Source organism: Octopus sinensis, linkage group LG11, assembly GCF_006345805.1.
Source record: "Octopus sinensis linkage group LG11, ASM634580v1, whole genome shotgun sequence".
Taxonomy (NCBI): domain Eukaryota; kingdom Metazoa; phylum Mollusca; class Cephalopoda; order Octopoda; family Octopodidae; genus Octopus; species Octopus sinensis.
Genome location: NC_043007.1, coordinates 21888185 through 22032363, shown reverse-complemented (window position 1 = coordinate 22032363; position 144179 = coordinate 21888185). Strand labels below are relative to the sequence as shown.

Below are 144179 nucleotides of genomic sequence, written 5' to 3'. Positions count from 1 at the left end.
TGTAAGAATTTTTTTTTACCATAATATTTCTCTATTTGGAAAAGTGTCAAACTCTCATTCAAATTCAAATTTTTCATTTCATAACTTACGTTTCTTTCATTAATATATATTTCTTTACTACCCACAAGGGGCTAAACATAGAGGGGACAAACAAGGACAGACAAAGGGATTAAGTCGATTACATAGACCCCAGTGCGAAACTGGTACTTTATTTATCGACCCCGAAAGGATGAAAGGCAAAGTCGACCTCGGCGGTATTTGAACTCAGAACGTAACGGCAGACGAAATACCTATTTCTTTACTACCCACAGGGGGCTAAACATAGAGGGGACAAACAAGGACAGACAAAGGGATTAAGTCGATTACATAGACCCCAGTGCGAAACTGGTACTTTATATATTGACCCCGAAAGGATGAAAGGCAAAGTCGACCTCGGCGGTATTTGAACTCAGAACGTAACGGTAGACGAAATACGGCTACGCATTTCGCCTGGCGTGCTGACATTTCTGCCAGCTCGCTGCCTTCTTTCATTAATATAGCTGTTTCTAAGGTGGTGAGCTGGCAGAATCGTTAGCATGCTGGACTAGCTTGACCCTTTAGCATTCAGATTACCTTGTCAGATGCAATACTCATCTATTCACATTGTCTTGAATTAATCATTCATTTATTATATCAAAGCTTGGAGATTTTAACGATGTATTTGTTTTTAATTTTAGAATGATTTTGTAGGGTATGTGTGAGAGGCCAGATCCAGCCATTTTGAACATAAAACAGGCAGAACCTTTTGGCCACATGTGGCTAGTTTATATGCTAAGGCGGCGAGCTGGCAGAAACGTTAGCATGCCAGGCGAAATGCTTAGCAGTTTTTCGCCTGTCTTTATGTTGTGAGTTCAAATTCCGCCGAGGTCAACTTTGCCTTTCATCCTTTTGGGGTTGATAAATTAAGTACCAGTTTCACACTGGGGTCGATGTAATTGACTTAATCTCTTTGTCCTTGTTTAGCCCCTTGTGGGTAGTAAAGAAATATATATGCTAAGGGTTAATAAGGACAAAGTTATTTTATTAAATTCTTCATTGAGTCAACCATTGTATTCTTTTTATCAGAAACACAGTAACAAAAAAGGTTAAAGAATTTTTCTCTCTCATAACTATTTATTGGCCTTAAGCACAATAACCAGTTCAGCAGGTAACCTTGTCTTCCAGTTATTACAAGAAATATCACTCAGCCTATTGACATGAATTTGTTGATGGATATACTCCAAGCTCTCTACCACCGTGCTTCCTCCTCTCTGCCTATTGTATCACAACTTACATGGCCTTTGCTCTTTGGAGCAAACTGGTCTTGTACCACTTCTACACAGGAGCCCCCAATTGACTGTTTTCTCATTTTCTTTCCTCCTAATTATAATATAATATTTATCTAATTATCCATACTGTATCCAATCAAACCCAGCACTAACCACTCTGCCCAGTCCTTCCTCCCCACACATCATCTCCAGAATTCCATCCTGCACATTTCATTCCTGTAGCCATCACCGTGTCAGTACTCAAAGCCACCTCAATCTCTCTTGTTTTTGGGTGCCCTTGGGGATCATGGGTGCTGCTCTTCCTCTTGGACCTAATAAATAAAAAAAAATAGCTTTAAATATTTTCTCAAATTTTACTTGTTTTTCAATGTATTTTATTTGAGATTATATGAGAGCTAAATCATTTGCATCCATTAAAAGCAAACACTTTGATATGTTCACCTTTATAGTATTGTTTTTGTTGATAAGGAAATGTCAACAACACCAGCTCCTGCCTCCCCCACCCCCAACACCATCACAACACACCACTACACCTTGCACCGCCATACCACACAACATATCACATCACAACACACCCCACGCACACATCAGCACTGACCACTTTCCAGACCCACATTTTCACACCTACACATAAACACACGCACACGTCAAGATCACCAGCCCTCTTCCACGTGCACATACAAACTCTCTTATACACATGCACACGCACCTTCGTTTTGGGATCACTACCACTTTGTTATCGCCCCTTCTCCCTGGCTCTTCTGTCTGGCCTTCGCCATGATAGATTTGTAGCCACTACACATTCTTTATTTTCTCTCCTTGTTTTTTCTGTGTTCCTTTCTGTGAAGAGCGTAGGCTCAAAACATTAAAGACTTTTCACTTCCTGAGCGTTATACTAATACATCTATTTGTTGTCTTCATCTTTTGTTTTTTTGTGAATTCTCCCCACCTGTAACGAGGTTGATTTTCATGTGAAATGCAAACTGTAAACATTCGCTAGCATACATGTGCCAGGTAAAAGGCACTTGTGCCAGTGCTACATAAACAGCACCTGTGCCTGAACCACGTAAAAGCACCAGTACACACTGTAAAATGGTTGATGTTAGGAAGAGCATCCAGCTGTAGAAACCATGCCCATCAGATGACTGGGACTTGCTGCAGCCCTGTGGTTTCCTAGCTCCTGTTAAACTGTCCAACCTATGCCAGCATCAAAAACAGGCGTTAAATGATGATGATACGTGCACAGACACATACACGGTGGACTTTGTACAGTTTGTATCCACCAAATTGACTTGCAAGGCTTTGGTCTTCCCCAGTCCATAGTAGTAGATGATTATTACCCAAGGAACCACATAGTGGAACTGAGCCTTTGACCTCATCGTCATCATCATCATTTAACATCCGTTGACCATGCTGGAATGGGTTGGATGGTTTGAATGAGATCTGGAGAGCCAGCAGCTGCATCAGGCTTAAGTCTGATCTGGTAATGTTTCTACTGCTGGATGCCCTTCCTAATGCCAACCACTAGCACAGGAGGCAGGCTTGGCATCGATCATGTTCAAATAGAGCTTTTTATGTTCCACTAGCACGGGAACCAGTCAGGAAACACTGGCATTGGCCACATTTGGATGGTGCTTTTTACGTGCCACCTGCACAGGAGCCAGTCAGGTGGCCCTGGCATCGATCATGTTCAGATAGAGCTTTTTACGTGCCACTTGCAAGGAAGCCAGTCTGGGTGCACTGGCACAGCCACGTTCGAATGGTGCTTTTTACGTACCACTAGCACAGGAACCAAACAGGGGGCACTGGCGTCGACCACGTTCGGATCGTGCTTTTTATGTGCCACCTGCACAAGAGCCAGTCAGGCGGTCCTGGCACCGATCATATTCAGATAGTGCTTTTCATGTGCTACTGGCACGGGAGCCAGTCAGGCAACCCTGGCATCGATCACTTGTGCATATTTAACATTTTCCAAAAATTAATTATTGGTTCGTTTTTATATTTTTTTTTTTTTTTTCCACTTACCTTAGGTATGAAGCCAGTGATTGGGGATGGAGTGACCGTGAGAAGAAAACTGAAATGACAGAAGACAAAGCGTGGTATTTGATAGCAAGAGATTTGGACAGTAAGAAGCCAGTCGCCTGTGTCCATTTTAGGTTCGATTTAGAATGTGATGATGAAGTGCTTTATTGGTAAGTTTGTGTGACCGTTATGTTCAGTTCGCTAGTATCTTTATCTTTTACTTGTTTCAATCATTAGACTGCGACCATGCTGGGGCATCGCCTTGAAGAATTTTTAGCTAAATGAACTGACCCTAGTACTTTCGTGTTTTAAGCCCAGTAGTTTTTCTGTCAGTTTCTCTTGCCGAACCGCTAAGTCTCGGGGACGTAAACACAACACTGGTTGTCAAATGGTGACGAGGAACATACACAGATGCAAGGCCTGCATGTGCACAAACATACACACACATTTATACAACAGGCTTCTTTCAGTTTCCATCTACCAAATCCATTCGCAGAGCTTTGGTGAGCCTAAGGCTATAGCGGGTCGGCAAATAGTGTTAAATTACCCCAAGTGACAGGCTTCTTTCAGTTTCCATCTACCAAATCCACTCGCAGAGCTTTGGTGATTCTAAGCAATCCAAGTGGGCTGAAAATGAAAATTCTTGGGGGTAATCAGGACTCATTAGACATAAGTAAAACGACATAAAAAACGTGCTCCTTGTTACGACAGAAATTTTTCTTCTGACAACCCTGCATCTGTCCAGTGTAATGGATGTGTAAAGAGATTCTTATGAATAGATCCAATAAACCTTTTGAATTCAAAGAATCCATGTTTCTTCCTTTCAAATCAGTGGGGTAACATTGGTGTAAATAAATAGCTTGCTTACCAACCACATGGTTCCAGGTTCAGTCCTACTGCGTGACACCTTGGCCAAGTATCTTCTACTATAGCCTCAGGCCGACCAAAGCCTTGTGAGTAGATTTGGTAGACGGAAACTGAAAGAAGCCCGTCGTATGTATATATATATGTGTGTGTGTGCGTGTGTCTGTTTGTTCCCCCACAACATAGCTTGACAACCAATGCTGGTGTGTTTATGTCCCCGTAACTTAGTGGTTTGGCAAAAGAGACTGATAGAATAAGTACTGGGCTTACAAAGAATAAGTCCTGGGGTCGATTTGCTCGACTAAAGGCGGTACTCCAGCATGGCCACAGTCAAATGACTGATACAAATAAAAGAATATTTTGGGGTAATGGGTTAAAAAATGTTCGCCAACCCCTGGGCTGTAGTATATATAGAGAATACCAAACGAGTTCCCTATGGATACCGTGTTTATTACAACAAGTGGCTTGTAAACGTATCTAACGAGCGAAAGCGAGTTAGATATGATTACAAGCCACAAGTTGTAATAAATACGGTATCCATAGGGAATGAGTTTGGTATTTTATTTATTACACACGAATAAACGACCATATTTTATTAACCCAATAACTAAATTCTTCACGTTTAGTTGTAACTTATGAATGACAAAAGTAGTGCTGTCACCGTGACCTCGGGTCATCACCATGGATTGACCAATCAGAAGCAGCGCTCGCAGTATCTGACATATCTTTAGATACCAAAAATATCTCAGTGTTCCCACTCACATGTGTGTAATAAACATATATTTCCGGAGTGTGACTTGTCTTATTTTACATCTGCATGATTAAATGTAGCCTTATTTATCACTGATTCATTCATCACTGATCGCGAATAACACACTATGTTCAGTTGTGAACCATGTTACGCTTATCACAGATTGGTCTGTGATTACATTTGTTGGTGATAAGTTGATGTTTCTGCTTGTGCCGCAAAACCACACCCCACCAGCTACCCTGAATGCACTGACTAATGCTTGTGTTTACATGACTGTAAATGCACTGACTAATGCTTGTGTCATTTGACTGTGGCCATGCTGGAGAACCGCCTTTAGTCGAGCAAATCGACCCCAGGACTTATTCTTTGAAAGCCTAGTGCTTATTCTATCGGTCTCTTTTGCTGAACCGCTAAGTTATGGAGACCTAAACACACCAGCATTGGTTGTCAAGCAATGTTGGGGGGACAAACATATACTCACACACACACATACGACAGGCTTCTTTCAGTTTCCGTCTACGAAATCCACTCACAAGGCTTTAGTAAAAGACACTTGCCCAAAGTGCCACGCAGTGGGACTGAACCCTGAACCATGCGTTGGTGAGCAAGCTACTTATCATCACACAGCCACTCCTACGCCTATTTTTTATATGGATCTATGGAGTCTTATACATCAAAAGGAACCAATTTATAGAAAAAATACAGGGACACCTTATCCTAACAAAAACTTTGCAAACTTGTATCTTCTGCAGAGTTGGTCTATAAAATACTTAATGGGGGAAACTTGAGGGCTGTGAACCATGAGTCTTGTGTCAAAGAATCAACCATATATTTAATTTGTGAAGTTCATGGAGATGATTCAATTTTCTTATTTCTTTTACCCAGGCTGGCTTACATTATTTACATTTGATGGATATTTGTCCTCATCTTGTTTGTTGTTAACACAACATTTCAGCTGATGTACTCTCCAGCCTTCTTCAGGTGTCTTGGGGAAATTTCAAACCTGGGTTCTCATTCCTAAGATACTTTTTACAACAATGACATCATTGTTGTTGTTCAGGTCACTGCCTGGTATCGAACTCAGGATCTTGGGGTTAGTAGCCCTCGCTCTTAACCACTATGCCATATGCCCGTAAGCTTATGGTGTAGTGGTTAAGCACACAGGCTACTAACCCCAAGATTCCAAGTTCGATACCAGGCAGTGACCTGAATAATAATAGTAATAATAATAACATCAACATCATCGAAAAATACTTTAGGAATGAGAACCCAGGTTCGAAATTTCCCCAAGACACCTGATGAAGGCTGGAGAGTATATCAGCCGAAACGTTGTGTTAACAACAAACAAGATGAGGATAAATATCCATCAAATGTAAATAAGGTAAATATTGTAAATAATGTACATAATTCCTCATCTCTTAAATATAGAACTGTACAAACTGTCTTAATAAACAAAGATAGATCTATTAATATAGGTAAGTTGCTTGAGATGTAAGACTAGTCCAGTTCCAGTTCCTGATTGGAGCCATTTCACTTAATTATGACACTTGGGGAAGGTGAGGATATCACACAATACATATTAACAGTTTTTATAACTTTCTGGGACTCTGCTCCTATGTAAAAAGAATCAACTCAAAGTGGGATTTTGAATATTCAAGACTATTCAACTTTTGCTAGTTTCATTAGAATGAATGTATAGTTATTTGTTGTGTCTGGGGAGAGTCATTTTCTTTTTGTGCCTTATTATGTAACACACTCACCGGTAAAATTTCCACTTTTTTTCTTATTTTTATTGTTCTAAAATTTTTGAGTCAAAACTATTGAAAAGGTTGCAAGATGCAACGAAAATTTTAGAAAAATAAAAATAAGGGGAAAAAGTGGAAATTTTACCGGTGAGTGTGTTACATTATAAGGCACAAAAAGAAAATGACTCTCCCCAGACACAACAGAATATGCTTCAACACACGAACTCCAAAAACGAAATGTATAGTAACTTTTATATATTTACTAGCAGTATCGCCCCGCTTTGCTCGGGTTTGTAAAGGAAATAAATATATAAGCATTTTTAGAGAGTTGTAGCCAAAAAATAGCAAAAGATGCATTAAAAATGGAAAAAAAATGATGGTAAATTTTTTTTGAAATCGTTGACCCATCGTAAGACATTTTTAGAGAGTTACTTCCCTTATAAATTAGCGAAAAAATGCATTAAAATGGAAAAAAATGATGGTAAATTATTTTTAAAATCATAGACTCATCGTAGACGCGCGCTAATACCCAGAAGGGCTCAATATGAATCACGACTATAAGATACCCGCTTTTGGTTACACTGCACCGCAAAATGTGGGAGTAGTTAGGAATCTAAATCGTAGGAGACAGACACACAACTCAACTTTTATATATAAAGATTTCCTTTTTTTTATTGCTTATTTTATGTCATTTTTTTTTTCAGTTATGAAATCCAGATTATGCCTGAAGCACGACGAAAAGGACTTGGCAAGTTCTTAATGCAAATCCTGGAATTGCTTGCTCATAAGTAAGTATGCTTCCATATACATACCTTTGTAGATATATATAATGTGTTGGTGTATCCCAGGCCAAATGGTTGGATTATAGTAAGATAACAGGATAGTACCATTAGTAGGAGACACTTTCACTTTAGAGCAGTGGTTCCCAAACTTTTTGGGGCTACTGCCCCCTTGAGACCCAGGCCACATTCTTTGCGCCCAACTAACCATCACAAACATAGACATCTTTCAGAAGCAAATTCAAAGCAATTGTGTTTCACAAATAAAACTTAACCTAATGAACTCATTGTTTTGTTGTTTTTACCTGAATCACTACCCCATTCTCGCCCCACTTTTTTACAGGAATTGCTACCCCATTCTCGCCCCACTTTTTTACAGGAATTGCTACCCCATTCTCACCCCACTTTTTTACAGGAATTGCTACCCCATTCTCGCCCCACTTTTTTACAGGAATTGCTACCCCATTCTCACCCCACTTTTTTACAGGAATTGCTACCCCATTCTCGCCCCACTTTTTTTACAGGAATTGCTACCCCATTCTCGCCCCACTTTTTTACAGGAATTGCTACCCCATTCTCACCCCACTTTTTTACAGGAATTGCTACCCCATTCTCGCCCCACTTTTTTACAGGAATTGCTACCCCATTCTCGCCCCACTCTTCATCAACGCTCCCTAGGAACTTTCCACTGCCCCTAAGGGAGCAATACTACCCACTTTGGGAACCACTGCTTTAGAGTGAGGAGGTGTTTCTACTTGGCCGCGTCACCCAGCACTGTATTCCAACAACGAAGGGGTTTTTTTTTTTCCCACCTGGATTCTAGCAAGAGGGATGGATGTCATCAGCCTCAGGGTTACAGTGGCATATTTCCTTTCCTTCATTGGACACTAAACTCTGCTTGAGAAAACCTGTTGAGGCAAGTAAAATCAAATTCGATGACTGGCATCCATGCTAGTGGAGCGCTAAGAGCACCATCCGAGTGTGATCATTGCCAGAGCGGCTAACTGGCTTCCGTGCCAGTGGCACATAAAAAGCATTCTTAACAAAGAATTCTTTTATTCTTTTACTTGTTTCACTCACCTGACTGTGGCCATGATGGAGCACTGCCTTGAAGGGTTTTAGTTGAACAAATCGACCCCCACCCCCCAGGGACTAGTACTTATTCTATCGGTTTCTTCTGTTGTTAAGTAACTCAATTATTTCCCATTATTTGTGTTTGTATTACTTTTTTAATTATGTAAAATCTCTTCGTTACAGAACAGACATGAAGAAAGTAATGCTGACTATATTTAAACACAATCCTGTTGGAAGAGATTTTTTTGTAAATAAGCTAAAGTAAGTGACTTTTGTTTTTGCCTTCATTTCTTTTCTGTTACTGGACACTCTCCGAAACCGTTTTTAATTTAAGAATCAGCAGAAGACATAAGAGGAGACCTCAATGTGGTCACTCTATATGCTAGAAATAATAGCCTAAATTTCCTTCAATCCACACCCTTCCAATTGCTTCTAATGTGCATCAGCCCAAATATAGAGGTGTGTTTAACCCTTTCGATACCAACCTGGTTGAAACCGGCTCTCGCTCTGAGTATAAATCTCTTGTTTCCATAAGTTCTGAATTAAAATCTTCCACCAAAACTTAGACACAATTAATGTTCCTAACACTAGCTGAATGATAACTAAGTTATTTTACTAAATTCTTTGTTATATTTAACCCTTTAGTATTTAAACCGGCCATATCCAGCCAAAATATTTAATCTGTTTTATGCTCAAACTGATCAGATCCAGGCCCTCACACCTATCCTACAATGTTATTCTACATTAAGTAATTACACCATCAAGATCTTGAAGATATGAGATAATGCATGATTAATTCAAATCAATGTGAATCAATGAGCATTATGTTTGATAGAATAATATGAACACTAAAGAGTTAAAGTAATTGAAAAAAAAACACAGAACATCTCAAAATAAATACAGTAACGAAAGGGTTAAGAAGGAAGTAAAACTAACCTTAAACCTTTTAACTTCTAGATCAGTGTTCCGCAACCATTTTTGGCTTGTGGGCTCCTTTGGTTCCTATTTTACTAGGATGGCCTCTCATACCCGTTCAATGTTTCAAAAATCTTATTTATAATTTTAGAATTAAATATTTTTAGGAATTGCATAAAAAATTAATAAAATGCTTTGTTTATTGTAGAAATTATAACCAATTTATTGCTCATAAATTTTAATAAAATCTTACAAGGACCCCCAAGGGCCTTGTGGGCTTTGAGAACCTGTGTTCTTGTTCTAGATTATAGACTTAGAATTATCAAATGAATTTAAAACAGTTGTTTTCGAAATTGTTGCTAATTAGTTAGCAAATGAGAAACATTAATTGCTGGTAATTGTAAGACAATTTTTTTCCTTTCTTTTTTAATTTTTAAGAAAAATATCTCAAAATATCACCACAGGTCCTATATGTAAAGTTGGGTCTCCTATAAACAGATTTTGTCCTTCCTACTCATTGCTATAGGCTAATTTTTATCCAGATGATTTCTTCTGATGCCATAATTTACTTTTTATATACAGTAGTGTCTTCTGTTATGGCAAAGGTACATTGGTATGTTTTGTAATTGTACTGCTGAATTGCTTTGACCTTTTATCATTTAAACTGGCCGTATCCAGCCAAGATATTCTGCCTGTTTTAGGTTTAAAGTGGCCAGAGCCTGCCTCTTATACCTTACCCTACAATGTCATTCTAAAAATAAAGAATCACATTATCAAAATCTCAAAGTTACAAGATGATACACAAATAATTCTAAATGATTTACATAAATAAGCATTACATTTGACACAGGAATCTGAATGCTAAAGGGTTAAATACTACAAGGGGGTTGTTGAAAAGTTCCTGGCTTTGGGTAAAAGAAAGTAGAGGAGGATCAGTCAATTAGGATTCTGTTCAACATATTCCCCTCTCAGATTCACATACTTATTGCAGTAGTTCTTCAGTTTTTCTAAGCCCTGTAAAAGAATTCTGAAGATTGGGCCTCCAACCAAGCCTTTTGTGAAACCCTTAAAGCCAGGAATTTTTCAGCATCCCCTTGTACATATGCATACAATGATAAATATATATATATACAAATAACATGAGTTCATGGCTGTTTCCTGCACCAGCTTCACATAGCAGCCCCAGCCCATCCAAAGTACCTTGGATCACAGGACGGCCTGCTGTGCTTACCTTGGATCGTAGGGTGACCTGCTGTGCTTGAGGAGACCTATTGAGTCAAGTACATCAACATCAAAATAAAAATCAAATGGAAATTCTAGTTGTGATACCTGTGCCGGTGGCACGTAAAAAGCACCATTGGAACGTGGCCTATGCCAGCGCTGCCTTGGCTGGCTTCCATGCCGGTGGCACATAAAAAGCACCAACCGATCATGTCCGTTCCAGCCTCCCCTGGTACGTAAAAAGCACCCACTACACTCACGGAGTGGTTGGCGTTAGGAAGGGCATCCAGCTGTAGAAACTCAGCCTTCTGACTCCCTAGACCCCAGTCGAATCGTCCAACACATGCTAGCATGGAAAACGGACGTTAAATGATGACGATGATGATGATATATTTGATCGTATGTGTGTGTAAAACTGTAATCTCTCTCTTTTACAGATACAATGTTGATGAAATCTCGCCACAAACTCCACTCTTCGAAGAAGAATATTGCTATGAAATACTCAGTAAAATTATGCCAGAAAAAAAACCCTCAGCGGTTGAGAAAGCTACTTAACATTTTATAAATTTGTATATATAGAACATAAATATACATAAACAATGATTATTCAGAATTTTGTGGGGTTTTTTTTTTAATTAAAACGGAAGTCATTTGACTAATCTCTATATATATATAAAGCTGAAGTTGTCTGTGTATGGCAGGTTTGGTAGCCTTCAACTAACACTATCTCCTCCGAGACCCTGCGACACAAGTTGACCAAAATTGAGAGTATGATTGAAGAAGGCTTGCTCTTCATTCTGTAGGAGAAAAAAAATTCAAATCGGACCATGTTAACACCAAAAATTATTTACATCAAAAAGGTGCTTTTTTTCTATGAAAATCCCTATTTTTTACGATCTTTTGACTGCTGTGTCGTCCTTTTTCGGTGTATTTCAACCAGAAAAATGTTCACTTAAAGAGAATAACAAGCTACATAATGCAAAATTTTATTTTTCAAAAATTCCAATTCTAAAGGGTCAAAACAAACCTGAGCAACTCCGGGCTATACAGCTAGTGTTGCTAAATTCTACTTAATGTATTAATTTATTATTTTTTTTGTATCACAGTGAGACATGGGCTGTGATTACTGTGGACATGCAAAAGCTTGAAAGAAATGAAGCTAGCATGACCTGCTGGGTGGGTAATATGTCAGTGTGTATGCATGACAGAGTGAAACTTGGTGTTATGGCATAAAAGCGAACCGTTTTTGCATCGTATTATTATGTGTGATGAAAAATGGATACACAGTGGTTGGATAGAGACAAAGGGCCAAAACGCAATCCAAAAAAAAATATTCTCCAAATAAAGCTGATGGTGTCTGTTTGGTGGTCCAGCGCTGGTGTCATCCACTACAGCTTCATGAGACCTGGTAAGTCAATTACAACGGATGTATACATCAACCAATTGGATGAAATGATAAATGAACTTGCTAAAACTACGCGCCTTCACTGGTCAGTTAAGATGATACAGTATCATGTAACAACTTGCTGGGGCTACCTGCTGGAGCCTATGCGGCAGGTATTTAAAGGGAAAAATTTGACAAGACAGTCAGTCACCGGCCGACACTCGCTGACGATACATCGAAGAGGCCAGGGAACAGAAGAAAGAAGACATGCACCCAACACCAGAGCTGAAGACACCTCCGAAAGTGGGGGCCCCGCCACGTCAAAACGGTAGAGGACTAGGGGCTGAAACCGGACGTGGTTCCTCCTGATGATGTCTTGAGCTAACTGGATCCTATAAAGGAACTGTTGTGGTAGCAGACCACGAAACACGGTTGTAATTCCTCCATCAACCAATTGGATGAAATAATGAATGAACTTGCAATTAAACAACTGAGATTGGTCAATAGAGAGAGGCCAATTCTCTTGCAAGACAATGCTCGACCACATGTTTAAGAGGCATCAATTGTGTACAAAAGAGAAGACTGTGCTGGTATGGCCATGTGATGCATATGGATGAGGATAGCTGCATGTAGAAGTGGAGGGAACCTGTGGTAGGGATCGACAAATGAAGACATGGGATGAAAGGGTCATCAGAAGTTAGGCCTCACTGAGGAGTTGACAAGGGTCTGGGACTTCTGCCGATTTGCTGTGCTTGAAAAGACGTGTCAGGCTAAGTAAATCTGGCCATCCATCCATCCACACTTCTAAGGTATTTCCTTTATGGCAGTGCTTTTCAAACTTTTTGCTGGAGCGGAACCCCAAGGAAACATTCCACTGGCTCGAGGAACCCCTGTGCAATAATTTAATAGTCTTATGCACACATATCTGCACAGGAGAATTAAAAATTACTGCTAATTTTAGCAGTTTTGTAACCTCTTGCGGAACCCTGGTTGAAAACCACTGCTTTATGGTCATGCCCCCTCACTCAACCAAGAGGTCCTTGCCATGCAAGCTCACAGTAGCTGATGCCACATATAAAGCACTTGTGCCAGTGTCACATAAGAAACTCTCCAATCCAGTGTTGCAAGAAGAGCACCTGTGCTTGTGTGCTACGTAAAAAGCACCCAGTACACTCCATAAAGTGGTTGGCATTAGGAAAGGCATCCAGCCATAGATACCATGTCGAAACAGACAATTGGAGCCTGGTGCAGCTTGCCAGCTCCTGTCAAACTGTCCAACCCATGCCAGCATGGAAAACAGACATTAAATGCTGATGATGGTAACAGTTAACGAAGAATTGTTGGTGACAGATTTCCACTGAACTGGCAACGGTGCTCATTAACAGCTATTATATGATGCCTAGGCAAGGGTACACAGAAGCAGACACACATAAGGGGGCTCCTTTCAGTTTCTGTCTGAAATCTATTCAAGGTTTTGCTTGGCCAGGGGCTACAGTAATTGACACTTACTCAAAGTGCTATGCGGTGGGACTGAACTTGAAACCAAGTGGTTGGGAGAGAAGCTTCTTAAACCACACAGCCACGCTGATTTATTAAAAAAATTCAGATAAATTCTTTTATTTGCAGAGAATGTGTGCCAGTGGCACGTAAAAAGCACCATTCGAGCGTGATTCTTACCAGCGTCGCCTTACTGACACTTGTGCCGGTGGCACGTGAAAAAGCATTCAAACGAGGTTGTTTGCCAGTGCCGCTGGACTGGCTCCTGCACAGGTGGCACATAAAAAACACTAAATTAGTTAGTTGGATATTTAACTAAATTGACTAATAATAAAGGAGTGGAATTGAACCAGTGTGTGTGTTAATATTGGCATAATGACACATCCTAGGCAATAAAACATGCCTGTGTTGTTATAATCAACTCTGTCATCACCATGATCATCATTACCGTTGCTATTATTATTGTAAACAAATTGAACACGTTTTCAGATAAGGTTCGTAGTGGAGATAGCTGAGGTGATTAGGATAATAGTGGTGGTGGTGATTTGTTGTGGTTGTGGTTCCGGTTGTAGTATTGGTAATTATAAGCAATGCTGATATTTATGGTTTGTAATCAGGACTTCACGCTCCACACACACACCCATCCCCAACCCCTAAAATGCGTGTGCGTTGTGTTTGGAACTCCCGCCACTAAACAAAAAAAAATGTTGAATACTTTTCTTTGATTCTTTTATTTGTTCTAGTCGTTTGAATGCGGCCATACTGGAGCACCGCCTTGAAGAGTTTTAGTTGAACAAATTGACCCTAGAACTTATTTTTAGAGCCTACTACCCATTCTGTTGGTTTCTTTTGCTTAACTCCTAAGTTACAGGGACATAAACACACCAATACCAGTTGTCAAGTGATGATGGGGGGACAAACACAGACACATACAAAGATATATACATAAACACACACACACACATATATATATATATACTTATTATTTATTATTTTATACTTTACTTAATTATTGGTATATGTTTTTATTGTATATCTAATTTTTTTCTATATGGTATAACAGGTGTTAGACAGGTGGAGTTTGAAAAGGTGCTCAGAGTTATTGTTAGTATGATGCTTAATAATTTTATGGGTGTCTGCCAAGTCAGCTGCCAGACGTCGGAGTTTCAATGTATCCATGCATAGGGGAGTAAGGCGTTCAGAATATGGCAAATGCCTGATGGAGGGTATTCTCTTGGTTGTACATCGCTGAGCGCTTTCTAGACGATTAATATCCTGGCAAGATAGGGGTTCCAGACTGGTGATGCAAATTCCAGATGAGGCCACACCATAGCTATATAAAGCCTCAGATAGATAGCTGGAGAGCGGCTCACAAAGGACTTGGTAAGTGATGGTTAATAATTTTATGGGTGTCTGCCAAGTCAGCTGCCAGACGTCGGAGTTTCAATGTATCCATGCATAGGGAAGTAAGGCGTTCAGAATATGGCAAATGCCTGATGGAGGGTATTCTCTTGGTTGCCCGTCGCTGAACGGTTTCCAGACGATTAATATCCTGGGCAAGATAGGGGTTCCAGACCGGTGATGCAAATTTGTATAGATTTACATGCTCTGAGATCCAGCATTAAAAAAAAATGAATTATAATTGAAATCGATCAACATCAATGGAATTTGTAGTTTGTGGCACATAAGAGAACCATTCGAACGTGGCCGTAGCCAGCACCGCATCGACTGGCCTCCGTGCTGGTGGCACGTAACAAACACCATCCGATCGTGGCCGTGCCAACCTCGCGTGGACTCCGTGACAGTGGCACATAAAATGCACCATCCGGTCGTGGCCGTTCGCCAGCCTCGTCTGGCACCTGTGTCGGTGGCACATAAAAAGCACCCACTACACTCCCGGAGTGGTTGGTGTTAGGAAGGGCATCCAGCTGTAGAAACACTGCCAGATCTGACTGGGCCTGGTGCAGCCTTCGGGCTTCCCAGACCCCAGTTGAACCGTCCAACCCATGCTAGCATGGAAAGTGGACGTTAAACGATGATGATGATGATATTTAAAAGATAAGAGTTTTTGCTTGAAGCTTTATCTCAAATGGCGTGCCGTAAAAAAAAAGATAAATAAATAAAACTGATAATGAAAAAATGTGAAATTTAATCGAATAACCTTCACTGATCTGTAGTAAGCTTGTAGTATTTTTAAGCATTATCCTATTTACAAAACAAAATGCCATGTGAGTAGGAAACAATTGGTACAAGTTTCTCAAGCGTATAGAAGGAGAAGAAGCGCTCCATCGGTTACGACGACGAGGGTTCGTGAAATTAACGTGAAAGTGGCTGAGCACTCCACAGACACGTGTACCCTTAACGTAGTTCTCGGGGATATTCAGCGTGACACAGAGAGTGACAAGGCCGGCCCCTTGAAATACAGGTACAACAGAAACAGGAAGTAAGAGTGAGAGGAAGTTGTGGTGAAAGAGTACAGCAGGGATCACCACCACCCCCTGCCGGAGCCTCGTAGAGCTTTTAGGTGTTTTCGCTCAATAAACACTCACAACGCCCGGTCTGGGAATCGAAACCGCGAGTCCACTGCCCTAACCACTGGGCCATTGCGCCTCCACTCTCAAGCGTATAAATGCATAAATTTACTTGAATAATTAATAAATTTTCATGATTAAATTAGAGTTTCTTTGTGAAGTGTAGGGTTGGTGGGTATATGAAAATAAAAAAAAATTACTAATTTAAAATAACTCCAAGATTTTGTATGAAAAGAAATTATCTCATTCGTCAAAAACTGTTACAATCACGCTTTTACCTGTTTCAGTCATTTCACTGTGGCCATGCTGGAGCACTGCCTTTAGTCGAGCAAATCGACCCCAGGACTCATTCTTTGTAAGCCTAGTACTTATTCTATCGGTCTCATTTGACTGTGGCCATGCTGGAGCACCGCCTTTAGTTGAACAAATAGACCCCAGGACTTATTCTTTGTAAGCATGGTACTTATTCTATCGGTCTCTTTTGCCAAACCGCTAAGTTACGGGGACGTAAACAAACAATTACTCTTTTACTTGTTTCAGTCATTTGACTGTGGCCATGCTGAAGCACCGCCTTTAGTCGAGCAAATCGACCCCAGGACTTATTCTTTGTAAGCCTAGTACTTATTGTATCGGTCTCTTTTTGCCAAACCACTAAGTTACAGGGACGTAAACAACCAAAAACATTTTTTTACTGGTTTCAGTCATTTGACTGTGGCCATGCTGGAGCACTGCCTTTAGTTGAGCAAATCGACCCCGGGACTTATTCTTTGTAAGCCTAGTACTTATTCTATTGGTCTCTTTTGCTGAACCACTAAGTTACAGGGACATAAACAAATCAGCATTGGTTGTCAAGCGATGTTGATGGGACAAACACAGACACAAACATATGCATATATATACATATATACGACAGGCTTCTTTCAGTTTCCGTCTACCAAATCCACTCACAAGGCTTTGGTTGGCCCGAGTCTATAGTAGAAGACACTTGCCCAAGGTGCCACGCAGTGGGACTGAACCCAGAACCATGTGGTTGGTAAGCAAGCTACTTACCACACAGCCACTCCTGCACCTATGATGTAATCTTCTTGCTCACTCTATCGAAATTTCTGGTCTTGTGCCAAAATTCGAAACTGATATTATTTCCTGATTTAATGTTCTTGAAAGAATGAGTATGTAGCTGCAAAATTCTATAAACAAATATTTGGAACTTTTTTGTACAACAGTCTCTCTCTTTAATGTAACTCTATAAGAAAACACTTTCCCCAAAATTCTACGCAGTGGGACTGAACCTGAGACCATGTGGTTGCAAAGTGAGCCGCTTATCCACAAAGCCATGCCTCTCTCCAGTAAATACCAACAACACATGTTACATGTGTTACATCATAATTTTTTTTGTCCAATCAATTTCTGTAACATAAATTAAAAAAACAAATGAACTAATTTCAATCAGATAATTTATCAACAGTACGAGAAACTCAAGCTTGGGGATTTTTTTTTTTCCCCCCATTTCAGTTTCCAAAACATAAATAATATAAATTTTTTATTATTATTATCAACATTATCAGTATCATTATCATGATTATTATCACTATTATTATTATTATTATTATTATTATTATTATTATTATTATTATTATTATTATTATTATTATTATCATCATCATCATCATTTTTATTGTAAATAAATAGAAACAGACACGTTTTTTTTGATAAGGTTTGTACTGATCTGAGTTCTGGTGGTGATAATGTTGGTGAAGGTTTTGTTGTGGTTCTGATAATGAAGGTTACCGCCATGTTGACAGTGAATAACGGTTATGTTGATTTTTAAAAAATTTTAATATTTTTTTTTTTAACGAGCACTCCATCAGTTATGAGGTGAAGCGTTCCAATTGATCCGATCAACAGAAAAGCCTGCTTGTGAAATTAACATGCAAGTGGCTGAGTATTCCACAGATGTGCATACCCTTAATGTAGTTCTCTGGGAGATTCAGCATGACACAGAATGTGACGAAACTGGCCCTTTGAATTACTGGTACTAGTCATTTTTGCCAGCTGAGTGGACAGGAGCAACGTGAAATAAAGAGTCTTGCTCAAGAACACAGTGCACCACTGGATAATGTTGTTTAAATGTATAGTATATAATCAGAATTCGGTTCACGATTGTATGGTTGTGAGTTCGATTCCCAGTGGCATGTCGTGTCCTTGAGTAAGACACTTTACTTCACCTTGCTTCAGTCCACTCAGCTGGCAAAAATGAGTTGTACTTGTAATTCAAAGGACTGGCCTTGTCACATTCTGTGTCATACTGAGTCTCCCTGAGAACTACATAAAGGGTACACGTGTCTGTAGATTGCTCGGTCGTTTCTCGTTAATTTCACGAGCAGGCTGTTCCGTTGAGCGGATCAACTGGGACCCTCGTTGTCGTAACTGATGGAGTGCTCCTATATGATCAGAATTACCCACCCCCACAAAAAAATGGTTTGTGCATGTGAGTATACATATGCACTTAGTTATTTTCTCCTCTAGAAGTATTAGAGAATAGTTAATTTATTAAATAATTCTAGGGTGATGTTGGAGTGGCCGTGTGGTAAGTAACTTGCTTACCAACCACATTGTTCTGATTTCATGGTTGACTTCGCCTTTCATGGTTGACTTTGCCTCTCATGGTTGACTTTGCCTTTCAGGGTTGACTTGCCTCTCATGGTGACTTTGCCTTTCAGGTGACTTTGTCTCTCATGGTTGACTTTGCCTTTCAGGGTTGACTTTGCCTCTCATGTTGACTTTGCCTTCAGGGTGACTTTGTCTCTCATGGTTGACTTGCCTTTCAGGGTTGACTTTGCCTCTCATGGTTGACTTTGCCTTTCAGGGTTGACTTTGCCTCTCATGGCTGACTTTGCCTTTCAGGGTGACTTTGCCTCTCATGGTTGACTTTGCCTTTCAGGTTGACTTTGCCTTTTATGGTTGACTTTGCCTCTCATGGTTGACTTTGCTTTTCAGGGTTGACTTTGCCTTTCATGGTTGACTTTGCCTCTCATGGCTGACTTTGCCTGCCTCTTGTGGTTGACTTTGCCTTTCAAGGTTGACTTTGCCTCTCATGGTTGACTTTGCCTTTCAGGGTGACTTTGTCTCTCATGGTTGACTTTGCCTTTCAGGGTTGACTTTGCCTCTCATGGTTGACTTTGCCTTTCAGGGTGACTTTGTCTCTCATGGTTGACTTTGCCTTTCAGGGTTGACTTTGCCTCTCATGGTTGACTTTGCCTTTCAGGGTGACTTTGTCTCTCATGGCTGACTTTGCCTTTCAGGGTGACTTTGCCTCTCATGGTGACTTTGCCTTCAGGGTTGACTTTGCCTCTCATGGCTGACTTTGCCTTTCAGGGTTGACTTTGCCTCTCATGGTTGACTTTGCCTTTCAGGGTTGACTTTGCCTTTTATGGTTGACTTTGCCTCTCATGGTTGACTTTGCTTTTCAGGGTTGACTTTGCCTTTCATGGTTGACTTTGCCTCTCATGGCTGACTTTGCCTGCCTCTTGTGGTTGACTTTGCCTTTCAAGGTTGACTTTGCCTCTCATGGTTGACTTTGCCTTTCAGGGTGACTTTGTCTCTCATGGTTGACTTTGCCTTTCAGGGTTGACTTTGCCTCTCATGGTTGACTTTGCCTTTCAGGGTGACTTTGTCTCTCATGGTTGACTTTGCCTTTCAGGGTTGACTTTGCCTCTCATGGTTGACTTTGCCTTTCAGGGTGACTTTGTCTCTCATGGCTGACTTTGCCTTTCAGGGTTGACTTTGCCTCTCATGGTTGACTTTGCCTTTCAGGGTTGACTTTGCCTTTTATGGTTGACTTTGCCTCTCATGGTTGACTTTGCTTTTCAGGGTTGACTTTGCCTTTCATGGTTGACTTTGCCTCTCATGGCTGACTTTGCCTGCCTCTCGTGGTTGACTTTGCCTTTCAAGGTTGACTTTGCCTCTCATGGTTGACTTTGCCTCTCATGGCTGACTTTGCCTTTAGGAGTCAATAAAATAAGCTACGGTCAAGCAGTGGTGGGGTCAATGTATTCATTTTCCCCCTTTCCTTAAATCTCTGACTGTAACAAAATTGGAAGGGATTATTTTCCTCTTCTGTTGCTTGGAGATTGGAACCAAAGAAAGGTTCAGTGACATACCTAAAACAATATGCAATAGAATTAAGGAAAACTAAACTCAAGGCTCTTCCTCTGCTGTTCTAATCCCCTCAAGTGCATTTCTTTGGCTAGACATAAAAATAAAAATATGATCAAAATATAAGACCGATCACTTGAAATGATAAAGCTTATCTCTTGTTGCGTGTCACATATGAAAAAAAATAAATAAATAAACATAATGGAAAAAATAATTAGTAAACGGGAAAACGAGACTAATCAAAACCTTTTTTTAGCCAGCATTGCTTTGATAATCCGTAGTAAGCATGGAGTATATTTTTAAGCATTATCCTCCTAGGGAACAAAATGCCATGTGACCAGAAAACATTTGGTAATTCCTCAAACATGACATTAATAAATAAATACGGTTTTCCTCTGTATAAAAGATGCAAGGACATATTAGATGAACCCCAATTTCTTCAATGTACACGCACACACACACACACACATATCCTGTTCATGCTATATTATTAGCATAATTCTGCAGTTGAGAATAAAATCATTTCCTTTTCTGTATCTTTCAATACATATAATTATATATATATATATATATATACACAAGACTGCCAATATGCTCCCACACACAAAACACCACCAGGTGGACTCTGAGGCTAGTAAGAAACAACTATGAACTTTTTTATTACACTTAACTTTTAAAAGTATTTTTGATAAGGTTCGTTTTTTTCAAGAACAACCGAAACATGTGAAATCTCTCAGGAAATGAAAATTTATCTTATATAGTGGCGTTTTCAAACTTCTTTTTTATAAATATATACCCACTCGTATGCCACCTACACTTTATATATATACATATATATATAAAGTGTAGGTGACATACAGGAGTGGCTGTGTGGTAAGTAGCTTGCTTACCAACCACATAGTTCCGGGTTCAGTCCCACTGTATGGCACTTTGGGCAAGTGTCTTCTACTATAGCCTTGGGCTGACCAAAGCCTTGTGAGTGGATTTGGTAGATGGAAACTGAAAGAAGCCCGTCGTATATATGTATATATATATATATGTATGTGTGTGTGTTTGTGTGTCTGTGTTTGTCCCCCCCAACATCGCTTGACAACTTAGCGGTTCGGCGAAAGAGACTGATAGAATAAGTACTAGGCTTACAAAGAATAAGTCCTGGGGGCCGATTTCCTCAACTAAAGGCGGTGCTCCAGCATGACTGCAGTCAAATGACTGAAACAAGTAAAAGAGTAATATATATATATATATATATATATATATATATATATATATGTATGTGTATACATACACACACAGCTCTACTGGCACTTAAGTTTGTCAACACTGGCAGGTCTTCAATATCACCACCACTGCCACTACAAACACTGCTGCCACCACTGACATCGCCACTACCAATACTATTACGATCACCTCAATACAAATCTTATCTGGAAACGTGTCCGGTTCAGTTTGATCACAATAATATAAATATTATTAATTACTAATATCTTTAGGGCAATAATAATAATAATAATAACGATGATGAAAAATGCATTTATAAACTGCTTATTTGTATTAACATATTTTTAAAATAGAAGCCCATCTTATACATGTCTGTATGTAAGTATATATATATATATATATATATATATATATATATACAATATAAGAAAATGGAGAACACTCATAACCCCTATCTCACTTTGTACTTTTATATATATATATAACGGGAAGCTTTATGAAAATAAACAAAAGAGGAAGGCAGGTGGAATACAAACAAACAATTGTATTAGTATGGCGCTCAGGAATATAAATAAAACAAGTCTTTTACGTTTCGAGCCTACGCTCTTCAACAGAAAGATACACAGAAAAGAAACAAGGGGAGAAAAAAAATGCGTGCAGAAGCTAGCGAATCAACATGGCGATCTGGCGATATATATATATATATATATATATATATACAAGAGTTATGGAATGGAGTAGGAAAAGCCTGGGTTACATATGTTTTATAGCGAGTGGAACCTCAGAAGTGGTAAAATCCAAGTAAGGTACCCTTATTCGCACCTCTTGCCATGGAGTATTTTCATCTGGGACTCTCGATTTGAAATCACCTACATCTACTTTGTGTAGGTCTCTCAGGTTCTTTGGGAGAATATTAAAAATCTGTGGGCCCCTGAAACCCAGGCTGTTGCAGTAACCGATCCTGAAGTGCTGGGATTTTTAGCACTGTGCAGTGTCGACCCATTCTGGCACTGGTGTAGCTTTTAGTGCCAAAATTTGTCACAATTCCTTCCAGAACCTTCCAGATGTATATTACTCTCCCACCTTCACTCCAGGGAGTAGAGTCTTAGCTCTTTCAGCCTTTCCCAGTAACTAAGCTGTTGCAATGAGGCGATCTTCTTTGTGAAGCTTCGCTGGATTGCTTCAAGGTCCGCTGTTAATTTTACACTGTAGGGTGACCTTAACTGGGAACAGTAGTCCAGACGGCTGAGGATGAATGTCCACCAGAGGACCATCATGGTTTGCTTCTCTCTGGTCCTGAATGTTCTCAGGATCCATCCAGCCAACCATCTGCACTTTGTGGCCATCCTGGTAATGTGCACTTGGAAAGAGGTATCACCACTCATATCAATACCCAGGTCTCTCACTGATTTAGGCTCTGGGATTGTAATCCCCTGTGGACCAATGTACCCTGTAAGTTTTATATTCCGTTTTGGATACTGGTAGCACAGGGATTGGAATTTTTCAGCATTAAACAATATATTATTGTCCTCGGCCCATCTGTAAATGGTCCTACTCCTGCTGCAGGTGTTCAACATTGCTGGAGTTCTTTATTTTCTGCGAGAATTTCGTATCATTTGCATATTGCCAGCCTCATCTGGCCCCATGCTGGTGGCAGGTAAAAAGCACCATCCGATCGTGGCCATTTGCCAGCCTCGTCTGGCACCTGTGCAGGTGGCATGTAAAAAGCACCCACTACACTCATGGAGTGGTTGGCGTTAGGAAGGGCATCTACCTGTAGAAACACTGCCAGATCAGACTGGGCCTGGCGCAGCCTTCTGGCTTCCCAGACCCCAGTTGAACCGTCCAACCCATGCTAGCATGGAAAACGGACGCTAAACGATGATGATGATGACATATATATAAATTATTATTAATTAAAACAAGTGAGGAATGGAAGATATGAAGTCAAAAATGCACAGAGAATATATGAGAATTAATTAGAATTTAATTACAAAGCTCTCAATTCTGCATCAGTATTGAATGAAACTCAGCACATAGCATTTGAAAGAGATCAAAAGAGGTGGAAATCCATTGGTGCCAAATCAGGAGAGTACGGTGGGTGTGGCAGCACTTCCCAGCCATGCATTTGAATGGCTTCCTTGGTCGTTCCAGCTGTTGAACACAGAGTTCCATGTTGACCATTTGGTTCCGTTCAAACAATTTGTAATAAATAATCCCTTCCCAGTCCCACCATATGCACAACATCGTTTTACATGGATGAAGATCTTGTTTCACATGTGGTGTCCCTTGTTTACCGGGGCTGAGCCATTCCTTACGCTGCTTCATATTGATGTACAGGCACCATTTTTCATTGCCAGTAACAATTTGGTAAAGAAATCATTGCTTGTGTCCATGAGTTGGTTTTGTTAAACGAAGTTAAGGCAAAAATAACCTTCTTGAGAAACCAAATAGTCTTTCCTTCCTTCATGCCAAGTTTGAAGAAAATATCTCTTTTGCATCTTACTTTTTTGGTCTCTTAAATATACTGCATTTCGTAGCATTATTTCAAACTTTCTTTCCAGAGTATAAGTGAATAAATCTTGTATATCTTTAGAGTTGTCAGTGTTAACATGTTTAAGAATATGGTCTTTTCTACTCTAGGCACAAGGCCCAAAATTTGGGGGGCAGAGGGTAGTCGATTATATCGACCCCAATACACAACTGGTACTTAATTTATCGACCCTGAAAGGATGAAAGGCAAAGTCGACCTCGGCGGAATTTGAACTCAGAATGTAAAAACAGACGAAATACCGCTAAGCATTTCATCCAGCGTGCTAACGTTTCTGCCAGCTCGCCGCCTTTGAGAGAAAGTTGTGACGAAAGAGTCAGCAGAAGTTCGCCATTACCTTCTGCTGGAACCACTGCTATAACCACTAGGCCATGTGCCTCCACAACATGTTTAAGAATATGTATTCTACAACATGTTTAAGAATATGTATTCTACAATCTCACAGGCCATACAGGTGAGAATGATAAGTGTAGGAGTAGAAGAAATTTGTTGTCATGTTACCTTTTCTCAGGACTGAACTTCCAAGGGTTCTAATATGTTATTAATGCAATTTTAATTTGAAATTTTGGTTTCAAGAACCTGCAAGCAATGAAATCTCAGACATACACCTACAAAGAAGAAATATTGTTGTTAAGTTTTTCATTCTAATTTTCATTCTAATATTTATGAAATAACCTTCATTAATATCTGAATGAAAATTCTAATATTCTGAAGAGTACTCTAAAATAGATTTCTTTATTGGCCATGCAGAGCTGAACACAGAAGGGACAAAATACAAAGTAGAGCTTTTCTTTTTGGGAAGAAGGGAAAAAAATGGGGGGGGGGACTTTTGATCAAAAGAGAACATGAAAAAAAAAAAGATAGCAAGCAGGTAGAATCATTAGTGCACCACAGAAAGTGCTCAATGGAATTTCTTCTGTCTTTACATTCTGTGTTCAAATGCTCCCAGAGTCAAATTTGCCTTTCTTCCAGGGCAGGTAAAATAAGTATAAGGATGAGCAGCAGGGTCAATGTAATCAGCTTACCCTCTCTCCTGAAATTACTGGTCTTATGTAAAAATTTGAAATCAATTCTTTGAAGCATTCTTAGGCTATGTCTTGTAGTTGTAAAAACAAAAGGGAAATCAATGGCTTAACAAATAGCCATATTTCCCAGTGTTCTTTACTTTTAATTATAATGTAATTATAATATAATCATAATTGCATCTACATCCTATTATCTATTTCTAATTAAGGTGGTGAGCTGGCAAAATCGTTAGCACGCTGGGTAAAAATGCTTAGTAGTATTTCATCTGCCTTTACATTTTGAGTTCAAATTCTGCCAAGGTCGACTTTGCCTTTCATGCTTTTGGGGTCAATAAATTAAATACCAGTAAATTAAGTAAATTAAGTACCGGTTGGGGTCAACAAATTAAGTACCAGTCTAATCGACTGGCCCCTCCCCCAAAATTTCGGGCCTTGTGCCTAGAGTAGAAAAGATTATCTATTTCTGATTTCATCTGAGTCTTAGTTCCTCCTCTACAGTTGTCTTGTACCTCAGGCAGCAAGATGTCTCCAGTCATTCCAATTTTTAGCATAGTTACTAAGTTTCTTCAGATCATCTTTGAAGGCAGCATGCTATGACTTCTAGGTTCACCCTCTTTTTCTTTGCCTTTTTCTTAGTAACCCTTTGCATAGCTATCTTCAGCTGTCCATTGTATAACTGTCTTGCAAAGATGGGCAGCTAGAAAACATAACCTGCGAATCTCATTCTTATTTCAGCCACAATCTCCTGCCGGCTGTGCAGATTCTGCAAACTGTTCAGAGGTTGTGATTCTGTCTCTGTCGGTGATCTTCTGTATTCTGCATAGACACCATTAATGGAATACATTCAACCTCTGTGTGGTCTTGGTAGTCATTTGCCCAAGTTTCTCCTGCATAAAACTATGGTTGGTAAGACAATGCTGCCAGGTTCTTCATTTGGTTACTAATCAAAATGATGGCTCAGATCTGGTTCATTCTTCTGAACACTGCTCCTGCACTCCTAATTCTGCAATTGACATCTATTTCTTTACTACCCACAAGGGGCTAAACACAGAGAGGACAAACAAGGACAGACACACGGATTAAGTCGATTATATCGACCCCAATGCGTAACTGGTACTTATTTAATCGACCCCAAAAGGATGAAGGGCAAAGTCGACCTCGGCGGAATTTGAACTCAGAACGTAGCGGCAGACAAAATACCTATTTCTTTTCTATCCACAAGGGGCTAAACACAGAGAGGACAGACACACGGATTAAGTCGATTATATCGACCCCAGTGCGTAACTGGTACTTATTTAATCGACACCGAAAGGATGAAGGGCAAAGTCGACCTCGGCGGAATTTGAAATCAGAACCTTGCGGCAGACAAAATATCGCTAAGCATTTCGCCCGGAACGATAACGGTTCTGCCATCACGATGCCTTGCAACTGACATCTGCCTCAGTATCCCCCTCTCTAGCAATAAAGCTACCTTTGTAGGCAAAATTGACGATGTTTTCAACAGGTTCTTGATTCAAAAGAATCTGCGTCTCTCCTTGCTTTCTGGCTTGCGCCATCTTGGATTTCTCATTTTAAGATTGAAAATATTGACTGTTTCCAACAAATGTTGACAACTGGGGTAATTTCTTTTCTGTTGTTGAAGAATCCTGTTTTACATTCATACACTACATAAAAATAAATACCGTAAATCCTCGAGTGTAGTCCACCCTTGAGTATAATACGCAGGGGATTTTTAGGGGGCTGTACCTCTGTAAAACCTAAACCTTGTGTGTAATACGCACTCCTTCTCTAACTTGAGTCAAGGAGGTCTATATAACATCCTGGGTTTGTAAAAATGTATATGGTAACATCCTTTATTATTATTGTGTATATAACATAATGCAAACATGTAGTTTTTTCGTGCATTTTGTTTGTAGAAAATAAAGAAATAACAGTAATAACGTTTAATAAATGTTGCTTACTGCAAGTTATGGATGATTCTTTTATGACTTCATTGCTTTCAGGCTTAGCTTAAGGTATTTTCACGCCCAACATCACAAAATGCGCCTGAATAAACATTGCTGGACAGCAAATAGAGACTCAGGCATTGCTTAGAAAATATTTTTCATTTTTAACCTTGTATATAGTACGCACTTGGGATTTTGACCATTAAATTTTGGGAAAAAAGTGCAGATTATACTCAAGGATTTACGGTATCTAACTTAATCAAGAGAATTTATTATTAATTCGAGTAACAACATTTATTGCATATGTTTTCATTTATTCATATTGTGTTTGAGGAATTACCAAAGGTTTTCTATTCACATGGCATTTTGTCTGAGAACAAAAATAATGCTTAAAAATACTTCATGTTTACTATAGATCAGTGAGGATTATCACAGCAATGCTGACAAAAATATTTGATTAAAATCACATTTTTTTCATTTTTTTATGTAACCGGTGACAAGAGATAAAGCTTTGCTATTTTAAATTATCAACCTTATCATTAAAGAATACAAAGCCTGCTTATATCAGGCCCTTTGAGTTGCAATGGTTAAGTGTATATGGAGCAAGAAAGTGTCTAAGAGCAAAACTCTTGGAGTTTATATGCTATTAATTCCACTGCATTTTGTTGTAGATAAGTGACTGATCTTTTACTTGGCTCCATTTATCTTTTGGAAGAACACAGGAATAAAAGATGTAGAAGTAAAGAAACATATCTGGCCAGCTTGGTTTCAAAGATGGCAAGCTGGCAGAAAAGTTAGCATGCCGGGCGAAATGCTTAGCGGTATTTCGTCTGCCGTTACGTTCTGAGTTCAAATTCTGCCGAGGTCAACTTCGCCTTTCATCCTTTCGGGGTCAATAAAATAAGTACCAGTTACGCACCGGGGTTGATGTAATTGACTTAATTCCTCTGTCTATCCTTGTTTGTCCCCTCTATGTTTAGCCCCTGGAGTCGATGTAATCGACTTAATTCCTTTGTCTATCCTTGTTTGTCCCCTCTATGTTTAGCCCCTTGTGGGCAATAAAGAAATAAGAAATGTTAGCACACCAGGTGAAATGCTTAGCGGTATTTTGTCTGCCGCTACGTTCTGAGTTCAAATGCTGCCAACGTCAACTTTGCCTTTCATCCTTGCGGGGTCGATAAATTAAGTACCAGTTACGCACTGGGGGTCGATATAATCGACTTAATCTGTTTGTCTGTCCTTGTTTGTCCCCTCTGTGTTTAGCCCTTTGTGAGCAATAAAGAAATAAGAAACATATCTGGTTGTAACTCATATAACTTACTCATAACAGTGTAGCAGAATGGTTTGACAAAAGCATAAATGACAAACTATTCTCTCTCCCTTTTATTCACAGTTGTTGTTTGGACGTAGCAGTGAACACTTAGCTATAAAGACCATGTTTGAACTATTTGCTCTGTTTAGTTAGTTTTTAGGCACAATTTGTCCCCTAAACAATTATGCCAAATTACCTGGTCAACCAATTAGATGTGCTCAAATGGATCATGTGTTCTCTTGTCAGAAAAACCTTGCACATCTCTGTGGAGCCTAGAAATTTCCTTAAATGGATCAGTTTTTCTCTGCTTCGGGATTCTAGCTTGCTTATGTCACAGGAAGCTATTGCTCACTTTCTCCATGTTACGACACAATGAAATTCATCATCACCAATATCACTGTTACTAGCTCTTACCTGAATCTAACTCTTACTAAATCTAACATTATAATTCATCTTTGCATGTTAACTCACTAAGTAAATATGACTTTTAGTGTTCCCACAAAAATCTTCATTTTCCTTATACGATGTTTAATGTCATTTCACATTCATGTTGAATTATGCAACAATGTCATGTTCTCTTCATAGAACACTTGTAGTGTATGTATTACCAGTTCTTTTGGAACAGTAGATTTTAGCTATTCTTATTTATTGTTACGAGAGAGGGATGACCTCCCTTTGCAAATACCATAAGGGCACAGAAAGTGTGCCTAAAGCCAGCTGGAGACGATGATCTCCTGGGGCTAAAAAGCTACAGTAACACCCACTCTTAGTGGTTAGCCATATTAAGATGGCTAGTATACTTTACGTTATATTTATTGTTTCCTCACAGACAAGTATATTCTAACAAGTCACTTCTTAAATTTTGCCCCTCTCTTGTTCAATAAACACTGAGTCAAACTCACAAAGCAGTTTATTTTCTCCTTTTGAGTTTTAATGCTTATTTTACTGGGTTATCAAACTATCAGTTTGGTCTCCCTGCTAAAACTGCTTTAATCTTCAGAACACTTACACACATCATGGCACCATTCAAGTTTTCTTCTTTGTAGATCTAGGCACGGTGTGTTGCATTGAGATGGGAGAAGACTTGTAACAGGATGAAGGTCTCTGGAACACTCGAGGGGTGTTGGTCTTATCCTGTTACATTCAATTAACAACACTGAACACATTTTTGATCTCCATGTGTCCAACACACGTGGACATGCCTACAAAGTCAGAAAACAGCACAGCTCCCATGACTTTCGGAAACATTTTTTCACGCTCAGGGTTGCTGAAGCATGGAACAAACTGCCTGCGTCAGTTCTTGACTGCCATGACACTGCATGCTTTAAGGCCCTCATGTTTTCCGAAATCCACCGAAACCACACCTGATTGTCCCCCTTCCATACTCATACACATATGTGTATGTCATGACTCATGCACTGTTCTTTTCCTGACGCTTGTACATTACCCTATGTACTATACATACACTTTAGATGAGTTGTAGTGCACCTGAGCACTGTACACAATGTTTTATTATTATTATTATTGAAAGGAAAACCAAAACTTCAACTATCTTCAACAGCAATAAATAATATTTTATTTTGGTCTGGATTCACAAATAAAAATATATATACATATATTTTTCTTCAGGGCGAACCGGTAGCCAAGGCCATGAAACTATTCACAATAGTTAACTTGTGTGAGCCAAAATGCTGTCTCCGTTCCCGCATAGAAGGGGGCTTCTCTACATGTTGGGTTTCCTTTGAGAGAAGGTTGGGTCGTATCCACTCGATTCGGCTGCAGCTTCGAAAAGACAGATCTAGCGGGAAAACTTTCTGTTGGCAGTTCTCTGCACATGAGGGAACTTCTGGCAGCCTACCAGAAGTAATCCAACTCTGCGCATGCGTGCTGAAAACTTCCAAAATAGCGTCACTACAGACTAATACAGCGACATTATGCGTCTACAGCATGCTAAAGGTTAACAATAGTGAGTTCAAATTGTTTGCCCCATTGGAGCTATTAATCCTTTGAATGCAGTAAGTGGATATATCGGCTCAAAATTTTTATTACCATTCACCCTTTAGTGTTTAAACCAGCTGTGTCTGGCCCAAATATTCTATACATTTTATGCTCAAACTGGCCAGAACCAGCATCTCACACCTACCCTGCAATGTCATTCTTAAAATAAGCAATTACATCTTTCCTATCTGGAAGCTACAAAATAATATCAGATAATTTTTTTTAAATGTGAATAAATAAGGATTACTTTTGACAAATTAATATGAATGCTAAAGGGTTAATTGCAGAAAATGATTTTACCCCACTGCTTTGACAAAAACATCTCTAATGCTGTCAAATGCAACTCATCCCAACCAGGGACACTTTTAGCAAATAAGAACTTCTCAAACTTTCTTAAATTTTTCATATATTTCATTAAATAATTCTTTAATGTGCAAGAATCAAATACTTTTAGTGGTGGATGTGAAAACTATACCAACAGGCAGGGCTAATTTTAAACCAGTCAGACAGATTTGTTCAAATTGGGCCCCTTGCCAAGAGAGGGCCCTGTGCACACACTTGAGAAGAGGATGCTATGATGAATTTTTAAATATATCCAGCTGGGCATCACCTTGAAGGGCTTAGCAGAACAAATCAATCCTGGTGCATATATTTTTTTAAAGCCTGGTATATATTCTATCGGTTTCTTTTGCTGAACTGCTAAGTTATAGAAATACAAACACACCAACACAAGTTGGGAGGGGACAAACATAGGCACAAGGACACACACAAAGACACACACACACACACACACACACACACACACACACACACACACACACACACACACACACAAAAGGGTTTTTTTTTTAAGTCCCACCTGCACAGGAGCCAGTCCAGCGGCACTGGCAACGACTTTGCTCGAATGTTTTTCACGTGCCACTTGCACAAGTTCCAGTGAGGCGACGCTGGTAATAATCACACTCGAATGGTGCTTTTGATGTGCCACCGGCATGGAAGCCAGACAGCCGCTCTGGCAACGATCACGCCCCCGGATGGTGCTCTTAGCACTCCACTAGCCCGGATGCCAGTCATCGAATTTGATTTCGATTTCACTTGCCTTAACATCATCATCATCATCGTTTAGCGTCCGCTTTCCATGCTGGCATGAGTTGGACGGTTCAACTGGGGTCTGGGGAGCCAGATGGCTGCACCAGGCTCCAATCTGACCTGGTAGAGTTTCTGCGGCTGGATGCCCTTCCTAACGCCAACCACTCCATGAGTGTAGTGGGTGCTTTTTACGTGCCAGACGAGGCTGGCAACGGCCACAATTGGATGGTGCTTACGTGCCACCGGCACGGAGGCCAGTCGGGACAGCGCTGGCAACGGCCACGTTCGGATGGTTCTCTTATGTGCCACCGGCACTGGTATCACAGCTACAATTTGCCATTGATAGGTCTTCAAAATAATTAATAAAAACTAGATAAATAAAAATTATTTTGGAGTTCAATTATTACACCCTCCTCCACATCCCCACAATCACCACACTCCACTCATTAAATCAGTGTTATCAATAGTGACATCATCACCAAATTATCACACGTGTTTTCCTCTGACTCACCTCCAGGAATTTTTATAAATATTTTGTATATAATTACATGTGCGTTTGTTTATTTACATTCATTCTACAGGAAGTTTTGGAGAGAGACAAACAATAACATTTTGGAAATAATACGTCTGTAAGTGTTTACCTCTTTAACAAAATATGTTTCAAAAAAATCCACATGTAAAGTCAACAGTTTGTATATTTTGCATTAGTGTTTGATATTTCTCAGTCAAAAGATCAAAACGAAATAATTCCCAAGTAAACAATAATCTCAACAATCGTTTTAATGGATATTTCATTAGTTAATTCATATGCATTTTTATAGTCATTCTGTGGTGAATTCATAAGATTTTTGTGACTAAAATAAGCATTCCTTCAGTCAACATGACATTTTATGGTCAGTCCATACTCTTTTAATCTTTTACTTGTTTCAGTCATTTGACTGTGGCCATGCTGGAGCACCACCTTTAGTCGAGCAAATCGACCCCAGGACTTATTCTTTGAAAGCCTAGTACTTATTCTATCGGTCTCTTTTGCTGAACTGCTAAGTTACGGTGATGTAAACAAACAATTACTCTTTTACTTGTTTCAGTCATTTGACTGTGGCCATGCTGGAGCACCACCTAGTCGAGCAAATCGACCGCAGGACTTATTCTTTGAAAGCCCAGTACTTATTCTATCGGTCTCTTTTGCTGAACCGCTAAGTTACGGTGACATAAACAAACAATTACTCTTTTACTTGTTTCAGTCATTTGACTGTGGCCATGCTGGAGCACCACCTTTAGTCGAGCAAATCGACCGCAGGACTTATTCTTTGTAAGCCTAGTACTTTATTCTGTGTTTACATCCCTATAACTTAGCGGTTCGGCAAAAGAGACTGATGGAATAAGTACTAGGCTTACAAAGAATAAGTACTAGGGGTCGATTTGCTCGACTAAAGGCGGTGCTCCAGCATGGCCACAGTCAAATGACTGAAACCAGTAAAAGGGTAAAAGAGTAACTTAACCCTCTTGGACCTGGGCCCCTATGTCTAACTTTACCCCCACACCTGGGCTACTGAGGAAACAATATATAAACACCATAGGAAGCTCAGGTGCAACAATTTCAGGCAAACTAATTTCAGACAGAATTAGCAGCATCTTCCTTTTCTACATACATATTTTTAATTAATATTCGTTCTTGGATTTGATTTGCAAGATTCTTTATGTGAGTTTGTGTATTGAAGCATATTCTGTTGTGTCTGGGGAGAGTCATTTTCTTTTTGTGGCTTATAATGTAACGCACTCACCTGTAAAATTTCCACTTATTTCTTATTTTTATTTTCCTAAAATTTTCGTTGCGTCTTGCAACCTTTTCAATAGTCTTGACTCTTTTTTTATTACTGCTTTACCAGGAATCCAGCAGAGATTTGCACTTTTATTAACCCTGTTGTGCTGTATTCCCATTAGAGTGGCAATACAGCAAAGTAATTTTGCTCCTCAGTAAAAGTAATATCATCATCATCATCATCATCATCATCATCAGCCATCCAAGAATTTGGACCTGGAGATCTCCATTTCCAGCGACTTCGAGGGCCACCTCCCAGTGGTGTCGGGCGTCAACGAAGAGCCCTCGACTACAACAAGACGACCAAATTTTTTTTTTTTCCAAGGTCTGGGGTCTCCTGCCCCTAAGCCCTAGACCATCACCTAATCACCCTTACCCGTCTTGTTGCTTAACAACAACAACAACAGCAGTAGCACCAGTAGCAGTAGCAGCATTGCCTTTTAACGCTGGTATAGGTTAGATAGTGTGATGGGATCTGATGGGGGCCAAAGACTGCATCATGCTACAACGTCTTCTTTGCGATGGCTTCTATGGCCTGGATGCTCTTCCTAATGTCAACCTCTTTACAGTGTTTACTTGGGTGCATTTTTCATGGCACCAGCACTAGTGGGGTCACTGTATACCCATAAGACTAAGACCCCCTTCAGTTGAGTGGGACAACAGAAAAAAATGAAGGTGGGTTTACACTAGGGGATGAGAAATTAAAATATGAAAGATGGAGCCAGAACAGAACAGGTTTCTTGCTGTACAAACTTGATTTCTCCCTAAAATATGGTGATTTTTGTAGGTGACCATAATAATATGATATATGTTCTTCTGTATGTCTATGTGCAGTGGTGGACTGGTCAGGTTGCCAGCTTGCCCGATGGCAAGTGAGCCCCTGCACCATTAGAATCCATATTTGGGGGCCCATGTTAGTATCTAAGAGGCTTGTCCCCTCAAGTTTGAGAATTTTTTATTCACTCCTGGAAGAATGCATTATTTCACCCTGGCGGTGCTCCAGCATGGCCAAAGTCAAATGACTGAAACAAATAAAAGAATAAAAGAATACAAATATACATACATAAAAAAAGGGACAGTATATGAATCTCAGTCAGCTTCAAAGGCAATTATTCATCTGTTTCATCAAATGAACTTCTGGTTGAGTATTCCATAGACATGAGTATCCTTAATGTAATCCATGGACAAAATCAGCCTGACACAGTGTCTGACAAGGTTGGGTTATTGGGCTAAAGTGGTGGTTTTCAACTAGAGTCCATATAAGATTTTGCGGGGTTCCACACAACAAAATTTTAATTGGCTTTCCATAATAGTATTTTAAGGGCTCCTGCAAAAAAAAAATTTTGATTCAGATGTATGTATTGCAAGAAATAGCTAGGTTTTTTTCTCTAGCATTTTTCATAGTTCACCCTACACAAGTGAATGTGTGAAAAAACAAAATAGGAATTTTGTAAGAAGTTTCTATAAAACTAGTTTTTAAACATTGAATAACTATGGGGTTCACCAGAATAAAATAATAATGAAAGGGGTCCATAGATAAAAAAAAAAATGGTTGAGAACCCCTGCTTTTGATGTCTGTATTGGTATGTACTGCAAGAAACAGCTAGGTTTTTTTCTCTAACATGTGTGAAAAATGAAATAGGAATTTTGAAAGAAGTTTCTATGAAACTAGTTTTTAAACATCGGATAACTATGGGGTTCACCAGAATAAAATAATAATGAAAGGGGTCCATAAATAAAAAAAATGGTTGAGAACCCCGGCTTTGGATGTCTGTATTGGTATATACTACAAGAAACAGCCAGGTTTTTTTCTCTAACATTTTACATAGGAATTTTGAAAGAAGTTTCTATAAAATTAGTTTTTAAACAACAAATGCAAGTGGGGTGGAGTTCTACTAGAATAAAATAGTAATCAAAAGGGTCTATGGTTGAGAACCCCTTGACTATAGGTACAATTCATCGGACAGATTTTTCATTCAAATTTTATCAACATTATGTCTCCCCCCCACAAGGCTTAGATTTACCCAAGGTTATAAAAGGAATAATACTTTCTGAAGATGTTATGAGATGGATTGAACCCAGGATCTTGTGAGTGCAAAGCAAACTTCTTAACCGAGTGCCTGAGCTGTGTCTAAACATACATTACACATGTATAAATATACACATGTGTGAATGCAGATACAGACACACATACACACCTACATTTATAAGTACAAACACAGATACATTTATACATGCACTCACACTATCGTACATAAATAAATACATAGATACACATATATACATACATACTTACATATATACATACATACATACATACACACACACAAACATACATACACATACATACATACATACACATACACTCACACACACATACATACATACACCCATACATATATACACACATACGTACATACGTAGAATTCATGAACAATAGAAACTTTTTCCAATCTATGGGGAAGTTCATCTTATCTTTTAAATATTTTAATGTCAGTGTCATTGCCTACTGCTTTATCTCTTATCAGCTTTTGTCTGCAGAACATAATTGTACGTGTATGTGTGTGTGTGTGTGTGTTTTGATCCACCAGAAGCAATAAAGGACTCAATACAAGTGCAGAGTATCCGTTAATACATTATAACTGAAAGGCTCCGATTTCCAATACTCAGAGTTACCCATTTCCAATCATTAGCTACTCTTTTACTCGTTTACTTGTTTACTTGTTTCAGTCATTTGACTGTGGCCATGCTGGAGCACCGCTTTTAGTCGAGCAAATCGACCCCAGGACTTATTCTTTGTGTTTACATCCCCGTAACTTAGCAGTTCAGCAAAAGAGACCGATAGAATAAGTACTAGGCTTTCAAAGAATAAGTCCTGGGGTCGATTTGCTCGACTAAAACAGGTGGTGCTCCAGCATGGCCACAGTCAAATGACTGAAACAAGTAAACGAGTAATTTTCTATATGACGGAGCGTGTGTTTATTGGGCAAGAAAAAAAAAGTGACTACCCTGAAATATAACAATATTTGTTGCAACACACAGTTTCACATCAAGAATCTTGCAGAACAAATTCATAAATATTGGGTTGTCCGGAAAGTTCATGCCGATTTATAGTAGCTTACATTTCGACTTATTTTAGAACATGGTTGAGTCCATAAAATAAGATTTGACTATACCTCCATTTAGAGCACAGTTTAAGCCATCTTTTAGTGGAAGAAGGTTTATGTTCCTATAACCTGTGTTAATTCTGTAACCCTTTAAAATGGAAGATAAGAAAGTTTCATTTTTGGCACTTGATGCTTTGGGAACCAGACAAAAATTGCTACAGCTTGGCTGGGATGTGTTACCCCACCTTCCATATTCACCAGATATTGCTCCTTTGGATTTCCACTTATTCAGGTCTCTGCAGAATAGTCTTAATGGTAAAAATTTCAATTCCTTGGATGACGTAAAAAGATACCTTGATGAATTCTTTGCCATGAAACCACCACAATTCTGGGAAGATGGTATTTTCAAGTTAAAGGAAAGATGGAGATGCATTGTGCAACAAAATGGTTCATATTTGGTTGATTAAAAATGTAATGGCAAATATTCATTGACCTTTTTCTTTCCTTTAAAAACCGGTACGAACCTTCCGGACAACCCAATATATTTTAATCCCACTTATTTTATTTTCAACCTTCTCAATCTCATTAATATTGCTTATACTTCATAACAAAGTTATTTCCCCTCACCCAATAACTGACATACTTCTTTTTGTTGGTTTCAATTTATAATTCCGTCATATTTTTGACTGCTCACACTAGAAGATAATTATTTTGTTTTTCTAGCATATGAATTGATTTCACTCTTTACTTTCCATAAACGGAATGTAACTGTTGTCTGTCTGCCTATGGTTCTCTAGTCATCATTTCGTCTTTCTTTCCTCCATCTAAACCATTCTTCATTGACATTTCAAGGTTCTGAAAAGGTCTGTCTGGAAAGAGTTTGCATTCTGCAAGCAATCATTAATATCATATATATGCATACGTATATATATACACACACACACATATATATATATATATATATATATATATATATACATTATATATATCAATACATATATACATATATACATATATACATACATATATATATATATATATATATATATATATATATTATATATATATATATATTATATATATATATACATATATATATACATATATATATATATATATATTTGTATATATGTATATATGTATATATATGTATAGATATATATAATGTATATATATATATATATAATATATATATATATATATATATATATATATATATGTATGTGTGTGTGTGCATATATATATGTGTGTGTGTAGATAGATATATATAAATTGTGTGTGTCTTTGTGTTTATGTTTTCCCCTCGTTACCACATGTCAAACTGTGTTGGTTTGTTTATGACTCCATAACTTAGCAGTTCAGCGATAGAGACTGATAAAATAGGTATCAAACTTTAAAAAAACAAGTACCAGGGTGGACTTTTTAGGGGACTGAAATCCATCAAAGGGGTACCCTAGCATGGCGACAGTCCAATGACTGAAACAAGTAAAAAATAAAAGCTGAAATATTATGTGATGAAAAATCAAAAAAGAAAATTAATAAATTTACCATTTAAAAAAATTTTTTTTTGGTAAAATAATTCCATGTGAAGGCACCAGTTTTAGCATGTTCTCTCTTCAGAAATACTGACCACAAAACAGTTGAAAGTGAATATATTTTTTATTTGTACATAATTGTTAGACAAAGTGAAATTAAACGATATTTTGAACTTCATACAATGTAATAATGAACATTGCTCTTAGTTGATAAGTCGATGTAGATTGTAAAATTACAATGAGAGTTCATGCGGAATTTGGCACAAACCACTCTATCTTCACAATCTAGTTATTTCTAAATGCATTTCTAGTAACATCTAAACACATCAACAAAGCTTTAAAACTGTATTTCAAAACCACCTTAAAACAAATATTTCCTATTTAGTCCCCCAAAATATAAAACTTGAACAGCCTTTAAAATAATTTCCATATGGTAACCCTAGCTCCAAATATCGTGCTAGAATGCCAATGGTTTCCAATAAATTCAAAAAGATTTTAAAAAAGCTGAAAGTTTATAGAATTATTAGAGTTTCGGACAAAATGCCTAGCGACATTTCTTCCAGCCCCGTGACAAGGCCCTATTGCTGAAGTAAATTAATAAAAATCAATATGGATAACATTTGAAATTATTCATTTTTTTTCTTTTTGAATTATCTATGGTTGATATATATATATATATATATATATATATATATATATATATATATATATATATGTGTGTGTGTGTGTGTGTGTGTGACCGTGACTGACCTGGCTATCAGATGTTGTTACACATCGCTGGTCACAATGCGCTTCGCACTGTCTTAGCCTTCAATGACGCCGCCCTGCTGGCTAAGCGAGCAAGTCAACAGAAGAGAGAGTGAGAGAAAGTTGTGGTGAAAGAGTAGAGCAGGGATCGCCACCACCCCCTGCCGGAGCCTTGTGGAGCTTTAGGTGTTTTCGCTCAATAAACACTCACAACGCCTGGTCTGGGAATCGAAACCGCGATCCTACAACCGTGAGTCCACTGCCCTAACCACTGGGTCATTGCGCCTCCACATATATAATATATATATAAGATATATATAAATCAACTTGCGTGGTGGATTTTGAAAAAATTATAACATATAAAGATGAGACGCGTGCTATTGGTCTCATAATTATCGGTTAGTCTTGGATGGCTCAGTTATTGATGAAGATTTGCCTTGTAAATTATTTTATTTACTAAAAAAATCCGAAACTTATAGGTATAACTGTAAAAGCAAGGTAAAAGTTTACATTTTTTCATTCCCTTTGAAATTGCTTAAATTTTATGGTTTTTGGTCATTTTGACTGTCTCCTAGCGTGTAGAAATTGCCTGTTATAGGTAATTTCTCTTGTGTTTAAATGTACACTATTTTATATATATATATGTATATATATAAATTAAATTAGAGATAAAACCACTATTAGGCAAATCATTATCTTATATTAATCTTTTTAATACCTTTTGATAGTTATATATATTTAAATAAAAAAAATTTTTTTTAAGTTTAAAAATTAAAAAATTTATTAATCTAAATTTTAAAAATATTTTTTAAAATATAAAAAATTATAAATTTAAATTAATAATTTTAAATTTAAATAATTTAAATTTTATATTTTTTATATATTTTGTATATTATATTAATTATTTTTATTTTTATATTTTGGTTTATGTTTTTCACTGTTTGATTTACCTAATAGTGGTTTTATCTCTAATTTAAATTATATTTATACTGTGAAATTAGATTTAATCCTAAATCTAATTTTTCCCTGTAAGTTTGGATTTACTCCCTAATATTATTATTATATATATATGTATATATATAAATTAAATTAGAGATAAAACCACTATTAGGCAAATCATTATCTTATATTAATCTTTTTAATACCTTTTGATAGTTATATATATTTAAATAAAAAAAATTTTTTTTAAGTTTAAAAATTAAAAAATTTATTAATCTAAATTTTAAAAATATTTTTTAAAATATAAAAAATTATAAATTTAAATTAATAATTTTAAATTTAAATAATTTAAATTTTATATTTTTTATATATTTTGTATATTATATTAATTATTTTTATTTTTATATTTTGGTTTATGTTTTTCACTGTTTGATTTACCTAATAGTGGTTTTATCTCTAATTTAAATTAATATTTATACTGTGAAATTAGATTTAATCCTAAATCTAATTTTTCCCTGTAAGTTTGGATTTACTCCCTAATATTATTATTATATATATATATGTATTGAGCTTTTTTTCTTTCCTTCTTTAAATTAGGTCAAAATGTATACAAAACTTGATCCGGAGATTGAAGAATGCCTGAAACAATGTCAGCTGCAGAATTCTGCTAGTCCTATGACCAAGCAGTATTTGAAGCTTAACATCCTGAATAAAAGACATGCCAATGGACTGAGCCCGATTAATACTACATTTACTGGAGAGAAAAAATATCGAGTAAGTTTTATTACCTCTTAACCCTTAAGCATTTAAACTGGCCCATATCTGGCCCAAAATAATCTACCAGTTTTATCATTGAACCTGACAGATACCACGGTATGGATACTGTCTGGTGGTATGCGCTACTGTAACCACAGAACTGACCAATACCTTATGAGTGAGACTGGGAGACGGAAACTGAAAGAAGCCTGTTCTGTATGTGTGTGTTTATGTCTGTCCGTTTATCTGTTTATCTATCTGTCTGTCTGTCTGTCTCTCTGTCTATCTATCTATCTATCTATCTATCTATCTATCTATCTATCTATCTATCTATATATATATATATAATATATATATATATATACATACATACATATATATATATATATTATATATATATATATATATATATATATATTATATATGTATATATATATATAGGTGCAGGTGTGGCTGTGTGGTAAGAAGCTTGCTTCCGAACAACATTGCTCTGGGTTCAGTCCCACTGTGTGGCACCTTGCGCAAGTATCTTCTACTACAGTCTTAGGCCAACCAAAGCATTGTGAGTGGATCTGGTAGACGGAAACTGAAAGAAGCCCATCGTATATATATGCGTGTGTGTGTGTGTGTGTGTACGTGTGTGTGTACATATGTATGTATATATTTGTGTGTCTGTGTTTGTCCCCCCCAACATCGCTTGAGAACCGATGCTGGTGTGTTTAAGTCACCGTAACTTTGCAGTTTGGCAAAAGAGACCGATAGAATAAGTACTGCGCTTACGAAGAATAAGTCCTGGGGTCGATTTGCTCGACTAAAGGCGGCGCTCCAGCATGGCCACAGTCAAATGACTGAAACAAGTAAAAGAGTAAAAGAGTAAAAGAGCATGTGTATGACACTTGAAGCCAATACTGAAAATAATGAAGTCGGTGGTGGAAGAGGAGAAATGTTCTGAGTACTAATGACAACTGTTTTGTCTTTTTGAACAGTTGAGACCCGATGAAGAGATGAAGAAAGAGAAGCGCCGAGAACAGAACCGGAGAGCCGCTGCTAAATGTCGCAACAAGAAAAAATGTGAAGAAAGGCTTTCTCAAGCTGTAAGTAGTCGATACTTTACTAATACTGTATATTACATTATTTGTATTTCAATTAATCGCTGGTATGTTAGTTTGGGGCAATGTTTTGAGATGGTGCTAGTGTCATCATTTAGAGGGAAGAATATTATATGAGACTTTGTTGTATCTAGGGAGGGTCATTGGGCCACTGATGAACATACACACACTGGCTCTATTTTGTTTCTTTATTATTTGTTAATTGGATGACTATTTAACCAATGAACTATTCAGTTCTTTGATTGAATAATTTGGTCAATAATTAATCAATCAGTTATGCATGCTTGTCAAAGTCAAAGTCCATACAACACCATTTGCAAACTCATAAACAACTTACACTTTGGGAAGAATATCTCTCTAAAAGATTCCTGCTGTGGTAAATAGCTTGCTTACCAACCACATAGTTCTGGGTTCAGTCCCTCCGAATGGCACCTTGGGCAAGTGTCTTCTACTATAGCCTCGGGCCGACCAAAGTCTTGTGAGTGGATTTGGTAGGTGGAAACTGAAAGAAGCCCGTCGTATATATATATATATATGTGTGTGTGTGTTTGTCCCCCAACATTGCTTGACAACCAATGCTGGTGTGTTTATGTTCCCATAACTTAGCGGTTCAGCAAAAGAGACTGATAGAATAAGTACTAGGCTTAGAAAGAATAAGTCCTGGGGTCGATTTGCTCCAACATGGCCATAGTCAAATGACTGAAACAAGTAAAAGAATAAAAGAATAACATATTGTAACCTCTTGTGCTTTTTTTATACATACTAAACTTTCTGAAATGTTAAGTAAAAACCTGGATTTAATTTTTCTTTCTTTTATCAATTTCAGAATCTCTTGGAAGAAGAAAAAAAACAAATAATGTTAAAAAGCATCGTAACGATGCTTACAAATATGAAACAAAATATGGGAAGGCTGTTGTCTAATCTCACAGATGAAGTTAGAGACATCAACTCCAATGAACTTTATGGCCATCCTAGCTTCAGGGATATTACTCAGGACTGGACAAGGCAAACGTATCCCCAAACGGAAACGTATGAAGGAAATTACCTGAATGATAATCTTATCAATAACACACCTGCACATACAAATACATTTAATGCTTATCAACAGCCAATTTATTATCCATCGGCTTCCTTTGAAGCATCCTCTCCTGTAAATGTTTCTGATCAAAAATACGATCAATCTAAAATTTCTTCGAGCTTTAATGGCTTTTATTGCCTTCCTGGATCAAATAATCTGGATATCAGTGGAAGTTTCAGTAGCTGCTCTGACATTTCAAGCACGTCTCCCTCCAGTGTTATGTCTGGTTCACAGTATAGTCTTACTAGTTATGATTCTGCCGGTTCTGAGACTGCTTTTGACTGGAGTGATAACGAGAACTCCCAAACATCCACTTTTGCAAATAACAACACAAATTTTGGTTCGTCATCTTATGTAAATTACAACATCAATCAGGATGATGTATTTACTGATATATATAACAACATCGACCTTGGTGCACCTGTTGATGTAAGTAATGGTACCAGCTTCAGTAACAACATTGACTTTAATGCTTTTCCAAGACTAAACAGCAACATCAACCACGGCGGCGCATATACTAATAGAAACGGTGATGGATTTCTTGACAGAATTAGCAACTTTAATTTTGGGACTGAAACTGTAAATAACATGCAGTTAGACAACACTGATTTCATTTTAGGGAAATCTAATTCCTGCAATCAAAACATGGACAAAATATTACATCTACAACCCGTTGATGGATCCCCCACTCTGAATGAAAACATTTTATATAAGATTATGGATAAATATCCACCCCAATGTGTAAATACTCATAACAATGATCTGCCTTACTTAAAATGAATTCTAAAAGTGTCAAATAGTAGGACCTACAGGAAATTTGAACCGAAAACACAGGAAACTATCAATTCCCCTGTTTAAACCATTTTAACATAATCCACGTTTCCAGCATGGATGAGAATTTAATAGGGACCATTTGCTGTTACAACAGTAAAGGGAATGACTACAAGAAATCTCACTAGTCAGATCTGTGGATAATCTAATTGCCAGAGTATTCAATTACCTGACTCCACACATAGTGCCGTCTGACTTGCCCCTTCTGTTGTGGTCAACACTAGGACCAGGATCTATGGGTATACAGAAACAGAGTGGACAATGAGGAGAGCACATGTTCAGGCTGCTCCCCTATATCGTTAACTACTTCATGCCAGAGTCTACCTCATCATCATTGTTTTAATGTCCACTTCTCCATGCTTGCATGGGTTGGACAGAATCGGTTGAGGCAGATTTTCTATAGCTGAATGGCCTTCCTTTTGCCAACCCTCACCTGTGCCCAAGTAAGGTAATATTTCACCTGTTTCTTTACCACCCACAAGGGGCTAAACATAGAGGAGACAAACAAGGACAGACAAATGGATTAAGTCGATTACATCGACTCCAGTGTGTAACTGGTACTTATTTAATCGACGCCGAAAAGATGAAAGCCAAATTCGACCTCGGAGGAATTTGAACTCAGAACGTAATGACAGACGAAATATGGCTACGCATTTTGCCTGGCGTGCTAACATTTCTGCCAGCTTGCCGCCTTAAAGGTAATATTTCACCATGATCAGAAGACTGGAAATGGAGGACACTGCTTGTATGAGGGTGACATTCGTTTACAACTATCACATTAATCTAAGGCAAAGCGAAAGTATCTTACATGTGCATGCGCACACACACATGCATACACATATTAACAAGCTACTTTCACTTTCTATTTACAAAATCTACCCACGACACTTTGGTCAGTCCATGGATGTAGCAGAAGACCTGAGTCCATGATGGTCAGGAAGTTCATGGAGGACATGGAGTGTGTGAAACAAGAGGTCTATAAGTCGTTCTCATTTGTCCATCTGACGACTTACCTACCTCTGGTCAGCTCAATCAGGGTTGATTAAAGGTGGTCATACAACAATAACAACTACAACAACAGCAGCTGAGACTATTCAACAAGTACACAAAACTATTTTTCAAAAAGTACTCCAATATCTTCAAGATACAATCAGAATTATATTATAATAATACAAATCTGAAAATATATGTAAAATAATCAAAGAGAATTTTATATTTATTTAACAAATTATTTAACTTATATATTTATTTTTATTTATATTGTGTATTAAAATTTCTTCCATAAATAATACATTTCAATGGTTTTTATTTATTTGTTTCATCTCACCATACAGGCACAAGTGTAACTGTGGGGTTAAGAGGCTTGCTTTCCAACCAAATGGTCTCGGTTTCAGTCCCACTGTACGGCACTTGGGGCAAATATCTACTACTATAACCATGGGCTGTTCAATGCTATGTGAGTTAATTTGGTAGACAGAAAATGAGTGGAAATGCAGCACCCACTACACTCTCGGAGTGGTTAGCGTTAGGAAGGGCATCCAGCTGTAGAAACTCTGCCAGATCAAGATTGGAGTCTGGTGCAGCCATCTGGTTTGCCAGTCCTCAATCAAATCATCCAACCCATGCTAGCATGGAAAGCGGACGTTAAATGATGATGATGATATATATATATATATATATATATATATATCATTATCCTTTATCTTTCGTTTTCCACGCTGGCATGGCTTGGGCAGTCTGACCAGAGCTGACAAGCTGGCGAACTGCACCAGGTTCAACTCTGATTTCGCTTGGTTTCTACAACTAGGTGCCTTTCCTAATCCCCACCACCACCACCACACACACACACGCACATACAGTACTAAGCTTAAACAGAATAAGTCCTAGGGTTGATTTCTTCGACCAACACCTTTTAAGGCAGTGCTCCAGCATGGCTGAGTCAAATGACTGAAACAAGTAAAAGAATACATACCAACATATATATACATATATATATATATATATATATATATATATATATATATAGATAAGAAAGTTTGTTTGGTAAAGCACGTGGGTGAATATATAAGAAAATAGTAAAGTGTGAAAAAACGACAGAAGGCTTAAATGTTAAAAAATATATATATTTGTGTCAAAATGTCTGGAGAATATTGGAAAAATTTTTTTCCTTTCCTTAAAATGACATAATTTTAAAATTTTTAAAGAAATTACCGGTTTCGCGTGTAGCTTTTCAAATTTCTTGTGACGTTATGTTTATATTGCATGGAATTATCGTTGTTTTTATTTCCAGGAGATTCTAAATAAGGGGAGGTAGTGAGTGATTTTTTCCGGTGTCGGGGAGATAATCGCTTAAAAAATTTTTTTTCCATTTCCTTGTTAATTTCTCTGTGTCAGTATGTTCGGATGGTTGAGTCTGGGTTTGTACTTTTCAATGAAGAATGTTTCCTTGTTCAGTCTCATTTGTGTTGATGATCCGAAAGCACATTGGTAAAATGGGAAGATTAAAAATTGTGGCAGTAGTTGCTTTGCGCATTTCTCAATGTGCTCACTAAAAGGTATCATTCTATATTCTGGGAATGCAATCTGTTGTCGATGCAGTGTGCATCTGCGCCTGAGTGATAGTCCCGTGGAACCCACGTAGTCTTGGTGGCAGCCCGAGCATTTAATAACATAAATTATGTTTTCAGAGGCACAAGTAAAGTTAGATTTGATCTTAAATTTCTGTCCCTCTTTAAAGAGGAATTCTGATCCTTCCAATAGGTTAGGACATGTTGCACAGTTCGATCTACCACATTTTTTTACTTTTGCATCCGTAATTTTAGAAGACAATTTTGCCTTTGTGAGAATCTTTTTAAGTGATTTAGGCTGTTTGTAGCTTTTAATGATTTGGTGTATGTTTAGAATTTCCTTTAATTTTGGGTTTTATGAAGTATTGGTAAATTCTGGGTGATGATGGTGAAGGCTTCTTTGTTTCTGGGGTTGTATGTAGATATGTAAGGTAGTAATACTACCTTACATATCTACATACAACCCCAGAAACAAAGAAGCCTTCACCATCATCACCCAGAATTTACCAATACTTCATAAAAACCCAAAATTAAAGGAAATTCTAAACATACACCAAATCATTAAAAGCTACAAACAGCCTAAATCACTTAAAAAGATTCTCACAAAGGCAAAATTGTCTTCTAAAATTACGGATGCAAAAGTAAAAAAATGTGGTAGATCGAACTGTGCAACATGTCCTAACCTATTGGAAGGATCAGAATTCCTCTTTAAAGAGGGACAGAAATTTAAGATCAAATCTAACTTTACTTGTGCCTCTGAAAACATAATTTATGTTATTAAATGCTCGGGCTGCCACCAAGACTACGTGGGTTCCACGGGACTATCACTCAGGCGCAGATGCACACTGCATCGACAACAGATTGCATTCCAGAATATAGAATGATACCTTTTAGTGAGCACATTGAGAAATGCGCAAAGCAACTACTGCCACAATTTTTAATCTTCCCATTTTACCAATGTGCTTTCGGATCATCAACACAAATGAGACTGAACAAGGAAACATTCTTCATTGAAAAGTACAAACCCAGACTCAACCATCCGAACATACTGACACAGAGAAATTAACAAGGAAATGGAAAAAAAAATTTTTTAAGCGATTATCTCCCCTACACCGGAAAAAATCACTCACTACCTCCCCTTATTTAGAAATCTCCTGGAAATAAAAACAACGATAATTCCATGCAATATAAACATAACGTCACAAGAAATTTGAAAAGCTACACGCGAAACCGGTAATTTCTTTAAAAATTTTAAAATTATGTCATTTTAAGGAAAGGAAAAAAATTTTTCCAATATTCTCCAGACATTTTGACACAAATATATATATTTTTTAACATTTAAGCCTTCTGTCGTTTTTTCACACTTTACTATTTTCTTATATATATATATATATATATATATTATATATATATATGTAGGCCCGGGTTGATTCGGGGTTAACAGTAAATAAGGTACTCAATACATAGCAGAGTAAAATTAATTTATTATATAGAAGGAGCTTCTACAGGACTAGAACAGTTCTAGTCCTGTAGAAGCTCCTTCTATATAATAAATAAAAAAAAAAATATATATATATATATATATATATATATATATTATATATACATATATATATAACATATATATAATATTCAATATCTGTACACCACACCTAACACTCTATATATATATATATATATATATATATATATATATACATACACATGCAAGTATAAGCATGCATACATATACAAACATATATATATACATATGCATACTCACGCACGCACACACATATATATCTAGCATGCAAAAATTGGTTTTAAAAACTCACTTTTGCATAAATGTAAAAAAACAAAAATACAAAGGATGTCCTTGGGATTTGAACCCTCATCTCTAGTGGGCATGTCAGATGTTCTGCCATTAGACTAAAGTGATCTTTATAATTTCCTCATTCATTTTAGGAACTTCATTCTTATCAGCAAGAATTGTATGTTTTTGATGTAAGAATATTATAAATTTTCGTTAGTGAATCTTGAAGCACATAAAGCTATAAATAATAGCATAAGCAACATTTGACTTTTTACTATCCAAGAGGGTTTCCCAACCCAATATTCACATGCTATTGAAGCAGAGCTACATATAGGCATAGTATTAAGGGATTTGACCTGCTCAGCAAACGAATATATCAATGAGGCAGCTAGCCTCGCTTTGATACAGTAGCCTCGTTCTGAGCTCCTCTGTAGAAACGGCCTGAGTTCCTGCCAGGCTTTCGTCAAAGACACATGTCTTCTCTGCAGCTCCACACACAATCTCCCACGTGCGACTCACAAGTCTATTCACCTCGACACAAGATATCATCATCATCATCATGATCACCGTTTAATGTCCGCTTTCCATGCTAGCATGGGTTGGACGGTTTGACTGAGGGCTGGCGAACCAGATGGCTGCACCAGGCTCCAATCTTGATCTGGCAGAGTTTCTACAGCTGGATGCCCTTCCTAATGCCAACCACTCCAAGAGTGTAGTGGGTGCTTTTAGGTGCCACCGGCACGGGGGCCAAGTCAGGCGGTACTGGCAACGACCTCGCTCAAATTTTATTTACGGATATATGGTTTGTAAACGAAGATATTTTATCACACACACACATTCTCAAAACGACTGTTCTCATTACACACATGGATAAAATCAAAACTTTCTTTCTATGTAAACACACACGTTTTTGTATCATACTACAGACTTCCACCACAAAGGGTTTTAGATGGATAGGTGGTATTCCCTCTAATGTGACTCTGCTCAGAAGGCTGTAATGTTATCGTGGTAGGAAACCGGTAAAGAAATACATGGATCAAATGTGATAACTTTAAATACGTTTATTGTGGCTACACGTATATATACACAACTGAATGACAAATGGAAGTGGTTGATGTACATTTATTCATATATCTTCATGCATCTGCGTGGGTTGTATGCTAGCTGTTAACCCTGGTGAGGAAAGCTCACGAACAGCGATATATCAGAACTAGTGCAGTGTGTTGGTGCTGTATAGATGTTGTTGATGACGTTGGTTTGTTTCTTTCTTTGTTGAGTGAAGCGGTCTTCACCCCAGAGCTCGCAAGATCGCGCCTCAGGATTGTCTGTAGTGGGAGAAGTCCGAAACGTGGTCCTTTGCTATCCGTAAGACCCACAGAAGAGAAAGCAGGTCAACCCCCGACACCGAGAGCATCGACGGATGGATGAATGCGCATCCAGGCTCAGCGGTTGTGTAGGAAGTCGGGGACAAGAAACAGGAAGAAAGAGTGAGAGAAAGATGGGGCGAAAGAGTACAACAGGTGTTGCCACCACCCCTGCCGGAGCCTTGTGGAGCTTTGTGGAGCTTTAGGTGTTTTCGCTCAATAAACACACACAACGCCCGGTCTGGGAATCGAAACTGCGATCCTCCGACCGCGAGTCCGCTGCCCTAACCACTGGGCCATTGTGCCTCCACGATGTCGTTGGTGAGAGACATCACGAAGATGAAGAGGCTCAAATGATGTTTGGGACAGACTGTCTTACGTGACTTATTTGAGGGTTGTGATTGGTTGGGTTTCATACTAGGGTGCGATAGAGTAAGAGGCAAATTGCACCAACCCCAACCACTCAGAGTGGTAAACACAGTGGGTTCCAAAACAGCACCCAAAGGTTAGCAGTTACCTGCTACGTTCGTATGTATTTGTATATTATAGAGAGAGGAAGGTCAATAGAGTTCGCAACAAGGTAAACACAGAATAAACAATATATTTATACACAAAAATGTCTTATGGTGATTCGTGAATTGTCGAGTTGTCACGGAAACAGCCGAGTGTTTGTTTTAGATTTTGTCGAGTTATATCGAAGGATTGCTTCAATCGTCCCTTATTACAAACAAGCGGGACTCAGTACACTGTAAAAATAAAAAGGTTCCGACTGCCGTCAAGCACGCTGTTACCGAATAAATTGGTAAATGGCACGTTAAACCCAATCATTGCCTCGAGTCCTTATGCGCAGGGTGCGGAAAAGAAATACTAGTCCTTCCGGCTGAGTGTGAGACTTACAAAAATAGAGGTGAAAATATTTAAATTTGTCATGTTCGTTATAAAGGTGAACTTACACATTTGCACGTGAGCTTATGATGCGCCGATTGTGAAGAAATACCTGATGTGAGATTATATGTAGTTCTGACGCACCTTTGTACTCTAAACGTCAGAACTGTAAAATCTGTGCTGTGAAAAAGCTGTGTTAGTCCTGGTTTCTGTCGAAATTAATGATGTTATTGACAATTTTGGCAGCTGTGGGCACAACAATAATTTTACCCTTGTCGATTCGCTACTTTATGAAAGGAGCCACCTGTACCAGCCCTGTTAAACTGGAAGGCAAAACAGTTATTATTACTGGGGGTAACTGTGGAATCGGGTTCGAAACAGCCCGTAATTTATTACTACGAGGGGCCCGAGTGATCCTCGCATGTCGGGACTTAAATAAGGCAAAATCGGCTGCGGAACAATTAAGCGAATTAGGTTCAGGTGTTGTACTTGTTGAAAAACTTGATCTCTCAAGCTTCGATTCCATTCGGACATTCTGCAAGAATATTAAGCAACATATCACCTCTTTGGATATCCTTATAAACAATGCGGGTGTTTATTTCCACCCGTATGCTGAGACAGAAGATGGCCTGGAAATGCATATGGGCGTCAATTATTTTGGTCCCTTCCTTTTGACACATCTTCTATTGGAGTTATTAAAGAAGTCTGATTCACCCCGCGTCGTTTTTGTCGGGAGTGGGATTTACAAATGCGGGAAAATCGATTTTAACAACACGATTAGAAAAACATTTTTCCAAAAACACAATGCCTACGGCGACAGTAAGTTAGCCTGTGCTTTATTTTGCCGTGAATTTAGCAATCGAATGTCAGACACTAATATTAACATATATTATGTTCACCCAGGAGCAGTGAACACAGATATAGGAAGAAACCTTTTTAATTCATTTCTTTGGAAACCAATGCACTATCTTTTCAAACTATTTTCAAAGACTTGCATAGAGGGTTGTCAAACTGTTGTATATTGTGCTGTTAGTGAAGAGACGAAAGACCAATCTGGTTGCTACTACAGTGAATGCCAGAGAGACGAATGGGCAAATCAAGCTCTGGATAAACAACTTGCTGTAAAGTTGTGGAACTTCAGCGAAAAAGTTACGGGATTAATCGAATGAAAATTGTTCTCTCACCAAATTATAAATATAAGGCTACCCTTCTTTTCTGTGGAATAATTAAAAAATACAGGGATCAGCCATCTGAATGTGGCTAGGGTCAGGGCCCAGAGATTTATTATAATTAAAAAATAATAATAACGAAAGAAGAAAAACTCTTGGATGCAATTAATGTAAAAAAATCTTGTTCGTCACAAAATTAAAGACATTCTATGAGAGTTTCGTTTTAAAGAAATACTGATTCGATGTTGGAAGGTGTGAAGGATCGTTTATTTTATAGAATAGAACCGTTGCAGGGAGCGAAGAAAGTATCTTGTATTTTAATGTATGTTTCGTTTTCTGAATGAAATCGACGGCAGATTAATTATTGATGTTACATGACAATTAAGAAAATATTTATTTGTTTGTTTATTATCGATCATGATCAGTGATATTGGAATATCGAGGACTGGCTTTAGTGCTTGAATGAAAACATTTTTCAAACCAAATATTTGACAGTCCGTGTTGAAGTAATTAATGTTCGTGCGAATGTGTTGAGTATCTCAACATCTGTAGCTTTCTGGTTGTTTTCGTATCGTCGTGTTTTTAAGAAATCGGAATTTTCTCTTTTTAATTTGTTTAAAGAAAACCATTCCTGCCGGGACCAATACCTAATCCTAATGAACTCTTTACCAATAATAAGTTTTTCAGTAATTGTATTAAATGCAGTTAAATACTCCCACATGAAGAAAAGGCAAAACTAAATGTGACCGTCGAGTATTTGTTTTGAAAAGTTTTCGTGTTGGACTTTAAATCCAGGATTCCCTAATTATTTAATGAGGGTCAGCGTAAGAAGATCCCTGATCGCAAATTGTAACACAAATATATGGTTTAATGAACATCATTTTCAAAACTTTCTCACAGGACTTTCTTTAAGTGAGGTACAACAGTTTCCAGGCGTACCGACACAAATGTACCTCGCCCCATCGACTTTGTTTCCACATAACTTTCTCCTGTACGTACGTGTGCGTCACATCATTTTCTTTTTTTATGTTAAATTCCGATATAATCGTAATTTACAGCATCTGAAAATTATTTATACAAATCTTCATTAAAAAAATATCGTGTCTATATGGTTTTTATATCATATCTATATCGTTGCATAATCATGTCTGTATTGGTAAGATGGAATTCAAAATCGGATTCAGTAACTTAAATTTCCAATGTTCCAGTGCAAAAATACAAAATCAATTAGCTTAGAAGGTACTATTTAAGAAGAGTGGTCCCGGTGCGCGCACTCGCGCAATCGCGCTAGCTAGTCGTGACTACCTAGCAAAGTAAATAAAATACAAAATTAATAATTTTTTTACACAAAGTAAATAAAACACAAAAACACAAAGTAAAGATCGACTAGTCACGACTAGCTATTATGTCCACCCATAATTATGACCCTAGTATCGATCTATTGCATTTCAATCTGTTTTAGGGTTGGGGTTGGGTTAGGGGTGGGGGAAGGGTATCTTTTTTTTCTTCAGAAATGTAAATAAACCCAATCTGTTTCTTAAACGAATATATAATATGTAATGTGTGTATCTGTGCAACAGAGAGGGAAATTAAAACTGCATATGTTGTGAACTTAGAATCTGTGTTTATTGATAAAAGTTTAATAATGATAATCTTTTATTCATACGAACGTAACTGATATGAAACATGTCATAAATAACAGTGACACATTGATATGATACCGCCAGAAAATGTTGTTGACACACTACAGCAGAAATTGTATTCACCTCAATAGATGTCATTGATTGGTTGAAATTGCTGAAATGCAAGAAATTAAACAACAAATAGCTTACAAACTACAGAATTTTCTCAAGAAAGCCAAGAAGAAAAGATGTTTTATGTAACACATTCTACCAGTATACGAAGTTTAAAAGTGTTTAGTTACAAAGAAATTATTTTTTAAAATCTGCCGGTCAAAGTGAAAAGATCCCAGACCTTTTTTTTTTTAAACGATGGTATTTTCTAAGTGCATTTTATATACCGGAAAATATGGGTTTTTTTTATCTATTATCTTCTCCTTGTATCTGTCATTAGACTGAGGTCATACTGGGGCACTGCCTTGAAGAATTTTAGCTGAACAAATTGACTCCAGGGATCTTTTCTGTTTGACTGGCAGTTTTTTTAAACAATTCCCACGTAACTAAACACTTTTAAACTTCGTATACTGGTAGAATGTGTTTGTAAAACATCTTTTTCTCTTGGCTTTATTGAGAAAATTCTATAGTTTGTAAGATATTTGTTGTTTTTTTTCTGCAATTTCAACCAATCAGTGACGTCTATTGAGGTGAAAACATTCTGTGCTGTATGAATATGTCCCTCGTTTAAGAAACAGATTGGGTTTATTTACATTTCTGAAGAAAAAAAGATACCCTTCCCCCCACCCCTAACCTTAACTAACCCTAACCCCAAAACAGATTGAAATGCAATAGATCGATACTAGGGTCATAATTATGGGTGACAATTTCATATGACACCGCTAGAAAAAACTGCCATTCAAACCGCAATGATCCAACTCCAGTACTTTCGTTTTAAGCATGGCACTTATTTTATTGGTTTCTATTGTCAAACGCTAAGTCACTAGTATGTAAACTAACCAACATAAGTTGTCAACCGGTGTGGGAGACAAATACAGCCACAAGGACTCACACACACACATATATGACAGGCTTCTTTCGGAATTCCTATTATCAAGTCTATTCACAAGGTTTCAATCGACCCAAGGCTATAGTAGAGTACACTTGCCCAAGGTGCCACGCAGTAAGACTGGACCTGGCACCTATACCAACATAACTAAATCTCGCAAACTATTTTGTCAAACAGCACGTTCCTATAACATATATATTATCATTCAAATGAAAATAAAAATGTTTTTTTTTTTATCGGGGTGTATTTTTGTATTTTGACCTCTTTTCCCACAGTCCTAGTTAAAAGCCAAATTGATAAAAATCTTTTCAGAAAGGTTCTCTTGAGGGCTTTTATTATCTTGTATTCTTATCATCCTGTCACCTCAGCTTCGCTTATGTATATAAGTTTACATATATATGTATGTATATATTTATATATGTATGTTTGTGTGTGTGTATATATATATATATATATATATATATATATTTATTATATAGAAGGAGCTTCTACAGGACTAGAACTGTTTCATTCAAGAGAAATCTTCAGGTCCTGAAGATTTCTCTTGAATGAAACAGTTCTAGTCCTGTAGAAGCTCCTTCTATATAATAAATTAATTTTACTCTACTATGTATTGAGTACCTTATTTACTGTGGTTAACCCCGAATCAACCCGGGACCTACATATATATATATATATATATATATGTGCGTTATACTAATACATCTGTTTGTTTTGTACACCACCTGTCTTCGTCTTTTGTTTTTTTCGTAAACTCTCCCTATATATGTATGTGTGTGTGTGTGCGTACCTGAAAATACAAGTTTCAACAAATTGACTTCAGGACTTATTTTTTAAAGATAAGTACTTATCGTATTGGTCTCTTTGCTAAACTACTAAGTTACGCTGGCATAAACACACTGACACTGTTTACCAAGCGGTGATGGGGACAAACATAGTCACTAAGACACACACATACGACGGGCTTCCTTCAGTTGTTGTCTAGCAAATCCTCGCACAAGGCTTTGGTCAACCCAAAACTATAGCAGAAAACACTTGTCCAAGGTGCCATGCAGTGGGACTGAACCCGGAACTGTTTGGTCAGGAAGCAAACTTCTTAATACACAGCCATGCCAGCGCTTATGTTTTATGTTAAATTCTTGCATTTTTCACAATTTTACTTTTTCTACAACATTACATATTATGATAAGACAAGTACTTTCATGTTTTCTGCAATCTTCAGGTTCATTTAGTAGCAGTATTAAACAACAGCTATGTTTCACAATTGATAACTGTAGTAGAATGCTTGAAATTCTCCTTTAAATACTTTCCAGCAGGCTCCAGCAAGTTGTACCATAAATCTTACGAACTGTATTTTAATCAACCAAAGTACTGCTTAGATGTCGCAACTAAGTGGGTGTGACAGCATTCTATTCATAAAAACATTTTGACCAATCAGCATGCAGCGTAGCAATTATGCCAACCCAGTTGACGTTTACAGCACTTACTCATAGAAATATTTTAGTCCTCTATAAAGGATTTTGTGATATTCAGATGTTGAAGAACACTTGATACTGTAAACGCTATCCTTGGTTTCAGCGAATTTAATATTACTATTACTGTTCAAATTTCTAAGTTCAAATTCTGCTGAGGGCGACTTTACCTTTCATCTTTAATAATGGAAGGCAAGATTTACGATATTGGAAGAATATCGTCCCCTTCCATCATTCATTTTGTTCTTTATGTAGTTCAGGCTTCTGGCAGGCAAAGAGAAAAAACTTCAAAGTCACTATATATATATAAGTTCAGCAAAATTTAGATTAAGATGAATATGGTACTTAAAAAAGGTAGTGCAGCACAACCATTTCATGCTACATCATTTAATCAAACAATGCAAGTATTACATCAGTTTTAAAATGTAGAGCAATCTTCAGCCACATATAGAATTTTTTAATTAAATAGACAATATGCATTTTTATACTTATTCCATTTGCCATATATATATATATATATATATACACTAGCTGGTGTACCTGGTAATTCCTGGGTGTAAAGATGTTCTATTGAAATGCCTTATTACTCTGATATAAGAAAGCAATTTCATTATAACTGCCACAAGAGGTGTATTTTCTGTCATGAAAAAGTACAAAAAACTGTCAGTTGGAGGAGGGAGAGATTGCTGGAGGTTGGCAGGAGAGGTTTTCGGAGGTTGGCAAGAAAGTACTCTGACTCGTGAACTTTATGAAGGCTAATTTATCAAAGATAATATATACATGTAGTATATATGTATATAAATATATGAATGAAATATTTAAGGTTTAAGAATGAAATGAAGAAAGTGCAGTAATAACATTCACAGTTACAGATGGTCACTCTCAGTAACTGCCTTTAGCTTACAGAGTTCTTGCTTTTATAACTATCGAAAAGCAGTCAGAAATATAGACATATTGTTGAGAACAAATGATCTCGTTGGAGGTCTGCTACCTCCATTCCAGCCCCTGGTGGCTTAGAAGAGATTAGACGGGTCAAGTGGCAAAGACATTATTCTGTTTAGCGAAGGCATCTGGGAAATGTATAACTGCTGTCATTCACAGAAAAACTATTGTTTTACCATGAGAAAAGCGCTGTTGAAGTGTGAAGTGAAATTTGGCAATCGAGGGTCGAATCCACGCTATGCCTGCATGAAGCCACTACAAATACATTGTAGAATAAAAAAATTTATCTACTGTCATAGGAAAAGTGGAACTGTAAAAAATGCAGAATTATCGGAGTAATGGGCATTCAAAAAAGTATTATGTATAGAAATGTATGAATGAAGTCTTTAAGGTTTAAGATTCAAATCAAGACAGTGCAATAATAATGTTTAGCAGTTCAAAACTGAGTAGTGAAATGCAGAATTAGGTTGGCTGATCATGAGACTCAAATATTGATCACTTCACTAAAAACTGCAGGTGGTATGGGTTGTTTAAATAAAATATTAGTAATATGTAGTAGATAGAAGGATCCATTGGAGGGGTCCTATTATTGATTTTTTTTTCAACAATCTAAGTATGTCACAAGGTTTCCAGACATGAGTTCTATTCATGTGTCAAATAAAGTATAAAAGTGATATTGTCTGCAAAAATTAGAAATTGGACACACAAAAAAAATCAATATTCAAAGTAATCGAACGTAAACAACGAAACCTGTAAAATATTTCTAAATTCGATGGCTCAATTAGTTTCATGAAAATGTTGTATGAACTGTAAATAAAAATAAATGTTATAATTTGCAAAATAAGTATAACTGACACAGGGTGTCCCAACTGAATGTGGTGTGGAAGTTTGGTTTCGTTTTTAAAGAATTTTAGGCATTCAAAGTTTGAGTTCATTGTATTGGGACATGTTAAGTACATTCTGGAATCAAAAATTTATGTACTGTCATCAAAAAATTTTAACTGGAAAAATGCAGAATTATTGGAGTTACGGGCATTGATAGTGTACACACATGAAGAAAATGCAATAAGGCTTAGCAGTTGAAAACTGTGAGTAGTAAAATTCAGAATTTGGTGCGCTGATCGTGAGAATCAAATATTGATCACTTCACTAAAAACTGTAAGTGGAGGTACTATGGGTTATTTCCCTTGAGAGTTATAAAAAAGAATATTGTGCAGGTGCTGTCGGCTATTTCTCTTGGGTGTTTAAAATAAAAATCTAGTTATATGAGGTAGATATATGATCCCTTCCAGGGGCCGTATTATCAATTTTTTCAACAATCTATGTACGTCATGAGGTTTCCAGACACAAGTTCTACTCATGTGTCAAGTTTCATGAAAATCAATAAAATAATGTAGAAGGAGTTAGCTAACAATGCCACGAACAAACACACACACCGATTTTCCACATATGTAGTAGATATGTATATATAAATTCCACCCCCTCACTCTATATACCTCTCTTTCTATTGGTTCTTTTCTAATTTTATATATATATATATATATAATATTGTGTGAAATTTGATTTAGTATTTCTAAATTGAATTTTTTCCCTCTAAGTTAGGATTAATATTCCCTCAAATAATTATTCTATATATATATATATGGCATTAAGAAAGGCACCCAGTTTTAGAAACTAAGCCAAAATCAGAGTGGAACCTGCCTAACCAATACTAGCATGGAAAACAAATGTTAAAGAATAACGATATGTATATATATCATCATCATCATCACCATTTAGCGTCCGCTTTCCATGCTAGCATGGGTTGGACGGTTCAACTGGTGTCTGTGAAGCCAGAAGGCTGCATCAGGCCCAGTCTGATCTGGCAGTGTTTCTATGGCTGGATGCCCTTCCTAACGCCAACCACTCCGTGAGTGTAGTGGGTGCTTTTTACGTGCCACCCGCACAGGTGCCAGACGGAGCTGGCAAACGGCCACGAATGGATGGTGCTTTTACGTGCCACCGGCACGGGGGCCAGGCGAGGCTGGCAACGGACACGAGCGGATGGTGCTTTTACATGCCACCGGCACGGGGGCCAGGCGAGGCTGGCAACGGACACGAACGGATGGTGCTTTTTACGTGCCACCGGCACGAGGCCAGTCGGGGCGGCGCCGGCAACGGTCACGAACGGGTGGTTCTCTTAACATCTGCACCACCAGATGCTCCTGAACCAGTTGTTGAGTGTCCCACCCAAGAGGAATCTATGTTAAATGTGTCGAAACAACTGTCATGATTAATAATAAATTCTCATATATTCCACCTTCTGTCTTTCCTTTGTTTTATATATATCATCATCATCATCATCGATTAACGTCTGCTTTCCATGCTGGCATGGATTGGACATTTCAACTGGGGTCTGGGAAGCCAGAAGACTGCACCAGGCCTAGTCTGATCTGGCAGTGTTTATACAGCTGGATGCCCTTCCTAATGCCAACCACTCCGTGAGTGTAGTGGGTGCTTTTTATGTGCCACCGGCACAGGTGCCAGACAAGGCTGGCAAACGGCCACGATCGGATGGTGTTTTTTATGTGCCACCGGCACAATACATATATATATATTATGTTTCCACTCAGTTTCTGTCTACCAAATTCATTCACAAGGCATTGAATAGCCCATGGTTATAGTAGTAGATATTTGCCCCAAGTGCTGTACAGTGGGACTGAATCTGAGACCATCTGGTTGGAAAGCAAGCCTCTTAACCCCACAGCTACGCTTGTGCCTAAATGGTGAGATGAAACGAATAAATAAAAACCATTGAAATGTATTATTTATCGAAGAAATTTTAATACGCAATATTAATAAAAATAAATATATAAGTTAGATAATTTGTTTAAATAAATATAAAATTCTCTTTGACTATTTTACATTTATTTTCAGATTTGTATTATTATATTATAATCTGATTGTAACTTGAAGATATTGGAGTACTTTTCGAGAAATGGTTTTGTGTACTTGTTGAATAGTCTCAGCTGTTGTTGTTGTAGTTGTTATTGTTGTATGACTACCTTTAGTCAACCCTGATTGAGCTGACCAGAGGTAGGTAAGTCATCAGATGGGCAAATAAGAACGACTCACAGACCTCTTGTTTTACACACTCCATGTCCTCCATGAACTTCCTGACCATCATGGACTCAGGTCTTCTACTACACCCACAGACTGACCAAAGTGTCACGAGTAGATTTTGTAAATAGAAAGTGAAAGTAGCTTGTTATTGTGTGCATGTGTGTGTGTGTGTGCACATGTATGAGATACTTTCGCTTTGCCTTAGATTCATGTGATAGTTGTAAACGAATGTCCTCCAGTACCAGTTACGCACTGGGGTTGATGTAATCGACTTAATCTGTTTTTCTGTCCTTGTTTGTCCCCTCTGTGTTTAGCCCCTTGTGGGTAGTAAAGAAACAGGTGAAATATTACCTTACTTGGGCACAGGTGAGGGTTGGCAACAGGAAGGCCATTCAGCTATAGAAAATCTGCCTCAACAGATTCTGTAGTTGTTATTGTTGTATGACTACCTTTAGTCAACCCTGATTGAGCTGACCAGAGGCAGGTAAGCACAAATGGGAGTGACTTGCAGCTGTTGTGCCAATCCCACAAGCAGACAAATGCATTAGGAGTGGATTGTGTAGACAGAAATTAAAAGAATCTTGTTAATGTGAGTGAGATCTAGTCTCCTTGTCTTAGATCCATGTGACAGTTGTAAACGGATGTCACCTATATCTTTGCTACCCACAAGGAGCTAAACACAGAGAGGACAAAAAAGGACAGACACACAGATTAAGTCGAGTATATCGACCCCAGTGTGTAAATGGTACTTATTTAATCGACCCCGAAAGGATGAAAGGCAAAGTCGACCTCAGCGGAATTTGAACTCAGAATGTAACGGCAGATGAGATACGTCTACGCATTTCGCCTGGCGTGCTAACGGTTCTGCCAGCTCACCGCCTTTGTAAACGGATGTCACCATCATACAAGTAGTATGCTCCATTTACAGTCTTCCAATCACTTCAGGCTTTTGGCAGGTGAAGAGAGAAGACCTCAAGCACAAGCGCTGTTTACAACTGGTTTATTTACAGGATTCACAGGATAGGTGTAGTGTGCTGCCCTCAGCCACCATCTTTAGCTGTGTGTGTTGTGTACGTAGTTCCGTTAGTGCAGGCGCATTGCCTCTGGAGAAAGACAGGTGCAGCCAGTGGTGATGTTCACAAAGTGGCGCCAAAAAAGAGAAAGATTTGAATCAGGTTTTCCCCCGGGCGAAGTGCTAAGCTGTATTTCGTCTGCCGTTACGTTCTGGGTTCAAATTCTGCCGAGGTCGACTTTGCCTTTCATCCTTTCGGGGTCGATAAATTAAGTACCAGTTATGCACTGGGGTAGATATAACCGACTTAATCCGTTTGTCTGTCCTTGTTTGTCCCCTCTGTGTTTAGCCCCTTGTGGGTAGTAAACAAATAGGTATTTCGTCTGCCGTTACGTTCTGAGTTCAAACTCTGCTGAAGTCGACTTTGCCTTTCATCCTTTCGGGGTCGATAAATTAAATACCAGTTACGCACTGGGGTCGATGTAATCGACTTAATCCCTTTGTCTGTCCTTGCTTGTCCCCTCTATGTTTAGCCCCTTGTGGACAATAAAGAATTAAGAAACTGTGTGGAAGCCTATCATATATGTGTGTGTGTGCAAGTGTATTTGTTTCTGTTCCCCCTGCCCATCTCTTGACAACCAGTGTTGGTTTGTTTACGTCTCCATAACTTTACAATATGGGGAAAAAGACTGATAGAATAAGTACCAGGCACAAAAAAATAAATAAATAAGTATGTAGGTTGATTTGTTCAACTCTATCCTTGAGGGTGGTGCCCTAGCATGGCCAGAGTCCAATGACTTACCCAAGTAAAAGATGAAAGGTATGCCTTTCATAAAAAAAAAAACTCTTAGAAAATACCATCGTTTAAAAAGAAAAGTATTTTATTGACAGAATAAAAAGGCGATTGGAATTTCTAAAATAATTGATTTTGAATTTTTGCATTGGAACATAGCAAATTTAAGTTACTGAATCCGATTTTGAATTCCATCATAACAATACAGACATGATATGCAACGATATAGATATGATATAAGAACCATAAAAAAAAATGGATTTTATTGGCAGAATAAAAAGTCGATTGAAATTTCTAAGGTAGTACTATTTAAGAAGAGTGGTCCCGGTGCGCGCACTCGCGCATCCGCGATAGCTAGTCGTGACTAGTCGATCTTTACTTTGTGTTTTATTTACTTTGTGTAAAAAATTATTAATTTTGTATTTTATTTACTTTGCTAGGTAGTCGTTTTAGGATCGACTAGTCACGACTAGCTGGCGCGAGTGCGCGCACCGGGACCACTCTTCTTAAATAGTACCTTCTAAAGTAATTGATTATGTATTTTTGCATTGGAACATTGGAAATTTAAGTTACTGAATCCGATTTTGAATTCCATCTTACCAATACAGACATGATTATGCAACGATATAGATATGATATAAAACCATATAGACACGATATTTTTTTAATGAAGATTTGTATAAATAACTTTCAGATGCTGTAAATTACGATTATATCGGAATTTAACGTAAAAAAAGAAAATACTGTGACGCACACATACGTACAGGAGAAAGTTATGTAGAAACAAAGTCGATGGGGCGAGGTACATTTGTGTAGGTACGCCTGAAAACTGTTGTACCTCACTTCAAGAAAGGCGTGTGAGAAAGTTTTGAAAATGATGTTCATTAAACCATATATTTGTGTTACAATTTGCGATCAGGGATCTTCTTACGCTGACCCTCATTAAATAATTAGGGAATCCTGGATTTAAAATCCAACACGAAAACTTTTCAAAACAAATACTCGACGGTCACATTTAGTTTTGCCTTTTCTTCATGTGGGAGTATTTAACTGCATTTAATACAATTACTGAAAAACTTATTATTGGTAAAGAGTGATTAGGATTAGGTTTTTGGTCTCGGCAGAAATGGTTTTCTTTAAACTAATTAAAAAGAGAAAATTCCGATTTCTTAAAAACACGACGATACGAAAACAACCAGAAAGCTACAGATGTTGAGATTCTCAACACATTCGCACGAACATTAATTACTTCAACACGGACTGTCAAATATTTGGTTTGAAAAATGTTTTCATTCAAGCAGTAAAGCCAGTCCTCGATATTCCAATATCACTGATCATGATCGATAATAAACAAACAAATAAATATTTTCTTAATTGTCATGTAACATCAATAATTAATCTGCCGTCGATTTCATTCAGAAAACGAAACATACATTAAAATACAAGATACTTTCTTCGCTCCCTGCAACGGTTCTATTGTATAAAATAAACGATCCTTCACACCTTCCAACATCGAATCAGTATTTCTTTAAAACGAAACTCTCATAGAATTTCTTTAATTTTGCGACGAACAAGATTTTTTTACATTAATTGCATCCGAGAGTCTTTCTTCTTTCGTTATTATTATTATATAATTATTCCACAGAAAAGAAGGGTAGCCTTATATTTATAATTTGGTGAGAGAACAATTTTCATTCGATTAATCCCGTAACTTTTTCGCTGAAGTTCCACAACTTTATAGCAAGTTGTTTATCCAGAGCTTGATTTGCCCATTCGTCTCTCTGGCATTCACTGTAGTAGCAACCAGATTGGTCTTTCGTCTCTTCACTAACAGAACAATATACAACAGTTTGACAACCTTCTTGGCAATTCTTGAAAAGTGATTTGAAAGCAGAGACCTTTTGTATCAGAGGAAATGAATTCAAAATGTTCCGACTTATATTTGTGTTTACTATTCCCGGGTGAACATAATATATGTTGATATTAGTGTCTGACATTCGATTGCTAAATTCACGGCAAAATAAAGCACAGGCTAACTTACTGTCACAGTAGGCACCGTGTTGATGGAAAAACTCCGGTTTATTCATGTTGTCAAAATCGATTTTCCCGCATTTGTAAATAACACTCCCGACAAAAACGACGCGGGGTGAATCAGACTTCTTTAATAACTCCAGTAGAAGATGTGTCAAAAGGAAGGGACCAAAATAATTGACGCCCATATGCATTTCCAGGCCATCTTCTGTCTCAGCATACGGGTGGAAATAAACACCCGCATTGTTTATAAGGATATCCAAAGAGGTGATATGTTGCTTAATATTCTTGCAGAATGTTCGAATGGAATCGAAGCTTGAGAGATCAAGTTTTTCAACAAGTACAACACCTGAACCTAATTCGCTTAATTGTTCCGCAGCCGATTTCGCCTTATTTAAGTCCCGACATGCGAGGATCACTCGGGCCCCTCGTAGTAATAAATTACGGGCTGTTTCGAATCCGATTCCACAGTTACCTCCAGTAATAATAACTGTTTTACCTTCCAGTTTAACAGGGCTGGTACAGGTGGCTCCTTTCATATAATAGCGAATCGACAAAGGTAAAATGATTATTATGGCTACAACTGCCAAAATTGTCAACAACATCATTAATATACTGAGATTTCGACAGAAACCAGGACTAACACAGCTTTTTCACAGCACAACTTTCACAGTTCTGACGTTTATAGTACAAAGGTGCGTCAGAACAACGTATCATCAACCCACAACATGTAATTCGACAAGGTCGGCGCATCGTAAGCTCACGTGCCTAATGATTAAGTTCATCTTTATAACGAACAAGACAAATTATATTTTCATTTCTATTTTTCTGAGTCACGGCTGGTAAGACAAGCATTTCTTTTCAGCAGCCTGAGCATAAAAACTGCAGGCGATGTTTGAGTTTAACGTACCATTTCAGTTTCTTGTAAGCTTTTTTGACAGCAGTCGGAGGCTTTTTTTTTTGTTAAAGGTGTACTGCTGATCACTTGTTTGTGATAAGGGACAATTCAAGTTTGTTGTCGTTGTTATTATTTAACATGAGAAAGTTTACCTGTATTAGAATAAAATTATGTTCGTTATCTTTCGTTATATGTACCCCATGCTTTGTGTTGTTATATCCCCTCTCTATTCAGGCTATATGCCTATATAATAAAGATTTCTAGAATAAAACTATGTTGCTGTTCATCATTATCATCATTTTACGTCTGCTTTTCATACTTGCGTGACTTGTTGAAATATCCTATATTTGATAATCCTGTTATTAGGGTGTCGCTTAAAAACAAGCATTTCATTAATAGATAGATGAATGCAGAACAGCAAAAACTAAGATAAATGACCGATCTATTTATATAAATAGGTATTCTAATTAAAAAAATATAACTTGAAAATACAAAATATACTTGTAAAACTGGGATAATGAAATGAAGTTTTAAAATCTTATAAACCTTCGAGACACCATGAAACAATACTTTTTTAGACTAAGGGATCTTGAAGCACATAAAGCTATGAATAATAGCATGTAAATAAATATTGGGTTGGGAAACCTAGGATAGAAAAAAAAAAGTCAAAGGCTGCTTATGCTTTAATTCACTATTCCAAAAAAGAATTATTTCACATTTTCTTGAGAGTTTATAATATTCTTATGATATCAAAAACATAGAATTCTTGCTGCTAAGAATGAAATTTCTAAAATAAATCAGAAAATTAAAATGATTGCTTTAGTCCAATGGTAGAACATCTGATATTCCTACAAGAGATGAGAGTTCATATGCATCCTTTGAATTTTTTTTTCCCCCTTATCCAAATGGGAGTTTTTCAAGCCAGTTCTTACATGCTATCATTGTAACGCTTTATCTGCTTCAAGTTTTGCAATTCTAAAAAAGATTTTTAAAGTTATCTTTGCTTTAATGACTTTTTTTGTTATCAAGTTCAAGAAGGCAGCTGTTTATGAAATCTCTATATATAAAGCTGAAGTTGTCTGTGTATGGCAGGTTTGGTAGCCTTCAACTAACACTATCTCCTCCAAGACCCTGCGGCGCAAGTTGACCAAAATTGAGTGTATGATAGAAGAAGGCTTGCTTTTCATTCCGTAGAAGAAAAAATTCAAATCGGACCATGTTAACACCAAAAATTATTTACATCAAAAAAGTGCTTTTTTTTCTATGGAAATCCCTATTTTTTACGATTTTTTGACTGCTGTGTCACCATTTTTCGGTATATTGCAACCAGAAAAATGTTCACTTATAGAGAATAACAAGCTACATAATGCAAAATTTTTACTTTTCAAAAATTCCAATTCTAAAGGATTGAAACAAACCCGAGCAACACCGGGCGATACTGCTAGTGAATATAATATTGATATTTCAATGCTCTGGAAACAGCACTTGTGCCATTACCCGTTCCATTAGTCCCATTCATTTTTGTATTATTTAGTGCTGAAAACAATGTTTTATGCAAACATCCTTTCTACCATAAGCATAAAACTTGAAATTTGGGAAGAGGGATGTTAGTTGATTACATTGACTAGTACTTATGTCATCATCATCATCATCATCATCGTTTAACGTCCGCTTTCCATGCTGTCATGGGTTGGACGATTTGACTGAGGACTGGCGAACCAGATGGCTGCACCAGGCTCCAATCTTGATCTGGCAGAGTTTCTACAGCTGGATGCCCTTCCTAATGCCAACCACTCCAAGAGTGTAGTGGGTACTTTTACGTGCCAGTCAGGCAGTACTGGCAACGGCCACAAAAAAATCGTTTTTTTTTTATTTTTTTTTTGCCAAGAATACAAAACTTAATCATTTTGTCAAACACATTCCATAGCATCATGTAATGTAGGATTTTACAAAAAAGAAAAAAGAATTAAAAAAAAAATGAAACCAAACATAAAAATACTCACAATTCAAAACTATTTGATAACCAAATTTCTTTCACTGGTTGAAGAACTTCTATGAAAGTGGGTTGTTTATCAAAGTTGTTGAGATTGATTGCTAATAAGAATTATCAGCCCAAAAAGGATGAGAATTTAGTAAAATAACTTAGTTATCATTAAGCTAGTGTTAAGAACATATATTGTGACTAAGGTTTGGTGGAAGATTTTAATTCAAAGCTTCTGAAAACAAGAGATTTGTACTCAGAGCCAGAGCCAGTTTCAGCCAGGTTGGTAACGAAAGGGTTAACCCTTTAGCATTCAGACTACTCTGTCAAATGCAATGCTTATTCATTCACATTGTTTAACCCATTGTTTAACCCATATTTATTTTGAGATGCTCTGTGTTTCTTTCAATTATTTTAAATATAACAAAGAATTTAGTAAATTAACTTAGTTATCATGAAGCTAGTGTTAGGAACATAAATTGTGACTAAGGTTTGGTGGAAGATTTTAATTCAAAACTTATGAAAACAAGAGATTTGTACTACAGAACCAGAGCCAGTTTCAGCCAGGTTGGTATCAAAAGGGTTAATATCAAGTTTAATCAGGAGCAGTGAAAATTCCATACAAAAACATAAGTTGTATGGATTAATCAAAATCAACAGTTGAAAAAAAATAATGACTCCATCCTAAAACCCATTCAAGTACTTGGTTTCTACTTAATCATTATAGATTATTTTGGATGATTTCAGTTGGAGAAAACTATTCTTAATTCAATGTGACACACCATTCCTGCTTTTCTTTCTCTCTCATACACTTCATGACACTACTCTCTACACACATATCAGTTAAAACAGTGATTCCCAAACTTTATCTGGCTGCCGCCTCCTTGATACTCAGGCCACATTCCTAGCACGCCCATCCCAACTAACCATCACAAGCATAAACCTTTTTCTGAAGCAAATTCAGAGCAACTGTATTTCACAAATGAAGCTTAACCTAAGGAGTGACTGTGTGGTAAGTAGCTTGCTTACCAACCACATGGTTCTGGGTTCAGTCCCACTGCGTGGTACCTTGGGCAAGTGTCTTCTACTTTAGCCTTGGGACGACCAAAGCTTTGTGAGTGGATTTGGAAGACAGAAACTGAAAGAAGCCCGTTGTATATATGTGTATATATATATATATATATATATATATATATATATATTATATATATATATATATATATGTGTGTTTGTATATGGTTGTGTGTCTGTGTTTGTCCCCCAACATCACTTGACAACCGATGTTGGTGTGTTTACGTCCCCGTAACTTAGCAGTTCGGCAAAAGAGACCAATAGAATAAGTACTAGGTTTACAAAGAATAAGTCCTGGGGTCTATTTCTTTAAGTAAAGGTGGTGCTCTAGCATGGCCACAGTCAAATGACTGAAACAAGTAAAAGAGTAAAAGAGAACCCATTATTTTGTTGTTTTTACATGAATCGCTACCCCATTATCACCCCACATTTTACATGAATTGTAACCCTGTTATTGCCCCACTTTTCTTCAACACCCCCTAGGAATTTTCCACTGCTCCCAGTGGGGCAATACCACCCACTTTGGGAATCACTAAGTTAAAAGATTTCTCCAAATTTTGTTTAACCCAGCATCTGCCAAATTATGTTGATAACACTATACTTTCATATTTCGTTTTTGGATTCTGTTTGCAAGATTCTTTATATGAGTGCGTGTGTTGAAGCATATTCTGTTGTGTCTGGGGAGAGTCATTTTCTTTTTGTGCCTTATAATTTAACACCCTCACTGGTAAAATTTCCACTTATTTCTTATTTTTATTTTCCTAAAATTTTCGTTGTGTTTGTTTAAGTTTCAAATTTAGTTAATGGAGTTTCTTCTATAAGAACAACCATTTCTTTTTTTTACATTAGGACAAAATTTATACCATTCAATCTCAACCGAAGCAAGGCTTTATGACTTCACTACCTTCTCCTGGTCAAAAAAAAATGTGGAGGGGGTCCCTAATAAACCAAAAATATTGTTTAATTCTATTTAAGAAATATTGTTTAATTCGATTATTTATACAACTATTATTGTTATTATTGTTGACTTGAGGAGTGACTATACTTTTAAATTGAATTGTTTTTCGATTAAATTTAAATTTAATTGTAATTCGGATTTAAATTATCGCCATGAAATGTACGTAGTCTTTTTACTTATTATATATTATTTTTTTCATTTTTGTACTTTTTGTGATCTAGTTATTTGTTTTAAAATATATATTTTATTTTTTATTTATGATTTGGTTTATGTCTATCATTGTTTTACTTGCATGATAGTGGTTTTTCTCTAATTTATATATTTTATATATATAATATTGTGAAATTTGATTTAATACTAACTTGAATTTTTCCCTGTAAGTTTGGAGTTATACTCCCTAATATTATTATTATTATTATTATTATTATCATTATTATTATTATCATTATTATTATTATTATTATTATTATTATCATTATTATTATTATTATTATTATATATATCAAAATAATCAACAAGGATATCCAGAGGTAATGCAGTACGATTGTTTCATGCAACTCCATTTAATTGAACAATGCAATCATTACATCAATTTAAGATGCAGAGCAATCATCACCTGCACAAAGACATAGAATTTAATTAAATTAAAATAGATGGACACATTAGCATAATTACACCTAAAATCTCCAAGAAATTAAGGATTTAGACAAAGAACAGGCTGTCTCACTCCAGCATAGAAGCTACTAAGGTATCAAGAAGATATACATTGTTTCAGACTATTGTTTTTGCCTATCACTGATTTTTTGTTTTTATGGGGTCAGTTTTTAATTTATAGACTAATTTATCAAATCCCTTGTATATCTAAGGCTGAAAGAACAAAGAGGCAGTATCTGTTAGGTGTAGGGCTGACGGAGAAGACAGAAATCATAGTTGGTATAGTCATAAAATCAAGATTTATTAGAAGCAATATCATGAGGTTTGGTAAAGGAAAACTTAAAACAAGATGTTAGCTAACAATTAAGGGGGTCACCCACCAGAAGACCATTGATAATGAAACAGGGGAAGTCTTATCATGTAGTACTATAGTTAAAATATTTTAAACAATGTTACTATATTGTATACAGTTAAAGTTTAGGGTTATTCGGAGGATTATTAAGAAGAATATTATCACAAAAGGTTAGAAATTTATGAATACTTTTGAGTATATACCAAAATTTTACCACAATAGAGGGCGGAAAAGAAATTATCCAGAAATAGTTTGATATTTATACATATTGTACACTTAAATACTAACTCATCAAATGGTATCTGGGAATATTGATTAATTAGTATATATTGGTATTAATAAAAGAGTATTGATGTAAAGGAACATGCTAATTATATATTAATAAAATTATAATCTCAACAGTTTATTTATAAGTAGTGAATATACCACTATAGTTTTATATAAGATAAGTATGAACTTATAGAGATACAAAAATTTGATTAATTTTATAAAATAATAAAGAAATAAAATAAAATAATCAAGTAGGACAAAATACCATAGAAAAGGAAATAAAATAGCTTAATCACTAAAACTATGATAAAATATATATAGGTTCTTAACACCAATAGAGAACATTTATAGAAAAAGTATAATAATTCAAAATATATTAGACTAAAAATTATATATTTATTTATTAAGTTAATATCAATAAAAGACTGATACCTGGTATCAGCTAAAGGAATATTTAAGTTATGAGACATTCATATTTTACACTAATTTTTTTTTAAACTAAGGGTTATATTATAGGTTTAAGAAGTTATTATTGTTACTCCCTACGCTTGTTTTAACTTTATACAATAAGACAATATTGTTTGAAATGATCTTTAGAAATTACTTGATTTATCCCTTTCTTAAATGGCTCCACCCTCCTGATCTTAGTATACACACACAAACAAACACACACATACAGGTGTAGCTTTTATCTATAACCTTTGGTCATGTATTTAGTGATAAGTACATGTATTAATGTAGATTAACGATCTAACATGCTGCAAAGTAATATATTACGGACTTTTACTTCAAGAAACTGTTGCACAAGATCTCAATGGTATTTTAATATTTTTCTAGCTTTCCACTGTGTTTTTTTACTTCCACATAATTACTCTAATTTCAGAACATTTGACTGTACTTCTCTAAACCTGAAAGCTAATATGTCCGTTTCTAGTATCGTCGAGTTGTCTTCTACTTTCTTATTTTTCTAATTTGTTACAAAGTGGGCCAGAAAATCTTCCATGTTCTCTCTCTCTCTCTCCTTCTTTCTCTAAGCATGTCAGTTCTTCGGTGTATCTTTGTACACGATCAAATTCTAATTTCCCAGCACCTGACTCCTAAAGATCTCATACCAGTTCCTTTGGAATATGTCACAGGCTTACGTTCTACTAGACACAATGTCAGTTATGAAAAGTGGAGTTTTAGGAAGAATCTGTTTACAAAAATTTGTCCTCTAGACTTTGTGTTATATGTAATATATATAAACAATTGCAGCGTGGAAGGTGTTTATAAGCCATTTAAGAAACACCCAAAACCGTTAGATTCACTTCAACATTTAAATTTAATTTGTCAGTGCTGCAGCACAAAGTTTTGTCAGTGAACAAGTCGCGGTCTTAAAGCGCCGAAAATATTTTGACGAATTAAATTTAAATGTTGAAGTGAATCGAACGGTTTTGTGTGTTTCTTAAATGGCTTACAAACACTTTCCATGCTGCAATTGTTTTCGTTCCAGCACACGATCTCAGATCAAGTCACTTGCTATGCAAGTACATCTCCGTAATATATATATATATATATATATTTAGCAAAACACCTTGAGCAAATACCTTGGGTTGATACAATGCCTTGTGGGCGAAAATTGATAGATGGAAATTGTCCAGAAGCCTGTTGTGTGTGTATGCATATGTATGTATATGTGTGTGTGTTTGTATGTATATATGTATGTATGTATGTATGGCCACTGGTGGTGGTTGTGTTACACACCATACTAATCATATCTGTCGGGCATGTGGAAGAGAGTGTAATTCGGCTGGAAGACTTAAACGACATGCAAAGATACATGAAGCCCAGTTACAACTACAGCAGGCTATTACCGGTAAAGGTTTTAGTTGCCAAATCTGTACAAGACATTGTAGATCTTTAGTTGGGCTAAAAAGTCACGTTCGATCACAGCACCAATAACAGTTAAGCTTTGTGCAATGGCCATACTCGATAACGAGGGGCAGCCATCATGTATGTATGTATGTGTGTGTGTGTGTGTGTGTGTGTGTGTGTGTGTGTATACATGTGTGTGTGTGTGTGCACGAGTCTATCTTCACATACATGCCTATATTGTTCCAGAAAGTAGTGTCATCACCAATGTTGCATTCATTTTTAGACTATAAATCTCTATATATATAAAGCTGAAGTTGTCTGTGTGTATAGCAGGTTTGGCAGCCTTCAACTAACACTATCTCCTCTGAGACCCTACGGCGCAAGTTGACCAAAATTGAGAGTATGATAGAAGAAGGCTTGCTCTTCCTTCAGTAGAAGATAAAATTCAAATCAGACCATGTTAACACCAAAAATTATTTACATCAAAAAGGTGCTTTTTTTCTATGAAAATCCCTATTTTTACGATTTTTTGACTGCTGTGTCGCCATTTTTCGGTGTATTTCAACCAGAAAAATGTTCACTTAAAGAGAATAACAAGCTACATGATGCAAAATTTTTACTGCTAGTGGTTCAATAAATACAGAACAATAAATATAGCCTTGTGCCAAAATCTGAAACCATTGCTAATCTGCTGTTTGAGACATAAATTAGCCATTAATTTTGATGGAAGTTTTTAGTTTGGATCACTTTAGAACAAGAAGTTTGTATCATAAAACGAAGGGCAGTTTTCGGTGGGTTGATATCAATGGGATTAAAACATCACTGCTTTTACTGTACAAATGAGATTTCACTCTGTTGAATAGCAATGATGTGTAATGTTAGCTCCTGGTACATTTTAATACAGAAACACTCAAACAATTCCTCTTGAATTTGTAAGATTTTCAATGTCCCCAAGTGAAGCAGATTTATTTTACTCCTATCATCCATATTAATCTTCAACATGAAGATTAAATAAGCATAAGAAATTAAGGTTTCTCAAAGGAGACTGTAATGCTCACTTATAGGGTTGGGGGATTATTACAGCCTCCTCTGGAAGCCCCTGCACCAATGGTCCTCAATCAGGGCCCATATGATCCTTGAAGGCCCATATAAGAATTTTGAAGGTCCATGAAAGGAAATCAGTAAATTGGGGATGCACGTCCATGAAAAAATTTTGCTTTAACCCTTTTGATACCAACCCGGCTGAAACCAGCTCTGGCTCTGAGTACAAATGTCTCGTTTTCAGAAGTTTTGAATTAAAATCTTCCACCAAACCTTAGTCACAATTTATGTTCCTAACACTAGCTGTATGATAACTAAGTTATTTTACTAAATTCTTTGTAATATTTAAAATTAATTGAAAGAAACACAGAGCATCTCAACAGAAATATGGGAACAAAGGAGTTAAAAGCACTCATGCTGGTGCCATGTAGAAAGCACTTGTGATGGTGCCACATTAACCCTTTTGATACCAACCCACGTGAAACCACTTCTGGCCCTGTAGTACAAATGTTTTGTTTTCAAAAGTTCTGAATTAAAATCTTCCACCAAACCTTAGTCATAATTTATGTTCCTAACACTAGCTTAATGATAACTAAGTTATTTTACTAAATTCTTTGTTATATTTAAAATTAATTGAAAGAAACACAGAGCATCTCAACAGAAGTATGGTAATGAAAGGGTTAAATACATTTATTGCAAGAAACAGATTGGTTTTTACATAGTTCAAACAACTCGAGTGAATAACAAAATAGGAATTTTAAAAGAAATACCTATAAAACTAGTTTTTAACCCCTTTGTTCCTATATTTCTGTTGAGATGCTCTGTATTTCTTTCAATTATTTTAGATGTAACAAAGAATTTAGTAAAATAACTTAGTTATCATTCAGCTAGTGTTAAGAACATAAATTGTGACTAAGGTTTGGTGGAAGATTGTAATTCAAAACTTATGGAAACAAGAGATTTGTACTACAGAGCTAGAGCCGGTTTCAGCCGGGTTGGTAATGAAAGGGTTAAACATCAAATGGTTATGGAGGTCCACTAGAATAAAATATTTATCAAAGTGGTCCACAGATAAAAAATAGTTGAGAACCATTACTCTATACTGTAAGGCAGCTATCATGAACTTCTTTTTGTGATTTTTGTTTTTTTACATGTGACCATGGCTCACATGTGTGTGATATCATAACTACCATATCTGATATATAAAACTACTTCAGAATACCCTCACCTCATTCCTCCTTTGGCTATGCTACATAAACAAAAATTGAACAATTCATGACACACATGACTAGGAAAAAGTTATCAAATATAGATGTAGGAGTGGCTGTGTGGTAAGTAGCTTGCTTACCAACCACATGGTTCCGGGTTCAGTCCCACTGCGTAGCACCTTGGGCAAGTGTCTTCTACTATAGCCTCGGGCCGACCAAAGCCTTGTGAGTGGATTTGATAGACGGAAACTGAAAGAAGCCCGTCGTATGTATATATATATATGTATGTGTGTGTGTCTGTGTTTGTCCCACCAACATCACATGACAACCGATGCTGTTGTGTTTACATCCCCGTAACTTAGCGGTTCAGTAAAAGAGACCGATAGAATAAGTACTAGGCTTGCCAAGAAAAAGTCCTGGGGTCGATTTGCTCGACTAAAGGCGGTGCTCCAGCATGGCCGCAGTCAAATGACTGAAACAAGTAAAAGTGTAAAACTGTAAACTACTTAATAAACTGCAAATAGATTGTATGTGAATGTGAATATATCAGTGCAAGTGTATGTATGTGTGCATATTTGGGCATGCAGGTTATATGCATACATTTGTGCTATGTGTATGTATTAGTATTGGGGCTTTCATATGATTAAGTATATGTGCATGTATGTATAGCTTTATATGTGTGGTTGTGTATGTATGTACGTGTGCACATGCGTATGTTTTATGTGTGCATATCTACATGTATATATCACATGATTGACAAGACTATCGGATGGGTCATTGCCAGTGCCGCTGGATTGGCTCCTGTGCAGGTGGCACATTAAAAGCACCATCTGGGCATGGCCGTTGCCAGTACTACCAGACTGGCCCTTGTGCCGGTGGCACGTAAAAGCACCCACTACACTCTTGGAGTGGTTGCTGTTAGGAAGGGCATCCAGCTGTAGAAACTCTGCCAGATCAGACTGGAGCCTGGTGCAGCCTCCTGGCTTCCCAGACCCCAGTCGAACCGTCCAACCCATGCTAGCATGGAAAGCGGACATGTCAAACTAAAGATTTCACCAGAATTCTCATTCACATAAATCTATTGGTGCAGGGGGGGGGGGGCAAAAGACCGGAAATTTGTCAATTAATAAAAACGTGGATTCGGATTTTGAATCCTCTTAGTTGCTATAGCCGGTCCCTAAATATATGTGTATATGCAAGTTTGATGTGCGCGCATATATGTGGTTGCATGTGAATCTGCTTGTGTGCGGTTTTATACCCTTTGTATTGGATTTTTATTTATTTTTGTTTACCCTAACGGATTTATGACCTACTGACCTCCTACTGACCCTTCCATTATCATTCGCTCAGCCTTCCTTTCATAGTTTGAAAAGTTTCCTCTTCTCCCTCTCTTTTTCTTTCATTTTGGTTTTGAATGAGGCGTGGCTCCGTTCAGACTTCCTTGATGCGATGCTTAGTCCATGAATAAAGCTGAAATATTAACGCTTTCTCATATTTACAACTCCTTACTTAACCAAGCTTCCAAAAGATCTGGTATCCATTAGTATTACGATGTTTGGCGCATCTATACAAATGTGCCCCCGCCGTTTGTTTTGTTGTCATTTTAAGAAAAAAATGGTGGTTTTTAATGGAATTTTCAAAACTTTCCATACTTTTCAGATTATGTCGGAATTTAATCTGAAAAAAACAAAAAACAGAAAGAAATTAGCAGACACCCATCACGTAGATGTTTACAATATAAAACTTGAAATTTTGAAAAAAAAATTGTGATGTTTCAGTATGTATGTGTGCGCACCCACCCAATTTTTTTTCCCCATTGAGGAAAGGAAACAAAGTCGACTCGTATGAATTATCTGAAACTGCTTTTCACTCTTATCGAAATTTTTTCTTACAACAAATTCAAATATAACTTGAATCTACATCACTCAAAAAGTATTTGTAGAAAATCTCATTCACAAATTCGGAGAGGGGGCACAATTGTGTAGATATGCCCTTGCAGAATCCTTAGAAAGCCGGACAAAATGCTTAGTGACATTTTTCCGACTTTACATTTGGTGTTCAGATTCCGCCGATTTTGTCCTTCAGAATGAGCACCAAAGCCGATTTAATCAACAAGCCCCTTGCTCCATTAAACTTCTTATTTCTTTATTGCCCACAAGTGGCGAAACATAGAGGGGAACAAACAAGGACAGACATAGATATTAAGTCGATTACATCGACCCCAGTGCGTAACTGGTACTTAATTTATCGACCCCGAAAGATGAAAGGCAAAGTCGACCTCAGCGGAATTTGAATTCAGAACGTAACGACAGACGAAATACCTATTTCTTTGCTACCCACAAGGGGCCAAACACAGAGGAGACAAACAAGGACAGACAAACGGATTAAGTCGATTATATCGACCCCAGTGCGTAACTGGTACTTAATTTATCGACCCCGAAAGGATGAAAGGCAAAGTCGACCTCGGCGGAATTTGCACTCAGAACGTAACGACAGACGAAATGCCGCTAAGCATTTCGCCCGATGTGCTTACGTTTCTGCCAGCTCGCCGTCTTTTGCTCCAACCTTTTCGTTACCGTATTTATTTTGAGATGCTCTGTGTTTCTTTCAATTATTTGAAATATAACAAAGAATTTAGTAAAATAACTCAAGTTATCATTCAGCTTGTGTTAGGAACATAAATTGTGACGAAGGTTTGGTGAAAGATTTTAATTCAAAACTTATGAAAACAAGACATTTGTACTACAGGACCGAAGCCAGTTTCAGCCAGGTTGGGAGTGAAAGGGTTAAACCTCTGGTCTAGCGCCTGCAATGCAAATAATATTATACAACCTGCGAGTGCTCTCCCTTGAGCGAATACACTACAGCAAGGGAGAGCACTCCCCAATCACGTGATAACGAAGTTATTTAAGGCCTCAAGATCACAACAAACCAAGCAAGTGAATGAACCTCATAGAGAAAGCTCCCTTCGCTGATCATAACAGCAAAATCTCACCCAAATCGACCCGAGTGTCTTAAGAACACATTAGTTATGGTAGCCATACATACCCTTGCAAAGACTGTATGGCTAAGGCGAGTATACTTTGATCATAGGTCTGATGGATCAAAGACGACCTGGACCCATTGAACAGATGCGACCACTTCATATATTTATATATATAACAATATATTATATTTATATATATATAACAATTAATATATTATACTTATATATATATATAACAATTAATATATTATATTTATATATATATAACAATTAATATATTATATTTATATATTTAACAATTAATATATTATTAATTGTTAAAATTTATTAAATAACTCCCTCAGCCGAAAGGTCTATCCGTTATACTGGACTTCTGTTCTTCACACCAATATTATTTTTTAAAACTTTCCTAAAAGTTTTCGTTGATAAGCGAGGAATATATTTCTTTATCGCTGTTTTTACTTCATCAACAAACACTTCGTGGAGGAAATGGACAACATAAAAAACCGTAGGAATGCTTCTGTCAGTTTTTCACAGTTGTCAACTGAAGAAGATATGGACGGTAAGTTTATAACTTTGAAGGATTCGACTGAGATTTTACCCAAACTGGAAAACTTTAAATAAGTTACTTTCTTGACACTCTTTAAAGCGTTAAACTGTCACATGAATTCTAATTGTTATTGTATGGTTTCCGTTATTTCAACTTTCTTTGTAATTTTATATTTTGTGGTGATTTTCAACACCTTTTCGTTAACTTTCCGTGATTAGAAAAGGGTCAAACTGACTTCTTGTAAAGCAAGTTGCTTTACACCTATTACACTATTTATTTTTGTTTGTTTTTGTGCCCGGGTCTGACCCTCAGACTCTTTCGGAAATTCATGATGTGAATTTTCGAGTCCAATCCCCCACCCCCTTTCGCGAGCGCGCATTTATTTGTCATATTTGTTTAGAGCAAGTTGTTTTACATCTATTACACTATTTTTTTTTTAATGCCTGGGTCAGACCCTTTAGTTTGACGTAGAAAAGATTATCCACTATTTAGCCCAGTCATCCTTTTTCAATATTTATGAAGTTTGTCATTCGACTAAGCTTTTCTACACATGCACACATACACCCATACACACACACGCATTTACTCGTATGTAATGCGAAAATTTTAATTTGAAAAAAACATAAAAATGAAAATGCAGGGGTTGCAATACACTTGAGTGTAAATTATAAATACAGCAACAAATCTAAAAACGAATATACTGAATGTAGTAGCTCCGGGGAATCTCACGATGAACGTGTTTTTATCGCCTGTGTTTTGAGGAAATATATCCAATAATAATTGTAGATTTCATTAACATGGGTCCCTGGTGGTGCGTGTATATAGACTTGTTTAAAAGTGTTTCTATAATTATAAAATAAAAATACGGTTTAAACTTACGCAAATAGTGAAAAAAAAGTTTCGGTAAACACCGTTGTAATAGAAGTATGGATGTGAAAAGCAGGTGTATTGCTTACAGTGCGAAATTTAAACTTCAAGCTGTAGAATTTTCCGAAAAGGGCGTAACTTCGGTATAGGTACCGGTGTAAGTACCGGATACATTTCAAGAAAGTGTTTTTTTTATATATGGGGGGTTTGGGTTAGGGGTGGGAGAAAAGGGTTTCTGTTATCTTCAGAAATGTGAACAAAGTCACGTGTGTACCTATACCGAAACATCACCCCGAAAAGAACAACAACTGTGCAACCTGTATGAAATTTGGTGTTCTTGAGAACAATATCAATGGAGGAAGAACAAAATCCAATTGCAAAAAATGCCTAGCAAGAAACAATCTCTAAGGAGGAAGCAGGCTCACTATCCAGAACTGGAGGAAGAATTGGTTGAATGGGTGGAAGAAAAGAGAAAGGATGGACATATTGTAACAACATCGGATGACTGTCTCCGCCACATTCTTTGCCGCCAACGCATTGATCGGGTTCCTACAGCCAGTCTTCGTCATCGTCTGAATCTCTGGCCCTTCCCTTCAGTGCTTTTATAACGGCGCTTAAGGTGGTTCGGTCATGCAGCCCGGTGTCCAGAGGGTGAGCTGATTTGCGATGTCCTCCTCCCACCTCCACTTCCCAGCTAGTGCAGGCGGGCAGCTGAAGACCTGGGCAACGACGATAAAGGAGGACCTCTCTGAGCTCTCAGGTCTGCAGGTGGTCAGTCTGCACAGATGGAACCACGAATCGCTCGCTATCTCCAGTGACCTTGCACAGGACCGTCGAGCGTGGGCCGCCATGGTTCGTGATGCCGTTAGGACCAGAGAAGAAGCCAGCTCAACCTGCCCTGGGTGAACGCCGTCATAAGACAAGACAAGAACATCGGATGTAAAGTTACAAGCAAAGAAAATGTCAAAAGATGAGAAATATGGAATTAGTCAATCTTTCAAGTTTCTGAATGGATGGTGCCAAAGATTCTTCAGAAGACATTCTTTAGCTGTAAGTCAGAAAACAAATACTTCATAGAAGCTTCCTTCTGATGTAGACGAAATGATTGTGCAGTTTCATTGCTTTATAATAAAACTGAGGAGGTGGTATGACTTTGGACTGTGTCAAATTCAAGACATGTATGAGATACATGTGGGGGTGCGTGGCTTAGTGGTTAGGGTGTCAGCACCATGATCGTATGATTGTGGTTTCAATTCCTGGACCGGGCAACACGTGTTCTTGAGCAAAACACTTCATTTCACGTTGCTCCAGTCCACTCAGCTGGCAAAAATGAGTAACGCTGCAATGGACTGGCATCCCGTCCAGCTGGGGGACACATACGCCATAGAAACTGGGCTCATGAGCCTGGCTAGGCTTTACAAGGGCACATTTATTATTATTTTATAAGATACATATTTGTTTTTTGTTGTTTTTCCTGTAACATGTCAAGGAACAGAGCATTGAATAAAATATGGAGTATTACTATGGAAGAGCAACAAGACAAAAAAACATGATACTGTTTTTTGTTTAGCTGATGGAACCAAGCTAAACCTTATGATTATTGTTAAAAGAAAAACAGTTCCTCCTCCTCCTTCTTCTTCTTAATAATAATAATAATAATCCTTTTTGCCCCTTGTGGAGCATAGGGCCTCAACAGTTGTTTTCCACTTTTTGCAGTCATTGACATGTTTCTTGGCTGCTTCCCATGTCAGGCCGGCGGTCCTGAGCTCGTCCAAAATGCTCCACTTCCATGTCTGCTTCAGGTGTCCTCGCTTCCTTTTCCCCAGCGGGTTCCAGTCAAGTGCTTGTTGTGTCACATTTGAGGGTTCTTTCTGCAGTGTGTGTCCGATCCATCTCCGTTTCCTTCGTCTAATCTGAACATGCATGGGCTCTCCTGGTTGGCCCTTTCCCACAGGTCGGTGTTTGGCACTCTGTCAAACCACTTCAGACGGAGGATCTGCCGGAGACATTTGTTGATGAAGTTCTGGATCTTCTTATAGTTGCTGCAGGTGGCTCTCCATGTTTCAGAGCCATACAAAAGCTCAGATTTTACATTTGAACCAAATAAGTGGAGTTTAGTTCGAGTTGAGATGGCAATGGACTTCCATACCGGCCGAAGAATAGCGAAGGCTTGCCAAGCCTTCTTCCTTCTTGCTGTGATGTCCTTGTCTGATCCACCTGATTTGCTGATCTTGCTTCCAAGATAGACAAACTCACTAACATCCTCCACAGGTGCCCCCTCAATTGTGATTGGCTTTTCCTGCTTGTTGTTGATATGCAGCACTTTTGTCTTTTCCTGGCTGATCCTCAAGCCCACTCACCGTGAAGTTTCTGTCAGGTGGTCATATTCAATTAATAAACTGTAATATTTCTCTTTGTCTCTCTCTGCATATTCCTGTTTCCTTGAGTGCCAAAAAGTACAAAGCAGGTTGAATGCCCTATCACCCATGGCAAAATGCCAGTATCTAAACAGCTGTACTAAATCCTCTCATTCTGTTCTTCTAATTCCTCCAACCTTACTAGTCATGTTTTTTTGAGAAATAGTTGTATGCACATTTTACCATTTTTTAAAATCTTTTTTTTTTAGATCAAGTGAACGCTGAAGATTCTACCTACCTGCTTCCTTCTGAACACTCCACTTCTACAATGCAAAACAATTCACAACATTCCTGTAAGCCACAATTTTAATACTAACCTCTTCATTACTCACTGGGTCTTCATCATCATCATTATCATTGTCATCATCATCATTCAACGTTTATGTTCTATTCTCGCGTGGAGGCGCATAGCTAAATGGTTAGGGTGTTAGACACATGATCGTAAGTTTGTGGTTTCAATTCCTGGACCGGGCGACATGTTGCGTCCTTGAACAAAACACTTCATTTCATGCTGCCACAGTCCACTCAGCTGTTAATAGGTAACCCTATGACAGACTAGGCTTCCAGTGAAGTCACATGGCTTAGTGGTTAGGGTGTTGGACTCATGATCATAAGATTATGGTTTCAATTCCTGGACTGGGCAACGCGTTGTGTTCTTGAGCAAAGCACTTCACTTCATTTCATGTTGTTCCACTTCACTCAACTGGTAAAAAATGAATAACCCTGGGACGGACCAGCGTCCCATCCAGGTGGGGAATTTATATACAATGGAAACCAGGAAATCGGCCCTCGTGAGTTGGCATGATTCGAGAAGGCAATTTTATTTTACTTTTTACTTATGCTCTTTGCTGATATGGGTCACACAATTTGAGAGGATCCACTGAGTCCAAGAACTGCATCATACTTCAAAGTCTACTTTGGCATAGTTTCTATGGCTGGATGCCCTTCTTTATGCCAACCACTTTACAACAAGTACAGGGTGCATTTTTTGTGCCACCCCATTACTGAGGTTGCTATGTGCAGCTTGCAAAACTACAAACCCTGAAGGAGAGGAAGATCAGTTTTATGCTAGGGGACTACAGGTTCCTACGAGAGAATTGTGGGTGAGTTGGGAACAGACCAGGTTCTTGTAGAAGGGCTGCATGGTTTCTCATATTTATTAAGGAAAGGAAGAGGATGATCAGAAGTAGTTGCAGAGAGAGAGAGGAGATGAGGTGTCCAGTTAGCCTCAAAGTGGGTAGGTGGAAGACAGGGTGGGGGTTTGCAAGATTGTATGGGATGCTGGAGACGAGGGGGTGCAAATATATTTCTTACTTGAACGATGAAGTGGGACAGACAGCGATGAAGTGGTCCCAGATGGAATTAAAGGAAGGTGGAAAATATATATTTATTTTTGGGTTGGTGCATAATTATTGATGCTTTTTTTCAGCAAATTTTATTCAACAAAAACAATAACAATATTTAACAAAAACATCTTTAATTGACGATCTGACCATCTGCTGAGCAAATGGGAAGCAGTAATTGAAGTAGATGGTGAATATGCTCCAGAATAATCATTTAAAGATATTTTTGTTATATGCTGTTATTGTTTTTGTTGAATAAAATTTGTTGAAAAAAAAAGCCACAATAATTATTCACCAACCCAATATTAGAGAGAGAGAGAGAGGTTGTTGGATATGGAAAAGTCAATGAAGTGAGAACATGGAGAGCAATCCAGTCTTTAGACTGGCAGGGCTGTTAGCTGTAATTGAAGCAAAAGAGTTATGAAGAATGGAAAAGCAGGAGGATCAGCAGGATTTGTGGGTAGTGCTTTGGGTCATTTTTCACAGCCAGTTGGCATCACTTATTTCATGTCACTGAATCGAAGCTGACTTATTTGACATCAGACGTTTAAATGATTCCCTCTCTCTCTCTCTTTTCCTCTCTTTCATTCTTTAAGTGTATATTTATCTGTACAGTGCCAGTGGCACATAAGAGAACCATCCGAACGTGGCCGTTGCCAGTGCCGCCCCGACTGGCCTCGTGCCAGTGGCACGTAAAAAGCACCATCCGTTCGTGGCCGTTGCCAGCCTCATCTGGCCCCCATGCTGGTGGCACGTAAAAAGCACCATCCGTTCGTGTCTGTTCCCAGCCTCGCCTGGCCCCCGTGCCAGTGGCATGTAAAATGCACCATCCAATCGTGGCCGTTTGCTAGCCTCGTCTGGCACCTGTGCTGGCGGCACGTAAAAAGCACCAGCTACACTCACGGAGTGGTTGGCGTTAGGAAGGGCATCCAGCCGTAGAAACATTGCCAGATCAGACTGGGCCTGGTGCAGCCTTCTGGCTTCCCAGACCCCAGTTGAACCGTCCAACCCATGCTAGCATGGAAAGCGGATGCTAAACGATGATGATGATGTGTATATTTCTGTGCATGCGTATGAGGTTGTGTTAATATCCTTATTTTTCTGATGACATATTTTCTTTTACTTCAGTGGATTCTATGAAGCATGAAGAGAAGGAAAATAAAAGAAATCTCTTAGCTTTTTGGTAAGCAACTGCCAAATTCTTCCTATCATCAATATCACCAACCTCTCGTCTTTATCATTAAAGTATTTAATCTACTTCACGCCAATTACTTGAATCTATCAAAGTGTAAAGTAAAAACCCCCTTCGGTCATGAATGACTGACCATGGGATTCCACCTAGAAAGTTACCCTCTGAGGCACAAGTCTGGGCAAGTTTGTTTTATGAAAGACCAGTCACCCATGCATACCAGCCTCCTCTCACCAATACCACTGGTTGGTGTTATCCAAGGGAAAGGTAAAGGGGCCAACACAGCTTGGCACCTGTGACATCATAACTCTTTTCTACAGCTGAGTGAACTGGAGCAATGTGAAATAAAGTGTCTTACTCAAGAACACAACACACAGTCCGGCATGGTAATTGAACTCACTACCTCATGATTGTGAGCCCAACACTCGAACCAGTGAGCCATGCACCTTCACTGTCAAAATATATTTGTGTGTGGAATTCAACTATATTTCTTTACTACCCACAAGGGGCTAAACACAGAGGGTACAAATAAGGACAGACAAATGGATTAAGTCGATTACATCAACCCCAGTGCGTAAATGGTACTTAATTTACTTAATGGTACTTAAGGCGGCGAGCTGGCAGAGACAGTAAGCACGCCGGGCGAAATGCTTAGCGGTATTTCGTCTGCCATTACGTTCTGAGTTCAAATTCCGCCGAGGTCAACTTTGCTTTTCATCCTTTTGGGGTCGATTAAATAAGTACCAGTTACGCACTGGGGCCGATGTAATCGACTTAATCCCTCTGTTTGTCCTTGTTTGTCTCTTCTGTGTAGTAAAGAAATAGGTACTTAATTTATCGACTCCGAAAGGATGAAAGGCAAAGTCGACCTCGGCGGAATTTGAACCCAGAACGTAACGGCAGACGAAATACGGCTACGCATTTCGCCCAGCGTGCTAACGTTTCTGCCAGCTCGCCGCCTTGTGGAATTCAGCTATAAGTGGCCTATACTCCGCGTTAAGGCGGGTTAAAGGCAGGAAAAACAAAATTTTTATATGGTATAGAAACATGGACATTGATGAAAACTGACAAAGCAGAAGCTTTTGAAATGTGAATATAGAAAAAAAATGTTAAAAGTATTTTGGACAAGACATAAAACCAATGAGGTGGCAAGCTGGCAGAAACGTTAGCACGCCGGGCAAAATGCTTAGCGGTATTTCGTCTGCCGTTACGTTCTGAGTTCAAATTACGCCGAGGTCGCCACCCTAATAATAATAATAGTAGTTTCAAATTTTGCCACAAGGGCTGCAATTTTGAGGGAGGAGGAGGAGTTGATTACATTGACCGCAGTACGCAACTGGTACTTAGTATATTAACCCAAAGATGGTGAAAGGCAAAGTTGACCTTGGCAGAATTTGAACTCACAATGTAGCGATAGGTGAAATACTGCTAACGATTCTGCCAGCTAGCCACCTTAATAATAATAATAAGAAGAATGATGTTGAGATATTTAACCCTTTCGTTATTGTATTTATTTTGAGATGCTGTGTGGTTCTTTCAATTACTTTAAATATAACAAAGAATTTAGTAAAATAACTTAGTTATCATTCAGCTAGTGTTAGGAACATAAATTGTGGCTAAGGTTTGGTGGAAGATTTTAATTCAAAACAAGACATTTGTTCTCAGTGCCAGAGCCGGTTTCAGCCGGGTTGGTAACGAAAGAGTTAAAGATGATTTCATTTTTGCTACTGCTCTCACATTCATTTAATCTAAACTCGACCATTTTTTAGTGCCAGTTGTCTGTGTAATGTAATTTCTCGAAATGTAAAGAATTGGAAGAAATGCCATGAAGCATTTTTGTCTGCTGTGCTCTAAGAATCCTGCCAGGTTGCAGCCTTAATAAAAATATGAGATAATTTAAGATGCCCTCCCATTCATTTAATCTAAACTTTACCGTTTTTTGGTGCCAGTTATTTGTATTACTCTTTTACTTGTTTCAGTCATTTGACTGCGGCCATGCTGGAGCACCGCCTTTTAATCGAGCAACTCGACCCCGGGACTTATTCTTTGTAAGCCCAGTACTTATTCTATCGGTCTCTTTTGCTGAACCGCTAAGTGACGAGGACATAAACACACCAGCATCGGTTGTCAAGCAATGCTAGGGGGACAAACACAGACACACAAACACACATACACATACATATATATACATATATACGACGGGCTTCTTTCAGTTTCCGTCTACCAAATCCACTCACAAGGCTTTGGTCGGCCCGAGGCTATAGTAGAGGACACTATCCCCAAGGAGCCACACAGTGGGACTGAACCCAGAACCATGTGGTTGGTAAGCAAGCTACTTACCAGACAGCCACTCCTGTGTCTATATATAATGTAATTTCATATTTTATTCTTTTCCAGGATATTTGGGTTGTGCAATAACTTTGCCTATGTGATAATGCTGAGTGCTGCTCATGATATTCTGAAAGAAAAGGAAAATAAAAACCAGTCTGTTACATATGATGTTAGTATAGCACATTTTTCTGCCTCTGTGTGGTGTGTGTGTGTGCGTGTGCATGACTTGTTGCTCTACATTGTCTAAAACCTACTCTTTACTCTTTTACTTGTTTACTTGTTTATATGATATAATAAAAGAAAAGAAAAAATAAAATAAAATAAAAAATAAAATAAAAGAACTAAGAAAAGAAAAGAAAAAATAAAATAAAAGAAAAACTAAAATAAAAGAACTAATAAAAGAAAAGAAAAAATAAAATAAATTATAATAAAAAATAAAATAAAATAAATTATAATAAAAAATAAAATAAAATGAAATAATATAATGAAAGAAAAGAAAAAATATAATAGAATAAATTATAATAAAATAAAATGAAATAATAAAATAAAATAAAATACAATAAAATAAAATTAATTATAAAAAAAATAAAATGAAACGAAATAATATAATAAAATAATTAAATAAAATAAAATAAAGTAATGTAATGTAATGTAATGTGATGCTGAAGCAAATTAACACCAAATATATAGTCTGTGTGTTTTTTTGGCTAAACTGGCAACATGACCATCCCCAAATACAACAATATATGTTTCAACACACGATTTCACATCAGGAATCTTGCAAAACGAATATATATATATCATCATCATCGTTTAACGTCCGCTTTCCATGCTAGCATGGGTTGGATGGTTCAACTGGGGTCTGGCAAGCCCGAAGGCTGCACCAGGCCAGTCAGATCTGGCAGTGTTTCTACAGCTGGATGCCCTTCCTAACGCCAACCACTCCGAGAGTGTAGTGGGTGATTTTATGTGCCACCGACACAGGTGCCAGACGAGGCTGGCAGACGGTCACGCTCGGATGGTGTTTTTTATGTGCCACCGACACAGGTGCCAGACGAGGCTGGCAGACGGCCACGCTCGGATGGTGTTTTTTATGTGCCACCGACACAGGTGCCAGATGAGGCTGGCGAACGAATATAATAAAATAATTAAATAAAATAAAATAAAGTAATGTAATGTAATGTGATGCTGAAGCAAATTAACACCAAATATATAGTCCGTGTGTTTTTTTGGCTAAACTGGCAACATGACCTTCCCCTAATACAACAATATATGTTTCAACACATGATTTCACATCAGGAATCTTGCAAAACGAATATATATATATATATATATATAATTTATTTTATAGAAGGAGCTTCTACAGGACTAGAACTGTTTCATTCAAAAGAAATCATCAGGAAGCTTCCTGATGATTTCTTTTGAATGAAACAGTTCTAGTCCTGTAGAAGCTCCTTCTATAAAATAAATTAATTTACTCTGCTATGTATTGAGTACCTTATTTACCGTGGTTAACCCCGACTCAACCCGGGACCTACATATATATATATATATATATATATATAAATCATGTGTCTTTAATTACAATTTCAGCTAATAGAATAAACAATTATCTTATTCTTTGATTTCTGTTCTTTCTGTATTTCAAGTCTGGTGCATTTGGCAACGCCACCACGGATTCCGATACCAAATATCTGACTTGTAATGAAATTGGAACTGGTGTAAGTCACTTTATTTTTTTCAAATTTTTGTTACCAACACATCATCATCATCATTATCGTTTTTTTCATGTTTGCATGGGTCAGACAGATTTCATAGAGGTAGATTTTTCTGTGGTTGGATGCCCTTACTGTCCCCAACTCTCACTATTTTGCAAGCTAAGTTAATATTCGTGCTTGTCCTTTGAACACAAGAAACAGAAGGCCGGACATGTTTTCATGGCAAATTGCAAATGAACAACACACCTTGTATGATGGTGACATTTGTTTACAATTAGAATGCAATGCCAAGACAGGAATGCATGTGTGCGCTCGCGACAGGCTTCTTTCAGTTTCTGTCTACCAAATCCACTCACAAGGCTTTGGTCGGCCCGAGGCTATAGTAGAAGACACCTGCCCAATGTGCCACGCAGTGGGACTGAACCCGGAACCATGTGGCTGGGAGGCAAGCTACATTGCACCTATTTATTTTTTTTGTTTTTTTTCCATCTGCAGCCTTCCATGAAATTATTTCCAGCCACTGAATAAACTATGTTTCTCTTTACTATTTGATAAATAATAGAATGTAAAAAGCAAGATGGCTTGATGGCAGAATCATTAGCACACCAGGCGAAATGCCGAGCGGTATTTCATCTGCCGCTACGTTCTGAGTTCAAATTCCGCCAAGGTCGACTTTGCCTTTCATCCTTTCGGGCTGATTAAATAAGTACCAGTTACACACTGGGGTCGATATAATCAACTTAATCCATTTGTCTGTCCTTGTTTGTCCCCTCTATGTTTAGCTCCTTGTGGGTAGTAAAGAAATAGGTATTTCAACTGTCTTTACATTCTGAGTTCTAATTCTGCCGAGGTCAACTTTGCCTTTCATCCTTTCGGGATCAATAAATTAAGTACCAGTTGCATACTGAGGTTGATTTAATCGACTACCCCCCTTCCCAATTTCAGGCCTTGTGCCTAGAGTAGAAATGAAAAGAATGTACAAACCCATCTGAAGAATCTGACAATCACAGATTTGTAAGGGACAGGAAATTCATAGTGACATCTATATTTCCTTTATTTATGTAGGCTATCCTGCTTGCTGATATTCTTCCGGCACTGTTGATAAAATTATCCTCACCACTCTACATCCAGAAACTGTCTTACAAGTAAGTTATTCTTTTACCATTTTCTTCAGTATCAAATATCGATGTATTTTTGTCTCACAGTTAGTCGAGACGACATGTCACTATTTGCTGCTCCGTTCAGTAAATCAGTCACAATTCAGTTTAGTTTTCAACTGGCTCCATGCCAGTGGCACGTAAAAGGGCACCATTCAAGCGTAAACGTTACCAACGTCGCCTTACTGGCACCTGTGCCAGAGGCGTGTGTAAAAAGATTCAAGCGAGGTAATTGCCAGTACCACCTGACTGGCCATCATGCCAGTGGCACGTAAAAAGCACCGACTACACTCTCGGAGTGGTTGGCGTTAGGAAGGGCATCCAGCTGTAGAAACCTTGCCAGATCAGATTGGAGCCTGGTGCAGCCATCTGGTTCACCAGCCCTCAGTCAAAATCGTCCAACCCATGCTAGCATGGAAAGCGGACGTTAAATGATGATGATGATGTGTGCTTTTGTAGAGTTCATTACAAACCTGATAAAAGAGCAAAACTTAGAAGCAAAATGTGAAGGAAAATTTATTTATTTCTTGTTTCAGTCATTGGACAGTGGTCATGCTGGGGCACTGCTTTGACGAGTTTTAATCAAACAAATCAACCACAGTACTTATGTTGATCAATGTTGCCAAACTGTTAAATTACATAGATGTAAACAAACCAACACTAGTAGTCACACTCATATATATATATATATATATATATATATATATATATATATATATATATATATATATATATCTTGTTTCAGTCATTAGACTGCGACCATGCTGGGGCACTGGCTTGAAGTTTTAGTCGAATGAATTTACCCTAGTATTTATATTTTAAGCCTGGTACTTATTCTATCAATTTCTTTTGCTGAACTGCTAAGTTACAGGGACATAAATGCACCAACATATATACGTGTATATATATATATATATATATCATCATCATCATCGTTTAACGTCCGCTTTCCGCGCTAGCACGGGTTGGACGGTTTGACCGGGTCTGGGAAGCCAGGGGCCGCACCAGGCTCCAGTCTGAATCTGGCAGAGTTTCTACGGCTGGATGCCCTTCCTAACGCCAACCACTCCGTGAGTGGATTGGGTGCTTTTTACGTGCCACCTGCACAGGGGCCGGAGGGTCCGGCATCGTCACGATCGGTTCGAGCATTTTAACGTGTCAGCGGCACGGGGGCAACGAGGTCCGGGGTACTTTGGGGATCCGGGGTACTTAGAATGGGTAGGGGGTATGTGGAATTGCTGCAGAAAGCAGCCCGGGTCTTTGTAGTCACAGCATTTATCGTCACTGAGTAACGTAATTAGGTAGAGGAAAGAAATACAGATATTCTAGAGTTGAGTTGGGGAGGGGGGGTCCAGTTGAGGCGGGTAATATAGGGGAGCAACCAGTGGGAAGGTTGGGGTATGGAGGAACGATGGCAGGAAGGGGTTGGTGAAGGTTCCTAAGAAATAAAAACGTAGGATATTACGAGGCGGGAGGGTACTAAAGGGGATGGTCGGAATGAGGCAGTGTCAGGAGGAAGCGTAAGATCGGTGGGCAGTTGATGAGCTATGGCGCTAGCAGCTCTCTTTTCACAGTGAAAGCATATGAGGAGAAGGGGTAGTGGGGGGAGGGGGAGGGAGTAGGGCGTACCCGGTGTAGATGAGTAAGGCGTATCCGGTGTAGATGGTGAGATCAGGGTATACTGGTATTGGTGGTGGGGGGTGAGAACAGTGTTCACCGTATTGGTGGTGGTGGTGTTGGTGAGAACAGAGTTCACCGGTATTGGTGGTGGGGGTGGGGGGCGGGCGCACCGCCAATGGCGGAAAGATGGGAAGAGATGGGATTACGGCTTGAGGTAGCCTAAGGTTAAATTTTGTAGAGAGAGAGATAGGAAAGATAAATCAAGTTATGGCGAAGGCTTGAAAGTAGCCTAAAAGGTTAAATTTTCGTAGCGAATGAGATGGGTAAGACGAATCAAGTTATCAATGTATGAATAAACGTACTAACAACGAATAAAAATAGTAAGATAAATTTTTAAGAACTTGCTGCGGGCATCGACCGGGAGTTGAAATTGAAGAAGAAAGTAAGTTGAATTGGGAGTTTAAATTGCAGAATCGTAATGGTAATGGCGATTTTCAAGTTTTAGCTATATATATATATATATATATATAGTAATAACAAAGGTAAGTTCAAGTGATCAGCCCAAAGTTATAGTAGAAGACACTTACTCAAGGTGCCATGCAGTAGGACTGAACCTGGTACTATATAGTTGGGAAGCAAGGTTCTTTACCTCACGACCACTCCTGCGCCTTGTATATATATATACACACTCACATACAACACACACATGCACACAACAGGCTTCTTTCAGTTTCTGCCAACCAAATCCATTCAAAAGGCTTTGTTGGCTGTGTGGGGTTATAGTAGAAGACAATTGCCTAAGGTGCCATACCTCGGCGTAATTTGAACTCAGAATGTAACGACAGACGAAATACCGCTAAGCATTTCGTCCAGCGTGCTAACGTTTCTGCCAGCTTGCCACCTCATTAACATATTAATTAACAGCTACATTTAACGTTATTTTTTTTTCTTACTATTTCAGCTTAAAGGTGACAGTAATCATCGCTACAACTACACTCAGTTTCATACTAGTTTCAGTAGCTTCAAATGTTGTCTTCAGTATTATTGGTAATTATTGATTTTTTAAAAAAATTCTTCTCAATACCATATTTGCTTGTATATTCAGTCATATTATTCAAATAACTTCTTTACTGCTTTCCTCAAATTTCTACTTTCTGAAACTAACTACCATTACCGTAAATCCTCGAGTTTAACCCGCATTATCCCCAAATTTTAAAGGTCAAAATCCCTAGTGTGTACTATATACGAGGTTAAAAATGAAAAATATTTTCTAACAATGTCCGAGTCTCTATTTGCTGTCCAGCAATGTTTTTATTCAAACGCATTTTGTGATGCCAGGCGCAAAAATACCTTAAGCTAAGCCTGAAAGCAATGAAGTCATAAAAGAATCATCCATAACTTGCAGTAAGCAACATTTATTAAAATAAAAGTTTTCAGAACACAGAATAACATGTAACAAAAACAATTTGCAAACATATTTACATTCCCATATAACAGTTAAGAACATCACCGTTATTGTATTACGCATGCGCGGAAGTGTTTGTTCGACTAGGTGCTGCTGGCTTAATTATGCATGACTCAAGTTAGAGAAGGGGTGTGTATTCTACACAAGGTTTAGGTTTCTCAGAGGTACAACCCCCTAAAAATCCCCTGTTTATTGGCTAGATACTTTTTTTTAAACCAACAGTGTGAAGCGCCTTTGCAGGTTTCATGAAAAAAGCACCCATGCCAGTGGCACGTGTAAAGCACCCATGCCAGTACCACATGTAAAGCACCCATGCCAGTGCCACATGTAAAGCACCCATGCCAGTGCCACATGTAAAGCACCCATGCCAGTGCCACGTGTAAAGCACTCATGCAAGTGCCGTGTAAAGCACTCATGCCAATGCCACATGTAAAGCACCCATGCCAGTGACACATGCAAGGCACCCTTGCCAGTGTCACTTGTAAAGCACCCATGCTAGTGCCACATGTAAAGCACTCATGCTAATGCCACATGTAAAACACCCGTGCCAGTGCCACGTGTAAAGCACCCATGCCAGTTCCACATGTAAAGCATCCATGCCAGTGCCACATGTAAAGCACCCATGCCAGTGCCACATGTAAAGCATCCATGCCAGTGGCACATGTGAAGCACCCATACCAGTGGCACATGTAAAGCACCCATGCCGGTGCCACATGTAAAGCACCCATGACGGTGCCACATGTAAAGCACTCATGCCAGTGCCACGTGTAAAGCACTCATGCCAGTGCCACATGTAAGGCACCCATGCCAGTCCCACATGTAAGGCACCCATGCCAGTCCCACATGTAAGGCACTCATGCCAATTCCACATATAAAGCACCCATGCGAGTGCCACATGTAAAGCACCCATGCGAGTGCCACATGTAAGGCACCCATGCCTGTTCCTTGTATCATGTGCCGGTGCACATATAAAGCACTTGTGTCAGTGTCATCTAAAGAGCACCCAGTACACACTGCAAAGTGGTTGGCATTAGGAAGGGCATCCAACCATAGAAACCATATCAAGAGAGACAATTGTAGCCTGGGTAGCTCTCCGGTTGACCAGCTCCTGTCAAACCATCCAACCCATGCCAGCATAGAAAAGAGACTTTGAATGATGCTAGTGATGAACTGTGTGTATAAATACATATTGAAGACTCCTAATAAGTTTTACACAGAAGCCATTGTGAACCCTATGAAACAGTGCTTCTATTTGCATGAACATTCTTTTTTCCAAAAACACCTAAAAGCTCAACTAGGCTCCGGCAGGGGGTGGTGGCGACCCCTCTTGTACTCTTTCGCCCCAACTTTCTCTCACTCTCTCTTCCTGTTTCTTGAGTAACGCTGCGATGGACTGGCGTCCCGTCCAGCTGGGGGGAACACATGCGCCACAGAAACCGGGAAACCGGACCCATGAGCTTGGTTAGGCTTGAAAAGGGAGCTAGGTTCTTAACTGCACTGATGGAAGATGTCCATGGTCTTTCCTTTAGAGATTGTACTGTCAGGCTTCACTATTGAATGTGCTTTAGAAACTTGAAAGAATTCTTCAGAGTTGTTTCAAATTTGTGTGTACAATACAAAAGTATGAAACTCAAAAACAATCTTTATATAATAATAGGACAGTGGCTACTATATATGTAAGGTATACTAGCCATCTCAATATGGCTAACCACTAAGGGTGGGTGTTACTGTAGCTTTTAGCCCCAGGAGATCATCGTCTCCAGCTGGCTTTAGGCACACTTTCTGTGCTCTTATGATATTTGCAAAGGGAGGTCATCCCTCTCTCATAAACCTAAGTGATACTCACGGACTGCTGTTTCTAGTCCGTGTGTATCTCTTAGGTTTACGAGAGAGGGATGACCTCCCTTTGCAAATATCATAAGAGCAAAGAAAGTGTGCCTAAAGCCAGCTGGAGACGATGATCTCCTGGGGCTAAAAGCTACAGTAACACCCACCCTTAGTGGTTAGCCATATTGAGATGGCTAGTATACCTGACATTGTCGTGCAGTTACTGTTTACATCTCGTTCAGAGATTTATTATTGCTGGCTACTATATAATTATATATTTTGTTTTTGGACAGGTGTTTGTTTTGCCAGCTTCAGCTCTGGATTAGGAGAAGTTACATTCCTGAGTTTAACTTCATTTTTTCACAAGTAAGTATTCATGAAATCTGATTCTGTGCTCACTGGAGAATGAGAGAAAAGAGAAAGAGGTATGGAATTGTCATTAGGAGAGGTTCTTCAGCATATAAAACGATAAACGTCGCCCATTTCAATCCTAGCCAGGCTCATGGGCCTGGTTTCCTGGTTTCTGTGGCATATGTGTTCCCCCCAGCTGGATGGGACACCAGTCCATCGCAGAGTTACTCAAGAAACAGGAAGAAAGAGTGAGAGAAAGTTGGGGTGAAAGAGTACAACAGGGATCGCCGCCACCCCCCACCGGAGCCTCGTGTTGCTTTTAGGTGTTTTCGCTCAATAAACACACAACGCCCAGTCTGGGAATCGAAACTGCGATCCTCCGACCGCGAGTCCGCTGCCTTAACCACTGGGCCATTGCACCAGGATCCAATCTGAACTGGCATGGTTTCTACAGCTTGATGCCCTTCCTAACACCAACCATTCCACCTGTCTCAATGTATCAGATTTCAATATTTACCTGGTGCAGATGTGGCTGTGTATTTAAGTTTGCTTCCCAAATACAATAGTTTAGGGTTCAGTCCCACTGCATGGCATATTGGGCAACTGTCTTCTATTATAGCTCAGAGCCAACCAAAGCTTTGTGAATGGATTTGGTAAACAGAAACTGAAAAAAAAGCCCATTTTGTGTGCATGTGTGTGTGTGTCTCCTTGTTTTGACATCACATGATCATTGTAAATGAATGTCGTTTATTTCCAATATTCTGTGAAAACATGTCTAACCATGGGGAAATATTACCTTGCTTGAAGCAGGTGAAGGTTGGCAACAGGAAGGGCACCCAGCTGTAGAAAATGTGTTTCAATAAACTCTGTCCAACCCATCCAAGCATGGAAAAGTTGAACGTTCAGATGATGATAATGATATTGGTTATAGCTTAATCTTAATTAAACATCTATCTTTAAGAAAAATCACATTCCAGTTACTTTGTCCTATTTTTACTGTAATTTTTTCCAGTTACTCTGTCCTATTTTTACTGTAATTTTTTCCAGTTACTTTGTCCTATTTTTACTGTAATTTTTTCCAGTTACTTTGTCCTATTTTTACTGTAATTGTTTCCAGTTACTTTGTCCTGTTGCATTTAAATTTCTTCTTTTTTTTCCGTTCAAATTTTAATTGTCATGGATTTTGTATTTAATGCACTAATATTTTTTCATATTTCGTTTATGCTTTCCAGAAATGTTGTCTCAACATGGTCCTCTGGAACTGGAGGGGCTGGACTTTTTGGTGCTCTCTCTTATGCAGGACTCACCATGCTTAATCTCTCCCCTCGTCACACGATTCTGGTAATGCTTGTCATTCCTGTCATTTTTGCATTCAGGTAAGTCTCTCTTTTCTCTAGACCCCTGTCTAGGGATCACATTTTAATCCCGGTTAACATTAAAAATAATCCTTTATTACTGATAGTAAAAAAACCTATGAAGTCAAAAAGCAAAAGCATAAGGCAGCGAGCTGGCAGAAACGTTTGCATGCTGGGCGAAATGCTTAGCGGTATTTTGTCTGTCTTTATGTTCTGAGTTCAAATTCCGCCGAGGTCAACTTTGCCTTTCATCATTTCAGGGTTGATAAATTAAGTACTAGTTACGCACTGGGGTCAATATAATTGACTTAATCCGTTTGTCTGTCATTGTTTGTCCCCTCTATGTGTAGCCCCTTGTGGGTAGTAAAGAAATAGGTATTTCGTCTGTTGTTATGCTCTGAGTTCAAATTCTGCCAAGGTCAACTATGCCTTTCAGGGTTGATAAATTAAGTACCAGTTACGCACTGGGGTTGATGTAATCCACTTAATCCGTTTGTCTGTCCTTGTTTGTCCCCTCTATGTTTAGCCCCCTGTGGGCAATAAAGAAATAAGAAATGTTAGTATGCCATGCGAAATGCTTTTTTATTTCGTCTGCCATTACATTCTGAGTTCAAATTCTGCCAAGGTCGACTTTGCCTTTCATCCTTTCAGGGTCAATTAAATAAGTACCAGTTACGCACTGGGGTCGATATAATCGACTTAATCCGTTTGTCTGTCCTTGTTTGTCCCCTCTGTGTTTAGCCCCTTGTGGGTAGTAAAGAAATAAGAAGCAAATGCATGTCTAGTCATAATCATTGTCATCCCATAATTGCGTGTGGCTGTGTGGGTGAGTGATGAGCAAGGATAAGTTGAATTATTAATAATTGCAACTACACTATTTATTCACATTTAGTAATAGCTGAGGACTATACTATTGATTTTTAAGTGCCACCTTGACTGGCTTCTGTGCTGGTGGCACATAAAAAGCACCAATCGATTGTGGCCGCTGCCAGCCTCCCCTGGCACGTAAAAAGCACCCACTACACTCACAGAGTTGTTGGCGTTAGGAAGGGCATCCAGCCGTAGAAACATTTCCAGATCAAACTGGAGCCTGGCGCAGCCTCCATGGCTTCCCAGACCCCAGTCGAACCGGCCAACCCATGCTAGCATGGAAAACGGACGTTAAATGATGATGATGATGACCACAGGAGGATTAAAGGCAAAGTAAATTCTGACTGGGTTTAACCCTTCTGTAACCATGTTTCTAAAGAAATTCATTCCCCTCCTCTCTGTTAGGAGGGCACAAGCACTTTCTTATACATGTACACACACAATGAGAACTTCTACTCAATCACAAGGCTTTGGTCAGCCCAAGGCTATATCAGAGGACACTTGCCCAAGGTTCCATGCAATGGGACTGAACCCAGAACCATGTGGTTGGGAGCATAAATGAGAAATGATTTAGTAAAATAACTGACTTATTTATTATTTAGCTGATGTTTGGAACACAATTAACTAAAGATTCTTACAATGGATAGTTGTCATTTAAATACAAACACTTTAAAATAAGTAGGCGCAGGAGTGGCTGTGTGGTAAGTAGCTTGCTTACCAACCACATCGTTCCAGGTTCAGTCCCACTGTGTGGCACCTTGGGCAAGTGACTTCTACTATAGCCTCAGGCCAACCAAAGCCTTGTGAGTGGATTTGGTAGACGGAAACTGAAAAGAAGCCTGTCATATATATGGATATATATACATGTGTGTGTGTGTTTGTGTCTGTTTGTCCCCCCAACATCGGCTTGACAACCGATGCTGGTGTGTTTAAATCCATGAAATGTAGCGGTTCGGCAAAAGAGCGATAGAATAAGTACTAGGCTTACAAAGAATAAGTCCTTGGGTCGATTTGCTCGACTAAAGGTGGTGCTCCAGCATGGCCGCAGTCAAATGACTGAAACAAGTAAAAAAAAAATTTAAAAAAAAAGGTTTTCTATCATGAAACCAGAGGCATTTTCAGGTGAGTTGGTGCCAAACACATTAAATTTAAAATATAGAAGGACTCAACTAAATACTGAAGAGCATTTAGTCTGGCGCTCGATTGGTTTTTGGTTGATTCACTGCCCTCAAATATTGTAATATTAATTGTTAATCTAAATATGGTAAACTAAATCTGTATTTTTACTGTAATTGTTTCCAGTTACTTTGTCCTATTTTTACTGTAATTGATTCCAGTTACTTTGTCCTATTTTTACTGTAATTGTTTCCAGTTACTTTGTCCTATTTTTACTGTAATTGTTTCCAGTTACTTTGTCCTATTTTTACTGTAATTGTTTCCAGTTACTTTGTCCTATTTTTACTGTAATTGTTTCCAGTTACTTTGTCCTATTTTTACTGTAATTGTTTCCAGTTACTTTGTCCTGTTTTTACTGCAATTGTTTCCAGTTACTTTGTCCTGTTTTTACTGCAATTGTTTCCAGTTACTTTGTCCTATTTTTACTGTAATTGATTCCAGTTACTTTGTCCTATTTTTACTGTAATTGATTCCAGTTACTTTGTCCTATTTTTACTGTAATTGTTTCCAGTTACTTTGTCCTATTTTTACTGTAATTGTTTCCAGTTACTTTGTCCTATTTTTACTGTAATTGTTTCCAGTTACTTTGTCCTGTTTTTACTGCAATTGTTTCCAGTTACTTTGTCCTATTTTTACTGTAATTCTTTCCAGTTACTTTATCCTATTTTTCACTGTAATTCTTTCCAGTTACTTTGTCCTGTTGCAAAAGCCTCCAGTTTTACAAACAATTGGTACTGATATTCCCCACGGTATGCTACTAAACTGTAAGTAATTATTAATGATTAATTAAATACTGTATATGATGGCATATAAGACACACCCCCCACCACCAAAATAAAATATCTCAAAAACTCACACCGTGGTCCTAAATGCACAGTTGAGCTTTCCATAACCTAATTTCATCCATTATTTGTTAAAAAAACTGTTTATAACAACTTACTACAATATAATGGTGAAGGTGCATGACTTAGTGGTTAGGGGCATTCGGCTCACGATTGTAAGGTCGTGAGTTCAATTCCCAGCGACGCACTGTGTCCTTGAGCAAGACACTTTATTTCACGTTGCTCCAGTCCACTCAGCTGGCAAAAATGAGTTGTACCTGTATTTGAAGGGGCCAGCCTTGTCACACTCTGTGTCATGCTGAATCTCCCTGTGAACTACGTTAGGGGTATGCACGTCTGTGGAATACTCAGCCACTTGCACGTTAATTTCATGAGCAGGCTGTTCTGTTGATTGTGTCAGCTGGGACCCTCGTCGTCGTAACCGACGGAGTGCTCCTACAATATAATGGTATTGTTTGTTTATTCTTTACTCTTTTACTTGTTTCAGTCATTTGACTGCGGCCATGCTGGAGCACCGCCTTTAGTCGAGCAAATCGACCCCGGGACTTATTCTTTGTAAGCCCAGTACTTATTCTATCAGTCTCTTTTGCCGAACCGCTAAGTGACGGGACGTAAACACACCAGCATCGGTTGTCAAGCAATGCTAGGGGGACAACCACAGATACACACACACATATATATATATATATATATATATATATATATATACGACAGGCTTCTTTCAGTTTCCGTCTACCAAATCCACTCACAAGGCATTGGTCGGCCCGAGGCTATAGCAGAAGACACTTGCCTAAGATGCCACGCAGTGGGACTGAACCCGGAACCATGTGGTTGGTTAGCAAGCTACTTACCACACAGCCACTCCTGCACCTGTTCACAAAAAAATAAAATGAGAATGATGAACTTGGTACACAATGTGATGTTGATTGGTTTAAATTGAATAAAAGACAGTTAAATAGTTGACTAGAAATAAGACACAAATGGCCTTGGTTAGTAAATACAAATCGGACAATCCTATTAGAATTATTTTATAATAAAAGATAATCAAAGGTAGCATCATTATCATTTTTTCATTTGGTTTTACCGCAATGACATAGGTGGAGACGCGTAGCTTAATGGTTAGGGTGTCAGCATCATGATCGTATATGTATATATATATGATAGAAGGGTAAAATTTATTAATCAAATTAATTAATTAATTAATCAATTAATTAACAATTTTACCAAGTAGATTGGTAAAATAACCTTTATAGGTAAAATTATCACATAATTATAATTAGGGTTCAGCTAACTGCTTCACCACATACCGAAATTGGAAAAGGGAGTTAAAAATTCCCTTTCTACTACTATAAGATTCTTATACTAGTAGAAAGGGAATTTTTAACTCCCTTTTCTAATTTCGGTATGTGGTGAAGCAGTTAGCTGAACCCTAATTATAATTTTATATATACATATATATATATATATATATATATATGGTAACACCAATATTCTTTCTGTTTCCAGCAACACCTCCGAGATTGATGCTTAATACAAGAGAAAAACTCATCAGAATTGGGGTAAAATTTTTCACTGGTTTATATATGATATTTTAACCCTTTCATTACTGTATTTATTTTGAGATGCTTTGTGTTTCTTTCAATTAATTTTAAATATAACAAAGAATTTAGTAAAATAACTTGGTTATCATTTAGCTAGTGTTAGAAACATAAATTGTGACTAAGGTTTGGTAGAAGATTTTTATTCAAAACTTATGAAAACAAGACATTTGTATTACAAAGCCAGAATCGGTTTCAGCCGTTTGAGATGCTCTGTGTTTCTTTCAATCAATTTTAAATATAACAAAGAATTTAGTAAAATAACTTAGTTATCATTCAGCTAGTGTTAGGAACATAAATTGTGACTAAGGTTTGGTGGAAGATTTTAATTCAGAACTTATGAAAACAAGACATTTGTACCCAGAGCCAAGCCGGTTTCAGCCGGGTTGGTAATGAAAGGGCTAAAGTGCAGTTTAAAACCTGAATGTCCACTCTGTCTATGGATGAATCTGTGTGTGTGTATGTATAAAATTTCACTGTCTTTATGTTTTTAATATTCCAACATTGAAGAAATGTGAATAGATGTTCAAGGCACTAAAATATCAGATTAAGTGCATTCAAATTGTGAGTTTTAACCTCTCCATTTCCATATCATCCTCCTCTTACTCCTACTATCCCTTGACCATGTGATCATTTGGGCATTTGTTGATGATGCCACAATCAGATTTCACCACCACCTCCTTTCTTCTTCCCTCTGTGAGTTAGCAAAATTGATGCTCTCAGAGTGGTTGGCGTTAGGAAGGGCATCCAGCTGTAGAAGCTCTGCCAGATCAAGATTGGAGCCTGGTACAGCCATCTGGTTCGCCAGCCCTCAGTCAAATCGTCCAACCCATGCTAGCATGGAAAGCGGACATTAAACGATGATGATGATGATGCCTGTCCACTCTTTGATGTTAACCCTGGCAATGACCAATCCACTATGGGTTCTGGTCTGGTTGTTGTCCTCTTGAATGTATCACTAATCACAACACTATACTCTGGTGTTGTTGAGTTTTTTTTTTTTTTTTAAGTGCCCCAGCATGACCACAGCTGAAACAATTTAAAGATTAACAATTGCAGCGTGGAAGGTGTTTATAAGCCATTTAAGAAACACACAAAAACCGTTAGATTCACTTCAACATTTAAATTTAATTTGTCAAAATATTTTCGATGCAGCACAAAGTTTTGTCAGTGAACAGGTCGTGGTTTCAAAGTAATGAAAATATTTTGACAAATTAAACTTAAATTTTGAAGTGAATCTAACGGTTTTTGTGTGTTTTGAAATGACTTAGAAACATCTTTCATGCCGCAATTGTTTTCGTTCCAGCACACGATCTCAGATCAGGTCACTTGCTATGCAAGTACATCTCCGTAAATTTAAAGATTTATATCTTTCAAGTACTTGTTGGCCTCACCAGTGTTAATGCTTTGTAAAAAGAAAAATTACCCAGTACCCTCTGTAAAGTGGTTGACATTAGGAAAGGCATCCAGTTGTAGAAACCACACCAAGGTAGACGTTGGGGCTCAGTGTATCCTGTGGCTTGTTAGTTCCTGTTCTGGACTCATCCACCCCATGTTAACATGGATAAAGAGATGTTGAACGTGTTTGAAAGTGTTTAGTTACAAAAAATTGTCTTTTAAATCTGTCGGTCAAAAGGTAAAGATCCGGTTTCTATACAGTTCCCATGTAACAAGTCCACTCACAAGACATTGGTCAGCTTGCGGCTATGGCAGAAGTCATTTGCTTAACACTCTAGCATTTAAATTGGGCCTATCCTGCCTCTCACACTTACCCTACAATATTGTTCTTGAAAATAAACACTCATGTCAACGAAATCTCAAAACTACAAAATAATGTATGATTAATTCAAATCGATAAGCATTACACTTGATAAAACGTAATCGTTTAATGTCCGCTTTCCGTGCTAGCATGGGTTGGATGGTTCGACTGTGGTCTGGGAAGCCAGGAGGCTGCACCAGGCCCAGTCTGATCTGGCAGTGTTTCTACAGCTGGATGCCCTTCCTAATGCGAGTGTAGTGGGTGCTTATTATGTGCCACCGGTGCAGGAGCCAGGCGAGGCTGGCAACAGCCACAATCGGATAGTGCTTTTTACGTGCCACCGGCACGGGGGCCAGGCGAGGCTGGCAAACGGCCACGATCGGATGGTGCTCTTTACGTGCCAGGGTTAAGGTGTCACACATTGGAACAGAACCCTAAACCACATGGCTGCAAAGCTAAACACAAAAAGCATACAGCCGTGCCTATACCTATTACTTAATTATATTGAAATTTTTGCTACTATTTCTATGTTAAATATTGATCTGGCTTCTTCAGGTTTAAATATTTTTCGTTTTTCTATTTTTTAGGCAGTTGTGAAGTATATGTTACCATTGTGTTTGGTCTATATTGCTGAGTATTATATTAATCAAACATTGGTAAGACAAAACAATTTATTTTTCCCTCTATTACATTCTCACTTACTCTGTCTCAGCTTTCTTTATTTTATTGTATCTGTAGTGTAACTGTTTGAATATGTGGTTTCCTTTTCTCTCCCATCTGCTAGTATATGACTGTCTTTCGCCCTTTTCAAGCCTAGCCAGGCTCATGGGTCCAGTTTCCCAGTTTCTGTGGCATATGTGTTCCCCCCAGCTGGACAGGACACCAGTCCATCACAGCGTTACCTACAATTTTTTTAAGGTACCAGTTTGATGAGATGGGCCAGAATCATCAAGTTAAAGGAATTAAAATCTATCTTCTTGCTAGTCTTCAAAAAAATTACATGAAACTCCAATGTTTGTATCAAGCACGCTTTTAGTTTATTGTGTATACATACGATAAACGTCACCCTTTTCAAGCCTAGCCAGGCTCATGGGTCCGGTTTCCCGGTTTCTGTGGCATATGTGTTCCCCCCCCAGCTGGACGGGATGCCAGTCCATTGCAGCGTTACTCAAGAAACAGGAAGAGAGAGTGAGAGAAAGTTGGGGCGAAAGTGTACAACAAGGGTCGCCACCCCACCCTGCCAGAGCCTCGTGGAGCTTTTAGGTGTTATCGCTCAATAAACACACACAACGCCCGGTCTGAGAATCGAAACCGTGATCCTCCAACCGCGAGTCCGCTGCCCTAACCACTGGGCCATTGCACCTCCACAGTATATGACTGTACATTTTATAAATAACAAAGTAAACTAAAAAGTCATTATTTACAGTGTGTGTGTGTGTGTGTATATATATATGTATACACACACATATATATATAACAGTTGCAGCATGGAAGGTGTTTATAAGCTATTTAAAAACACACAAAATCCGTTGGATTCACTTCAACATTTAAATTTAATTTGCCAAAATATTTTCATATGTGTGTGTTTGTCCCCACCAACATTGTTTGACAACTGATGCTGGTGTGTTTACGTCCCCGTAACTTAGCAATTCGGCAAAAAAAAGACTGATAGAATAAGTACTAGGCTTACAAAAGAATAAGTCCTGGGGTCGATTTGCTCGACTAAAGGCGGTGCTCCAGCATGACTGCAGTCAAATGACTGAAACAAATAAAAGAGTAAAAGAGGTGTGACCACCCTATCTATTTAGGGGTACGTAGAACTGTATTATCGAATATATCCTTTTATTTTTTTAAAGACATGTAATTTGAGGGAGATTTAGCTGCTATTTCTCATTGGTTGTGTGGCCACTGCTTGTGTTGTTGTATAGCTCCAGGTCAGCCCTTATTGGGAAGACTTCTGACATGTAGTATTGATGGTGATAATATGTACTGAGTAATTATGGAAGTTAATTATTTGCTTTAACGATTTTTTTTCCCTTTGTCTTTACAGTTTGAACTTCTTTATTTCAACAATATATGGTTAAAATCTGCTGAACAATATCGTTGGTGAGCAATTTTTACTGATCTTTTGTCTCTTCAAATACCCTTTCAAAATCCTGTGTGTTTTTAGACTAGTGGTTTTCAACCAGGGTTCCGCCAGTACAGTCCAGGGGTTCCGCAAGAAGTTACAAAACTGCTAAAATCGGCAGTAATTTTTAATTTTCCTGTGCAGATATGTGTGCATAAGACTATTAAATTATTGCACAGGGGTTCCTCGAGCCAGTGGAATGTTTCCTTAGGGTTCCACTCCAGCAAAAAGTTTGAAAAGCACTCTTCTAGACAGAGCTTGCTCGAAATCAATAGTGTGTGTGTGTGTGCTTCTGTTTGTCCTCCACCATCATAATAAACAAACAAATCACATCAAAAAATAAACGACCACATCATTTAAATTTCAAAGCTACAAGATAATGCATCATCATCATCATCATTCAGCATCCGCTTTCCATGCTAGCATGGGTGGGAAGATTTGATAGGAGCCAGCCAGGTGGAAGCCTGCACCAGATGTGACTGTTTTGACAGGATTTTTACAGCTGGATGCCCTTCCAAACGCCAACCACTTTACAGTGTGCACTGGGTGCTTTTTAAGTGGCACCTGCACTTGCAGGGTCACCAAGGACCAGGCGAGGTCAGTTTTGGCAAGGTTTTTACAGCTGGATCCCCTTCCAAATGCCAACCACTTTACAGTGTGCACTGGATGCTTTTTAAGTGGTACCTACTCTGACAGGGTCACCAAAGACAGGGCGAGGTCAGTTTTGGCAAGGTTTTTACAGCTGGATGCCCTTCCAAATGCCAACCACTTTACAGTGTACACTGGATGCTTTTTAAGTGGCACCTGCATTGACAGGGTCACCAAATACTTTGCAAGACAGAAAAATCTTTTGAGTGGAGAGGGGGCATTGGAGGAGGTGATCTTGTGTCAGCTGATGAAAGGTTATAGTGAGACAGAGAGAGAGAAACAGGTGATAATTAATTCATAACAACGATTCAATCCAATCTTAATCATTCAGATTACTTTGTCAAATGTAATGCTTATTTTGTTCCCAATTTTATTCTGTATTGACTTATTGATCTATTTTATTGATCTTGTAGGTATCAAGTTGATTACCAAATTGGTGTTTTTATTGCCCGCTCATCTGTAAACCTTTTCCATTTGAAATTCCTCTGGGTGCCTGTTATATTACAGGTACAAATTTCATTCTCCTTTTTATACTTTTCTCTGTCCAGCATTTATCGTCTTCAAGTAATTCCTTTCAGGTAATGCTTTCCGGATCTTTTCGGTTTGAACGGCAGTTTTTTCTAGTGGTATCATATGAAATTGTCACCCATAATTATGACCCCTAGTATCGATCTATTGCATTTCAATCTGTTTTAGGGTTAGGGGTGGGGGGGAAGGGTATCTTTTTTTCTTCACAAATGTAAATAAACCCAATCTGTTTCTTAAATGAGGGACATATTCATACGGCACAGAATGTTTTTTACCTCAATAGACGTCATTGATTGGTTGAAATTGCAGAAATTGAAGCAGAAAAAAGCAACAACAAATATCTTCCGAACTATAGAATTTTCTCAATAAAGCCAAGAGAAAAAGATATTTTATAAACACATTCTACCAGTATACGAAGTTTAAGAGTGTTTAGTTACGTGGAAATTATTTTAAAAAACTGCCGTTCAAACCGAAAAGATCCTGCTTTCCTTTCACATCGAGAACAAAAAAATTAAATGCTCAAGACAATGATATTCTCTACAGTTGTCGCAGGAGTGGCTGTGTGGTAAGTAGCTTGCTAACCAACCACATGGTTCCGGGTTCAGTCCCACTGCGTGGCATCTTGGGCAAGTGTCTTCTGCTATAGCCCCGGGCCGACCAAAGCCTTGTGAGTGGATTTGGTAGACGGAAACTGAAAGAAGCCGTCGTATATATGTATATATATGTGTTTGTGTGTCTGTGTTTGTCCCCCTAGCATTGCTTGACAACCGATGCTGGTGTGTTTATGTCCCCGTCACTTAGCGGTTCGACAAAAGAGACCAATAGAATAAGTACTGGGCTCCCAAAGAATAAGTCCCGGGGTCGATTTGCTCGACTAAAGGCGGTGCTCCAGCATGGCCGCAGTCAAATGACTGAAACAAGTAAGAGAGAAAGTAAAGAGTTGTATGACTTTTGTCTGATTCTTTTTGCTTTTAATGTGTCATTCCTCTTCTGTCTTCTCCTTCCTCCTATTCCCTCTTCCTGGATCTTTACCTTTTGACCGACAGATTTAGAAAATAATTTTTTGTAACAAAACACTTTCAAACTTCGTATACTGGTAGAATGTGTCATATAAAACATCTTTTACTCTTAGCGTTTCTGAGAAAACTTTATATTTACAAAGTTATTTTTTGTTAAATTTGTCCTATTTCGGTAATTTCAACCAATCAATGATGTGTATTCAGCTGAATAAAATTACTGCCGTTGTTTGTCAACAACAACTATCGGCGGTGTATATCATCATTAATCGATGTTTGTCTGTCTGTCCTTGTTTCTCCCCTCTATGTTTAGCCCCTTGTGGTAAATCAAGAAATAAGAAAAACTGAAAGACCAATGCAATAAGTGTGTGAACCAGAGAGAGGAATATGCTGAATAAAATCATAATTAACTGATCCTCCTGTATTTTCTTTTACTCAAAGCCAGGAACTTTTCAGCATCCCCTTGTATATCTGTGCATGTGTGTATATATATATGTATGTGTATATGTATATGTGTATATGTATATTATATGTGTATATATGTATATGCGTGTATATATATATGTATATGTGTATATATATATGTATATGTGTGTATATATATATATGTATATGTGTATATATATATATGTATATGTGTGTATATATATATATGTATATCATCATCATCATCATCGTTTAACATCCGTTTTCTGTGCTAGCACGGGTTGGACGGTTCGACTGGGGTCTGGGAAGCCAGGGGCTGCACCAGGCTCCAGTCTGATCTGGCAGAGTTTCTACAGCATATGTATATATGTATATATATATATATGTATATGTTTATGTGTGTATAGCAAGAAATAATTTTTTGCCTCTTTTTATAGGGGTTTATAGGACTGCAAAAAAAAAGTGCTGAAATGAAATTGAGATAGAGACAAAAAAAAGATCATTGATTAGAGAACAAACATCTAATTCTAGTCATACACCATGCTTCCATACATTTTATCAGATATAAACATTACCATGCCCTTCGACATATGAAAGGAATACAAATAAAAAAGCACAGAAGGTGAAAAATATAAATGCACATAAAAACACAAAATATATAGAACGGCCTATAAAAAGAAAATATATAAATATGAGGGGTTGCTGAAAAGTTCCTGGTTTTAAGGGTATCACAAAAGGCTTGGTCAGGGGCCCAAAACTTCTGAGTTCTTTGACAGGGCTTAGAAAAACTGAGAGACCTCAACAATAAGTGTGTGAATCTAAGAGGGAGGACTATGTTGAATAAAATTATAAGTACTCTTTTACTTGTTTCAGTCATTTGACTGCGGCCATGCTGGAGCACCGCCTTTAGTCGAGCAAATCGACCCCGGGACTTATTCTTTGTAAGCCCAGGACTTATTCTATCGGTCTCTTTTGCTGAATCGCTAGGTGACGGGGACGTAAACACACCAGCATCGGTTGTCAAGCAATGCGAGGGGGACAGACACACAAACACACACATACATATATATATATATATATATATATATATTATATATATATATATATATATATACACGTATATACGACAGGCTTCTTTCAGTTTCCGTCTACCAAATCCACTCACAAGGCATTGGTCGGCCCGGGGCTATAGCAGAAGACACTTGCCCAAGATTCCACGCAGTGGGACTGAACCCGGAACCATGTGGTTGGTTAGCAAGCTACTTACCACACAGCCACTCCAGTGCCTGTAACTGATTTTCCTGTATTTTCTTTTACCCAAAGCCAGGAACTTTTCCTCACCCCCTTGGATTGTATTACAGTAGTAGACCATAACGGTAAAATATGTTCTTCCTTGATTTGCTTTTATTTATTTAAAAAAAATTTTTTCCTTTCCAGATGGGCATTGTGGCCATTCTTCAGACACAAGTTCTCTTTCATTACATAAAGAACTTTTGGATCATCATTGCAGTAATATTTATTGAAGGAATACAAGGTGGTTTAGCTTATGTTAATACATATTACCGAATGTCACAGGAGGTAAGTAATTTAAAAGTATTTTGGCCACCTTACGGTACAAGTACCATAATTGCCAATTATAAACCCACGTGGGTTTGTTTACATTTCTGAAGAAAAAAGAAACCCTTTTCTCCCACCCCTAACCCTAACACTAACCCTAACACTACCTGAAAAAAAAAAGAAACCCTTTTCCCCCACCCCTAACCCTAACACTAACCTTAACACAAACCCTAACCCTAACACTATCTGAAGAAAAAAGAAACCCTTTTCTCCTAACCCTAACCTTAACACAAACCCTAACACTATCTGAAGAAAAAAGAAACCCTTTTCTCCCACCCCTAACCCTAACACTAACCCTAACACTACCTGAAAAAAAAAAGAAACCCTTTTCCCCCACCCCTAACCCTAACACTAACCTTAACACAAACCCTAACCCTAACACTATCTGAAGAAAAAAGAAACCCTTTTCTCCTAACCCTAACCTTAACACAAACCCTAACACTATCTGAAGAAAAAAGAAACCCTTTTCTCCCACCCCTAACCCTAACACTAACCCCAACACAAACCCTAACCCTAACACTATCTGAAGAAAAAAGAAACCCTTTTCCCCCACCCCTAACCCTAACACTATCTGAAGAAAAAAGAAACCCTTTTCTCCCATCCCTAACCCTAACACTAACCCTAATCCTAACCCTAACCTCCCATATATAAAAAAAACAACTTTACGGAGAGTAACGATCTTCTTCTTCAAATGTAAACAAAAACATGTGACAGTTATGGTTCTCATACCGAAAGATGGCCAGTGTTTTTTATCTCTAATTCCTAACATGTTCCCTGCTATTAGCAGCTATAACGACATGAGCAAATCAACAAAGGAGATGGGAGACCATCTTTGAAAAAGGAACTGCATAGAATTCCTTGCCATACTATATCTTCAGAAAAGAAGTGTGGGTGGCCACGGCTGGCTTGGGAGTTAAACGACAACAACAATACTAAAACTTTTTACCTCCTTTAAATCAAAGGCTACATAATATTTACAAAGTAAGAAAACAGCACAGCTCCCATGACTTCAGGAAACATTTTTTCACGCTGAGAGTTGCTGAAGCATGGAACAAACTGCCGGCATCAGTTGTTAGTTGTCGGAGCACTGCATCCTTCAAAACTTCCATGCTTTCTGAGATTCGCCAACACTACACCTGATTTTCTCCCCTCCATACACACAGGCATGTATCTGACTCATACATTGTTCGCTTTCCAGACATTTCTACATTACTGCATGTACTTTATACGCACTTTCTGACAAGTTGTGGTGCACCTGAGCACTGTATACAATTAATTTCATTATTATTATTTTTTATAATTATATAGGCGTAGGAGTGGCTGTGTGGTAAGTAGCTTGCTTGCGAACCACATGGTTCTGGGTTCAGTCCCACTGCATGGCACCTTGGGCAGTAAGGCGATGCTGGTAACGATCACGCTCAAATGGTGCCTTTTATGTGCCACTGGCATGCAAGCTGGTTAGCCGCTCTGGCAACGATCTCGCTCGGATGGTGCTCTTTGCACCCTGCTAGCACGTTGAAATGTTGAAAATGTTTAAAAATGATTTTAATAAATCTTGCTCTTTTCTATATATTATATGTTTTTTTATTGAAGAATATATATGTCTTCAACTTCTTTTGCAAAATTATGTAATGATGACCAACCAATTTCTCTTTATTCTATTGTAGATTAGTGCCGAATACTTAGAGTTCAGTATTGGAGTGACCTGTGTTGCTGATTCAATGGGCATAGCCATTGCAGGGCTTGTTTCAATTCCAGCTCACAACAGCATTTGTCGAAGACATATCAAGATGTAACCAGCAGAAAATGATCAACATAAAATCATAAAGACAAATTTTAATATTTAATTTTAACACTTCTTAAGTGGACCGAATCTGACGACAAGTGATTTTTTAAATTTTTTCTCTTGAAGTCAGACATCCGGAATAATTTGATCATGACACCATTGTTAACATTAATGAGCCCTGGGCCGAGAAGTGACCGTAGTTCTTGTTTACGTGATTTCTTCTGGGTCAACTGAGGTAAGATGGACAATGAAGCTTTATAGTAAGATGATATGCAGACCAAAATCAGGATTTGAAACTATAATTTAATTTTTTATTCACTTGGCTGATACTCTCATTTCATCTATTTATATATATTTTAAGAACCATATTTATATCACTTTATTTTCCTAATTAGCTTACATAATATAAATAATATGCACCCATGCATTTTTTTAATATATTTTTTTATATAATCTTGTTATAATTAAATATCATTTTTAAAAAATATTTTTCATAAAATGTCACCCGTTTCTTAATAAAACAACTTGTTGAGTTTTTTAAAAATAAATCTATTTTTTAGATTTGGAACATGTTTCTCTTCAATCATTATCATCTATTAGTCAAACAAACCGACCCCAGGAGTTATTCTTTGTAAGCCTAATACTTATTCTCTCTCTCTTTACTCTTTTACTCTTTTACTTGTTTCAGTCATTTGACTGCAGCCATGCTGGAGCACCGCCTTTAGTCGAGCAAATCGACCCCGGGACTTATTCTTTGTAAGCCCAGTGCTTATTCTATCGGTCTCTTTTGCCGAACCACTAAGTGACGGGGACGTAAACACACCAGCATCGGTTGTCAAGCAATGCTAGGGGGACAAACACAGACACACAAGCATATACACACACACTTATATATATACATATATACGACAGGCTTCTTTCAGTTTCCGTCTACCAAATCCACTCACAAGGCATTGGTCAGCCCGGGGCTATAGCAGAAGACACTTGCCCAAGATGCCACGCAGTGGGACTGAACCCGGAACCATGTGGTTGGTTAGCAATTTACTTACCACACAGCCACTCCTGCGCCTGTCAGTCTCTTTTGCTGAACCACTAAGTTACAGGGACGTAAACACACCAGCATTTACTTAACGTCTATGCTCCATGCTGGCATGTGTTGGGTGGTTTGACAGGTTAATGGTTTGTTAAGATTATATAGGACTGAGGTAACTCCTCCAGAAGTTATCGAGAAGTAAATAGAAGAGGGCCATAGTTAACATGCGAAATTGGTTGAATGATATTTCGGCGTCAAGTGTGCCTTCCACAGGTTCAAAATTTACATGTCAGTCTACTTCATTTTGGGGGTTTTTTTGTTAAGATCATACAGCACTGAGGTAGCTCCTCCGGAAGTTATTTGCGAAGACCTGTTGAGGCAAGTGAAATCGAAATTGAATTCAAAATCGAGCCACATCCGACGACTGGCACCCATGCCAACCTCCCTTCATTGGACTCTAAACTCTGTTTGCGAAGACCTGTTGGGGAAAGTGAAATCGAAACTGAACCAAACCCTATGACCGGCACCTGACCGTTGCCAGTGCAGGTGGCAAGTGAAGAAACACCGTTTCGACCCTGTGCTTGAGGAGACCTATTGAGTCAAGTACACCAACTTCAAGAATCAATGGAAACTGTAGTTGTGATCCCTGTGCCGGTGGCACATAAAAAGCACCATCCAAACGTGGCCGATGCCAGCGCTGCCTTGACTGGCTTCTTTGTTGGTGGCACATAAAAAGCACGAACCAATCTTGGCCATTGCCAGCCTCGCCTGGCACGTAAAAAGCATCCACTTCACTCACGGAGTGGTTGGCGTTTGGAAGGGCATCCAGCTGTAGAAACACTGCCAGATAAGACTGGAGCCTGGCGCAGCTTCCTGGCTTCCCAGACCCTGGTCGAACCGTCCGACCCATGCTAGCATGGAAAGCGGACGTTAAACGATGATGATGATGATGAGTGCCATAGTTAACATGTGAAATTGGTTGAGGACTGCATTGAGCTCCAGTGTCTGCTGTGCCATGGTTTTTACAGCTTGGTGCCTTTCTTAATACCAACATTGTGGACTCTGTATGGTGATAAACTGAACAGACAACAGACTTTTACTTGGAAGGAAATATTACCAATGACTTAAAGAAATTTTAAGATCTTTGTAATGAGTGGAGGAAAAAATTAAAACAATACATAGGTACAGGATTGGCTGTGTGGTAGAAAGCTTGCTTACCAACCACATGGTTCTGGGATCAGTCTCACTGGGTGGCACCTTGGGCAGGTGTCTTCTATTATTGTCTTGAGCCGACCAAAGCCTTGTGAGTGGATTTGGTAGACAGAAACTGAAAGAAGTCTATCATGTGTGTGTCTGTGTTTGTTCCCCCACCATCACTTAACAACCGATGCTGGTGTGTTTACGTCCCTGTAACTTAGTGGTTCAGCAAAAGAGACTGATAGAATAACTATTAGGCTTACAAAGAATAACTCCTGGAGTCGATTCGTTTGACTAAATGTGGTGCTCCAGCATGGCCGCAGTCAAAATGACTGAAACGAGTAAAAGAATAATAGAATTCTATGCATTTTTTTCTTTGCTCTTTGATTTAAAATTCAATTTCTCCCATCAACCTAGATTGAGATATGATTATCTCCCTTACAATAACTAGCCACCAGAGCATACCCTCCCACCACATTTGAAAAACATTACTTTTATATGTCAAGGTGGTGAGCTGGCAGAAACGTTAGCACGCCAGGCGAAATGCTTAGCAGTATTTTGTCTGCCACTACGTTCTGAGTTCAAATTCCGCCGAGGTTGACTTTGCCTTTCATCCTTTCGGAGTCGATAAATTAAGTACCAGTTTCGCACTTGGGTCGATATAATCGACTTAATCCCCTTGTCTGTCCTTGTTTGTCTCTTCTATGTTTAGCCCCTTGTGGGTAATAAAGAAATGAGTATTTCATCTGCCGTTACGTTCTGAGTTCAAATTCCGCCGAGGTTGACTTTGCCTTTCATCCTTTCAGGTTCGATAAATTAAGTACCAGTTATGCACTGGGGTCGATGTAATCGACTTAATCTGTTTGTCTGTCCTTGTTTGTCCCCTCTGTGTTTAGCCCCTTGTGGGTAGTAAAGAAATAAGTATGTTTGTGTATTGCAGAAAATGTTTCCTGTCACTTTTATGCAGGTATAGGTGAAAATGTGCAGAGAACAACTTCCGCAATTCCAAGGAGAAAAACTAGAAGTTGTTAATAGCTTCCGTTACCTAGGTGACCAAGTCAGTAGTGGGGGTGGGTACTCTGAAAGTGTAGCTGCTAGAATAAGAATAGCCTGGGCAAAGTTTAGAGAGCTCCTACCTCTGCTGGTGACAAAGGTCCTCTTGCTCAGAGTAAAAGGTAGACTGTATGATGCATGTGTATGAACAGCCATGCTACATGGCAGTGAAACATGGACCGTGACTGCCGAGGACATGCTTAAGCTCTGCTGGATGTGTAATGTCAGTGTGCATACTCAACAGAGTGTAAGTGCCTTGAGAGAAAAGTTGGACCTAAGAAGCATTAGATGTGGTGTGCAAGAGAGACGACTGTGCTGGTATGGTTATGTGGTGCGAATGGATGAGGATAGCTGTGTGAAAAACTGTCACACCCTAACAGTGGAGGGAAACTGGAAGAGGTAGACCTGGGATGAGGTGGTGAAGCACGACCTTCAAAAGTTTGGCCTCACTGAGGCAATGACTACTGACCAAGACCTTTGGAAATATGCTGTGCTTGAGAAGACCTGGCAAGCCAAGTGAGACCATAACCTGTGGCCTATGTCAGTGGTGTAACCAGCCCACTTAGGCATACCTTTTCCTTCTTTAGACACTAAACTCTGCTTGCGAAGACGTGTTGAGGCAAGTGAAATCGAAATTAAATTCGATGACAGCACCGCATGACTGGCATCCGTGCTAGTGGAGCACTAAGAGCACCATCCAAGCGCGATCGTTGTCAGGGCTGCTGACTGACTCCCATGCCGGTGGCACATAAAAAGCACCATTCGACCATGATCGTTACCTGTGTTGCCTTACTGGCACTTGTGCTGGTGGTACATGATAAACAACATTCAAGCGAGGTCGTTGCCAGTGCCGCTGGACTGGCACCTGTGCAGGTGACACGTAAAAACACCATTTGAGCGTGGCCAGTGGCACATAAAAGCACCCACTACACTCTTGGAGTGGTTGGCGTTAGGAAGGGCATCCAGCTGTAGAAACTCTGCCAGATCAAGATTGGAGCCTGGTGCAGCCCTCAGTCAAAATCGTCCAACCCATGCTAACATGGAAAGCAGACGTTAAACTATGATGATGATGATGAGAACAAACTATTTGTATAATAAACTCAATTGACGCTATCCTTAATAAGAAATAATATTTTTAGGTCTACCAAATGACAGAGAAGACTGACAGTCAAAGCTTTTCCTGGAATGATTAAAAAAAAAATTAAAACTATCCGTAGAACTACTGGTAAAGAAAGAACCCCTGAATTATTGCTAAGGAACTGTTGCTAAGGAAGGGAGTTAACCATGTGTGACAATAACCGGAAGTATTAAGCATGATGAATGGCTAAAACAGAATTCTGTCGATTTCACTCTTTACTTCACTATACACATTTCTCAGGAATTATATAGTCAATATAAATATACATATATAGATATATACCTTATTGAGAATATACTTTTGTATGCTGCAATTACAAATATTCACTGCTGTCGACAGCCGTGTAATTTGATACCAGTTATCTCCCATTGTTGTTCACAGTGAAATACGGTTCCGCTCTGAACAAGTGTCAACTTTCACCTCGGATGCCATGACAATTACTTATACGGTAGAGATCTTATTGTACGAAACTCTCTGTTGTTATACACAAGTTTTGTACGTTTAAATTTTATATTATGGAGAAAGAAGAGATCCCACATGAAACGGATTCGATTATTTGCGTTTCAAAAGGTAAAATATATTCATGTTATTATTTAACGTTTCAAAAATATATATTTCTGTCTCTCGGTATCAGCATGGTTTATTTGTTTTTCGGGGGTTTTGGGTTTTTTGGGGGGCTGAATAAGTTTTCTACAGCATTTTTCTAGCACATCTTGGTTCCTCGTTTGGTTGTATTTGATCTTCAGTATTTGATCTTCAGTTCCTATTCTGCCGATCACCACCAAAGGATCCACGGACGTTCCTGTTTTCCCTCTCACTCCTATCGTAATCCAAGGTTCGCATTACCAAATATCTACCCCTTGGATCTTTTTTTAGCGTGTGCATGGCATATCCTTTTCCATTTACACAATATTTACTGGCCATGACTTCCTGCTTGGCTTTTAGACCAATGTTCTTTGTTCACAATCGCTGGACATCTAATGTTTTAGATTATTTTAAGACACCTGTTTTTGAAATTTTGGAAGTTTTCTGTGAAGATCTGCGTTCATTTCTCCTCGTCGCAACAAATCTGACGTTGTTCCTGCTAAATGTATCGTCTTCATCTCTCGATGCCGAATTGTCAAATCTTGAAATTCTCTTTATGAATATTAGTTAACTGACAAACGAACCTTAGAATTAGTTGAAACAGAAATTATGTTTTCATGCTTTGCTTGGATATATATATATATATATATATATATATATATATATATATATATAAAAGAGAGGTTCTGTGTCTGTCTCCTACGATTTAGATTCCTTACTCCCACATTTTGCGGTGCATTTTAACTAAAACCGGGTATCTTATAGTCGTGATTCATATCGAGCCCTTCTGGGTATTAGCGCGCGTCTACGATGAGTCTACGATTTTAAAAATAATTTACCATCATTTTTTTCCATTTTGATGCATTTTTTCGCTGTTATATAAGGGAAGTAACTCTCTAAAAATGTCTACGATGAGTCAACGATTTAAAAAAAAATTTACCATCATTTTTTGGCTATAACTCTCTAAAAATGCTTATATAGTTATTTCCCTTACAAACCCGAGCAACGCCGGGCGATACTGCTAGTATATATATATATACGAAACATCTACATGTGGCGATCATCTCACTAAAGATTTTTTTGCTTTTCACCATCTCCTTACGTAATACACAAATACACTTTACAGGCAAAGATTTTTAGAAGATATTTAATAACAACAATGGTGACGATCGGTTTATTCAGGAAAAGTTTTAATCATTTAAGACATACGTTAGCATCAAGTAAAAAGAACATTGACACATATGTTCTGTCACACAGAAATCTATTGTCTCGATTCCATACAGGTAAGTCAGGAAATAGGACAAGGTTATATATATATATATACTAGCAGTATCGTCCGGCGTTGTTCGGGTTTATTTCAATCTTTTAGAATTGGAATTTTTGAAAAGTAAAAACTTTGCATTATGTAGCTTGTTATTCTCTTTAAGTGAACATTTTTCTGGTTGAAATACACCGAAAAATTACGACACAGCTGTCAAAAAATCGTAAAAAATAGGGATTTTCATAGGAAAAAAAAGCACCTTTTTGATGTAAATAATTTCTGGTTTTAACATGGTTCGATTTGAATTTTATCTTCTACGGAAGGAAGAGCAAGCCTTGTTCTATCATACTCTCAATTTTGGTCAACTTGCGCCGCAGGGTCTCGGGGGAGATAGTGTTAGTTGAAGGCTACCAAACCTGCCATACACAGACAACTTCAGCTTTATATATAGAGAGATGTATTCTTTTCTTTTCTTCTTTTACTTGTTTCAGTCATTTGGCTGCAGCCATGCTGGAGCACTGCCTTTAGTCAAACAATTCAACACTAGGACTTATTCGTTGTAAGCCCACTACTTATTCTATTGACCTTTTTTACCAAACCGCTAAGTTACAGGGACGTAAGCACACCAGCATCAGTTGTCAAGCAGTAGTTGGGGGTCAAACATACAAATATATACACACACACACATGATCATCATCATCATTTAACATCCGTTGTCCTTGCTGGCATGGGTTGGATGGTTTGACTGTGGACTGGTAAGCCAGGAGGCTGCACCAGGCTCCAGTCTGATCTGGCAAGGTTTTTACAGCTGGGTGCCCTTCTTAACGCCAACCACTCTGAGAGTGTAGTGATTGCATGTACTATGGGCTTCTTTCAGTTTCCATCTACCAAATCCACTCACAAGGCTTTGGTCAGCCTGAGGTATAGTAGAAGACACTTGCTCAAGGTGCCATATAGTAGGACTGAACCCGGAACCATGTGGTTTGGAAGCAGGCTCCTTACTACACAGCTATGCCTGCACCTGCCACACATGTATGCACTATCATCTCTATACTTTGACATCACATGATAGTTATAAGCAGGTGTCCTGCAGAAATATGTCTGGTCAGAGGGGATTGTTACTGTAATTTGAAACTGTGAAACTTGGAAATGGAAAAGGCATCTGACCGGCGCAGGAGTGGCTGTATGGTAAGTAGCTTGCTTACCAACCACATGGTTCCGGGTTCAGTCCCACTGCGTGGCACCTTGGGCAAGTGTCTTCTACTATAGCCTCGAGCCGACCAAAGCCTAGTGAGTGGATATGGTAGACGGAAACTGAAAGAAGCCTGTCGTATATATGTATATATATATATATATGTGTGTTTGTGTGTCTGTGTTTGTCCCCCTAGCATTGCTTGACAACCGCTGCTGGTGTGTTTATGTCTCCGTCACTTAGCGGTTTGGCAAAAGAGACTGATAGAATAAGTACTGGGCTTACAAAGAATAAGTCCTGGGGTCGAGTTGCTCAATTAAAGGCGGTGCTCCAGCATGGCCACAGTCAAATGACTGAAACAAGTAAAGAGAGTAAAGAGTGACCATAAAAATTCCATCCTCAACAAATTCTGTCTGACCCATGCAAGCGTGGAAAAGTGGATGTTGAAACGATGAGGACAACCATACATTCTTTCTTTTATTTGTTTCAGTCATTTGACTGTGGCCATGCTGGAGCACTGCCTTCAGTCGTGCAAATCGATTCCAGGACCTATTCTTTGAAAGCCTAGTACTTATTCCATCGGTCTCTTTTACCAAACTGCATCAGTTGTCAAGCGATGGTGAAGGAACATACACAGACACACAAATACACACACGCACACACATATACGTATATGTGTGTGTATATATATATATATATATATATATATATATATTATATATGTATGATGGGCTTTCAGTTTCTGTCTACCGAATTCACTCACAAGGCAATGGTCGGCCCGGGGCTATAGCAGAAGACACTTGCCCAAGGTGCCATGCAGTGGGACTGAACAGAGAACCTTGTAGTTGGTAAGCGAGCTACTTAGCACTCAGCCACTCCTATGCCTATGTAAAACAATAAATGATGTACATAAATAGATGTAAACAATGAATGTTAATCCAATATTTTCTTTCTTCTGCAGAACAAATCGAACGCAGCATGCTAACATCAAGTGGGACCCAAACTGTCAATCAGAATAATGTAAACTCTGAAATTGAATCTAACTTGTTGGATGGTCTGAAGAATTTGAGTGTAAAGGATGAAAATTTGAAGCCAGCCACAACACATTTCAAAAATCAAAAGTAACTTTTTTTTCCTTTTTATCAATTGCTGTGACCTGATAGATGTGTGTGAGGGCTTGTGCCCACTTGTGATTGCAAGATCGGGGTTTCTATTCCTAGGCCGGGCGGTACACTGGGGTGTTTTTATGTGCCACTGGCAAGGGTACCAATTTGCATGACACCAGTATCTGCCTTGCTTGGCTTGATGCGTCTTCTTTTTAAGCATGACATTATGCTAAAGGTCTTGCTCAGTGAGGCCCACCACTCAAGAGGAACTCCGCCACTTTGCCTCCATGAACACTAAAAAAGATGTTTGTTACATGTCACCAGCACGGGTGCAATTGGCTTAATGGGTCATCATCATCGTCATCATTTAACGTCTGCTTTCCATGCTAGCATGGGTTGGACGATTTGACTGAGGGCTGGTGAACCAGACTCCAATCTGATCTGGCAGTGTTTCTACAGCTGAATGCCCTTCTTAATGCCAACCACTCCAAGATTGTAGTGGGTGCTTTTTACATGCCACCGGCACGAGGGCCAGTTTGGTGGTACTGGCAACAGCCACACCCAAATGGTGCTTTTTATGTGACACCTGCACAGGAGTCAGTCCAGCGGCACTGGCGACGACCTCGCTTGAATGTTTCACGTGCCACCAGCACAAGTGCTAGTAAGGCAACGAGTGCTAGTAAGTTCCTTGTTTAATTTATTCCTGCATCATCATCATCGTTTAACGTCCGCTTTCTATACTAGCATGGGTTGGAAGGTTCAGCTGGGGTCTGGGAAGCCAGAAGGCTGCGCCAGGCCCAGTCTGATCTGGCAGTGTTTCTACAGCTGGATGCCCTTCCTAACGCCAACCACTCCGTGAGTGTAGTGGGTGCTTTTTATGTGCGACCGGCACAGGTGCCAGGGGAGGCTGGCAAACAGCCATGATCGGATGGTGCTTTTTATGTGCCACCGGCACGGGGACCAGACGAAGCTGGCAATGGCCTCGTCCTATGTAATTATAAATTAACCAATATTTCATGTATATATTTTGTAATTCCTTTGGTAATAAAAAAACAAATTGTTTCTACTTACAGCCGAAAATTGTCCACATCTAAAATTGATAATTCTGATCAAAACTTAGATCCCTTGACACGAGCAACAAAACTCCTTCAGAGTAATGATATATCAAAAATCGTTGTTTTAGTTGGAGCTGGTCTCAGTACCAACAGTGGAATCATGGATTTCAGGTATTTTAAAAGTTTCCTTATTGTCCTTTTCTTTTTTGTTTTTGTTTTTGATAATACTATTTATCTAAGGTAGGGGCTCACATATGTAATATAGTAGGTTGAAAATTTTACATTAACTGAGGCTACCTATGCAACGAGTACACAGAATCTCTTTCTAGGGTTTTTGAACTCACTATTTTATAAACATCTATATATATGTGGGACTCTACCATATGTGTATTTAGTGTGTAGAATGCCCTCCTGAGGTACTTTCCTGTGACCGTATTGCTGACTCTTTACATTTTGAGTTCAATCTTTGCTTTTTATTCATTCAAGGACAATAAAAGAAAGTACCAGTGAAGTGCTGGAGTCAGTGTAATTGACTTGTCCCCTCTCCTCAAAAATTGCTGGCTTCGGGCTCTGCAATGGACTAGTGTCCCAATTAGACGAATCTTGTGATTTTGGTTACTTATACATCATGAAAATAGGGTAACTGGTCTTTTGAGTGCTGGGGTTCAGGAAAAAATAAAGAAAAGTTGTCATTATTATTTTATTGTTATAATATTATATTTTTGTGGAGGTGCGTGGCTTAGTGGTTAGGGTGTCAGCATCATGATCGCAAGATTGTGGTTTCAATTCCTGGACCGGGCGACGCATTGTGTTCTTGCGCAAAACACTTCATTTCACGTTGCTCCAGTCCACTCAGCTGGCAAAAATGAGTAACACTGCGATGGACTGGCGTCCCGTCCAGCTTGGGGACACATACGCCATAGAAACCAGGAAACTGGGCCCATGAGCCTGGCTAGGCTTTAAAAGGGTGCATTTATTTATTTTTATTTAATATTATATTGTTAGTTTTTTTTTGATTATCAAGTGTTTAAATTAGTTTTTAAATTCTTCTTTCACAGGACTCCTGGAACTGGTCTGTACGACAACTTACAACAGTACGATATTCCATACCCAGAAGCAATTTTCGATATAGATTATTTTAAATACAATCCAAAGCCATTCTTTGCCCTTGCTAAAGAACTGTATCCCTCTGTAAAGTACCGTCCAAATTACAACCATTATTTTCTCCGTCTTTTACAAGATAAAGGACTTTTACTTCGATTGTATACTCAAAATATTGATGGCCTTGAACAATGTAAGTTTTAAACATTTTAATTAAATTTTGTTGATTTCTTTTTCCACTAAGATTTGTGAGATTTTTTTTTGTTCTTTTTTATGTTCATCTCTTTTACTCTTTTACTTGTTTCAGTCATGTGACTGTGGCCTTTAGTCAAGCAAATCGACCCCGGGACTTATTCTTTGTAAGCCTAGTACTTATTCTATCGGTCTCTTTTGCCGAACTGCGATGTGACGGGGACCTAAACACACCAGCATTAGTTGTCAAGCGATGTTGGGTGGACAAACACAGACACACAAACATACACACAAACACAGATATATATATATATATATATATATATATATATATATATATATATATATATATATAGGCGCAGGAGTGGCTGTGTGGTAAGTAGCTCGCTAACCAACCACATGGTTCCGGGTTCAGTCCCACTGCGTGGCATCTTGGGCAAGTGTCTTCTGCTATAGCCCCAGGCCGACCAAAGCCTTGTGAGTGGATTTGGTAGACAGAAACTGAAAGAAGCCTGTCGTATATATGTATATATATATATATATATATATGTGTGTATTTGTGTGTCTGTGTTTGTCCCCTTAGCATTGCTTGACAACCAATGCTGGTGTGTTTACGTCCCCGTCACTTAGCAGTTCGACAAAAGAGATCGATAGAATAAGTATTGGGCTTACAAAGAATAAGTCCCGGGGTTGATTTGCTCGACTAAAGGCGGTGCTCCAGCATGGCCGCAGTCAAATGACTGAAACAAGCAAAGAAAAAAACAAAATATACATATACATATATACGACAGGCTTCTTTCAGTTTCCGTCTACCAAATCCACTCACAAGACGCTTGTGAAGGGTATCACATAGTGGGACTGAACCCAGAACCATGTGGTTGGGAAGCAAGCTTTTTACCACACCTGCATCTGCACACAGCCACACTGTTACCTTTAAAATGTAACAAAGATTTTTTTTTCCAAACCTTTCCTCCTCTTTCATCTGTTATCTTCATATCTTCCAGTGTCTGGAATTCCTTATGCGAAAGTCATAGAAAGTCACGGGTCCTTTGCACATGCCACATGCCTTTCCTGTAGAAAGAAATACAAAGGAAACGAAGTCAAGGTTTGTTGAATCTCTAAAAAATCTTTTATCTCTGAAAATATATTTTGGTGAAGTATATTTAAGCTACTTCAGATAATTTTATTGAATATTTTATTTTTACAATAATTTTGTGGGGTACACACTAACATATCCTTCCTGTACCTTAAGGGTATGCCCTGACATGCCCTCTATTGCAAGACACCTGTTTCTGTCCTTCTATCATACTTTAACTATCTATCTGCGGCTTTATATAGCTATGGTACGACCTCAACTGGAATTTGCATCACCGGTCTGGAACCCCTATCTTGCCCAGGATATTAATCATCTGGAAGCCGTTCAGCGACGTGCAACCAAGAGAATACCCTCCATCAGGCATTTGCCATATTCTGAACGCCTTACCTCCCTGGGCATGGACACATTGAAACTCCGACGTCTGGCAGCTGACTTGGCAGACACCCATAAAATTATTAACCATCTCACAACCAATAACTCTGAGCACCTTCTCAAACTCCACCTGTTTAACACCCATGGACATGTTTACAAAGTCAGAAAACAGCACAGCTCCCATGACTTTCGGAAACATTTTTTCACACTAAGATTTGCTGAAGCATGGAACAAACTGCCGGCATCAATTGTTAGTTGTCGGAGCACTGCATCCTTCAAAACTTCCATGCTTCCTGAGATTCGCCAACACTACACCTGATTTTCTCCCCTCCATACTCACGCAAGCATGTATCTGACTCATACACTGTTCACTTCCCAGACATTTGTACATTATTGCATATGCTTTATACACACTTTTGACAAGTTGTGGTGCACCTGAGCACTGTGTACAATAATTTCATTATTATACATACATACATACATACATCCTTCAAAAGTCGGAGCACTGCATCCTTCAAAACTTCCATGCTTCCTGAGATTCGCCAACACTACACCTGATTTTCTCCCCTCCATACACACGCAAGCATGTATCTGACTCATACACTGTTCACTTTCCAGACATTTGTACATTACTGCATACACTTTATATGCACTTTTGACAAGTTGTGGTGCACCTGAGCACTGTATGCAATAATTTCATTATTATTATTATTATAACTTATCATCACCTGGCATAAAGCAGCCTCCCTCAATACTACATCTCACTCAGATGAGGGATGCCTTGACATGTCTTGCAAGTTACTTGGTGGCCGCACTAGTGGTAGTACCATGTAAAAAGCATCCAGTGCATTAAGGTGGCGAGCTGGCAGAAACGTTAGCATGCCGGGTGAAATGCGTAGCCGTATTTCGTCTGTCGTTACATTCCGAGTTCAAATTCCGCCGAGGTCGACTTTGCCTTTCATCCTTTCGGGGTCAATAAATTAAGTACCAGTTACGCACTGGGATCGATGTAATCAACTTAATACCTATGTCTGTCCTTGTTTGTACCCTCTGTGTTTAGCCCTTTGTGGGTAATAAAGAAATAGGTATTTCGTCTGCTGCTATGTTCTGAGTTCAAATTCCGCTAAGGTTGCTCAAATGGTGTTTTTTTACGTGCCACCTGCACAGGAGCCAGTCCAGCGGCACTGGCAATGACCTCGCTCGAATGTTTTTTCATGTGCCACCAGCACAAGTGCCAGTAATGCGACGCTAGTAACGATCACGCTCGAATGGTGCTTTTTATGTGCTACTGGCATGGAAGCCTGTTAGCTGCTCTGGAGGAAAGACTGGGTAGGAGAGGAAAGAAACCAGAGGTGGTCAGGTCTTCTATTTCCATTACTTTGATGACATACAACTCCTACAAGCTTAACGTCATTTGATAACCTAAAGTCTTGTTGCCTTTTTTTCCAGCATGCACTCTTCAAAGAGGATGTTCCTAAATGCAAACATTGTAAGGTAAGATCTACTTTATGTCACTTTTTTATGTTGTTTTTTTCTGTATATAATATCTTTAAATTTTTTAAAAGTGCAGGAGTGGCTGTGCGGTAAGTAGCTTGCCTACCAACCACATGGTTCTGGGTTCAATCCCTTGGGCAAGTGTTTTCTACTATAGCCTCGGGCCGACCAAAGCCTTGTGAATGGATTTGGTAGATGGAAACTGAAAGAAGCCCGTCGTATACATATGTGTGTGTGTGTATATATATATATATATATATATATGTATGTATATGTGTGTGTATGTCTGTGTGCCTGTGCTTGTCCCTCCAGCATCGCTTGACAACTGATGCTGGTGTGTTTACGTCCCAGTAACTTAGCAGTTCCGCAAAAAGAACCGATAGAATAAGTACTAGGCTTACAAAGAATAAGTCCTGGGTTTGATTTGCTTGACTAAAGGCGGTGCTCCAGCATGGCCGCAGTCAAATGACTGAAACAAGTAAAAGAGTAAAAAAATAAAGAAAAAGAATGATGCTCCAGTTATCATTATCATATGGTCCTGGGTTCAATTTCACTGCACAGCACCACAGGTAGGTGTCTTCTGCTACAGCTCCAGACTGATTAACCCTTTAGTCTTTGCATTATTCTGCCAAAATCAATGCTTTTTTTATCCACATTGTTTTGAACTAATCATGCATTATCTTGTAGCTATGAGATTTTGATGAGGTAGCTGTCAATTTTTAAAATCCCCCTGGAACCTGTGCTGGTAGCACGTAAAAAGCACCCACTACACTCGTGGAGTGGTTGGCATTAGGAAGGGCATCCAGCTGTAGAAACATTGCCAGATCAGACTGGAGCCTGGTGCAGCCTCCTGGCTTCCCAGACCCCGGTCGAACCATCCAACCCGTGCAAGCGCGGAAAGCAGATGTTAAACGATGATGATGATGATGATATTGTAGGGTTGGTGTGAGAGACCAGATCTGGCCAGTTTGAACATAAAACAGGCAGAATACTTTTGGCCAGATATGGCTGATTTAAATGCTAAAGGGTTAAAGCCATATGAGTGGATAGGGTAAACAGAAACTGAAAGAAGCCAATTGTATGTGTATTTATGTGTCTTGACATCACATCACATCATCATCATCATTTAACGTCCGCTTTCCATGCTAGCATGGGTTGGACAGTTCAACTGGGGTCTGGGAAGCCAGAAGGCTGCACCAGGCCCCAGTCTGATCTGGCAGTGTTTCTACAGCTGGATGCCCTTCCTAACGGCCACGATCGGATGGTGCTTTTTACGTGCCTCCGGCACTGGTAACGCAACTACAATTTCCATTGATGTTGTGGTTGTAATTGAGCATCATCATCATAAAAGTGATGTTGTTCATCTCTAGTTATCATGATCATCATCATTTAATGTTTGTTTCCCATGCTGGCATAGGTTTGGCCGTTTTTAGCCAATCCGAAAACAGGTAATGGAAGTCGGCATTTTCTGCGTGATAACCATCTGTTACACCATGATTCTCATCAAAACTCGTGGTGTTTTGGCATGGTTTCTACGGCTGGATGCCCTTCCTAACACTAAACCACTTTACAGAGTGTACTGGGTGCTTTTATGCAGCACTGGTACAAGTGCTCTTTACATGGCATCAGCACTTACGAGCCTGCAAGATTAAGAATGCTCAGCTGGAGAAGGTTGCAAGGGCAACCACACTTCTGCTTAGCTTGATGTGTCTTTACAAGCAAAGTAAACCACCAGGAGTCTTGATCCCTTGTCATCCCTGAAAAACATGTCTGGTGATTGGAAAATATTACAGACTAGCACTATGACCCAGCGTTGCCAGGTCATAGTGCTAGTGCATTCATATACAGCTGCGTGCGTGCGCACATACACGTGAGTACTGTCCAAATCTCTGACCAATCACATACAGCTAGTTGGCATTCAATTGGCGTGTCAAGTTTCGGGCATTTTGATTGGGTTTTGGATAGAAAATTCACAAAAAGTCACTTCTATTGATTTTTTAATGGCTTTGCGGGGTGACTGGGGAAATGTAAAGATGTGCACGACCACCCTTGGACGGTTTTGAATGACCATAGAAAGTGCAAGCTCTCTAACTGAAAAATTGTGGATTTGTATAAAGAGACACACACACACATACAACACAGACAGACAGACATTTTGCTGTTTATATATAAAGAGATGAGAGTTCACAACAGTAAGGGCATCTGGCCATAGAAAATCTGCCTCGACAGATTCTTTCTAACCTGTGCAAGCATGGGATAAGCGAACAGTAAATAATGATGATTCTTGGAAATTCGGTGGGGAATCTCGAAGCAAATTCTTTTTCTATGTTTCTGTCACTGCACTAAGCTTACAACAACCTCCAAAAAATAGCTGATAAACTGAACTAGTTGTACTTCTTTATTGGTTTCAAATTTTGGCACAATGCTGGCAATTTCAGGGGAGGGGTAAGTTGATTCCATTGACCTCGGTGCTCATCATCACCATCATCATCATCGTTTAATGTCCGTTTTCCATGCTAGCATGGGTTGAACGGTTCGACCGGGGTCTGCGAAGCCAGGAGGCTGCACCAGGCTCCAATCTTGATCTGGCAGTATTTCTACAGCTCGATGCCCTTCCTAACGCCAACCACTCCGTGAGTGTAGTGGGCGCTTTTTACATGCCACTGGCACAGGTGCCAGGGGAGGCTGGCAGCAGCCACGATCGGTTGGTGCTTTTTACCTCAGTGCTATGGCAACCACCCTTGCACCATCTTGCCTGGTTTGGGGCGTCCTTCCTTTTCACGCCAATCTCCTCCTCCACATTTTCCTCGGTCTACCTCGCTTTCGCAGTCCATTTACCTCAAACTGCTATTTATTTTATCAACCCCGAAAGGATGAAAGGCAAAGCTGACCTCAGCAGAATTTGAACTCAGATAGACAAAATACTGCTAAGCATTTTTCTGCCAGCTTGCTACCTTCTTTCTGTTAACATTTATTAACATTTTTCTTTATTTTATATTTTAGGGAATTGTAAAACCAGACATTGTGTTCTTTGGAGAAGATCTTCCCAAAAGTTTCTATCAATATCAGAAAGATATGTCTAGAACGGAGCTTGTACTCATAATGGGGACGTCACTCGAAGTAAGAAATATCTTTTTATCTCAGATGTTGGAATTTTTTGGTTGCTGTCATAGATTTGGAGATTTTGAAATTTGGTGTATATATGTAATTTTTCTTGCTGAATTTGGATTTGGGACTCTTTTATTCCAGACAAAAATTAAGGAAGATTTTACAGAGGATCAAAGTTCGACCATTTTTAGCCAATCATCATCATCATCATCATCATTTAACGTCCGCTTTCCATGCTAGCATGGGTTGGACGTATGACTGAGGGCTGGCGAACCAGATGGCTGCACCAGGCTTCAATCTTGATCTGGCAGAGTTTCTACAGCTGGATGCCCTTCCTAACGCCAACCACTCCGAGAGTGTAGTGGGTGCTTTTATGTGCCAGTCAGGCGGCACTGGCAACGACATCGCTTGAATCTTTTACACATGCCACTGGTACGGGTGCCAGTAAGGCAATGCTGGTAACAATCCAGCTCGAACGGTGTTTTTTACGTGCCACCAGCACAGAGGCCAGTTTGCCACTCTGGCAATGATCACGCTCAGATGGTGCTCTTAAATACCCTACTAGCACAGGGCTCGAGTGCCAGTAGTGCAACGCTGGTAACGATCACGCTCGAATGGTGCTTTTTAAGTGCCACTGGCACGGAAGCCGGTTAGCCGCTCTGGCAACGATCACACTTGTATGGTGCTCTTTACACCCCGCTAGCACGGACGCCAGTCATCGAATTTGATTTTGATTTTTGATCAGGAAACAGGAATTGGAATTCGGCATTTTCTGTATGATAAGCATCTGTTACAAAATGATACTCATCAAAACTAGTGGTGGTGGTGAAAGTGCACGTACGGTGGCCTTGTTACAGTGAAAACAGGACCGGCTACAGCTTTACTTGTTGCTATGAAGACAGACACCAATGTGAACTGTGCGGTCATCCACACTTTAAAGTGGTTAGCATTTGGAAGGGCATCCAGCTGTGAAAAAACCATGCCAAAACTGACCTCACCCTTGCTGGTGCCACGTGAAAAGCACTCGGCCCACTCTGCAGAGTAGTTGGTGCTAGGAAGGGCATGCCAAAACAGACACAGAAGCATGGTGCAGGCTTCTGCCTGCCCAGCTCCTGTCAAACCATCCAACCCATGCCAGCATGGAAGGAGGACGTTCAACGATGATGATGATGATGATGATGTGTGTAATGGTGGCTAAAATTACTCAAAATTTGCAAACCTTAAAAGCTATTGCTTTTATTTAATAATTTATTGACGAAAAAACCTGCAAAGATCCATAAAACCTATTCAATTCTATACAAGTTAATATAAGGGCGGCAAGCTGGCAGAAGCATTAGTTAAACATGGAGGAGGATCTGTGATGATCTGGGTGCTGTATCTTGGAAATCCACCGGCCCAATGATTTCCCTTCATAGCAGAATTAATAGTCAAGACTAAGCTTTTTATCTAATCAAATTCATCCTATGTTTGCGGAACTGTTTCCGAAGGAAAACGCAAACTTGCAGGATGATAATGCACCAATTCCATCAATTCACGCAGCTAAAGTTGTTACTGAATGACACCAGGAACATTCTAGTGAAGTTGAACATCTTATCTGGTCACCACAGTCCCCAGATCTCAATATTACAAGGTGGCGAGATGGCAGAAATGTTAGCACGCCAGGCAAAATGCTTAGCTGTATTTCGTCTGCCACTACGTTCTGAGTTCAAATTCCGCCAAGGTTGATTTTGCCTTTCATCCTTTCGGGGTCGATTAAATAAGTACCAGTTACGCACTGGGGTCAATATAATCGACTTAATCCATTTGTCTGTCCTTGTTTGTCCCCTCTGTGTTTAGCCCCTTGTGGGTAGTAAAGAAATAGGTATTTCGTCTGCCATTACGTTCTGAGTTCAAATTCCGCCAAGGTTGACTTTGCCTTTCATCCTTTCAGGGTCGATTATATAAGTACCAGTTACAAACTGGGGTCGATGTAATCGACTTAATCCCTTTGTCTGTCCTTGTTTGTCTCCTCTGTGTTTAGCCCCTTGTGGGCAATAAAGAAACAAGTTAATATAAACATTGAATTAGACATGTTACTAATAATGGATTTTATATTATATTTGCTAGGTTCACCCATTTGCTGGCATTATTGACTATGCACCATCAACTGTTCCTCGAATACTTTTTAATATGAAAGCTGTTGGACCTTTCAGGACGTCTTCACGTGCAAATGACTTTACTGTGGAAGGTACACACTGAGCTTCTTTGAAAGATCTCCCCAACACCCAACTTCTTTTTCTAATTTAATTTTTTTCATTAATGAGTGGTTGTTGAAATATAAGGTATAACATTATTGAACTATTGATTTTTTTTTTTGAGTGAGTTTTCGATAATTTCTTTTAACCTATTCGTTACTGTATTTATTTATAAAATAGTTTCTATTTCTGTCTACCAAATTCACTCACATAGTAGAAGACACTTGCCCAAGTTGCCTTGCAGGGGAACTGAACCCCAAATTTAAATCATCATCATCATCAATGTCCATTTTTCATGCTGAAGAGTCCAATTGCAACTAATGAGCCAGAGGGCACCAAGTTCCACTACCTGCACTGGCATGGTTTCTACAGCTGGAAGCCCTTCCTGATACTAATAAATTTAAGGAAAATTCCACCATATGTCTTATCTGGTGTCAAGCCAAACTGCTTTATAATGAAATTCCTTTTTAAAATATTTAACTTAATTTGCATTTTCTGCTTTTAGGGGATCTGACTGAATCCTTAGAACAGTTAGTCACTCAGCTCAATTGGCAAGCTGAGATGTTAAAACTGTTAACAGATGCTGAGGGCAAGAAATATGTAAGTATTACATTGGAGTATTTTATTAATTTACTAGCAGTATCGTCCGGCGTTGCTCGGGTTTGTTTTCTTTTCGACCCTTTAGAATTGGAATTTTTGAAAAGTAAAAATTTTGCATTATGTAGCTTGTTATTCTCTTTAAGTGAACATTTTTCTGGTTGAAATACACCAAAAAATGGCGACACAGCAGTCAAAAAATCGTAAAAAATAGGGATTTTCATAGAAAAAAAAATCACCTTTTTGTGGTAAATAATTTTAGGTGTTAACATGGTCCGATTTTAATTTTTTCTTCTACGGAAGGAAGAGCAAGCCCTCTTCTATCATACTCTCAATTTTGGTCAGCATGCGCCACAGGGTCTCGGAGGAGATAGTGTTAGTTGAAGTCTACCAAACCTGCCATACACACACAGACAACTTCAGCTTTATATATATAGAGATTTATTTGCTCACTGACGCTGGTAGCACGTTAAAAGCACTGGTGCTGGGGCCACATAAAAGTACCGAGTACTCTCTGTGACGTGGTTGGCTTTAGGAAGGGTATCCAGCCATAGAAATCAAGCCAAAACAGACAGTGGAACCTAGTATGGCTCTCAGCCTTACCAGCTCTAGTCAAACCTTCCAATCCGTACCACTATGGAAAATGAATGATGATGATGATGATGGTTTACTTCTACTTTTCTGTCTTTCATAATTGCTGTTCATCATCATCATCATCATCATCATCATTTAGAATTCACTTTGTCCAAGGATGGATTGGACAGGGTTTATTGCAGCAGAACTGGTGGATTTAGTTACGCTCTTTTACTCGTTTCAGTCATTTGACTGCGGCCATGCTGGAGCACCGCCTTTTTAGTCGAGCAGATCGACCCCAGGACTTATTCTTTGGAAGCCTAGTACTTATTCTATCGGTCTCTTTTGCCGAACGGCTAAGTGACGGGGACGTAAACACACCAGCATCGGTTGTCAAGCGATGTTGGTGGGGATAAACACAGACACACAAACATATACACACACATATATATACATATGTACGATGGGCTTCTTTCAGTTTCCGTCTACCAAATCCACTCACAAGGCTTTGGTAGGCCCGAGGCTATAGTAGAAGACACTTGCCCAAGGTGCCACGCAGTGGGACTGAACCCGGAACCATGTGGTTGGTAAGCAAGCTACTTACCACACAGCCACTCCTGCGCCTAATATGTTGACATTATCCCATTTTATACAGTTTCATTCACATTTAAAATGTCTGTAGGGTATCCCATGCTGAATTCCTCAAGGGCCACATGCACCGGATGGCAGCTGATGAGAGGACCCTAGTGTGTCTTTCATCTTTTAATTGCTGGAGCACCACTGTGAAGGATTTTAGTCAAACAAATCTAGCATTGTACTTATGTTTTAGCTCTGGTATTTATTCTATCGGTCACTTTAGTTGAACTGCTAAGTTAAAGGGCAACGTAAACAGACGACTACCAGTTGTCAAGCACTGGGAAGACAAATACATGCACATACACACACGTGGAGGCACATGGCCTAGTGGTTAGAGCAGCGGACTCGCGGTCGAGGGATCGAGGGTTCGAATCTCAGACCGGGTGATGTGTGTGTTTATGAGCGAAAACATCTAAGGTCCATGCTGCTCTGGCAGAAGGTAATGGCAGACTTCTGCTGACTCTTTCGCCACAACTTTCTCTCACTCTTTCCTCCTGCATCTTGCAGCTCACCTGCAACGGACCGGCGTCCCGTCCAGGTGGGGAACCTATACGCCAAGAAACCGGGAAACCGACCCTTATGAGCCAGGCATGGCTCGAGAAGGAACACACACACACACACACACACATACACAACAGGCTTCCAAACAATTTCCATCTACCAAATTCACTCACGAGGCATTGGCCGGCCTGGGGCTATAGTGAAAGACTCTCGCCCAAACTGAACATAAAACCATTTCGTTGCAAAGCAAACTCCTTAACCGCTCAGACATTGAATCTGTCACCCAGTCTGAACAGGCTTACCATATATCCCCAGGTAATCCTTCTTCTTGTGTTCGTTTATTGCTCAAGGGACGTAACTCTATTTACTTTGCAAATATTTCATTTGTGTACACTTTACTCTCTCTTTGACTGGTTTCAGTCATTTGACTGTGGCCATGCTGGAGCACTGAGATTAATAGCTATATGCTGTGCATGAGAAGACCACTTGTCTCAGCAGAACTGAGGTTCTGTCAAGTCTTCCCTTACAGCTTATCTTCTAATACTCTGTCTTCAATGTTACCCCATTACTTCATTAACCCTTTACTGTCCGCATTATTCTGCCAAAGTTAATCCTTTTTAATCCACATTGTTTTGAACTAATCATGCATTATCTTGTAGCTATGAGATTCTGATGAGGTAGCTGTTAAATTTTAAAATGATATTGTAGGGTTGGTGTGAGAGACCAGATCTGGCCAGTTTCAACATAAAACAGGCAGAATACTTATGGCTGGTTTAAATGCTAAAGGGTTAAACCTTTTAAAACATTTAAATTTTTAAAAAACGGCGGGAACTCAGTTGCCAACCTAATATATACACACACACACATATGTATGTTTTGTGTGTTCCTATCCCCACCATCGTTTCACAACCTATGTTGATGTCTTTGTGTCCCCAAAATTTGTGGTTCAGCAAAAGAGACCGATAGAATAAGTACTACGCTTGCAAAAAAATAAGTCCTGGGGTCGATTTCTTCAACTAAAACCATTTGAGATGGTGCTTCAGCATGGCCACAGTCAAATGATCAAAACAAATAAAAGAACAGAACCTGGTGCAACCTTATGTGTATCTTTTCCTTTAGATAGACAGAATTCAACCCAATTTCTAGTTAACTAAACAATTTGAAACTTCGTATACTGGTAGAATGTGTCAAAAGAAAACATTATTTTCACTTGGCTTTTTTGAGAAAATTGTAATTTGTAAGTTTAACGTAGTTTAATTCTTCGAATTTTAACCAATGAATCGCCAGTATTTGAGCTCAAATCATAAATTACAAATCTATCAAAAAAGCCAAGTGAAAATAATGTTTTCTTTTGACACATTCTACCAGTATACGAAGTTTCAAATTGTTTAGTTAACTAGAAATTGGGTTGAATTCTGTCTATCTAAAGGGCTTATCTGATCTTGTTGAACTGTCTAACCCATGCCAGCATGGAAAATGGAAGTGAAATGACGATGATGAGGATATGTGTGCATGTGGTGGTGTGGTGTTTGTGTTTCACCCACTTCTTGATAATAAAAACATCTCCATAACTTTGTGGTTCAGCAACTAAACCCATTAAGGGAGTGCCCCAGCATGGCCACAGTTCAGTGACTAAAAGCAGTAAAAAGATAACAGAAAAAATAGACTTGGAAGTTTAAATATAAAATATTCGGATCTTTTCGGTTTCAACGGCAGTTTTTAACATAATTTCTAGGTAACTAAAAAATTTTAAACTTCATATACTGGTAGATTGTGTTTATAAAACATCTTTTTCTCTTGGCTTTATTGAGAAAATTATATAGTTTGTAAAATATTTGTTGTTTTTTTTCTTCAATTTCTGAAATTTCAACCAAACACTGACGTCTATTGAGGTAAAAAACATTCTGTGCCGTATGAATATGTCCCTCGTTTAAGAAACAGATTGGGTTTATTTATATTTGTGAAGAAAAAAAGATACCCTTCCCCCTAACCCTAACCCTAACCAACCCTAACTAACCCTAACCCGAAAACAGATTGAAATGCAATAGATCGATACTAGAGTCATAATTATGGGTGACAATTTCATATGACACCGCTAGAAAAAACTGCTGGTCAAACCGAAAAGATCCAAATATTCTTATTGGTATTATTGAATTTATTTTCAAGTGATAAAGTATTAATTTTATTTTCACACTTTTTATTATTTTTTTATCTCCAGGCAAACAAATTCCATAAGGAGTTCAAAGAATTAAACAGTCCTCTCAAAGAATCGGATCCAAAACTTGAAAATAGCGAACAAAATTCCCTAGATTCAGAGAAGAAGACTACAAGTACTAAATCAAAATCCAAATAGAACAATCCGAGCTTGTTCTAAAGACAACCATGAAAAGATAAAAAGCACAGACAAAGAAAATTGTAAATAATTTTTGAGAAAATCCATAGTTTTCAATATTTAGTATCTTTTATTTAACAAATAAATTATTTTTTGAATTCTACCTATTTTTATAGTATATATATGTATGGATATATATATATATATATATCTATATATATATATGTATATACATAAACTTACTATAAATGATGTGTTTACTATGAGTATATATATATATATATATTTATATACTTACATATACATACATACAAATATAAATATATATACTATAATTATGAATATATTTACAGTATATATATATATTTATATATTTACTATATATATATATATATATATATATATATATGCAAGTATGTATATGGGTTCACATACAATGAAATGAATTCTAAATTCATATTCCATATCAGAAAACAAATTCTAACAACAGTAATAATAATAATAATAACAATAACAGCAACAACAACAATAACAATAATAACAGCAACAACAACGAGAAACAACAGCAGCAACAACGACAACTACTACTACTACTACTGCTGCTGCTACTACTACAAATGTATAACAGTACTTTGATCAGTGTGTATATTGCAGAAAGAGATGATTGGGTGTGGTTGTTTGGACACTGACAATTTCACGCAGATGACTGGACATTCGGTGTGTCTTGGCAACGGCACTTTTTGGTGCCGGAGGCCCACATGCATGCATGCATGTGCAGAAATGTCCACATACAAACATAAAGAGTGAGAGAGACATTCGATTTTATTAATTGAACATAATGCCATGAGCACTTTCTCCTCTCTTCTCCAACACCAAGAGAGAAATTGAAAGATGCTCACTCATAACCACATGGAGGAACCGAAAGAGCGAGAGAGGAGGAAAGAATGAGAAATGTGTTGAATTGTGTGGAATCAACAATGCCAAGCAGGTGGTGCCAAAACGTCTCATATATGTATATTGTACTTCAAGAATTTATCGAAAATACGGATAAAGACCCTTCCTTTTTTTTTTACTCTGGAGTCTCTGTCTTTCCATCTTTTTTATTGTTGTTGTTCTTTTAAGAGGGTGATAATATTGGGAATTGAATGTGTCGCCCATATTTTTTCTGCTTATTTTTTTTTTGGCACGTAAAATGCACCATCCGAACGTGACCGATGCCAGCGCTGCCTAGACTGGCTTCTGTGCCGGTGGCACGTAAAAAGCACCATCCGAACGTGGCCGATGCCAGCGCTGCCTAGACTGGCTTCTGTGCCGGTGGCACGTAAAAAGCACCATCCGAACGTGACCGATGCCAGCGCTGCCTAGACTGGCTTCTGTGCCGGTGGCACGTAAAAAGCACCATCCGAACGTGGCCGATGCCAGCGCCGCCTTGACTGGCTTCCATGCCGGTGGCACGTAAAAAGCACGAATCCGATCGTGGCCATTGCCAGCCTCGCCTGGCACCTGTGCTGGTGGCACGTAAAAAGCACCCACTACACTCTCGGAGTGGTTGGCGTTAGGAAGGGCATCCAGCTGTAGAAACTCTGCCAGATCAGACTGGGCCTGATGAAGCCTTCTGGCTTCCCAGACCCCAGTTGAACCGTCCAACCCATGCTAGCATGGAAAGCGGATGCTAAACGAAGATGATGATGATGATGATGCTGGAAGTAATTCAAGGAAAATCCAAAATTCAGTGCCAGCAAGCTTAGGGCTCAATACTTTTAAACACAGGCATAGATATTTTCACCCTTGTATTCAGTTCTGTGTCGTTACACCAAAAATTTGTTCCAGTTAACAACAGTTTCATAATAGAAAATTGTTTCATCATCATCATCGTTTAATGTCCGTCTTCCCTGCTAGTATGGGTGGGATGGTACCACAAGAGCCGGCCAGGCCGAAGCCTGCACTAGACTTCTGTGACTGTTTTGGCAGGATTTTTACAGCTTGATGCCCTTCCTGACACCAACCACTCAGCAGAGTGGACAGTGCTTTTCATGTGGCACATGTGAGTGGATTTGGTAGACAGAAACTGAAAGAAGCCCATTGTATATATGTGTATTTATACATATATATATATGTATGTGTGTGTGTATATGTTTGTGTGTCTGGGTTTGTCCCCCCAACATTGCTCGACAACCGATGGTGGTGTGTTTACGTTCCCGTAACTTAGCGGTTCAGCAAAAGAGACTGATAGAATAAGTACTAGGCTTACAAAGAATAAGTCCTGGGGTCAGTTTGCTCGACTAAAGGTGGTGCTCCAGCATGGCCACAGTCAAATGACTGAAACAAGTAAAGGAGTAAGAATAACAACAACCTCACTTCGTCATCATCATCATCATTGTTTAACATCTGTTGTCCAAGCTGGCATGGGTAGGACGGTTTAACCAAAGCTGGGTAGCTGTACCAAATCAGACTCCAGTCTGATTTGGCATGGTTTCTAAAGCTGGATGCCTTTCCTAATGCCAACCACTTTACAGAGTGTACTGGTTGCTTTTACAGGGTGAGCTGAACCATTCTTATTTTCTCATTCATTCCAGCCTTCTCTACTGCTCTGCTTTCTTTTCATAAATCATAACACTCCTCATATAAATGCTATCACGGAGGCACATGGCCTAGTGGTTAGAGCAGCGGACTCGCGGTCGAGGGATCGCGAGTTTGAATCTCAGACCGGGCGATTTGTGTGTTTATTAGTGAAAAACCTAAGCTCCACGTGGCTCCGACGGAAGGTAATGGCAAACTTCTGCTGACTCTTTCGCCACAACTTTCTCTCACTCTTTCCTCCTGCATCTTGCAGCTCACCTGCGACGGACCGGCGTCCCGTCCAGGTAGGGAACCTATACGCCAAGGAAACCGGTAAACCGGCCCTTATGAGCCAGGCGTGGCTTGAGAATGAACAATATAATAAAATTTTCATGCTATACATCTTTATTTTAGTAATATTCCCCTTCTCATGTGTGTATCAGTTCTCTAAGCTTCCCTTCAATGATCTCACTGCAGCTACTGTCAACAATTATGATCCACCATCCCCATTCATTGTTTCTTAGAGAACAAAGTACCTTCATATTTTCCCTCTTTATACCATTTCCAATATCCCTCCACTTGCAACTCTCACCATACAGAACCTACACATAAATGTAGCTTCCACATTCGTTAATATTACACATTTTTAACCCTTTAGCATTCAAATTACTCTATCAAATGTAATGCTTGTCTATCTAGGTGTAAGAGGCCAAATCTGGCCAGTTTTTGCATAAAACAACTAGAATATTTGAGCCATATATGACTGGTTAAAATGCTAAAGGGTCAGTCCCCATGTCATCTCTTAATGGGAAATCCCATTAACCCTTTAGTATTCAGATTATTCTGTCAAATGTAATGCTTATGTAATCAAATTGTTTTGAATTAATCATGCAAAAACATCGTAGTATTAAAATTTTGAGGATGTGATAGCTTATTCTTAGAATGACATTGTACGATAAGTGTGAAAAGCCAGATCCGGCCAGTTTGAACATAGAACAGGTAGAATTTTGGGCCAGTTTAATTGCTAAAGGGTTAAAGGCTTTCTCCAGGTCCACAGACCCAAGAAACAACTTCTTCCTCATGTTCCTGTACTTCACCTGTAAACTGCCTTATAATTAAGATTGAATTAACCGCTTCTTTTCCTAGAATAAATCCAAACTGCATTTCATTCATCTTCACTTTCTTCCTTACCTTCTTCACTAACATTATTATTTTCAACAACCTAACTACTCTATATGATGCTCAGTCCATAGGATTGGCTTTGTGCAGAGAAATGAGAATATTCAAACCCCCAATCCACCAGAACATAATCCTTTTTCACCACCAATCTACAGACCTCCCTCAATTTCAGTTACCTCCTCTACTTGATATATAGCGGGATTGCGCTCTCTAAGTTGATATCCCATTCACTGTCCATGTTCAATGACCCCTTCATGTTTCCCTCCTACCTCCCTTGAATTCTATCTGGATTCGCACTTTGTCCCACTTCGTCCTTCAAACAACTGCAGCCAAGGTCTGTCAAAGAAAACACGCCAAAGACAAAATCGTTAATGACAATACCACATGTTTTCTATCACAACTGGGATATAATGTGTTAAGCATCTACTGATTCTGTTGTTTTTACTGATTAGCTATCTACTGATAATAAAAAACATTCTTGATGTATCTACCAGAGATCTGAAATGGATAGTTCTTTGCTGACGTCATCAATCTTTGACAGAATCCTGTTTGTGGTACTTAGTTATTTTACATCTAAACACAGTCATTTTAGTTTGATTTCTTGGCAATGAATCTGTGTTTGGGACTCTGCCAATATTCCTGCTACATGTTGTTAACTGATACAGTGATTATCCTCAAATTCTTTTGTTTTGCCTCTCGGTTCGTTACTGTATTATTTGCATTAATCAACTTAACAACTGGAAAATGAAGTTCTCTTGCTCTTATGAAACTATTAACATCAAGAATGACATTCAGTGATTAATGTGAATATTTGTTTTTGCCAAACTCTCCAACATTTTCTAGAATAGATAAGTGGATGTAGCTACTATTAACAAATATTAAATAAAAAGAAATGATATATTTTTATTAAGCCCAGCAGCTGTGGTAAGATATGATACCACTGTAAGAATTATGGTGTGACACTTTCGTTGCAGTAGTATGATGTAATTGTAAAATTCCATCCATTTTCTCCACCCATTGATCCTGGGAAGATCGTGTGGATAGAGATCTCGGACACCTCCTCTATAGACGCAATTACCATTAAGGTGACGAGCTGGCAGAATCGTTAGCACGCCAGGAACTTTTCAGCACCCACTTATATATACATTCATATATATATATATATATGCAGGAGTGGCTGTGTGGTAAGTAGCTTGCTAACCAACCACATGGTTCCGGGTTCAGTCCCACTGCGTGACACCTTGGGCGTGTGTCTTCTGCTATAGCCTTGGACCGACCAAAGCCTTGTGAGTGGATTTGGTAGGCGGAAACTGAAAGAAGCCTGTCATATATATGTATGTGTGTGTCTGTGTATGTCCCTCTAGCATTGCTTGACAACCGATGCTGGTGTGTTTACGTCCCCGTCACTTAGCGGTTCGTCAAAAGAGACCGATAGAATAAGTAATGGGCTTACAAAGAATAAGTCCCGGGGTCGATTTGCTTGACTAAAGGCGGTGCTCCAGCATGGCCACAGTCAAATGACTGAAACAAGTAAAAGAGTAAAGAGAGAGAGAGAGACCAGTGCAAAAACCAAAACATGATGATGCAATATTTTGAAGGATAACCTGCTTAAAATAAAATTTTATTTACCATTTCAGTTACAGAACTAAATGAATTTTTGCTTTTTAAAAAAATTTTAATTTACGGCACAAGAGATTATATTTGACTTAATCCACTCTTAATAGCATATGATGGAGAAAGAAACCAGAAGCCAAGAGTTATTATGGTTCAAATATCAACAGAAGCAGCAAAATATAATTTTGCAACATGTAGAATGAGATAAGAGCGAAATGATTATGTAGATGGAAATGCAAGATGTGAAACTTGAAGATAAACCAAAGAAGAATTTCCTGCCTCGGTAATTTCATCCATCAGTTTTGGAATACTAATGGATTAAGTAATTATGTTACTTTTGAATCAACACAAACCGACCGATTCTATATAAGTGATTCCATATATTTTATTGTGAAGTTTTTTAAGGGGGCAAAAACCTTTGGAAAGAACGTGCTTGTTTCTGGTTCATAATATGATTTTTCCCTTTGTGAGTTTTTGGTACACATAAGATAGTAGTGCATTCTGTGCACTGTATATATTAACCATTTTGTTACCAACCCGGCTGAAACCGGCTCTGGCTCTGAGTGCAAATGTCTTGTTTTCATAAGTTTTGAATTAAAATCTTCCACCAAACCTTAGTCACAATTTATGTTCCTAATACCAGCTTAATGATAACTAAGTTATTTTACTAAATTCTTTGTAATATTTAAAATTAATCTCAATAGAAATATGGTAACAAAAGGGTTAAGAATCAGCAGAAGACATGAGGAGACCTCAATGTGGTAACTCTATATGCTAGAAATAATAGCCTAAATTTCCTTCAATCCACACCCTTCCAATTGCTTCTAATGTGCATCTGCCCAAATGTAGAGGTGCGTTTAACCCTTTCATTACGAACCTGGCTGAAACCATCACTGGCTCTGTAGTACAAATGTCTTGTTTTCATAAGTTCTGAACTAAAATCTTCCACCAAACCTTAGTCACAATTTATGTTCCTAACACTAGCTGAATGATATCTGATGACTGACCTCAGTGCTAGTGGAGCACTAAGAGTACCATACAAGTGAGATCGTTGCCAGAGCAACAAGCTGGCCTCCGTGCCGATGGCAAATTAAAAACACCATTCGAGCATGATCGTTGGTACAGCAAGACACTTGTTGCTGTCTCTCTGTCTCACTATAACCTTTCATCATCTGACACAAGATCCCCTCCACTAATGCCCGTTCCCCTCTTAAAAGAAACTTTTTTTGCCTTGCAAGTTACTTGGTGACCCTGTCAGTGCAGGTGCCACTTAAAAGCACCCAGTCTACACTGTAAAGTGGTTGGTGTTTGGAAGGGCATCCAGCTGTAAAAACCTTGCCAAAACTAACCTCACCTGTGCTTGTGCCACATCAAAAGCACTAAGTCCACTCAGCTGGGTGGTTGGTGTCTGGAAGGGCATCCAGCTGTAAACACCTTGCCAAAACTAACCTCACCTGTGCTTGTGCCACGTCAAAAGCACTAAGTCCACTCAGCTGGGTGGTTGGTGTCTGGAAGGGCATCCAGCTGTAAACACCTTGCCAAAACTAACCTCACCTGTGCTTGTGCCACATCAAAAGCACTAAGTCCACTCAGCTGGGTGGTTGGTGTCTGGAAGGGCATCCAGCTGTAAACACCTTGCCAAAACTAACCTCACCTGTGCTTGTGCCACGTCAAAAGCACTAAGTTCACTCAGCTGGGTGGTTGGTGTCTGGAAGGGCATCCAGCTGTAAACACCTTGCCAAAACTAACCTCACCTGTGCTTGTGCCACATCAAAAGCACTAAGTCCACTCAGCTGGGTGGTTGGTGTCTGGAAGGGCATCCAGCTGTAAACACCTTGCCAAAACTAACCTCACCTGTGCTTGTGCCACGTCAAAAGCACTAAGTCCACTCAGCTGGGTGGTTGGTGTCTGGAAGGGCATCCAGCTGTAAACACCTTGCCAAAACTAACCTCACCTGTGCTTGTGCCACATCAAAAGTACTAAGTCCACTCAGCTGGGTGGTTGGTGTTAGGAGGGGCATCCAGCTGTAAAACTCCTGCTAAAACAGTTACAGAAGTCTGGTGCAGGCATCTGCCTGGCCAGCTCTTGTCAAACTGTCCCACCCATGCCAGCATGGAAAGCGGACTTTAAATGCTTCATGGGGAGTGGATTCCACTAAAGTTACCCCAAATGGCAGGTGGTGGTGTTAGACCCAGTGATGTATTAAGTTTATCATATCAGTAGATCATGGCAGGATTTGAACTCAAAACACAAAGAGCAAGAATAAATACCACCAGACATCTGATCCATTTTTACAGTTTTGTCAATCCACTGCTATGGATTAGGATTTGGATTAGCACAGCTTCAAATTCACATGCTTAAGGAGAATACTGGACATCAAGTGGCTAAAAAGAGCCCAAAATGACACAGTTGAGACAACAGTGGGCATCGAAAGGATCGGGGACAAAATAAGACACAGACTCTGGAACTGGATCGGACATGTCCTCAGATAAGATCGAGAATGCGGTTGTATGGTGGCACTAAAGAGGCAGCCTGAGGGGAAAAGAGCAGCAGGGTGGTGCCATATGGCGAAGGGCCATTGACAAGAAAATGAGATGAGAATGGTGGAGAAGCTGAAATGAGACCAGAACAAGCATGTAACCATGGGGTGGGGGTGGGGCTATGGGGTGCTCAGCACCCCCCAGTTAGAATCTCAGCATGAGAATTTGTTTTATCCACTTTTGAAATTATACATTGTCGCCGCCTTCTTTTTTCTCATAAGGAATATCTGAAGTCATTAAACGAAAAAAACAACTGAAAAATATTAGCATGGGGCTTTTGTCCACTTTCATGCTGTAAGTTGGGGCTTTTGTTCGTACCCCTGTTCAGCACTCCCAGCTATCAAGATAGCACCTCCAGTTGCAATCGGCTGGTTATGTGGCTGGACTAGAACAGTATCAGAAAACAGAGCTGGCTGGAGATCATGTTGCAGCATTATGTGCCTCACAGCATGGAGAAAAATAATTAGCTAACAAATTAATTAACTAACTATATTTTATTGACCCTGAAAGGCGGCGAGCTGGCAGAATCGTTAGCACGCCAGGCAAATGCTTAGCAGTATTTCGTCTGCCGTTACGTTCTGAGTTCAAATTCCGCCGAGGTCGACTTTGCCTTTCATCCTTTCGGGGTCGATTAAATAAGTACCAGTTATGCACTGGAGGTCGATATAATCGACTTAATCCATTTGTGTGTCCTTATTTGTCCCCTCTGTGTTTAACCTCTTGTGGGTAGTAAAGAAATAGATATTTTGTCTGCCGCTACATTCTGAGTTCAAATTCTGATGAGGTCGACTTTGCCTTTCATCCTTTCGGGCTCGATTAAATAAGTACCAGTTATGCACTGAAGTTGATATAATCGACTTAATCCGTTTGTCTGTCCTTGTTTGTCCTCTCTGTGTTTAGCCCCTTGTGGGTAGTAAAGAAATAGGTATTTCGTCTGCCGCTATGTCCTGAATTCAAATTCCGCCGAGGTCAACTTTGTCTTTCATCCTTTCGGGGTCGATTAAATAAGTACCTGTTACGCACTGGGGTTGATGTAATCAACTTAATCCCTTTGTCTGTCCTTGTTTGTCCTCTCTGTGTTTAGCCCCTTGTGGGTAGTAAAGAAATAGGTATTTCGTCTGCCGCTATGTCCTGAATTCAAATTCCGTCAAGGTCGACTTTGCCTTTCATCCTTTCAGGGTCAATTAAATAAGTACCAGTTATGCACTGGGGTCGATATAATCGACTTAATCCATTTGTCTGTCCTTGTTTGTCCTCTCTGTGTTTAGCCCCTTGTGGGTAATAAAGAAATATATATTTTATTGACCCTGAAAGGATGAAAGGCAAAATCAACCTTTGCAGGATTTGAACTCAGGGCACAGAATTTTGGAATAAATGCTATGAGACTTTCTATCTGACACTGATGACAATTCACCATCATAATATGAGACGGGTGAGGAGAGAGAGAAAGTGAGATGAGTTTAAAAATACAAAGAATATTTCAGAATAAAATGTATGCTTTCTCCTGCGAATAATGCAGTTGATCGTTAAGTTGGCAGAATTGTTAAATTGTTTTCAGAGTAAGTAACCTCTTGTCTTTAAGATAAGTTAACATCAGACATTCTGCAGCCCACACTTGACACATTCCATCTCAAACTCTATACCTCCATATTCAATATTCACATCTCACTATTAAACAGCATCCTGCTTCTTGTTTACACTTTTTATGCAGACTGCTTCTTTGTTTCCAACAGAAGCAACAGCTCCTAAACATCTTCTCAATGTGGCACACTTAACTCTAGCCAGCCTCTTCAGCTCTTCGGCATTCAGTATCTCTTAAACAACACAATAGCTGTTGCTATTTCTGTTGACACGTCCTTGAATGCTTTCTACCGCATTCTTACTCCAGCTACTACATGCTTTCACTATAACCACACACACACCACCCCCCAGCGCTGTTTATGTCACCTAGATAACAGAAACTACCTACTCACTTATTAAGAGTTATTAATATCAAAAAGTCCAGGGTTCACAATATTTTTTGTAAAATAGTAAATTAAAAGTTGCAATGCCTCTTACCTTAATATGATCCCTTACAAATATGATCCTTGCAACTATGACTCGGGATTAAACCCCTCAAAACACAGTTAACTAAAACTGCAAAATATTATTAACATAATGAACACTTCCTGCTTTCAGGTAGCTGATTATTTCAAGAAAAATTCTTGTTTCAGAAACCATCATCACCATCATCATCGTCATCATCATTGTCGTCACTACCGCCATTGTCATTGTCGCAGTCGACATCATCATCATCATCATCATTTAATGTCCGCTTTCCATGCTAGCATGGGTTGGACGATTTTGACTGAGGACTGGTGAACCAGATGGCTGCACCAGGCTCCAATCTGATCTGGCAGAGTTTCTACAGCTGGATGCCCTTCATAACACCAACCACTCAGAGAGTGCTGAGGTGGAGGACGCGGCCTGGCTTTGGAAAGCAGATGACTTTAACCACATCAATGTTACCGAATTAGACGCGGTGCTGAAAGGGGTGAACTTGGCCCTGAAATGGGGGCTGCGCTCAATTGAAATCCGGACAGATTCGGCCCCGGTGCTTGGCTGGGTAGGACCGGGGATTACCGGTGAGAGGAGAGTTCGGATGAAAGGTGCCATGGAGATATTGGTGAAGCGCTGTCTAGGAGTTCTAGGAGAATTGATTGCCGAGTTCGGACTGAAGTTGAACGTGGTTTCCGCGCCTTTGGAGAGAAACAGGGCAGACGCACTGACCAGGGTGAAAAGGGTGTGGTTGGAGGAACCGGAGGAGGCCCGGAAAGGGATCGCTGCGGCATGTCGGTTGGATGACTCCGAACTGAAGAGACTACATTCTATGCATCACTTGGGTGTGGACAGGACCCTATATCTCTCGAAAAAAGTGGTCAGGAGCTGCGACAGGTGTCAGTCCATTGACCCTACTCCGTGTGGGCATGAGCAAGGAAATCTTTTGGTGGAGCGCAACTGGAAATGTCTAGTTGTGGATGTGATGCACTACCATCAGAGAATGTATCTCTCCATGGTCAACTGTGGGCCGGGCCGGCTGGCCATTTGGAGGGAGTTGAGAACGGGCATTGCTGACAAGATTGCGCAGATTTTGAACGGGATATTTTTAGAGAGGGGTCCTGTGGAAGAACTGCTAATGGACAACGGGGCGGTGTTTCATTCAGAAGCATTGAGGGATATGCTCAACTGGTGGAATGTGCGTTGCTTGTTCAGAGCAGCGTATAGGCCGAGTGGTAACGGGATCGTAGAGAGGCACCATTGGACAGTCAAGTCCATAGCGGAAAGAGGGCACATTTCACCATTGGAAGCAGTTTTCTGGTACAACATGTCTCCCCGATCTGGACAAGCTGAAGAATCTGTGCCACACAGAGCAGTATTTAAATATGAATGGAGGCATCTTAGTAAAGCGCTGGAGG

At 38.7% G+C, this 144179-nt stretch overlaps 7 protein-coding genes across 13 annotated transcripts in view; 6 read left to right on the top strand and 1 right to left on the bottom strand.

The window, feature by feature from the left end:
* LOC115217455 (N-alpha-acetyltransferase 40) overlaps positions 1 to 11291 on the top strand; it is a 19843-nt gene extending 8552 nt beyond the window's left edge. For 2 of the 3 annotated variants that reach the window (XM_029787157.2, XM_036507227.1), the window contains exons 5-9: position 1; positions 3338 to 3499; positions 7394 to 7477; positions 8726 to 8803; positions 11116 to 11291. The exon at position 1 is cut by the window's left edge and continues 95 nt beyond it. In XM_029787157.2, the coding sequence (XP_029643017.1) occupies position 1; positions 3338 to 3499; positions 7394 to 7477; positions 8726 to 8803; positions 11116 to 11233 (443 nt within the window). In that variant the 3' untranslated portion in view covers positions 11234 to 11291. The remainder of the gene's footprint in view (positions 2 to 3337; positions 3500 to 7393; positions 7478 to 8725; positions 8804 to 11115) is intronic. The other variant, XM_036507228.1, reaches the window with a different exon arrangement.
* Positions 11292 to 31964: 20673 nt separating this feature from the next.
* On the top strand, positions 31965 to 43745 carry LOC115217277 (transcription factor kayak-like). Its single transcript, XM_029786917.2, has 4 exons — positions 31965 to 32013; positions 40132 to 40308; positions 41277 to 41384; positions 42226 to 43745. The coding sequence occupies exons 2-4, from the start codon at positions 40138 to 40140 to the stop codon at positions 43255 to 43257; spliced, it is 1311 nt and encodes a 436-aa protein (XP_029642777.1). The 5' UTR covers positions 31965 to 32013; positions 40132 to 40137; the 3' UTR covers positions 43258 to 43745.
* A 5879-nt stretch (positions 43746 to 49624) lies between these two features.
* Positions 49625 to 52192, top strand: LOC115217320 (retinol dehydrogenase 12-like). Its single transcript, XM_036507216.1, has 2 exons — positions 49625 to 51149; positions 51212 to 52192. Exon 1 carries the CDS (start codon positions 50138 to 50140, stop codon positions 51083 to 51085), a length of 948 nt encoding a protein of 315 aa, XP_036363109.1. The 5' UTR covers positions 49625 to 50137; the 3' UTR covers positions 51086 to 51149; positions 51212 to 52192.
* Positions 52193 to 55027: 2835 nt separating this feature from the next.
* On the bottom strand, positions 55028 to 64137 carry LOC118765343 (retinol dehydrogenase 12-like). Its single transcript, XM_036507215.1, has 2 exons — positions 62775 to 64137; positions 55028 to 55038 (listed from the first exon to the last, which is right to left on the bottom strand). The coding sequence occupies exon 1, from the start codon at positions 63725 to 63727 to the stop codon at positions 62780 to 62782; it is 948 nt and encodes a 315-aa protein (XP_036363108.1). The 5' UTR covers positions 63728 to 64137; the 3' UTR covers positions 55028 to 55038; positions 62775 to 62779.
* Positions 64138 to 70012: 5875 nt separating this feature from the next.
* LOC115217319 (battenin) lies at positions 70013 to 109066 on the top strand. Of its 3 annotated transcripts, none has more exons than XM_029786972.2 (16): positions 70013 to 70120; positions 80436 to 80519; positions 82698 to 82752; positions 85156 to 85258; positions 86739 to 86810; positions 87873 to 87952; positions 90546 to 90631; positions 93170 to 93242; positions 94460 to 94603; positions 97316 to 97392; positions 98977 to 99029; positions 101415 to 101483; positions 102878 to 102933; positions 104017 to 104110; positions 107011 to 107151; positions 108858 to 109066. In XM_029786972.2, the coding sequence occupies exons 2-16, from the start codon at positions 80495 to 80497 to the stop codon at positions 108984 to 108986; spliced, it is 1257 nt and encodes a 418-aa protein (XP_029642832.1). In that variant the 5' UTR covers positions 70013 to 70120; positions 80436 to 80494; the 3' UTR covers positions 108987 to 109066. The 3 variants fall into 3 exon arrangements, with proteins under 3 accessions (XP_029642832.1, XP_029642831.1, XP_036363106.1); XM_029786971.2 differs by lacking the exon at positions 70013 to 70120 and adding an exon at positions 76707 to 76954; XM_036507213.1 differs by lacking the exons at positions 70013 to 70120; positions 82698 to 82752 and having other exon boundaries at positions 80443 to 80519.
* Positions 109067 to 113767: 4701 nt separating this feature from the next.
* LOC115217346 (NAD-dependent protein deacetylase sirtuin-3) lies at positions 113768 to 132995 on the top strand. Of its 3 annotated transcripts, none has more exons than XM_029787010.2 (10): positions 113768 to 113967; positions 117397 to 117556; positions 118615 to 118767; positions 119655 to 119890; positions 120894 to 120994; positions 122807 to 122851; positions 125855 to 125971; positions 128066 to 128186; positions 128699 to 128793; positions 132719 to 132995. In XM_029787010.2, the coding sequence occupies exons 1-10, from the start codon at positions 113913 to 113915 to the stop codon at positions 132851 to 132853; spliced, it is 1218 nt and encodes a 405-aa protein (XP_029642870.1). In that variant the 5' UTR covers positions 113768 to 113912; the 3' UTR covers positions 132854 to 132995. The 3 variants fall into 3 exon arrangements, with proteins under 3 accessions (XP_029642870.1, XP_036363107.1, XP_029642871.2); XM_036507214.1 differs by lacking the exon at positions 113768 to 113967 and adding an exon at positions 114150 to 114232; XM_029787011.2 differs by lacking the exon at positions 113768 to 113967 and adding an exon at positions 115077 to 115265.
* Positions 132996 to 143377: 10382 nt separating this feature from the next.
* The window catches only part of LOC115217275, an 855-nt gene continuing 53 nt past the window's right edge, over positions 143378 to 144179 (top strand). Inside the window, exon 1 of the mRNA XM_029786916.1 lies at positions 143378 to 144179. This exon is cut by the window's right edge and continues 53 nt beyond it. Coding sequence (XP_029642776.1) covers positions 143378 to 144179 — 802 coding nt within the window.

Coding starts and splice junctions, on each gene's coding strand:
- LOC115217277 (XM_029786917.2), top strand. CDS start 40,138: ATGTATACAAAACTTGATCCGGAGATTGAAGAATGCCTGAAACAATGT. Junction 40,309..41,276: donor CTGGAGAGAAAAAATATCGA/GTAAGTTTTATT, acceptor CTTTTTGAACAG/TTGAGACCCGATGAAGAGAT. Junction 41,385..42,225: donor AAGAAAGGCTTTCTCAAGCT/GTAAGTAGTCGA, acceptor TATCAATTTCAG/AATCTCTTGGAAGAAGAAAA.
- LOC115217320 (XM_036507216.1), top strand. CDS start 50,138: ATGATGTTATTGACAATTTTGGCAGCTGTGGGCACAACAATAATTTTA.
- LOC118765343 (XM_036507215.1), bottom strand. CDS start 63,727: ATGATGTTGTTGACAATTTTGGCAGTTGTAGCCATAATAATCATTTTA.
- LOC115217319 (XM_029786971.2), top strand. CDS start 76,882: ATGGACAACATAAAAAACCGTAGGAATGCTTCTGTCAGTTTTTCACAG. Junction 76,955..80,435: donor AACTGAAGAAGATATGGACG/GTAAGTTTATAA, acceptor TTTTTTTTTTAG/ATCAAGTGAACGCTGAAGAT. Junction 87,953..90,545: donor ATCCAGAAACTGTCTTACAA/GTAAGTTATTCT, acceptor TTACTATTTCAG/CTTAAAGGTGACAGTAATCA.
- LOC115217346 (XM_029787011.2), top strand. CDS start 115,142: ATGGTGACGATCGGTTTATTCAGGAAAAGTTTTAATCATTTAAGACAT. Junction 118,768..119,654: donor AGTGGAATCATGGATTTCAG/GTATTTTAAAAG, acceptor CTTCTTTCACAG/GACTCCTGGAACTGGTCTGT. Junction 128,794..132,718: donor ATGCTGAGGGCAAGAAATAT/GTAAGTATTACA, acceptor TTTTATCTCCAG/GCAAACAAATTCCATAAGGA.